Source organism: Triturus cristatus, chromosome 4_2 (genome assembly GCF_964204655.1).
Source record: "Triturus cristatus chromosome 4_2, aTriCri1.1, whole genome shotgun sequence".
Taxonomy (NCBI): Eukaryota; Metazoa; Chordata; class Amphibia; order Caudata; family Salamandridae; genus Triturus; species Triturus cristatus.
This window is the reverse complement of record NC_140586.1, coordinates 933,129,606-933,273,784: the sequence shown is the minus strand read 5'-3', so window position 1 is coordinate 933,273,784 and position 144,179 is coordinate 933,129,606. Positions and strand designations below refer to the sequence as shown.

The 144,179-nt window shown below is 47.7% G+C and overlaps 1 protein-coding gene across 1 annotated transcript; it reads left to right on the top strand.

Annotated features, from left to right (window-relative positions):
* The first annotated feature begins 35,540 nt into the window (after positions 1–35,540).
* LOC146838950 (zinc finger BED domain-containing protein 6-like) lies at positions 35,541–143,090 on the top strand. The gene is made up of 3 exons (XM_085603001.1): positions 35,541–35,670; positions 77,218–80,878; positions 139,084–143,090. The coding sequence occupies exon 2, from the start codon at positions 77,349–77,351 to the stop codon at positions 80,520–80,522; it is 3,174 nt and encodes a 1,057-aa protein (XP_085459127.1). The 5' UTR covers positions 35,541–35,670; positions 77,218–77,348; the 3' UTR covers positions 80,523–80,878; positions 139,084–143,090.
* The last annotated feature ends 1,089 nt before the right edge of the window (positions 143,091–144,179 follow it).

The window sequence follows — 144,179 nt, the reverse complement described above, 5'->3', positions numbered from 1 at the left end:
AAGGGAGGTCTCTGGAGCTTGTTCTGTACCTGTAGCTCAGAACAGGAGGCCCACCAACTGAACCTTGGAGTCCTCAGGTAGCCTAGGATAAAGGGAGTAGGTCCAGTCTTCCTTCACAGAGAACATGGCAGGCCTCAAGCAGCATCACAGTCCTCTAGAGGACCAGCCAAGCCTCAAGCAGCAGGGCAGTCTTCTGAATAAGAAGGCAGTCCTCATGCAGCAGAGCAATCCTATGGGGAACAAGGTACGCCTCAGACAGCTGGACAGTCATCCGAAAAACAAGGCAGGTCTCAAGCAGCAGGGCCGTCATCTGGGGAACAAGGCAAGCCTCAAGCAGCAGGTCAGTCCTCTGGGAAACAAGGCAACTGAATTGTTGGTTTGAGGATCCAATATTTATACCTAGTGTCAGCCTTTGAAGTGGGGGAAACTTCTGGGCTACCCCCACGTCTGATTCTGAAAAGTCCCTTCCTCTCCCTGCCCAGAATGATGTTAATTTGTACAGTGCATAGTTGCTTCTTCCGAAATGTCCCAGCGTTCAGATGCTGACTGACTGAGGATTGTCTGAAAACTGCCGGATAGATGCAAAAATTGACATTATTTAAAAAGCCAGGTTTTTAGTTGTCTTCTAAAGGCTGCTGAAGAGATTTGCTGGAGCTGTAATAGTATGTTATCTCAGATTTTTGAGGCATGAATTTTGAAAGACCCGGCGCCTTCTCTAACTTTATCGATCCTGGGCACCAGTACTAGCCGACCATGATCCTGCGAAGGGTGTAAGGCTTTATCAAACTTTGAAGAAGTTGTAGACCTGTTTTCAAAAGTGCCCTATGGATTTAGCACAAGACTTTAAAATGGGATCCATTTATCGAACGGCAGCCAGTGAAGTGCTCTTTGATCAGCCCTGAAAGATGCAAGTCTAGCAGCCGTGCTGCTCAATTTTGAATCCTCTGTAAACTAAGTAATCGTGTCTGGGAAAGGCCTAAGTAGAGAACATTACTGTAATCCAATTGAGCTATTAATAAAGCTTGAATTACAGATTTCTTAGCCAAAAGGGACAGAAAGTATAACACTTTCTTCAAGCATCTCAGCATCTCAAAGCAATTATCTGACAGAGAATTGACAATCATCTAAAGTGAGTTTTTGGTCTGGCCAGACTCCTAAATTTTTTACGTTAGGATTTGGGTCTGGAAATGGGCCCAAGCGCTCGGGCCACCAAGGCAGGGGCCAGATGTTGCCCAATAACAGGATCTCTGATTTCTCCGCCTTGAGCTTTAAACAGTCACTGTCCATCCGATGCGCCACCTCCATGACACAAAGACTCCGCTGAGGGGCCCATACAGTGGAGCCTTGTGAAAGAGTAATAATCAGCTACATATCAGTTGCATACGAAATTAGCGAAAATCTGAAAGCGTCTATAATATCCGCTAACGGCGGAATGTGACTATTAATAAGATTAGACTCAGGGATACGCTCTGAGAAACACCTTGCTGCAGAAGGACGGCATTGGAGCGGAGAGGCTTTAGCGTCACTTAAAAGGATCTATCTTGCATAAACGAAGCTAGCCATAAATACACCTCATTGCTGGTCCCACAATCAAAAAGTCTCATTAAAAGAATATTATGAGAGACCTTGTAAAAGGATGTGCTTAGGTAGAGCTAAGTAACAGCTGCTGACCCTCTCCTGATCTAAAATTGTATGCAAATTCACCTTAGCCAAGAAAAGGGTCGATTCTGTATTAATGAGAAGGACAGAGGTCCAACTGAGTCCAATGAGGGGGGTTATTTGTTTCTAAAAAATAGAGAGCTGTTTGTTTACATGTTTTTCCACAATCTTAGTAATGAATGGTACCAAGGAGACACTGCTGATAATTGTCTGACTTTACGGTGTCTAACATAGTTTTTTCAAAAGGTGAATCACCACGTGCATTACTAAGCCTGTGGCACATACCCGCTGGTGATAGATTCAATAACTCACACAGCACTGGATAGATGAATAGAGATCCATGCTCCAGAATATAAAGATCTAAAGGAGAACCTGACTTAACGATATTACAGAGAGTCAAAATCTCCTCCTGTTGAATGCAATCAAACTTTAATAAGCGAGGGGATTCCTGTGACGTTATCGACAAGGTCTCCAAAACTGGATAGGTTCTGGCCTCTACAGGGACCTTATTATATATCTTGTTACCTTTTGAAAAAAAGAAGGAGGCCACATTATTACATTGTTCAATTGACAGAGGAGCAGAAGGGGTTATTAATGATGAAGTTGTCAAAGATTTAACTATAGCAAAAATCTCTCTCGATGAGGTAGCAGCATTCTGAATTTTATCCACAAAATGTACTTTGTGGGTCTGCCTAATCAAGTTGTGGTAGAATGTAAGCGCTACCGTATATTCCAAGTTACATGCTGGCTCGTAGGATTTCGGCCATAATTGTTCTAAATGTTTGCATTTTTTCTTTATAGCTGCTTAGATATCATTAAACCAAGCGGCTGAAGGTTTCAATCAAGGGGAGGGCCCCAAACTTAAAGGAACTGTTTTCTCCAAAGCACCTGCGATCCACCTATCAACGTCCCCATTGGCCTCTGCCACACTGTTGGATAAACTGGGTTTAGTGGCATCCAGGAGTGGACAAAAGTGGTCAGGAGCAAATTTGTTACCACTGTCTAGTCCCTGTAGGTGGTAGAGCTGAATATTAGTCAGCCCCAACACATACCGCTACCATGGGTATGGAAAAGTGGTCTGACCAAATTGCTGAAATAGGGTCCCCAATTTCTAGATGGAGAAGTTTGGAGACCAGAGAAAATTGGGTCCAAAATGTGTGACCTGCAGTTTGTGTTGGATACACTACTCATGTAAGTTCAGTGCTTTAAATGGGCCGGTACTGTCCGGTACGGAGTACCGGTACTTTTTTATTTTGAGAGGGTGAGTACCGGCACTTCTCAAGACAGACTTAATAGTTTTAATTGGAGAGTACTGGTACTTCTCTGAAACAAGCAGGCACTCAGCTACAGAGTACCTGCACTTCTATTTTCCCCATTGCAAGCACTGTGTAAGTTGTATACTTTCCATTTCACTTATCAATGGGGATCATTACGATGGCAGGCGGATCGCCGCTGCCGGCCGGGCGGTGGCGATCCACCCGCGTCGGTGGCAATCCACCCGCCATCACAAGCCCATTTACCCACCGCCAAATTAGCATGGCGGTGGACACGGCGGCAGACGGAAAGTCCGTCCGCCGCTTTTCCGCCGGTCGGTTTGCCGTCTGGGCAGAAAAGGCACACAATATGGTGGCGGTGCCTTGCAGGCACCGCCATCCATATTATGATGTGTGTGTGGTGGGCATGCCTTTCCGCCATGGAAAGGCATGCGGAGATTGACTTTGGGGGCCCTTAGGGGGACCCGGGGGGTGGGGGGTGGGTGGCTGCACGAGGGGTACCTGTGGTACTCCATTCATTGTCATACACAAGGTGGCAGGCACCATGCGGTGCCTGTCACGTTGTACATTGCAATGCACGACATGCACCTTTGACATTGCGGTGGGTGCTGTTTACAGCACCGCCCGCTGCAATGTTAAAGGCAAGAATGTGCCCACCAGTGTGGCGGACGCATCCTAATTTGCCTGGTGGGACCGCCGCACCTCTGGTGGTCGGTTCCATTTTACGTTACGGTGGCGGGCAGACAGAGTCCGCCCGCCATCGTAATGGTGCCCAAAGTTCTGAGTGCAGAGCGGGTGATGTTGTTAAAATGTAAATTAAGATTTCCTAACACTGTAAAATTTTAATAGTATAACACACGTGGAGTTATGGGTTCTTCTAACACGCTATTGATATTTGAGGAAGTCAATGGATGGGGATATATCAGGACTCCCAAAAAATACAAATTCTTCACTAATTCAAGTGTGAAAGATACAGCTTCACAGCCTGTAACGTTAAATTCTAGAGTAGAATTTTTCACACCAGAGCAAGTCTGCCTCCCCTTTGATCTGTCCAGGTCCAGTCCTGCCTGACAATCACATAGCCCTGTACAACAGCTTGCACAGTATCAAGTGTATAGTTCTCCCTAAACCAGGTCTCTGTTAAAAATAGAATATCTGGCTTATAATTGAAAATGAAGTTAAATATATCTAGTTTATATTTAACTTGCTTCTTAATTCTTGATTCATAACTTACTGTCTTTGCACCTATTCACGGCTTGGATATATAGACAGACTTTACACAAGGTGTGGGTGGAACAGAGTGTCAAGTTAGCAATTCTGTTGCCAAGTAACTTCTTGGTTCTGGAGCCACAGAACCAGGGGTCCTGGCCCCTGGCACCATCCAGGCATGAATGGGAGCAGACAGGTTTGCCTTTGGTGTGCCTTTGAGACCAAACATGACATTTCTACCTGTTCCCAATCAACGATTAGCACTTATTAAGCATAAAAAGTTAGCACTTATTAAGAATAATCACTATTCTAAAGCCTACCTCTCCCATAGGATAACCCAATGTTATCCTACGGGAGAGGTAGGCCTTAGAGTCGTGCAAAAACAAATTTAGGAGTTTTTCACTACCAAGACGTGTAAAACTAAAAATCGCATGTCCTACTTTTAACATAAAAGGCAGCCTACTTTGAGGGCTGCTTAGGGCCTTACTTATGTGTAACTGATATGTATTTAAAAGGAAGGTTTAGGCCTGGCAAAAGGCTTATTTTGCCAGGTTGAATTGGAAGTTTAAAACGGTACTCAGGCTGCAATGACACGCCTGTGACATGTTTTAAAGTGATAGTTTAGTGTGTGGCACAAGAAGTGTTGCAGGCCCATTAGTAGCGTATAATTTACAGGCCCTAATTACATGGAGTACCACTTTACTAGGGACTTACCAATTTTATCATGTTTAAAGGAGAGCACAAGGACATAAGCACAGGTTAACATTGGTAAAGTGTGCAGAGTCTTAATGCCAACAAAAACAAAATTCTGAAAATAGGAGCAGTGAAGGCAAAAAGTTTGGGGGTGACCCTCCAGAGAGGGCCGGGTGCAGCACCCATGTTACTTATACTGTAGGCTCCAGCTAAGCTCAGCATGACCTAGAACCTTCTGTTTTCAGTTATTTTCAGTTCCTATTTACCCTATGCTACTTTCCTATAAGTCTTCCCTCACAACCTTCCAAATGGATCTGGGAACTCACTAGCTGGACTTCAGAACTCAGCAGTTTGATCTGGCAATGCACCTGTTAGACCTGTAGGCTCACCAGCCGGACTTCTCAACATACCCGCAAGACCACTGTTCTAAGCAAACATTCTCTGCTCCCATCAAGAAGACATCTGCTCCTACCAGCTAATGGCTTGCTCCCATCCCCATTCCCATGAACCACCTACCCTTTAACCAGAAAGATCTCCTCTCCTACCTCACAGACCTTTGCTGCCACTAGGCTGGACCACAGCTTCTTCCAAGCGCACCTGAGCATACATCAGCCCAAAGTCAGGAACCACTAGCCTAATTCCTGAAACCACCAGTTGAACTTCAGGACATTGAGCCAAATCAAGGGACCAGAACAACAAGGAACCAGAACACATGACCAAGCAGTCAAACCTTGCAACCCACCAATTGGATCTCACGACCAACCACTAAGACCATCTAACCCACCAGACAGACCTTGTGATCCACTAGTGTGACCTTGTGACCCACCAGCCAGACCTTGTGATCCTGCTGGCTGACACCAAGCTTTGCAACCCACCAGATGAAACACATGATCTTGAAACCCACTGGCCAGACCAAATGTTCACGCAACTGGATCTCACAAACCATTGCCTTGACCTTGTGTTGTGACCTGCCAGACACACCTTATAAACAAACAATCACCAAAATTATAAACCACAAAAACACACTTGCTCCGTTCACAAACAGTACATGCAAAAGAAGACTTGAACTACTTGCGATATGCCAGCAACCCACCAGCTAGGCCAGAGAAATGCATCAGCCAAACATCAACTCTCATAAGCATGACCTCAGGAGCTGCATATCAGGCCTCAGGACTCATCAGTCAGACATTCAAACCCACCAGTAAGATTTCAATACCAAGTCTTGCCTATGTGCACATGAACCATAATTCAGACCCCATTATTGAACCACAGAGCCCCGTGGCTGGACCTTAGCATAGACTAGAAGAAACTCAGCTGCAACCCATCAGACCCCAGGTATAGGAACTTGCTCCTTTTGGCATGGTTGCACCCCACTTTTTGTCTCACTTTGAATGCAACTTTCACTTAATGTGGCCTGGGTCCCTGCTAATTAGGTTCCCAGTGCGTGCGTTCTTTCCCAAAACTGTACCTTTGTTTCCACAATTGGAACACCTCTGGCCCACGTATAAGCCCTTTGTAAAAAGGTACCAGTGGTGCCAAGGGAATTGTGACCAGAGGGTCTCTAAGGGCCACAGCTTGTATTATGCCACCCTAAGAGACTCCTCACCAAACACAGGAATACTGCCAAAGCGGCCTGTGTGTTTTGGTGCAACTAAAAGTGAAGAGTCGACCTGGCACACATCCCTGTATGCCAGGCCTGCCAGCACTGCCAGAGGTATAAGTAAGTCACCTCTATAGCAGGCCTTACAGCTCTGAGGCAGGGTGCACTATACATCTGATGAAGGCATAACTGCATGAGTGGTTATGCCCCTAAAGCGTCTAAGTCAATCTTAGGCATTATAAGCGCATGGAGAAGCCATTCAGAGTATATGGGCTGGGAGCGTGTCAATATGAGTTCCACATTTCCATGATGGCTTCACCGAATCCCAAACATCTCAGATTAATGAGCCCACACTGATTTATTTAGAAATCTGTTTATTGAATTTTAAAGTTTGCAGCAAGAAGATTATACAATGCAGTGCAGAATGGCAAAGAGCATAATTACAGCTGATACACAGTAAGGATTCGGAGCATGCCACATATAAGCATAACACTTTACGCCAATTGAGGAGCAATCAGTATGGACTAAAGTTGTGACCCGTGAGTCTGTAATGACCACTACCATCACGCGTGTTGTTGCAGTCACTGTGTCAGTTGAGGGTAGCAAGTCACCGCCTTATGCACTATAGACGCGTGCTGCCCAGTGTAGCACCAGATCAATAATCAAACATCCTTGCGCACCCATACTGCAACTGGGGAACTGGCCTGCTTGCCACAGAACAACGAAAACAACATCTAACAGCAGCTCTCCTGTCTCAATTCTAGGCGTCCTTCTCCCTCAAACCCCCCCTCCCGTCGAGTCCCCCCCCCGGCTCCCACCCCAGGAACGTCATGTGTAGGAACATCCGGGCTGCGACGCGCAGGAATGCCAGAATCCAAGCAAATCAGCCCCAGCGCTGCGGCACCCCGTCAGATCGGATCACCTCCCCGCAGCTAACCCGGGTCCTGCAGCTCACCCTCGACCCCAGCCAGAGTCACTCCATCAGATTGTAGCAGGACCTGCAGCATCTCTCCCCATTGGGATGCGATCGGTGTCATCCGGAGACCCAGCGTCTCCTCTCTCCGAAGTGCCACCTCCTCCGCCTTGGCCCAGACTAGGAAAGAGCCGCGCCACGCCCGCACATGTGGCGCAGCGTCTGCTTTCCAGCGTTTAGTGATGAGTCGCTTTGCCACTATGATCCCCAGGTCTATAAAACGAGATGCTACCTTGACCGGGGGCGACCTATGAAAGAGGTGCAACAGGTAAGTAGGCCACTCAGGAGGGATCTCCCGTCCCGTACACCGACGGAGCATCCCGTGTATCGCCTGCCAGTATGTACTCAGTTCCGGGCAGCCCCACAGCATGTGAAGCAGATCAGCATCAGCTTCCGCACAACGGGGGCAGCTGGCATCCACACGGTGGAAATACCTATTAATGGCGGCAGGCGTTAGGTAGGCCCTATGCAAGACGAAGAACTGTATTTGAAGAAATCTCATATTTCGAGGTACCCTCCTCGGCCCCTGCAACACCCTGTCCCATTCTTTGTCTGTCATGGGGCGGGCGAGGTCTCCCTCCCATTTCTCGCGTAGTGCACCCAGACTCGGCACAGCATGCGCGCGCAGTGCCGCAGCAAACCACCTGATCAGGTGTCCCCCGCGGCCCAAGACATGGAGGTACTGCATCACCAAGTGTTGTTCCGGCTCCTCCCGTAGGTCTCCCCAGTGCCCCGTGAGCGTCTCTACCAGGGCCCGATGGCGGAGGAACTGGCCCTGTGCTTAATGAGCCCACACTGATACCAGTGTTGGATTCAATAATAAATGCACTCAGCGGACACCTCAGAGGTGCCCCTGAAAACCTAACCAACTGCTAGTGTGTAGCTGACTTGTCTGCACCAGCCTTCTACTTTCTGACATGTTTCTGACCCCTGAGGTGGTAGCCTTATACTCTTATGGGTCGGACATAAAGACTGCTCTAGGTGGAGGTGCTTCACACCAGCCCTCAAGCAGGAACAGCATTCAAGGGCGGTGAGCCTCAAAGCCGTCCTTTCCTTTATGCCAGTCAAGGCCTCTCCAGCTAGAGGAGATGCCCGCCCACCTGACCAAGCCTCACTTTGTCGGTGTTGGACCCGGCCTCGTAGAATGGCCCTCCGTGCCCCCGCACCACCGAAACCTGGTGCCTGCAGCCCAAGCACGCGGCCCAGCCGACCTTTCCCACCAGGACACCTGCACCAACCCCGGACATCCCCGTCCCTGGCCTCTCTCCTTTCGGCCACCCCGGGCCCGCGTGCCCACTCCCTGCAACAAGATGGCCGCCCGGCTCCAGCGCGACCCGGGCCTCGAGGCGCCACTCCGGCTGGAGGACATCACGCTTCCAGGGGATGAGAGAGGGAGGAGCAGTTTCTATCGCACCTCTGAACTCCCCTGGGACGATGGGTTTCGATCGGCCCTCCGGCCTCCCTGCGGGCTGGCTCCGTGCCTGCTGGGTGTCTGGGACTCCTCCCGACCCGGCCCTGAAAGGATCAAAAAGACAATAGCAGGAAACCCCGACAAGCGGCCCCCAGGTGACAAGACCCCTGCCTGCGCAGACTCCGGACATCAAAGCGGGGTCGACCTATAACAAGGGGTGCTCTGAGACTGTCCGGAGATTCGACGCTGGAACAACGAGAGCCTGCTGACGTGGTCGCGGCTCCTGGAACTTGAACCCACCTGAGCCCTGCTGAGTGACTCGCGGCTCCCTGAAGATCGTAAGACCTCCGAACTTGTACCTGAGCCCTGCTGAGTGACTCGCGGCTCCCTGAAGATCGTAAGACCTCCGAACTTGTACCTGAGCCCTGCTGAGTGACTCGCGGCTCCCTGAAGATCGTAAGACCTCCGAACTTGTACCTGAGCCCTGATGAGTGACTCGCGGCTCCCTGAAGATCGTAAGACCTCCGAACTTGTACCTGAGCCCTGCTGAGTGACTCGCGGCTCCTTGAAGATCGTAAAGACCTCCGAACCTGTACCTGCGCCCGCTGAGTGACTCGCGGCTCCCCCAGACTCTCACGGTCCCGCCGGACCCCGACTCCGACCACGTATCCCCCAGCTCGAGGATTGTGAGCTGTGCGCCGGATACGTCCCTGCTTGAACCGTTACCAGAGACAGTCCCGCTACCCCCTACCTTTCCGAGACTCTTGAGCCCATGCTCACCTTGTACATATTTGCAGTGATACCTATTTGATAAAGCTTGTTTCTGAGAATACCCAGTGTGGTCTCTCTGTGTCGTGTGGTGCCAGAAGTACGATCCTAGTTGCGAGATCCCTCCCCCCTGGGGAATCTCTCGCCAGTGCCCGGCTACAATACTACACGGGTGGGACTCAGGGAAGTCAGGACCCCTTTCCGGGCTCCTCTGAGGTCGCCGTCTAACAGTCGGCAAGGTCAGCATGAAAATTAATAAGCAGGAGAGGTGTGTCCCCTCTTAGCCAGGACCACCCCTAAGGTGTCCTGAGCTGAAGTGATCCCCTCCTTTGAAAATTCTCCATAATGGTTGTGAGGATTTTATGCAATACGATTAGTGGTATGTCCCCCTCCCAAGGGAGGGGACATATAGAGGGTGTAGTCACCGTAAAAGTAAGTAACCCATTGGCTACTACCTGCCAGTACCTGTAACACTCCTAAATCGAGTATTTAGGGGCACCCCTGAACCTTTATCCTCAGATTACTGGTGACCTAAAGAAGAAGAAGGACCGAAGAGCCATGCAGCAGTGAAGACTCCAGACCACAACAGACCTGACCCCAGCCCTACCGGCCTGTCTGCAGCCCTAGAAGAAACCTGCACCAACAAACGACTCGTCCTGCAGGCTCTGCGACCTCCACAACACTGGGAGGACTGCCTGCCTTCCCTAAAGACAAAGAACTCCAGAGGACAGCGGCCCTGTCCACAAAGAAACCAACAAGAACAGCTCCAGTGCCCTGCTGAACTGCACAGGCTGACATCTGGACCCACCTCTGCACCCAAGGCCTCTGGTCCGAGTGGAAGTGGCTCACCGGTCCCAAGAAGGTTTCCCCTGCAGTCCTGAGCTCGAGTCTACCCCAGAGTGACCTCTCCTGGACTCCACGATAAAGCCTGCAGCCTCAACACAAAGAAACCCCTAACCACGAACTCAAAGGACACTCCTGCACCCGCAGCCCCCAGGCCGTGGAGAGCCCGACCAACGTGCCAAGGTGTCCCTCAACATCCCAGCTTACCTCCAGAGCCACCAGTTCCATGTGTCCAGTCTCCTGGTCCAAACCTGCAGCCTTTGTTCTAAATCCTCAGTCTCCATTGATTTACATTGGGCGCAGAACACTGTGTTAGCACTCTGCGCCTGGCCGCCGCTGTGCCGATGAGGGTGGGTGTTTGGTGCTGTCTTGTGCCCCCCCCCCTCACCACCACCCCAGTGCTGGTCCTAACAAACTCCGATTTTACCAACCTGCAACAGGCACCGCTTTGCGTGCCACAGTATCCATTGACTAACATTGGGCCCCAGTGACCGAATATGACCTCTGCACCCGGCCGCCCCAGTGCCGCTAGTGGTGCAGTCTCTACATTTACCTGACCCTCTCCCAATGTTGGTCTTAAAACCCGAAAAGTGGATTTGTAAGTCGTGTACTTACCGGTGAAATTACAACATTGTTTTTCCTCCATAGGTAAACATTGAACTGTTTGAGAAATGTACTGTCCACTTTGTATACTTAAAAACTGTGATTTTACAACATGAATTTTACTGCAACAAAGTATCTTTGGTTCTAAGTAATAAACAGACAAAAAATAATATTTTTACAAACAATTGGTGTTGGTTTAGTCACTGAGTGTGTGTAATCATTTCTTGCCTGAGTGTGTACAACAAATGCTTAACACGGTCCTCTGATAAGCCTAACTGCTCACCCACACTAGCACAAAAGAGAGCATTAGTATTATCTACTTTAGTCTCTGTAAGGCCTCTGGGTAACCACTGGACTCTCTGCACATTGTACCTTACTTTGGTTTAGGGTATACAGAGCCAGCTTCCTACACCAGGTCTTACAAGCTGAACCTCTGGCCCACCAGCAGGACATTGGCTTTCAGAAACCAGACCTCTGCTTTCACCAGCTGGAACTCCATTACACCAGTCGAATGTCAGCTTTAACAGCTGGACTGCTGGCCCAGGAGTCATGCCTCAGGTCTCACCAGACCCCAGAATCCACTAGTCACAGCTCAGGACGCAACATCAAATCCACAAGTAAGGTCTTAATACATAACAAAAGACACACAATTGATGGACGGAATGCAGAACAAATTAAAACATTCTCCCCCAGTCAAGAGATCTGAGTTAAATCCATCATTCTTTTGCTCACCATGCCACCCCAGGTTAGACGTGGCCATATGCAAATCATTCTTGACCCTGTGCCTTATGGGAACAGACCAGCCTGAACTGCCAAGCCAGGTCCTCCCTGGACCGAAAAAAAGCATCCTAGGACCAGTTTCGGGGTTTCACCCCTCTTCAGCCAGGATAGCTTAAATCCAGTGGCACAGTGAGCCCGGGACCCACGTCTGGGCATACCCAGCGCACTTAGGGCGAGAAAGCAAAAGACACACAATTGATGGACGTAATGCAGAACAAATCAAAACATTCTTCCCCAGTCAAGAGATCTGGGTTAAATCTATCATTCTTTTGCTCACCATGCCACCCCAGTTTAGACCTGGCCATATGCAAATCAGTCTTGACCCTGTGCCGCATGGTAACAGTCCAGCCTGAACTGCCAAGCCAGGACCTGCCTGGATGGGAAACAAGCATCCTAGGACCGGTTTCAGGGTTTCACCCCTCTTCAGCCAGGATAGTTTGAATCCAGTGGCACAGGGAGCCCGGGACCCACGCCTGGGCATACCCGGCACACTTGAGCCGAGAAAGCAAAAGACACACAATTGATGGATGGAATGCAGAACAAATCAAAACATTCTCCCCCAGTCAAGAGATCTGGGTTAAATCCATCATTCTTTTGTTCACCATGCCACCCCAGACATGAGTCCCGTGCTCTCCATGCCACTGGAGTCAAGCTATCCTGGCTGATGAGGGCTTAAAGCCCGAAACCGGTCCTGGGATGCTTGTTTCCAGTCCAGGGCAGACCTGGCCTGGCAGTTCGGGCTGCACTGTTCCCATTGGGCGCAGGGTCAAGACTGATGTCCATATGGCTGGGTCCAAACTAGAATGGCATGGTGAGCAAAAAAATGATGGATTTAGGCCCAGATCTCTGTATTGTGGTGAATGCATGACATTGTTCTGCATTCTGTCCATCAATTGTTCTTTTTGCATTTCTCACCCCCAGTGGCTTGGGTATGCCCAGACGTGGTTCCCGTGCGCTTCATTCCACTGGAGTCAAGATATCCTGGCTGATGAGTGCTGAAAGCCCGATACCGGTCCTGGGATGCTTGTTTCCAGTCCAGGGAGGTCCTGGCCTGGCAGTTCGGGCTGGACTGTTCCCATTGGGTGCAGGGTCAAGGCTGATTTGCATATGGCTGGGTCCAAACTGAAATGGCATGGTGAGCAAAATAGCGTTGGATTTAGACCCAGATCTCTTTACTGGGGTGAATGTATGACATTGTTCTGCATTCTGTCCATCAATTGTTCTTTTTGCATATGTCACCCCGAGTGGGACGGGTATGCCCAGACGTGTGTCCCGTGCTCTCCATGCCACTGGAGTCAAGCTATCCTGGCCGATGAGGGCTGAAAGCCCGAAACTGGTCCTGGGATGCTTGTTTCCAGTCCAGGGAGGACCTGGCCTGGCAGTTCGGGCTGGACTGTTCCAATTGGGTGCAGGGTCAAGAATGATTTGCATATGGCTGGGTCCAAACTGGAATGGCATGGTGAGCAAAAAACAATGGATTTAGGCCCAGATCTCTGTACTGGGGTGAGTGTATGACATTGTACTGCATTCTGTCCATCAATTATTCTTTTTGCACTTAATACATAACTTCACGACTCATTTGATATAACTCCTAATCCTGCCACATTTCTTGATAAAAGTGTCAGAATATATCAGCCGTTCCCAAAATCATAATCAGGACACACCAACCAGAAATCAGGACCCACCAATGGGTCTCAGTAAGCATAAGTCAGACTTCAGTTTTCACTAGGTAGACTACAACACACACGAGCTGGACCCCAGATGCCACTAAAATTACTTCCGATGCCACCAGGTAGATGTCGGTGTAGGAGAGTAGGATCTACTTCACATGGGTAACCCCACTTTTTGCTGGTGTTTCACTGTTTTTTTTACCTTAGTCTGGCTGTGGCCCCGCTAATCAGGACCACAGCCTAGCTGCTTCCTCTCTAAAATCGTTTCCATGTACATTAGGTACATATCTAATTGGATTCTGGAGTGCCTTGTAAGCCCCTAGTATATGGTATACTATGTACCTAGGGCATAGGTACCTCAGAGGCCTACCAGGGGCTGAAGCATGTATTATGCCACCCCTGGGAAGCACTCTACTGCAGCCTGGGTAAGGGTGTGCTTGCACCCTTTACAGTGGTATAGGCTACCTATATCCACATATATATACAGACACATATAAACCTATAAGTCACTCCTATGGCAGGCCTTGAGAATCCTGAAGGCAGAGTGCTTGGTTTTGTGTGATAGGGTGCCCAAGCATGAGCTGAGCCCCTCTGCAGCTTTCGGAAATACTTCCTTATGGCTGTTCTGTGATACAGCCATACCATATACTCTTAAGTGCATTATAACCTTGTGGTAAATGCTAACTTTGTAATTGCTGCATCAAAACATGTTGTGTTTGGTGTCAAACGCTTTGGAATATTTCCCCCCCCCCCCGCCAGTTCTGGTGGCGGGGGTAGCATTCCACCCTTCTAGAGGGAGAGACATGTTCACACTGGTCAAACCCGGTAGGACTTTCCTGAGCCCTGGCATCACAAAATGGATGCCTCTGCCACAGACACGGGTCTGGCCTCCTGCTGCTGACCGAAACTCCGGCAGGGGAGGCCTGGACAATAGGTTTCCTGTCGTAGGGAGGTGTAACCACCTCCCCAGACAGGCAGATGTGTATTGGGGCTGGGCGGGAGCACTCTCTGGTGCTTTGAAGTCCTGCACTGGGGGCACGTTTGCTGTCCCTGTGCATAGTCCAGTTCAAACCGGTTGCAGGGGCTACCTGCCCCTGCTCTGGCGTGAAACTGGACAAAGGAAATGGGTGTAACCGCCCCTCTTTCCAAGCCCACCCATAGGTGGGGCCTTAGAGTTAGTCCATCCCCTAAACTTAGTATAAGTATAGGAATCCAGTCCCTAGGACTTTAGATTACCCTGGACGAAACTCTGCAACATACATCCTGGACCTTCGACGTTCTATCCTGACTAGAAGACTGAAGAAATCTCCCTTGGGGTCAAGGAGTGACTCCCCTGCTTGGCAGGCACCAAAGAAGCAACTGACCGGTCTGCATCGCTGAAGCTCCCGCTGGAGGCTGAAGTCTTTGCATCACCAGAGGTGGATTTCCAGACTTCCCCGAGGCTACCCTGAGTCCACAGCAAAGCTGAGGCCCGCGGCTATCGTGGGTGACGTGGAACCGTGACCCCTGGACACCGTGATCTTTTGCAGCAACAGCATCTTCCTGGGCTTCCTCGAAGTTGTGCTTTGGGCTCCAAGTAGCCCCAGCCTTGAGCACCTCCTGCACCGAAGATTGCTGGCCTCTACTCCACGAGTGACCCGTGGGCCAGTTTCAATGCGACCGCTCGAGGCTCCTTTGCGATCACTAGCTCGTCGGCTAGCAGGTCCCCACAAAGGCAACTTCTCTTCTGCTTGGGATTTCCTGGTTGCTCCAGACGTGCCCTGACTTACCCTCACTGGGTGAGTCCCTCAGACCTTGCTGGTCTGCCCTGCAGTCCTTTCTCTGAATTCCAGTGACTTGCCGTTGCCAAGGCTTGTTGGGTCCAATCTGGTCGCCGACACCGCAACACTCGACAGACTTCGTGGGACAGCTCGAATCTGGCTCATGGACTTCGTCGTCACCTCCTGGACCTCGTGGCTGAAGAGTCAAGACACCCATCAACTCACCTGAAGCACCCAACATCTGTGGGCATTAGTCCATCCTGCCCTCGGTCACTGGCTAGTGACCCAGACTCTGTCCCCTCTGCTTTCAGGTTCCTTCCGTCCTAGATCCAGGCTTGGATCTCTTCGGACACTTCTCCTCTCCACGGCATTCTAAGTGTCCCTAATCTTTAAATTTCCAACCGTGACATTGCCCATAGAAGATAACGGGAACCCGCGGTTGTGTTCACACACTGCATACAGTCCCCGTGGGTCCCCTGTGTCACTACCTTGGGTGGTTCCTTGGGGGCCCAGCAATTCTACAGGCTCTAGGCCTTGTGTCTAGTTCAGTCGTGGTTCTTATACCACTTTTATGGTATATGGTTTGGTACGCCCCTAGGGCCCAAACGTGTATTTGTGCTATTACTGATGCTTGCTCACTTGTAAATTAAGTACTTCGAACTCCAGTCTCATAAAGAGACTAGAGGGGTGTGTTTTAACCTAAATACATATATTTTAAATATATTCCTGGTGTGGTTGTCCTTTCATTTGATCATTCAAGAGATTATAGACTGGTAAAATGAGCTGCTTTACATTCTTTCAAGACTTAGCCTGAAGGCTGCTCTCCATAGCTACCACTAGGATAGCTTTCAATAAAGGTTGTCTTTAACCTATCACCATAAGGGGTTGTTTGGACTGATACAAGGTGCCCACTAGAACTAGTGGACAGCATATATTAGGCCACCTTCTCACATTGGTGTGCAGCGTTTGGGATTCCAGCTTGCTATTGTTTTACCAGATAATCTCAATTGAATTGATCAACTGAAAACCAGTAAAGGTACCTAAGGTACATATAATATCAAGTTTAGCTACAGTAAGTTCTACTGAACTTAGAGTTGTGTGTCAAGGGATAGCACACCCTTTCTACAACTCAAGAGAGTTTAGTGGGCCACACTAGTGTAGGTAGTGCAATACACCACACCACATTAGTAATGTCTAACCAGCCAGGAACCAGTGGGTCCCTACCAGGAACCAGTGAGCTCCTTCCCTATAAATATGAGGATCTCTCCTTTGCTCAGCTTAGGGCCTTATGTTCCATTAGGAAGCTGAAGACAGACAAAAGTCCATCCACCCAGCATCTCATAAAGATACTTAAGCTGGATGATATCACATGGCCTAGTGGGCCTGATGAGGTAGACAGTGTGGGTGGGACAGCAGGTGAGGGTGGGTCTAGGGGTAACAATTTCCCTGACCCTACCTCTAATACTGATCAGACTGGTGACAATGACCAGACTCTGGTGAACACAGATCTCCTGGATGAGGATGAGGAGGATGACAATAATGCTCCTTCCTTCATTCCTCCTGTTAGGCCTGACAACAGGGCTAGAATTGATAGATCTCAGTCAAGGGGATCTATCCAGTCTAACTCCTCTATAGGGACCTCTGTCTCTTCTCACGGAGGGAGGGAAACCTTCCAGGAGAGGAGAGAGAGACTGCTGAAGTATGAGTAAGACAAGTTCAACCTCAGAAAGCAGCAGATGGCCTTAGATAGGGAAGCCCTAGAGCTCTACAGAGCTAGTAAAAAGGAAGGACTAGTCCCTTGGTGGCAGCAATTTTCCTAGAGATAGGGAGAGGTCTTATGACCATAGAAAGATTGTCCCTCCCTACCAGAGTGGGGATGACATCCACAAATGGATAACTGCCTTGGAGAGGGCCTGTAAAGTACAGAAGGTCCATCAGGGTCAGTGGGCAGCAATCGTATGGCTCTCCTTTGCAGACAAAGGTAGAGATAAGCTCCTCAATGTAAGAGAAGAGGATGCTGATGATTACAAAGTCTTGGAAAGTGCACTAATAGATGGGTTTGGCCTAACCACTAAACAATACAGGTTAAAGTTCAGAGACACCCAAAATGCACAAAATCAAGACTGAGTTGACTTTGTTGACTGTGCTGCTAAGGCTCTGGAAGGTTGATTATTGGGCAGTAAAGTTTGTGACTTCAAAGGATTTTACAATCTGATAATGAGGGAGCAGATTCTTAATAACTGTCAAAATCAGCTGTTGAACCAGTACCTGGTAGACTCTGATCTGACCTCTCCCCAAGAACTGGGAAAGAAGGCAGACAAATGGGTCAGAACCAGAGTGAGGCAGAAGGTACAGAACCAAGGTGGTAAGCCAAAGAAGCAAGATTCCAAAAACTCTGACAAGAGTGGGGACAAGGGTAAAGACCAGAAGTCTTCTCAAGGGCCCCAACAATCTTCTTCAGGTGGGGATTCACAGGCTAACAAAGGGAAAGGCCAAAAGAAACCTTGGTGCAAAATCTGTAAGCAGAAGACTCACTGGACCAGTGACTGCACCAAGGCCAAAGAAAATACTCCAACCACCACCAATGCCCCTAAGGCACCTGCTTCACCTAGTGCAGTTACAATTGGTGGTGGGAATACACAGAATAAGGGTGTAGTAGGGTTGACCCTGGGTTCTGAGATGGACTCTGGCTTAGTCAGAGTACCAACTCAGGCTGTGCTTGTCAGTGATGGGGGCATGGATATGTCCCCCTTTGTGAGTCCCAGTAACTTGAGCAAATACAGACAGCAGGCTTTAATAAATGGAATAGAAGCTTGGGCATTCAGGGGCACAGGAGCAAGTGTCACAATGGTGACAAAAGATCTTGTGGATCCTGGGCAGATTATACTTGGTGAAATGTACCAAGTGACCAATGCTAGCAATGTCAGAACAGACCATTCTCTGGCAGTTGTTAACTTCTCCTGGGGAGGGGTAACTGGCCTTAAGAAGTTTGTGGTAAGTGCAGACCTACCAGTACAGTGCTTGCTTGGCAATGATCTTGAGACTTCAGCTTGGGCTGAAGTGGAGCTCAGGACACATACAGAAATGTTAGTGATTCCTGCACATGTCTTTGCTGTGACCAGGTCACAGGCAAAAATGTCTAAAACTGGACAGGCCCTGGATTCTGGAATAATGGACCAGGTGCCTCACAAGAGGAGGAGCAGTAGGGTTAAGGCAGAACCTTCCCACCTGACTCAGAATGCAGATCAGTCTCCTCAGGGAGATGATCTTGAGCCTGAAGAAGGAACTGTCCCAGAAGAGCTTGAACCTGACCAGGTTGAGTTCTTGGGGACAGGGGGCCCTTCCAGTTCTGATCTGAGCCAGAAGCAGAAAACATGCCCCTCTCTTGAACCCCTTAGACAGCAAGCTGCTGATGAGGCTGCTGAGAATCCTAGTGGCACCCATAAAGTTTATTGGGATGATGGACTCCTATACTCAGAGAGTAGAGACCCCAAGCCTGCTGCGTCCAGGAAGTTGGTTATACCTCTGAAGTTTAGGGGTTTCCTATTGACACTAGCCCATGATATTCCCCTAGCAGGACACCTGGGCCAGAACAAGACTTGGGACAGAATTGTTCCTCACTTTCACTGGCCCCACATGTCTGAAGACACAAAGGAGTTTTGTCGCTCCTGTGTAACCTGCCAAGCCAGTGGCAAAGCAGGTGGCACTACAAAGGTCCCCCTGACACCACTACCTGTGGTGGGGGTGCCCTTTGAAAGGGCAGTGATTGACATTGTTGGTCCCATGGATCCCCAAACAGCATCTGGGCACAGATTTGTGGTGGTGGATCATGCCACCAGGTACCCAGAGGCAATTCCCCTAAGGACCACTACAGCACCTGTAGAGAGCAAGAGCTCTCTTGAGTGTATTCTCAAGACTAGGCTTTCCTAAGGAGGTAGTATCTGACAGGGATGCAAACTTCATGTCTACTTACTTGACCGCTATGTGGAAGGAGTGTGGAGTGAACTACCCTATCACCCACAATGCAATGGTTTCGTTGAGAGATTCAACAAAACCTTAAAGGGCATGATCAGAGGACTCCCAGATAAGCTTAGGGGAAAATGGGACCTGCTCTTGCCCTGCCTTTTATTTGCATACAGGGAGGTTCCTCAAACGGGGGTTGGCTACAGCCCATTTGAACTTTTGTTTGGACACCCTGTCAGGGGTCCATTGTGTTTGGTGAAGGAAGGATGGGAGTTAACTCTCAAGCCCCCAAAGCAAGACATAGTGGACTATGTACTTGGTCTCCGCTCCAGGATGGCTGAGTACATGAAAAAGGCAAACAAAAACCTTGAGGATAGCCAGGAACTGCAAAAAGCCTGGCATGACCAAAAGGCTGCCCTGACTGTTTATCAGCCAGGACAGAAGGTGTGGGTGTTGGAGCCTGTGGCCCCAGCAGCCCTCCAGGACAAATGGAGTGACCCCCATACAATTGTTGAACAGAAAGGGGAGGTTACCTACTTGGTAGACCTTGGAACCCCTAGGAGTCCCCATAGGGTACTTCACTCCCTGACCTGCTTTCTCAGAACCCTGATGATGGGTCAGTTGATGGTGTAGCCTTGGCAGGCAGCCTTACTGCCCAGCAACAAACTGACTGCAGAAACCTTCTCAGCCAGTTTAGACATATGTTTTCTCTGACTCCTAGTCAGACCACCTGGGGCACTCATAAAGTGGACACTGGGGACAGTCTACCTGTGAAGAATAAGATCTACAGGCAACCTGACCATGTCAGGGACTGTATACGAACAGAAGTTCAAAGGATGTTGGATCTGGGTGTGATTGAACACTCAGTTAGCCCTTGTGCTAGCCCAGTAGTCCTGGTACCAAACCTCACACCAGTGGTGGGAAAAGAGAGATGAGGTTTTGTGTAGACTACGGGGGTCTCAATGCAGTCACTAGGACTGATGCCCATCCCATCCCCAGGGCAGATGAGCTAATAGATACTTTGGCCTCAGCCAAGTTTCTAAGCACATTTGACCTGACAGCTGGCTATTGGCCGATCAGAATAGCTGATGATGCAATGCCAAAGACAGCATTTTCTACCCCTAGTGGGCACTATCAATTTGTGGTAATGCCCTTTGGTTCGAAGAATGCACATGCCGCTTTCCAAAGGCTGGTGAATTAAGTCCTTACAGACCTGGAAGACTTTAGTGCAGCATATCTAGATGATATTGCTGTCTTTATCTCCACCTGGGAGGATCACCTGGTCCACCTGAGGAATGTTTTGGAGGCCCTGCAGAAAGCAGGCCTAACTGTCAAGGCTACTAAGTGCCAGATAGAGCAGAGTCCGATTGTGTACCTGGGCCACCTTGTAGGTGGAGGCCAGGTTCAACCATTGCAGAGCAAAATCCAGACCATAATGGACTGCGTTGCTCCAACTACGCAGTGTTAGTATTCCCCGTTAGCTAACACTGAGTCCTGAAGACGAGTTGCAACATTGAGACATGTTCCACTTCCTCATTCGTTCATGGGGGCAACTACTTTTGAGAGGATCCCTAGACAACCATGAAAGAAAGCACTTGGAGACGTTCCCTGACTTCCTTAAAATGACGTCGCACCCACAAATTAGTGCTTGGCTTACTGATCCGTCTTTCTGACCACGCCCCCTACTCTCAGCTCGTCACTGTGTGAATCCCTGAACTACAGAATTACTCCAGCCCAGTACAGCCCCGTTCTTGCTTCGCGTTGTTTTTTAACCTTCTTCCTGAGACTCAATCCCTTTCGAGTATTTGTCCCATCTGTTCCGCTAGAGTTTGGCTACGCTGCGATTGTTTACTGCTGCGGCTGCCGACATTTCTTTGCTACCCCCTGGGAGCGTTTGCTCCATTGCCTGCCGTTTCCCGACCGGAGCCGGCCAGTGTGGTGCACCCTGTTCGCAGGTGAGCGTTTGTTGCTGCTCCGCTCTCGTTTTTCCCCTTCGGAGCCGGTCAGCGCAACGCGTTGCCTGGAAGGTGGGGAAGCCTTAGCTGCTCCGCTCCCGTCCAGAAAGTTTAGTGCAGCGCAGGTGTTTGTGGTTGCTCCACTCTTCAAACATTAGAAAAGAGCCGGTCAACACGACACCACCATTATTTGTACGGACAATTCTTGGCTGCTCCGCTCTTTCTTGGCCATTTGTAGAGCCGGCCAGCAGGACTTGTCTTTATTTTTTCTAAGCGTGTGCATAAGGATCCAGCTTACCTCATTATAGAGCAGACCTAAAAGCCACGCTATTAAATAACCCTGAGGTCCTAAGGCCTTTCCTATTCCCCTCTAGAGTCCTTCGCCCTACCTCTGATCCAGGTGTGCATGCTGGTGAATGTGAAAGAACCCCTCTTTTCCTATATTTGGAGCATATCACATCAACTCCCCAATGCTGCCTGGTGAAACCTAAAGACTAAATTGGCGATCTAGACTACCTTCTGAGGAAACTTCTGGCCTTGTACATCGCTGGGACACGCCATCAGTAAGTGGACTATATGGGGAGAGTGGACATGTATTAATGTTTTATTTCTTGCCTGTTGACCATCTGAAATCTCACCTGTATTCCTTTTCAGTATTTCTACGATCAACTACCACCATTGCCTGCCACAAACCTTAGGGGAAGAGTGGTGGTCAGTCATGGGTTATTCCCCTCACTTTTAGCGAACAATATCTCAAGAGGAGGTTATTCTGTCTTTCTCTGAGAATTGTCTTCTGAAAGTCTGTGGGACTAGGTCTTCGCTCCTGTGGAAGTTCAGACTGGGTGTCCCTCGGGACGAGCCTGACAGAAAGCCAAGCCCACGAAATAGTTCCATCCGAGCGAAGATGAATCCAGAAGGGGCTGGGGCCCCTTTACATCCCTCTCTAGTCAATGCCTTGCAGAGCCCCCACAGAAAGTAGAGACCCTGGTGGATTTTCCAAAATTGGAAGAAATTATATACAGCCGGCTCATTTCTCTATCCCCTCCACAAGTGCTAGTTCCCCTACCAGAGGAGATGGTTCCGTCTCTCCGGTTCATCTGACTGTACATACACCTAATCCAGTACCCTTAGCTATGCCAGAGAGATTTAGCGGAGACAGCTCCAAATATAGCATTTTTATGAATCAGTGCCAACTACAGTTTCTTTGTAAAGCCTCAGCATTTCCTGATGATGCAGCTAAAGTAACCTTTGTCATATCCTATTTAGTGGGCAATGCAGCAGACTGGGCTGTTCCATTAGTAGAGAACAACAATCCCTTGTTGTATGATTATTCCTTATTTCAAGACAAGATGAAAAGTCTTTTTTCAAAACACACTTTTATGTAACTTAAGTACTTCGAACTCCAGTCTCATAAAGAGACTAGAGGGGTGTGTTTCATCTTAAATACATATATTTTAAATATATACCTGGTGTGGTTGTCCTTTCATTTGATCATTCAAGAGATTATAGACTGGTAAAACAAGCTGCTTTACATTCCTTCAAGACTTAGCCTGAAGGCTGCTCTCCATAGCTACCACTAGGATAGCTTTCAATAAAGGTTGTCTTTAACCTATCACCATAAGGGGTTGTTTGGACTGATACAAGGTGCCCACTAGAACTAGTGGACAGCATATATCAGGGCACCTTCTCACAGTCGGAACCTGCCAGCCGGACCTGGTGACGCATCAGACAGATACCAGAAGACCATAAGAAGAACTTCATAAGCATACCAGTCACACCTCAGCTGTAACCAAATGGACCTCCGGGTCCACCTGGTGGACATCTGTAATCATATGTTGGACATCAAAATCCATCATCCAGACACTGGGACACACTAGCGGGTCTTGAATGTACATGATTCAGACTTCAGCTCCATCGTCTAAACAACAGCAGCCACTAGCTGAGCCTCAACTCCTACTGAAAGGGCCTCATCTACCACCATACTAGTCTTTGAAACCACAAGTCGTGCCTCCACTCTTACTTGCCAGACCTCCGTTCACACCAGCCAGCTCTCGCATTTTACCTGAGAGACCTTACTACCCTCCACGTGGACCTCATCCTTCACCAACTAAACCTTGCAACCCACCCGTCTGACTTTAGCTCCTCACATGAGGTCTGCTATTACCAGACATCTCAAGACCCTTAGGTCAGCTCTCAGTAATGACCAGTCAGATCTAATGACTCACCAGCCAGATTTCTGGATTAACCAGTTGGACCTCTGTTCTTACTTGCTTGACCCCCCTCATACCCAACTGTCCTTACCTCTCATGCCAAACATCACCTAAAACCAGCCAAGTCTCCCCTCATATCAGAAGAACTTTTGCTCCCACAAGAATGTCTGCAGCTACCAACAAACCATTTTAAGGACACAGCAGCTAGGTCTCACTAACAATCATCCAAACTCTGCCACCTACCAGCCAGTCCTCATCTCCCATTGGAAGACCTTATCTTTCACCACAGCACACACCAATTTGACCTCAGGTTCCCTCAGAAGAACCTCAGCTGGCACCAAACAGATGTAAAGATCCATCAGCCCGACCTTGTGATTCACAAGACTAACGTGGATTCACCAGATAAATCTCAGGAATGACCAGTTAAACTTCAGGAACCACAAGTAAGACCTAAGGACCAGCCAGATCTCTGGATGCACCAGTTGTACCTCTGCTGCTACTAACTAAACTTTGTCACTAACCAACCACTCCTTGCCTTTCCTGCTAAACCACCCACAAGATGGACCTGCTTTCCAAGCAGAAGGTCCTCGGCTGTCACCAGACTGACTCCCAGACAATCAATCAATCAATCAATCAATCAGGGGGTTTATAAGCGCACTACTCACCCGTGAGGGTCTCAAGGTGTGGGGGGTCAGCAGCTCCATTTCAGTCGAAGAGCCAGGTCTTCAGAGCCTTCCTGAAGGTGTTCAGGGAGGGGGCACGTCTGATGTTGGTGGGGGGCTCGTTCAAGGTCTTAGCCGCTATGTAGGAGAAGGATCTTCCCCTTGCTCTGGCTCTGTGGATACGCGGAGTTTCGGCGAGGAGGAGGTTGGTGGAGCGGAGGTTTTGTTTGGGTACGTGGAGGGTGATACTGTCATTGAAGTATTGGGGTCCGGTGTTGTGTAGGCATTTGTAGGCGTAGGTGAGTATCTTGAAGGTGACTCTTTTCTCGACGGGGAGCAAGTGGTGCTTGCGAAAGTGTTGGCTGATGTGTTTGTGTCGAGGGACCCCGAGGACGAGTCTGGCGGCGGTGTTCTGTATTGCCTGGAGCTTGCGGAGTAGAGATTTGTTGATGCCGGCATAGAGGCCATTTCTGTAGGCCCGCCTGCTGGTAATGAGTGCGTGGGTGATGGCCTTCCTTGTCTTGGGGGGGGTCCATTTGAAGTTCTTACGGAGGATGCGGGGGTGCTGAAGCAGCTGGAGGTGATGGCGTTGGACCTGTCGATTCATGGAGAGGGAGGAGTTGAGTACGATGCCGCGTTTTTTGGCGTGGTCTGTGGGGGTTAGGCGCTGCTGAGGGCGGTGGGCCACCAGGTGTTGTTCCATGCCGATGGGGTGGTTTCGAGGACAAGGACTTCTGTCTTTTCCGAGTCAAGTTTCTGGCAGCTGTTGCTCATCCAGGCTGCGAAGTGCTGCATTCCTTCCTGGAAGTTGAGTCTGGTAGTGGTGGGGTCCTTGGTGAGAGAGAAGATGAGTTGGGTGTCGTCGGCGTAGGAGACTATGTTGAGGCCGTTCTGTCGGACAATGGCGGCGAGGGGAGCAATATAGATGTGAAAGAAGGTTGGGCTGAGTGATGATCTCTGTAGGACTCTGCAGTTGATTTCCGTGGGTTCGGAGAGGAAGGGTGGCAGTCTGATCCTTTGGCTCCTGCCGGTGAGGAAAGATCTGATCCAGTCAAGGGCGGTGTCTTGTATGCCAGCGTCATGTAGTTTGGACGCGAGTGTGCGGTGGGAGACAGTGTCGAAAGCTGCTGACGGGTCAAGTAGAATCAGGGCTGCGGTGTGGCCTTGGTCGAGGAGGGTGCGGATGTCGTCATTGGCTGCGAGTAGGGCGGTCTCAGTGCTGTGGTTGTTTCGGAATCCGGATTGAGAGGGGTCGAGGATGGCGCTGTCTTGAATAAACCTCATCAGTTCTGCCTTAACTGTCTTCTCTGCAACTTTTTCTGAAAAAGAGAGGAACAAGATGGGCCGGTAGTTCTTGAGGTCCATTAGGTCTGCTAAGGGCTTCTTCAGCAGGGGCCTTACTTCTGCGTGTTTCCAGTCATCGGGGAAGGACCCGGTCTCGAAGGTGGTGTTGATGGTGCGTTATAACACAGGTGTGATGGTGGTGGCGGCTCTGTGGTATGTGTGGCGTGGGCAGGGATCTGTGGGGGCTCCGGAGTGGATACCTTTCATGGTCACGGCAGTCTTCTCATTCGTGATCGGTGTCCAGGCGGAGATGGTGGTCTGGCTGGGGTTGCCACAGAGCGGATTAACTGCGGGGTCAGGTGTGTAGTCGTTGAAGTTGTCATAGAAGTTCTTTATCTTCAGGTGGAAGTAGGATCCGAGTTTTTCATAGAGGTCCTGGGAGGGGATGATGTCCGTGATTCAATGCGGGGATTGATGAATTCCTGGATGATGCTGAAGAATTCCTTGGAGTTGCTGGAGTTGGCGAGGATTCTGTTGTGGATGAAGGTCCCTTTGGTGGTTCTGATGTGTTGATGGTATTCCATCATAGCGTCCTTGTAGGTGGTGTAGCTTTCGGGTGTATTGCTGTTTCTCCAGTTCTTCTCCAGGTGACTGCAGGTGAGTCTGGTTTCTTGGAGATCGGTGGTGAACTAGGCGGCTTTCCTGGGGCATTGCTTGTCGGGGTTGCACAGCGGGGTGAGCTTGTTAGCGCAGTTGGCGATCCAAGTGCAGAGTTACGTGGCCGCGAGGTTGACGTTGGTTGCAGCGGAGGGGGTGTTGTCGTTGAGGGCGGACTTGAGTTGTTCCTCGGTGACTCTGCTCCAGTTCCTACGCAGGGGGCGGAGCAGGTTCGGGTGGCTTGGGTTTGTTGATGATGAAGTGTACGCAGACACACCAGCTGGACCTCACTGCCCTTCATCCATATGTTGCCATCCACCATTTAGACCTCTTCACCCACCATGGAGACCTCTTCTCCCACTAGCCTGGCCTTGCTTCCCACTACAGCATACAGTAACTTGAGCTCAACTCCTCATAGAAGGACCGCAGATGCCACCAGTCAGGTCACAAGATCCACCAGATAGTCATCTAAGAAGAGCCTCAGTTCCTAACACGTTTCACCTCCCACTAAACGTACCTCATGGCCTCACCACCAGCCATCCAGACCTCTCCTACCCCCTACCCAGACCTAACCTTACCAACCAGGCCTCGCCCTCCACCAAACCATACACTAACTTGAGTCAGCGCCCCCTAGAAGTGGTCATCAGATAGATGTCAAGACCTTTTTTCAACCAGAATTTCCTCAGGCCCTTACCAACTATCATTTAGATTATTGACCAGTTACAAGTCCTTGATAGCCACTCCCCTCCTCTTTCCTCTCCAAGTAAGTCTACTATCTTCACTATCCCGACCATCCCTTCTGTCAGAAGTAATCATCTGCCTTATTCTTCCCGGGCACCCTCTTACAGGTACAATATCCCTATCACCCCTCATAGCCCAATCGCACCTGTCACCAAAACAGTCTCGTCAGAGTTGCGCTGTCGGCTCCACAACTGCAGATCTGCAATTAAACACAAACTGGAAATCTCTGACACCATCGCCCTTCACAATCTCGACATGCTCTTCCTCATAGAGACCTGGTTCAATGACACCTCTCATTCCATGTTTGATCTTCTGCTACCCACCGACTACTCTATCCTTAGTAATGACAGAACAGACAAGGTTGGGGGAGGTGTTGCAATCATCTTTAGAAACTCCCTTCAACTGAAGGCTTTTCCTAACAGCTCCTTCTGTACATTTGAATGCCTATCTCTTGAGCTTCAAATCCAGCACTGCTCACCCCTCAGATGTCATGCCATTTACCACCCGCCTGGTGGCTGCTCTTCTTCTTTTTTGGAAGAACTCACCGACTTCATCAGCGACCAATACTCGCAAAGTGACAGACAGATTTTCCTGGGAGACTTCAATCTCCACTGGGGCTCGTTGGAGGATCCCTCTGCCAGTAGGCTTGCTACCTTTCTCTCAGCAAACAACCTTATCCAACAATGCACTGAAACAACACACTCAAAGGGCTCAATTATGGACCTTGTTATATCTAAAGCTGACATGCTTACTATTGCTATCCCTATTCATGTAGACTGGCCTGACCACTTCCTCATCCCCTTCTCTCTTCACCTATCACACTCTATAACTCTTGGCCAACCTAAAAGGACTACTACCTGGTTCCGTAACATAAAAACATTGACCTTGATTCTCTCTGTGAGTCTGCTATGTCATCACTTCCAAGGCTAGACCCAAACTTGGACGTCAATGATCTCATCTCCCAATGTCTCTCAGTCCTTGAAGTCGAAATCGATAATGTCGCTCCTCTTCAAAGCAAAGCACCTTGGTTCAACAAATCCCTCTATGAAGAAAGGAAGAACCTAAGAATCCTGGAGAAATAATAGAGACAAGCTCCATCTACCACTAATCTTGCTACGCTACGTTCAGCAAGATCCAAGTACCACAAACACATCTTCCTTGAAAAAGCTTCACACTTCAAAACCCTCCTGAACTCAGCCAAAAACAGACCCAAAAAACGTTTTGATCTCATCAAAAATCCTAACTACTCTCCCCCAACCCTCAAGCCGGAGGACTCTCCAAAGAAAGCAGCGGAATTCGCTGTTTCCTACAACGAAAAAGTGAAATCATTGGTGGGTCAGGTCATTCATCCTACCCCCCTAGAGGAGCGCAAATCGTTAGTCATTTGGCAGAACTTTGAGGACATCACTGAAGATGCCCTCCTCAAATGCATCCTCGAAACAAAGCCCTCCAACCATTCTCTTGACCCCATCCCTAGTGACATTGCCATTGACTTCTACACCCTTACTCTTTCTTATTGGACCGATCTGGTTAACCTCTCCCTCAATAAAGGCTCCCTTCCTATTACCTTTAAAACAGGACAGGTTACCCCTCTTCTTAAAAAACCCACCGCTGATGCGAACGAACTCAGTAACTTCCGTCCCATCACTAACCTCCCTTTTCTTGCAAAAATCACAGAAAGATGAGTAGCGAAACAACTTTCCCGTCATATTAAGGACGATCTTCTCGACAAATTTCAGTCTGGTTTCATTCAAATTTGCAGCACTGAAACAGCCCTGCTGCAAGTGATTGATGACACGCTGCGCATACTCGATTCAGGGGAGTCTTGACTTTTGATTCTTCTAGACCTTTCTGCAGCCTTTGACACTGTCAATCACAACACTCTCCTTAACACTCTTCAACAGAGAATGGGTTTGGAAGGCACGGTGCTTAAATGGTTTGCCTCTTTTCTCTCTGACAGATCCCAAATGATCAAAATAGCGAACAGTCTCTCATCTCCATTGGCAGTAGGTCAAGGCGTCCCTCAAGGCTCTATCTTTGCACCCACTTTGTTCAATCTCTATCTGGAAACATTGGGAAATCTCTTTAGTAAATCTGGGATCCTCCACCATCTCTATGCGGATGACACCCAAATCTACCTTAAGGTGTCCTCCACTCACGATATCTCGATCCTCAACTCTATTCTCCACTCTATCCAAAACTGGATGTTAACTCATCATCTCATTCTAGAACCCTCCAAAACCGAGTTCCTCCTCCTCTCTACCTCACTCTCTCCTCCTCCTGTTCATTTCATTTCATAAGTCTTTATTCGAACATAAAATAGGTTCATAAAAGCACAATTAAAAAGACAACCTGATTAAAGAAAACAGAGGTAGAAAAATCGACAGTGTAACATTGTTTAAAATAGTTAAAAGAGCATACTTTTCCTGACATTATTGGATTTAGGAAGAAAAGTAGCCGTATAAAAACACACATCTGGATGATACAAATTAAAAAGTAAACACATACAGTCACGTAATGATTTGACCCCAAATTTGACAAACAAGGGTTTTAAATATGCTATCCGATGATATTTATACAGCTGACAAAGCAGAAGAAAGTGCACAGTGCTTTGGGAGGTAGAGTTGTCACATGGACATGGACCAGCTGGGGGTAGGTTCAAAGACGGGAAGGCAACCAGGTTGTGGGCTACTCCCATTCTAAACCTGGTCAATACATACCGGTGTGCCTTCCAGGTAACTTGGGATAAATAAGGTTGATAACCCACAACTTCATTCATTTCATGGTAATAGGCATAAGATGAAAGCTTAAGGCTAATATGGTGTCGTTTGGTAGAAGCCTGGTGTAGAAAACACCACTTAAGATCAGATTTGGACAACATATCTGCCCCATGGTGATCCATAGTAATGTTAATGTTATAGATCTCCCGAAATTTATCGGTTACATACTTTAACCATGGGATTTTGGTGTAGTGGTCCAAAGTAAGACAATCAGAGATAATAGCTCTACACAGAGTGGTCTCTTCTTTGGTCCATATGGAGCGCCATAGGGTCAATGGTCTAAGTAAAATCAAAACGGAAAGGTAGTCAATGCCTAATTCATTATGCACTAAGGAGTTTGAGACAGAGGTTGGTAGGCACAAAAGTTTCTTCAAAAAATCATTTTCCTCTACCTGGAAAGATCCTGCCGGGGCATAGCCCCATATACCAGCTCCGTATAAGGCAATTGAAACACACCGTGATTGGAATATTTTCAGCATGTCATTTACCCGCCTATCTCCCAATTTGGTTGCCATGGTAAAGATTCCATACGCGCTCCTGGCCATTTTAGACCGTACATTCTTATGCTCATTTACCCAAGAATTTTTGTTTGAAAAAGTAACCCCCAAATACGAAAAGTTATCCACAGCCTGGACCTTTTGGCCCTCTATATAAAAGGAGGGCTGTTTCTTTCCTTGCCTGCGACCATATTCCATTACATAAGTTTTAGATTTGTTTAAAACTAACTTTCTGCTTTTGATAAATTGCATAAAACCATCCAGCAACTGTTGGAGACCGTATGGTGTACGTGAGATTAAAACCGCGTCATCCGCGTAAAGTAGCACAGGGACATATTCATTGTTAATTTTGGGAGCGTCCACTGACAAAGATTTCAGAAAGGAATCAATCTCATTAATAAAAAGCATAAAAAGCAGTGGGGCTAGCACACATCCCTGGCTTATTCCACGACCGATCTTAAACATGGGAGTGCATTCGCCTTGTGATCCATAACGGACACATGCTCTCAGTTTGGTATATAGGCGTGCTAAAAAGAAGACAATACCATCCGGGGCCCCCATTTTTAACAACTTTGCCCAAAGAATGCCGTGATCCACCAGATCAAAGGCACTACTTAGATCTGCAAAGCAGAGGTAAATCGTGCCAGTCTTGGCCAAAGTATATTTGCTAATGAGCAGCTCTAAATTTAAGCACTGCTCAATCGTGCCACGACCTTTCCTAAAACCAAACTGACTCTCAGCTAAAATACCGTTTTCCTCCACCCATTCCTCCAATCTCACTAAGAGCACTCGGCTCATGACTTTTACGGAGGAATCCAGCAGGGAAATTGGTCGGTAGTTCTTGGCTTCCCCACGATTACCTTTCTTAAAAATTGGAACTAAAATAGATTCTTCCCAAGTCGGGGGCATTTCATTACTAACAGTTGAATAAAAAATATTGGTAAGCAAAGGCCCCCATATTTCTGGGACCAACTTGTATACATCAATTGGTACCCCATCTGGGCCTTGAGCTTTTCCCCCTTTGCTGTCCCGTATGCTATCTAAAACTTCTGGTACCGTAAAATGTAATAAAAAATGCGGCCATCTATTCTCCAAAACATGAGAATCACCATCTGACTGAAAGATTTTAGAGAAATGCGAGACCCATTCTGCCTGCATAACGTTCGAGGTTAGTTCCGGAATTTTGTCATCTTTTAAGAATGGAGAATTGATAGTTTTCCAGAACAGGGAACAATTATTCAATTCAGCTGCCTTAGTCAGGTTGTCCCATGCCTCCTGCTGGAGTTCTAATTTCTTGCGTTTGAGGGTTTCTTTATATCTGGCTCTTAAGTCTACGACCAGACCCCTATCTCTAGGTTTGGTTGATAGGGCAGATTTCAATTCCCTCAGGGCCAGGGTACAAGTTGAGTTGAACCAACCCCACGGTCGATCCTCCTTGTGCTTACATGTACTTGTAAGTTTGGAGTTGATGGCCGCATTAATATTGATAAAATGCTCTATAGAGCCAAGGGAACCAGAGTTATCTTCTAGGATCGCGATAATATCTTCTAGGCAACTGTGGATGATAAAATCAGACATAATGTCGGCCTTGTCCCCCTTCCATCTAAGTCTTGTACCATTGGGGCGTTCGGCCTCAATACTAGTGATAGTACGGCCCAGAGTACTGGCATCATCCTTATCCCATAACATAACCTTTACTACCAGGCAGTTATGGTCACTAAGTTGGATGTCTATTACTTTAGGGGCCGTAATCCAAGCCTCAAAACCCGGGGAGATACAAATAAAATCTATTATTGAATTTGTTCCCCGACCTGTAAAGGTAGGACAAATCTCCCCCTTTGAATTTTTCTCCTTGGCCATAATACACATATTATATGTAGCAAGAAGGTTATTTAGGGCGTCTCCGTAATGATTATGTTGAAAATGAAGAATCCCATCCTCGTGGTCGTCCACCAACCCGCAGACATTAACCTCTGAGAAAGGACAGGTAGTAATATTAAAATCCCCGGCCAAAAACAAATCAAAGGCTTCATTAGATTCCTTAAAGAAGTCTACCAGTGCCCTTAAAAGATCCTTAACCGGCTGATCCCTAGAATCATTAAAAATATTATTGTAAAAATTAATTAAAAGAATGTTCCTACCTCGACTTATGTGCAGCCATAAAAGCTGGGAGTGAGCCCCAACCTGAACATATTTAATAACCGACAAAGGGGCTTTAACTGAAATCAAAACGAGTAGACCCCCTTTGGCTCTTCCAGATACTGAGGCGGTAGCGGGTAACTGATATGAATTAAAACCACAATAGCCTTTAAAGTCGGTGCACCAAGTTTCCTGTAGACAGATAACATCAAAAAGATCTAAGAATTCCGTCCACCCCAGACTATCTGATTTTGATCTAATTCCCGCGATATTCCAACTTACAATATAACATCCGGAGGAGCCGTGGATACCTGATCCCAAATTAATAAAATTACTGCCCTGTTGGGGAGCAACGATGGTAGGGGTCTCCTTGGATAACTCAGGGTGGCCTACTAGATCTCCTTCTTTACCCTTGGTCATACAAATTATACTTGACCCAGGAATTGCCTCTTCCCCCCCAGGCAAACATACAGTTGGGCCTATATCCAATAGGACTTGATTCCCCTGGGTTACCGGTGGTACCACACCCGCCTCTATTTCAAAATCCAAACAGACTTCAGTGACGTCCGTCTTATCCATTAATATGGGCTCTTCTATTAATCCTAAAACAACACTGTCCTCCTGTCAATCATTTTGGTCCAACCCACTCAAGCATTGAAAACGGTTAGCAGTATCTATCTGAAAACTGTTTACCAAGCTAGATACCCCTTTCCTCCTTATTTTCCCTCCCCCTCGGTGCGTTGAAAAGTGTTCTATATGCTGACTATAGAAAAAACCAAGGGGGCGGAGTGTAATCCCCTGGTCAATACTAGGGCGGGACGTAGCTCTAATCAAAGCTGTCATGGCAAGGTGGGGAGAACTAAAATTTATAATAACACAATCCCCGGGAATGTTTTTAGGGGACATTCCAATCCAGTTAGTTCTAGTAGTAGCCAAAATCTGATCCGCCATAGCCACCGGAAAACCACATTCGCGGTTAAGCCATGCCACAGTTTTGTTCTTAAGGGAATCATGTGATTCCACAGAGTGGTAGGGCCTGTCCTCTCTGATGGGTGGTACATTAGTCAGGACTGCCACATATGGTGCGCAATCAGGGGGCAGATTTGGTTGCGAAAGGCTTCGATTATTGAGAATCCCCCTTCCAGATGCCCTTGTTATACTTCCCAGGGCATGTGTATCTACGTTTGGGGTGATACCAATAGGACAAGCAGGTATAGCTGGGATAACACTAAGTTCACTCCCAGAAACAGATCGTGTTACATTACCAACACAACCTTGTCGTTCAGTAGCAGGAATAATCCTACTCTTTGACTGTGTGGGAGTATTAGTGCCCGCGCATAGCTGGCCACTGCTAGATTGCTTATTAGGGGGTTGCATGCTTTTACCGGTCAAGCCTACATTCCCGTTTGCCACAACGGGCAATTGAGGGCTATTGTTAGAGTTTAAACCGGATTACACCATTTCGCCTAATCTGCTCACTTCCCTAGATATAACCTCGAGTTTATCTAAAAGAGGTATGATAATATTATTTAACTTACTGTCAATCATACCAATTAGCAGCTCCAGCTGGTCAGGAGCTAATGTCAAATGGGTAGAATGAACCTCATTATTAGAACAGATATGCTCAGAGGGGCCTGTGTTAGAAACAGAAACAATGTTCTTTTTTCTTTTGCGATCCCCTTTTTTAGAAAAAATCGGTCTGTTAAGATGTGACCCTGATCTCAACACCCTATGTATATTAGGAACCACGGGGGTCACAACAACGATATCGTTGGAAGACCTAAGAGTATCAGATACCCCAGCGACATCAGCTTCTAGCGGGGAGACCTGAGTTGGCTCAATAACACATATACCCTCCCTCACTGGAGAGACTATAGGGGCCGAGACTTGGATATCATCAGAAGGGTGGATCTCAGCAGGAACGGATTGGCTCGTTATCTCCGGTCTGTCGTTACTAGCTAGACCCGGAGATAATCTGCGTTCCTTGTTGATCTTGTCTACAACTTTGACCAAGTAATTGTCAAGTGTAGATACGGTGGGGTGAGGGGTCCCAGTTGACTTGGACATGGTGCCTGAGAATACAATAGATAAAATATATGACAAACAAAAACAACCAATTGAAATTAAAATAGCACTTACTATGAAATGATTTCGATTATTTAAACATTACACATGACACATGCGCTAAAACCAAAAGTAGACCACAGCACAACCCTTATTTAAAACACAAATTAGTAAGGATTGTATATCAACACAAGTCTGTGATTCACCAATATTCCTGGGACGATAGGGTACGAAGTGCACAATGTTGTGCAACGAACTTAAATCCACAACTTGCAACCGCAACACTAATAGTCCCAACAAATGTAAATGTCACAGTACCTAGCGATAGTGGCCTTATCGAAAATATTAAGGGGGTGGCCCGGCCCGGCCTCCTCTGGCCCCTGACGGCCACAGACGGCCCGCCCTCTGCCCGGGCTCAGCCCGGCGCCGCCCGCGCACGTCCCGCGACGCGGGGGGAGCCGCTCGTTAAAGTAGCGCCTCCGGGCGTGCAGGTGACCGGAAATGAGGCGGAAGGCAGGAGCTAAGGATGATGGGAGCTGTAGTCTCCCCCAACGGCGGCCAACGGAGGTGAGTGGCGGCGGGGGAGACACACAGCGTGGGTGTCCCAGATCGATTCCGCAGAGTTTTATCAGGTAGGTCCGCTAGGTATGAGCCCTCAAGCAGAGAATGTTCCTCCTGTTCAATCTTGGATGGATCAGCTGTATCTTTTTAACGAATGAACAGGTAGTGTGCCTTCAAGGGATTTATTAAAGTACTCAGTTATGTTATTCGCAATCACAGTTGGAGGCAAGGTTTATTATATACTTGCCTATTAATTTCTTTTATCAACTTTTTCTCTAACAACACAATTCCTTTATATTTGGGAATGAATTCCCAAATATAAAGGAATTGTATCTGTTTGGCTTTGTAATATGTACTTTTGTAACACTCTTCTTAAGTAACCTAACTGGCCCTTTTGTAAAGCTCTCTGACGCCTTTGGGTAAAGTCTGCGCTATATAAAATTGCATAAATTAATTAATTAATTAATTCACCAGTCCACATCAACAGCCCCCAGGACGGTTATTATAGGAGATACTTGTAGCCAATCACAGGCTGGCTAAAGCTATTGTGGGAGGTAGTAGGGAATACTTGCAGCCTCTCATGACTGTCTCGTGCCATTATCGGGGAGGGAGAGTGTATTCGTGTGCGCGCGCTATTATGGGGGCATACTTGCAGCCAATCACACGCTGCCTCCAACTATATATTATGGTATACTTGCAGCCAATCACAAGCTATCTCGCAAGCTTGAGTCCTGTAGCAAAGAGGAGCGAACAAAATTCGGACCAATGAGCGGCCACGTGAGGCGCATTTGAATGCGAAAACGGAGAACTCCTGGACTTTTCCCACCACTGCACTGTCTGCAGTCCGAACCCGTCGGAGCTCTGGATCCCGGCAGAAAACACGGGGAGAGAAGACTGCTTCATCTTAGCTGATGGTGAGTGTCCGCTCCTTTAAGAACTATCGGGAGAGGGTGTGGCCAGAGCTGCCGACTTTGAAGTTTGGGAACGAAGTTCGCGTCCCGCCGCCGGTTTAACATTTCGTGAGTCTGGTCAAATCATCTAATGTCCCCGAAATAAAAACAAAACAACATACACGTGTGCTTCTGTAATGTAACCGGTGCTCGTGCAAATCGCTCCCATGCCTTGGGGTCGATTTCACGGTACTTACAAAAGTGTTTAGAAAAAAATCATGTATGGGGTGGCGAGATCCAATATGGCCGCTGCGGACTTCAGCAGAAGAGCGGGAGCGAGCTAAAATAACTAGAGCGCTAACCGAGCTCCAGGAGTGCGCCTCCTCTGGGCGCCATTATGTTGGGTAAAGCACTATTACTTGTGATATTTCATTTTTTTTTATTTACCAGACAGTTTTCTTAGGCACAAGCGTACTTTAGACTTGCATTTGTGAGCAATTCGCACTGCAGGGCTATGAATAGTGTTTTCAGTAGATAAGATGTTAAACTGGTTATCTGGCTGGTCCATTCCACTTTAAAATAGGTGCCTAAGTTGTCTTCGTGTTACTTATGATAAGGCTATGTTCATTGGGGAAAAGGGCTGTGGTTTTAAGAACATGTTAATTTTATTCATAAACATTTTGCTTTACTGAACACATTCGTGTTGCGTGATATACATACTGTGTAGGTGGAAGGTCTTTGAAGCTTCCCTTTTGAGCACTCCGCCCAGGATGTGCATGGTTTCTGGTCCCAGAGAGCCCAGGGGCCCAGAAACAAGTCTGTGTGGGGCAGGCTGCCTAATTCAAGTCCGTGGCCACACCAGAGTCGGTAGCGTTTTTAAGGAGCACCTTCGGAGGTGCCCCCTGGATACATGATTCAATAAATCCCACTCGATCATCATTGTGGGTTTATTAATAAGAACAGTTTGGTACTGAACACTGTGTTCAGTGAAGCCATCAAGGGTGCTGTGGAACTTGAGTTGTCGAATTTCCAGCCCATGTAGTTCTAATGGCTTTTCTGGCACTTACTATGTTAAGGAATGGGCCCTAATATTGTGGGGGCATATGGCCACGCCAGTGATATAGTGCACCCTGCCTTAGGGCTGGAAAGGCCTGCTTGAATGGTAACCTATCTATGTCCTTGGCCAGTACTCGCTGGCATGGCAAATAGGCAGTGTGCCATGTCGACTTTGTCATTTTGTCTACACCAGGCCATGGATGCTGCAGTGGCAGTCTGCAGGACCTAGGTGAGGGGTTCCTAGGGGACGCTTTTCAGTCCCAATGCCCTAGGTACCATTTACAAGAGACTTGAGGGCCATTAGTGGGTTTGGTTTTAGGGAAAAAGCACTGGCACAGGGGCCTTGGTCAGGGTTTGAAACATCCACTTGTGTTGTCGAGCAAGATTTGCACTTAGCTATGCGACTACTGGGCGTAGGACCTTTGGTGAAGCACCATTCGGAGGCTGCAAAACTGCCAGAGTTTGCCCTCCCACGTGAACGAGAAATTTCTGATGTGGGGGCCAGATGGGGATAGTGAGGTATGCATCTTTTAGGTCTAGGCAAGATAACCAGTCCCCTTTCCTCAATATGTTCCCTAGAAGGTGAATGCCCTACATTTTGAAGTGGTTGTAGACCACCCACTTGGTCTGTTGTTTTAAGTTTATAACAGGTCTCATCCCTTTGTCTTTCTTGTCTACTAGGAAAACATTGCTGGTGAAACCTGGCTCTTTTCCCTCTCGTATTGCCCCTTTGGTGTATAGGTCTTTTACCTCCTTTGCCACTAAGACTAAAATAAAGTTTTTGTATGGATGTTGCATGAAATCTACTCACAAAATTTCTCTGCAAAATGTCTGTAATAGACTCACATCGCCCTCAATAAAAATCATTTAAAGGAAACATGGTATTTAAAATCTGTTTAAGAATTAGTAACGGTCATCAGGGCAGACTCCCTGTAGAACCGAGCATAATAGTTTAACAAAACAAGGTCCAGCATACCTCCTTGTGAGTGTTTGGGCAGATCGTAAAAATTGAAAATTACGATGACCCTACAAGTACTGCTGCCATTCTTTAAAGGCTGCCTTTGTAGTGAATAATTCATGATCTGCTACAGGATAATTTCGTTCTGCTAGAAGCGGTTTGTGTGAATAATGGGCAATGGGATGCATCTGTCCAGTAGTTACATTGCGTTGAGCCAGGATACCACTCATGGCGCTTTGGGAGGTATCCACCTCACCCAGAAATGGGTGCTTTGTGTATGGGTGAGCTGGAAAAGGGGGCCTCAGTAAATTTTAGTTTTAACTTGTTTTGTAAGGCTTTGTTTGTAGAGGAATCCCAAACAAAAGGCACTCCTTTGCGTAGTAACCGTGTAATGGGAGTGACTGTTTCAGTAAGGCGGCCATAAGTTTGTAAAGCCTAGGAAGCTTTGGAGTTGTTTTACTGTTATAGGAGAGGGTAAGTTTACCACTGCTTCTACTTTCTTTGGGTCCATCTGAGCTCCCCTGGGATCAAGAACATACCCTAATTAAGTTCTCAGTCTTATGAAATTCATTTTTCTCCACTTTGGCATATAATCAGAATTTACACAGTTGTAGAATGGAGTTTTCCTGTTTCACATACTCTGTTAACCCCTTCCCTGCTCATGACGGAACCGTTCCGTCATGAGCCACGGTTGGCGTGTGCTCATGACGGAACGGTTCCGTCATGACACTCCCGTTGGCGGCCGCTCCGCCTGCGCTGCGCTGTTTCCCCGCCTGTGCGGGGGGACAACGCAAATGGGCGGAGTCATGACGGAACCGTTCCGTCATGAGCACAGCTCAACTGTGGCTCATGACGGAGCGGCTCCGTCATGAGCACAGGCCCACCGCGCTGCAGCGGAATGTCCGCAGCAGCGAAGGGGTTAAGGGCTTGGAGTAAATAAGTATGTCGGCAATGTAGACTACACAACTAGTGTCTGTGAATTCTCGTCTATAAAGAACTGGAAGGTGGCCGGGGCACTGCAAAGCCCAATATTCAAATAATCTGAACTTGGTCCAGAAGGCAGTCTTCCACTCGTCCCCTTTCCTGACTCCCATCCAGTGATACACTCCTCGTAGATCCAATTTATTATATCTTGGCGCATCCTTGACTTTGTCCAGCGTATCATGAATGAGAGGTAAGAGGTACCTGTTCTTAACAGTGATGTCGTTGAGGGTGCAATGTGCAGGTGTGTAATTCGCCCACTCGTTTTGGGACAAACAGCGGAGAGGAGACTGGTGGTTCCGAATGACGAATAAAGCCATTGGCTAAATACTTGTCCAAATATTGATGAAGGTGTTCTATTTCAGCCTCTCTGCGCGCATAAACGTGACTGCATGGAAGTTTAGCTCCTAGCACCAGATCAATCCTGCGATTAGGTGGTAATATGCTGGCCTATTTCTTATCAAAGACATCGGCCAGATCTGCATTTAAGTCGGGCAACCCATCCATCCCTGAAATACTTGGTGTGTTTCCAGATGTCTTTTGTTCTTAATTAGTTTTGGTGTGATTGTGGCGTAGCAATGCTGCTCACAAAAGCCTGACACCGAGGTTACCACCTCAGTGTGCCAGATAATGTGCAAATTATGCTTTATCAACTATGGCAGCCCTAAAATTATACTGTTCTTATATCAAAGGAAATGTGTTTGCTATGGTTATTGTTAGAGGCCATAAGCAGGGTTTCTGAGATGGGTCCGGGGATCAATCTTCTTTCATCAATGGCCCAAACTTGTTCAGGTTGGTTTTTGCAAGCACTTGTATGCCTAGGGTTGCTGTGAAGTGGGTGTCGCTGAAATTCTCTGTTGCCCGCAACCCACCAGGGTTCACCCTTCCTGGCGCTCCCAGAAGCATACTGCAAGCTAGTGGATATAGTGGTAGGCTGAACAGGGATGAGGCAGTGAGGTCTTACTTAGTACTGAACTCAATAAACTGACCTCGTCTCTTACCAAGTTGCTTAGTTTTCCTTTGATGCTTGAGAAACCGCTGCAGTAGAAATTCAAGCGGATACCATACTTTTCTGGGCACAGGGTTGGACATTCTTGAACAAAGTTTCTGTATTTTCCACAATAGACTGTTTCAGTTTCCTCTGTTTCTCTTTTTGCTCCTTAGAGAGGGGTCCTCTGACAGAACTGGTTTCCCTGATTCCAGAGAAACCGCTGCAGTAGAAATTCAAGCGGATACCATACTTTTCTGGGCACAGGGTTGGACATTCTTGAACAAAGTTTCTGTATTTTCCACAATAGACTGTTTCGGTTTCCTCTGTTTCTCTTTTTGCTCCTTAGAGAGGGGTCCTCTGACAGAACTGGTTTCCCTGATTCCATTGAGCTTTTATTGTAATAATCACTCTTGCTTCGATTCTCACCTTATGATCAGAATTTTCCCCCTTTCTTGGTACAAGGTGATTCATCTGGGCCACTAGGTCTATGAATTCCACTCAATTATCAAGTGGTTCTAAAATCTGAGACAGTAAATCCTTTAGCTTGTCTTGAAGCCCCTGATAAACAGTGTGATTCTTTTATCCTCTGGCCAATTCGCCTTGATCACCAGCCGGTTAAAAGATGTAATATAATGTAACAGATCTGGCAATCCTTGCTTCAGATTCAGCAGCTTGTTCGCTGCTTGCAATTTCTCGTGGTTTCCTTGAACCATCTAAAATGTATGTAAAATATGGCCATCGCTTTCAATGAACAGTATGGACCACAGGACGGCGTCTCCGCCTTAATAGGACAGATCAAAAGTCACCTTAGCAGAATTATCTGGAGAGTGCTGATCTAGTCATAAAACGCTAATGACATTGGTTCATGAAAATGCAGAATTTTGGTCTCTCTCCGTGAAACCTTTCCGTATGGGCAAACGATCAGGCACTGGCGTTACTTGAATTTGTGATGGTAATGCGGCTGTTCCAGGGGGCATGGATGTAGTATCCGGGCCAGTCAAACCGGAGGGCAATGCAAATGCCTTTGTCTCAGATAGTGCAGCCATTGTCCCTCTTGGCTAACTGAGTCGGAATAGAAGGCATTTCTTTTTTCAATGTGGTATTCTCCACTAAAATTGTTGCTAACATGTTCACAATATCCGGTAGTGTGACTTGCGGGTCCATATAATCTGGGCAATGTGATAGTGGTGAGCTTCACGTTCTGTGAATTAATGTGATGCAACCTTATCTGCAGGCCTGCACCACAACTTTGCAGAGACGATGGGGACCCACCTCCGCTCCTACCAGTTGTTTGGGAGATATGTTCTGTTCACTCCAGGAATTATAGGTAAAACCTAGGGGGGAGGATCTTCCAGGATGCCATCTTCCTGGCCGTGTTGCCCTGTTATTGACCGTCAAGAAACAAATGAGATTTACTAAGTGTTCTCTATGTAGTTTACCTAGCACCACCACCCACCTATACAGTGTACTGTGAAGTCCTAGAAAATAATACCTGCAAGCAACTTGAGAGTAGTTCTATGGATGAGTAGGGATGCTGATGTACTCGTTTTCTGTCATGTAGTAAACTTTGTCAGGACCGGAGAGGTGACATATAAGAACAAGCATTTTCAATGCAATAGGTCTCGCATTATTATAGCTTGCGCTGTTGGCATTGCTAATAATAATTAGGGCTCCCGGTTTTATGGTATTTATTTTTCAGCCATTTCCGTCTGTATTTATCCACATTTATTTTTGCCACAAGCAAAAGACGCTACAGCTAGTATTTTTCCGCATTTATTTAAATGAACAATGCACACATACGCTCGGTTGTTATTGGTCAACACAATACATTAATCTGAAAACTTTGCCATTGTAGTACACCATACCTTTCAAGCCCAACATCTTGCTCCAAATACCATCTCCTCCAGCCACTCTTCTAGTCTGCTATCCCATACTGAAAATACCTTGTATCTCATTTGACCTTTCTAGAACCTCACAGTAATCCACAATGCTCTATCACCAAAAGGACAGAGCCACAACCCATCATTTCTGCTCGATTTCTTTCAAAATTGCCACTAGCGCTGCTTTTAGTGCCTAAGGTCATCCACTAAATATATTGAAAACCTGTATATGCAACATACCATGGACACTACCACATGAAGCCAGAACCCCATGGGGTGGGGGAGGGCAGGAGCCCGAGGCTGCAGAGGGACAAAGAGGCATCATTTTCTGCATCTGCGGTTGAGCAGCCAATGAGGGTCATCGGACGCAGATGTGCTTGGGGCCAAGCTTCTATTTCCGACTTTGCTAAAGATTACAAATGTTCCACTTGAAACACCGAGTTGCTGCGCTCCTCGGAGCTTTGCTGTGTAGTGAGGCTTATGCAGGCAATAACAGAATGTTTTGAATGCATGCTGCAGTGCACACAATCAATTGTTTAATTCACGTTTAATTACTAGCGCGGGAGTGGGGGGGGTAGTTTGTCACAAGTCTGAGGGCTGGTGAGCAAATTGTGAATACATGAAGGACATTAGGAGCATTGTCATGAAAGGATTTATTAACACTCCGCTTTTTACTGGTACTCGGAGGCCGTCACAGAATAGATGGCGATCGCCTTTATCCCGGAGGGTGGGAGGCGCATAGTTTAGTTATAGAGAAACCTGGGGCTTGCAGCAAGTGTCACCTTTAGGAGAGCATGGTGCACAGTGACCAGCATGGCACAAAAATGTGCAACAAAATTTTGAATGCTGCCTATTAAAACAGCTATTCCCCCAAAAAATGAATAAAGGCATTAGAGGGCATTTCAGCCACTCTACAGTTAGGCACACCGATCACAATAAAACCAAAATGAAAACGAGACCACAAATTGGGTGGGGGAGCGAACACCTGGTGCTGCCGCTTCATACGTGGGGTGGGGTAGGGAGGGAGGGCAGGAGCCGAAGGCTCCAGAGGGACAGAGAAAGGTAGGATCGGCTTTCAAGGCATATTGATCGGAGGCCACATACATAAAATGCACGGACCTTGGAAGTTTCAAATGCCTGCGGGCTGGCGCAAAGCTAATCCGAGCGGTGGAGTCCTGGATCCCTGGAGATGCCGAACAGGAAAACGTCTTCAAACGTCACTGTTCCGTAGTGCAGGCAAAAGGAAAAACCGGCAGGTGAGCCCCCAAAATAAAGGGCAAAAGTTCCAAGGGCGGGCCTGGAGGTGTTAGCACGACCAGGATTGGCTCAGGGTCTCGGCCGTCACTAGAAGACCATGAGCCAATAGGTCCACACCACAGCACGTCACTGAAAGGAATTCCCAGTATCAGAACAACATTTACCCGTATTTTGCCGTTTCTAAATATAAATACAGACAAAGAAACTTGTTTCCCGTCTGTATTTATATGTAAAAATCCGTTTAAACGGAAAACCGGGAGCCCTAATAATAATGCAACACCAATAGCAGCTCAAAGATTCAGTAATGTGAGACCTATTGCATTGCAATTGTTTGTTGCTTTTATTTATATATATATATATATATATAGCACAAACTTGAGTGAAAGGTGTGTATTCACAACCAAGAGAGAAAAGAACATTTCACCAAAAAGGATTGGTGGGAAAGGGGTCTTAAATTTAAAGGACAGTGAGGCGATTCCAGACGGAGATCCTGCTGCACTTCGGGGAATTACCTTTCTGTAAATCACAAGAAGACCAGGCTGCTTTTGGCATTTGGGGAGCCAAAAACTAGTAGTCAGCCAGTGCAATTTTTTTAATTTTAGATTTTATATAGTGTCACTCTACCTGTGAAATGGGGTTAATGCACTTTGCAATGAACAAACAACAATTTTCTTTACATTTAATCTTAAGGGAATAAAATAAGGGAAGGTAGAATTAATTAAATGATCGTCAAGTACATTATTTGAGTGCAACATCTTCCAAAAAGGTAGGAATGGATAATGAGACGTGTGGTTGTGTGATTACACATCACATAATTACACTGTATTCAATACAACATAAATACACTCCACATACCACTCAGTACTATATAATTGCACGTCACATAATTGCTCTACTTAATGCAAGATAAATACACTCCACACAATACCACTCGGAGACGCATAATAAAACCACACATAATTACACTGTACTCAATGCAACATAAATGCACACCTTTCACTCAAGTTCGTGCCATGTAAAAAAACAAGCATTTACAATGCAATGGTCTCGGCAATATTATAGGTAGAGCTATTGGTATTGCTCATTATTTTTTTATCCCTAATATAATGGCATTGTCATTTCTATTGACATGAGCTTTTTTTTGCATATGTGATACCTATTGCATTAGCAAAGAGAGAGTGAGGTAGTCCATATCCTGCATTGTGGAGAAGTGAATTCTGAGAGTAACCAGCTTCTACTTCAGCAGAGAGGAGGTATGCAAGATTATTACACCTATATTTAAATCCATCGTGTTTTTCTTTAGCGCTTTTGGTGTGTGTGAATTCGGGAATGTATACGTTTTGGGGCAATTTGAATGTATCATAATAACCTGATAAAAAAAAAATAAGATTATTAGAAGACATAAGGATGTTCTGCTTGGTAAGACGTTGAGCTGCAGACAGACATAAAAGCCTGTTTTGCATGGTACGTCCAGGGGCAGATTCCTCAAGAATGTGTGCCTCCATGAAATGATGCAAGGTGCATCATTTCAACACTTTGTGGGCGCTGGAAGGTAACCCTTAAGTAGCACATTCAGTGGCTTTGTGCTACTTTCTGTCAGAGGTGTATTTCAAGGTGGGCACCCCTGGATTTTGACACAAAGCCAGCTCTAGCAAGATTGTTTGACATAACTTTGCATCGAAAATAAATAACCGCTCCTTGAGACAGGAGACATGTTTGTATTTCGGTTTCACTTATTGCATGTATGCGGCGCTCCCTTCCAACAAGTACGGTTTAAAGTTGGTCTAAGCACAGGATTGTGAATGCTGGAGTGGACCGCACACACCTTTGTGCTATGGGGTGAAGGGGTGTGTGGTCAGCGGAGCTGGTCGAACAGCGCCGGCAGGACAGCAGCCGCAGTCCTATGATTCAGCAGCTACCTTGAGACTGTCGACAAGAACCATTGAAAATAACCTCTGGATCGAAGTACACGCTACAGTTGCATGAAGAATATTTATAGTGACGTGCCAACAGCTATCCTCTCGAGGTGTCAAGGCGCTAAAGAACGAGCAAAGTCAGAGGAAAGAGTCGAACATATACTGAGAAGGAGGAAGTGGAGGTTTTTTTTCTGTTTTGCAGATTTATATAGCGCGAACTCGCCCCGAAGGTATTGGAGCGCTTTACATGAGCACCGGTTACGTTCCACATTCAGGCAGGGGGAGATGAAATGATTTGCCTAGAATCACAGGATGTGGACGCGACCCCGAGGCTCGAACCCTGGTTTCCAGCACCAAAGTCGGCAATGTAGCAGACGAAGTTACACACGAGATGGATATTTCCAGAGTACAGCCGCAGACTATCAAACTAATCCAAGTTGAAGAGAATTATCATTTTTTCCCTAAAAATAGAAATGGCCAAACGCAGCTCCAAGGGTTTAAGCCTCCAATGTTCGCCCGCAGCTTCTCACCCGATAGATCACTGTGTCCGAAGCTGTCAAGGTCCGTTTGGGGGTGCGGGGCACCTCGCTGAAGCTGGTAGGAGGGGAAAACTCTAGAGAACCCAGCAAACAAGGAGCAAGGAATGCAGGAAAACTCAGCGCTTCTGGCCACTATCTTTAGGCGGTGTTTGTGCAGCGCCTCATAGGGCTCCAAAGCGCTATAAGTTAAAGGGCTACACCGATCAGAGAGAGTACTGTGGAGACGGGCTCGACGAATAGGAGATGGAAAGAGTCGGCTCCAGACTGAGAGGAAAGAGTCTGGATAACATCCTCGGTCGTAAATGTACACAAACGCACACGCAGAAACAAGATGGCTAACCTTACTCGTGCACAACAGCAAGAAGATCCTCACGGCCAGACGATACCTAAAAAATGGCGGATGGAAGCTTCCAAACTTTTTCGGATTCGGGGGCGTGTTCCTGCTGTTCTAAAAGGGCGTGGCTAAAAAGTGGAAAGAACAGCAAGGAACACGCCCCCGAATCTGAAAAAGACGGAGCCTATTTGGAGGGACGGCTCTCTCCTCCAATGGCTGGCCTCCGTTTAGGAAGCCAGCCAATGGAGGAGAAGCAAAAAGAGAGGCGGGCTAAATAGCCACTCTAGGAAACATTAAATCTCCGACTTCCGGTTCTGTCCTCGACCTAACAATTGCAATGCAATAGGTCTCACATTACTGAATCTTTGAGCTGCTATTGGTGTTGCATTATTATTAGCAATGCCAACAGCTCAAACTCAATATAGTTTCAGCTATTGGCATTGTAAATTATAATGCCTTTTTATTTGTGTTTTATAAACCTGCAAGCGGCATTTACCCACCGCCTGCAGGTTTTCGAAACACATAAATAACAAGATTGGACCTTATAGAGGTGGGAACTTTATGGATTATATAAACCCACAAGTATCTGCCAAGCATAATTATTCCAATGTGTACATTTCCCAGCCATAACTTTCTATCCCTGGTCTAGCTAACGTTAACATTAACATGAATATTTTAGCCCTTCTTGGGAAGAAGGGGGAACAGGGAGATGAAGAGTATGGGGTTTGAAAAGATAGACAAAAGGAGAGCGGGAAATATAAACATAAAAAGAAGGAGCAGAGTGGGAGATAACAGAAGGAGGAGACAGGGCAAATAACATAAGTTAGAACAGGAGAACTAGAGAAGGAAAGATAGGTGGAAAAGGAAATAAAAAGAAGAGAAAAGAGAGGGAACGGAGAGGAGACCACACCGAAAAAATGAAATGAGGAGAAAGTGAAGAGGAGAGCAATGGTAAATGAATGCTTGAGTTGTTGGTGGAAGCTTTTTTCCTGTACAGAATGCATACTTTTATTAATGATATTTAATATTCATTTTCTATTAAACCTTTTATTCTAATATTTTATAAAATCTGAAAATATGTTGTTTTCTAAATAGGGTGGATTGGGACGAGACAGACCTTTTAACGGGGAAGATGTTAGTAACGAATTGCATGTTTCTTCGCCTGGGAGCAAAGTTCAGCTTGGGTCAAACATGTTTTAGTGCCTTTAATAAGGGCTTTCCTTTCCACCATGCACTAGAATGCCGTGTCAGATCTGTGCACTGGGGTCCCATCTGCTGCGATTTAATCAGTGAACAAAGGAACGAAGCTGTCAGTCTTACGCCATGTGCTTATAAACATGAATCTGGGTCACAGTGCTAATAAGTACTTAATAACAAGAAGATTGCTGTTTTTCTTGCGGCTGACAACACATTCGCCGTTTATTAGATTTCTACCACTTGTATGTGACTGCGACAGGCTTTTCAGCTGGCATGGAATGACAGCCATACTCTTGGCAAACGGACAACCATCAAAACTGGGCAGTACAAAAAAAGAAGAAAAAAAAACGGTATACCAGCCCCGGATTTTGTTCAAGAGTGGGTAACTAGGATTTATTAAGTCGTTTTTTATTGAATAATCTGTTGTGGTAGAAATCAAACGGATTCCAAAATATTGGTTACCAGGCGACTCCATGATAGCAAAGATGCTTTGAGGAATAAATGAGGAACAGGTGTGGTCCAGGGCTGAGTCTTAAGCCTTGGATTAAGGATTAGCTACAGTGGTATATTTGTAGTTTTGTGAGCGCCAATAAGAAGAATACCACTAATTGATTAGTTAGGATAGCAATATCTGGGTGACGGTGCTCGCAGGGTGGGGAGAACCACTAACCTCCTCGAAAATAAATCTTTGTGACCAGGGCCAACAAACACTTGAAACATTTTTTTACAGATCCCCAGCACTCGTCGAAATAATAACTTTTGCATCAGAAAGAGTACAAAAATAAGCACAGAGTATCTCGAACACAAGTGATGTTTCTTGTTCTTTATTTCCTGTGTGTCTCCAGGCTGAAAGATCTCTTAAGTCTTAAGCCTCGGAACCTGGCGGTCACTTCATCTCCATTGCCTCCGATTGTAAATATATGTGTAATGTAGACATGAAAAAAAGGACCTCGTTAACGCTAGAATTGTAAATTTGTGCCATATCAGTCCTTTATAATAAAAATCGAATATGTTCTGCTACTTCCAGTTTGGATGCTCGTTAATGGTACCAATTATTGTAAACCATCAGAGTGCAGTAACTGGTAATGTAAAGTTAGCGACTTGAAAATGTGCCCTTGGTGTCATGTGATGTGAGAGTCATTACGTAAACCAGCAGGCTCATTGTTTGTCAACCGTTATGTCCAGAGGACGCGCCAGCCTTCTCTGTGTTATCAGCCTTTGGAGTCTGTTAAAGTGTGTGTGTGCACCTAGAAGTGCTTGTGATGTATTCAACATTTTACGACGGTCGGTAGGACAGTTGCTGCATGCTTTCTGTACACAAGCAACGTTCATTCACGTCATTAATGTCATACATGCCAACCTTTCTAGAACAGGAAGGTGGAGGGTTTTCAAAATATAAATCGGGGGAATTAATGTTCCCCATTGACTGCCACTGAAGCAGAGGCAATTTCAGGCAGAAGACAGATAAAATAAAGCTACTTTGCCTTCTTAAAACGGGAGTTTCCAGCCGGAATCGGGTCTATTAGCATGTATGTTACTTCACACCATTTCCAATTTTTTTTATTTCTGTTTAAGGGATAAATGTTCTTTTCTACCCGAGGTTCTGGAAATAGATGGCATCGTTTGTGGCCGGAAAACTGGGAATTTTTTTACAAACCTGTGCAAAACCCTGAGAAATGGTTGGCAGATAATGGCACAATTGGTCCAAAACACAAGTGCCTTTGGGCACGATCACAGCTCCTCCCATGGCCAATTGGTGTCTATTACGCGCTTGGTGCACGTAATAGACACCAGTAGGCCATGAGAGGAGCTATGCGCGTGCCTCGGGCCAATTGCGTTCAGTCTTTTAGAAGAAGACTCGCGCAAAGGCCAATGGGGGAGCTGAAAAGGAATCTCACAAGCGTGTGCGATTTCTGGGTCGATTTCTGGACCCCGGACAACAGGACTCTCGCCTGCGTGAGCACTGCTGCGCAGTGCAATGCAGGTCGCGAGACCTAATAAATCAGGTATACAGTATGTTTTGGTAGAATTACACTTTATACACCGAAGAGTAGTGAGAAGTATATGGTAAGGGTATACCCTTGGCTTCCCTATCAGGAGACTGACTCTTACTGGGAGTTTGGGAGGAGGATAAGTCTTTACCCTTTCTTCTCCTTATCTTATGAGCCGGCTGGTCCATTTTTCATGATTCAGTGCCTAGTTGTTTGGCCTGATCACTGGTGACAGCAAATGCACTGGCAGGGATGCCTATCATCTCTGCATGTATCATGAACTCCACTTCAGAGCAGGCTGAAGTTTCCAAATCATTGCCCAAAAGACCATCTACAGGTAGGTCTGGAGAAAACACAACTCTTTTAGGGCCTGTTATCCCTCCACCCCCCCACCTCCACCCAAGTGAAAGTGCAGTCAGGCTCCCTGTATAATCCTTTCCCGATTATCTATATTAAAACTTGCATCTGAGCCAGTTTCACAAATACTGACCCATCATAAACACTATTTTTTCAGAAGGGTATTTTCCTAAAGACTGAAAAAGGGCATCCATTCTGCCCCTGCTCAAAAAACCAAACCTGGACTCTAGAGATCCCCAACAACTTTAGACCTATTTCCAGACTAGAACTCCCTGCGCAAATCGTAGAGGAAAACGTGAATGCGCAACTCAGGCGCTGAACCCGACTCAGTATGGTTTCAGCGGGGGCACAACACAGACTGCGCTCCTCAAGTCCACAGAAGAGATTAGGACTATACTTGACCAGGGAGGAAAAGCAGCATTGATTATGTTATATCTCTCAGCGGCCTTTGATATGGTCCATCAGGTTTTGTTGATGGACCAATTGCATGAGTTTGGAGTCCAGGGCACCGCCTGGAAACTACTACAATCTTTTCTATCGAACAGAACTCAAACTGTTTCCCTTGACAAATTCACGGCCGAACCATTCTCTCTGCCCTGTGGAGTCCCGCAGGGGACATCAATGAGTCTGACACTCTAACATTTGTGTCCTCGTTGGTGCCCCTAATTGAATCATTTTGCTTTAATCTGACATCCTACGCGGACAACACCCAAATTGTGGTGTCTATACGGCCAGAAGAATTGTTGGGAACTGCATCCCGGCTCAAAGACTGTATAAATGCCGTGGGGATCTGGATGGCTCAAAACTGCCATAAGCTAAACTCCGGTAAAACGGAGGTTGTGTTTTTTGGCAACGACCCCCAACTTCTGGACCCCTGACTGTTGGCCGGACGCATCGGGTCCTCTTCCCACTCTTAGCAGGAAGGTGAAGAACCTGGGAGTTTGGATTGACAATAAACTTAGCTTTAGGGATCAAGTGAATACAGTGGCTTCATCTACATCGTATATCCTTAGATCCTGTAAGAAAAGGATGCCAGTTCTGCCCAAAGACACTCAACAAACAGTTATCACAGCCTTAACAATGTCCAGGCTAGATTATTGTAATAGTCTATATCTTAATATCCAGTAAGAGCTCACAAACCCATTGCAACTCTTGAAGAATGCTGCTGCCAGACTACTTGCTGGTACACCAAAATACGCCTCAATCTCAGCTGACATCAAAAAACTTTATTGGCTGCCGGTTAAGAAGCGCACTCAGTTTAAAGCCTTCTGTTTGGTCTTTAAAGCCCTTCATGGAGCTGGGCCAGACTACCTAAAACATCGATTTCGCAAAAAGATCACTGCGTTCATCAGAAGCAAAACTGGTGTTGGTGCCCTTTGTGAAAAAAGCCAACGGGGGTGGCAGAAGCTTTGTAGCCAGCGCAGCCAAAGCATGGAATGGTCTCCCACTACACCAGAGCTTTCCAAACTGTGTCGTGACACAGTACTATTGCCTGCCGTGTGTGGGTGTGTCACGCGACGACTAAGTCTGCGGGCAGATTAGAATGCTCTTGGATGTTTGCATTTCGTGAATTCATATTATTAGCAGGAAGGTCTGCGCATGTCAGTGACGCAGTACGCGGAGGAAGGAGAGGCGTTAGGCAAGAGTGTGCGCACGTCCTCGTTCCCTTTGCTGCGCGCGTTGAATGTGCAGTCAGTCCACGGAGCCCTCTCTGCTCCCCATCCCAGGCGCTCTGTACCGCACACTTTTAATAGGAAAGGCAGCCTGGAGACGAGGAGTAACGGTGGGGAAGCACTGCCCGGAGGCTGCTGATGGGAGCCGGGCTATGCTGTCTGTTTGTGCGGGCGCTCCCATCACCATGAGATCCAGGCCTGCCTGACCGACCTGCTGTAGGTGGGCTATATAAGGTAAAGTCTGTTCAGAAGTGTTCAAATGACAATGCTTAACTACAGGATCACAATTGTGGTGTACCATGTCAGTAGCTGTGTCTTGGTTTGATGTGGTTGTGTTATTTTGATAGGGCAAAATGCAGATTTGTTGAGAATGGACTGACATCTTGTGATGTGTGGGGCAATGATCAGTATGCTTAAGTGTCAGATGCTTACTATAGTTTGTGGCGCCAGAAATGTACCTCTGTGTTCACATTGGGCTAGTAGAGCTGGGTTGACAACCAGTAGTAGTATGTCACGTTATCAACTTGAAAGTACAGTAATTATTCAGGGACAAAAAGATCTATAACGATATTTGAAGATACCTAAAAGTTCAGCATAACTGAAAAACCGGTGAGATAAGTACTTCAGTGTTCTAGAATTCTAAGTCCTAATAATTGGCGTGTGTAGGTGTCCTATTATGCATGGCTTTTCATTCTAGCTGGCTTCTGAAGGTCTTAACTTTGATTCCTGAATGCTAATCCCCCGAATTAGTATCAGAACTGAGTGGTAAAGATTTGCGTTCCAAAACACTTGCAGGGCTCTTGTTCTGAGATCCCATCTGTTAATAAAAGAAAGGGCGTCCTAGCCCCAGGGCTGATATTATGTTGCTTAATGTACTTCTACCTCCGTTATTACAATGCTTGTGTTCCGTGTTCTAAGCCTGTGACGACTCTGCATTATGTTCCTGCATTGTATTTATGTCGTTATCATTTGACAACGTGAGCTGTGATTGAGAGGTAGAGTTACAGACGCGTGAAAAGATAAGTAAAATATCCATAGAATATTATGTTTTTTGAAACAGAGAAGCAGATGCACAGTCATCGCTGGGATTAGTCCTCCTTATCTTCAACCCATTGAACAATTTAGAGATTTTATAGTGCTTCACAGAATCTCATCGCTAAATCTTGCACGTTTCTGCCTAACAGACCTGTTGCTGACCAGGCTACTCCAAATTTCATAAGATACTTTTCCATTAATATGGATCATGTAGTCACAGAAGCAAGCTGCCTCAGTTCGGCTTCTGTACTTCGTAAAATAATTATCCCTCCCCTAACCCTTATTCTGCGACAAGAAACATGGAGCTTGTATTGTAAGCACGAGGGCTGCTTGAAATAACCAGCGCAAAAGCTCTGAGAAGAGAGCAGCCAGGGAAGGGAATGGAACAGGAAGAACAAAAAAAAGCACAAAATAAATCTGGAGACAAAAGATACCAAAACAAGAGGCAAAAGAAAATAAGTGAAAAACTGATTAAATACAGAAACTGAATGAGATTGAAAGGGGGTAGAGCTAGAGGAGGGACTTTGCAGAAGAGGGTTAGAGAAGGAGAATTTGAAAAAAACAATGGAAGAGTCTAAGGGGCTGAGTGAAGCAAGGAGAGCAATAAGGTGGGAGCTAGGAAGAGAAGCAAAGAGGGGGGAAAAAAGGAATGGAGAACATTTCCGTTAGGGCAGAAGATAGTGATGGGGTTGAACAATTCGAGCTAGATGGAGAAGCACAAAGCATAAGAAAAGGAAACCTAAGAAAAAAGATGAAGAGAAAAGAAGAGCGTAAGGAAGAGAACAATCCAGGCAAGATAACAACAATAAAGGGAATGAAAGGCAGGGAAAGAGCAGGCAACCACATTTGAAAATTATGTGAGGTATTCACCGCTATTACGGTAGGAACAGTTGATGTCACCGAATGCCAGTCACTGTCTTTGTTAGAACAGATTCACTATTGCTTTATTAACCTTCCTACTTTCTCAAATTTGCTTGAAAATGGCCACTCCTTTCTTTCTTTCTTTCTTTCTTTCTTTTTTTTTTTTTTTTTCTTTCTCCCCGCCCTTATCCTGGGATTAAGAAGAATCTTGCATCTTCTGGTCCCCTCCACCATCATTTTTCTGCTTAACCCTGGTACGTGCCCATTTTGTCTGCGTTCTTTCCCAATTGTTGGGGAGAGGCCAGATCAGAGTCCACCGGTTACTGGTGCAGTTGTTGATTCTGACAATTTTTAAGGATGTGCTCCCTCTTCAACAAAGTATACAATCCCTCAGAGTCCTGTGCCTTGCTTCCATGAAGCCAGCCTTCCAGAGCCTTAACAGCATTGTCTATTAAGTCAACCCAGGCGTGTGCCTTCTGTGCGTCCCTGAACTTAACCCTGCACTGTTCAGTAGTTAAACAAAGCCCATCTATGAGGACACTCTTCAAGACTGAGTAATTATCAGCCTCCTTGTCTCTAACAGTGACAGTAGCAGCTTGTCTCTACCTTTCCTAACCAAGGAGAGCCACAAGATAGCTGTCCACTGCCCTTGAGGCACTTTCTGTAATTCACAGACCCTCTCTAAAGCAGTGATCCATTTATGGATATCATCCCACCTGCCATCAAGCCTGACACGGGTGAGCAATACATTCTTTACAGTAGTAATGCAGTTTGTAAACAGTTTGGATTGCAATAGTAAATGTACTTTGATTTCACTTACAGTATTGTTTCAGAGAAATGAAATGATTTGTAAATACAGTACATAGACTTGAATGGTATTTTCAGTAAAATACCAAGTAAGTTACTTTTCGGATTACTTTTCTTACACAGTGTAGTATACCTGGATACTTCACTGGGACATCTGCAAACAGGTAAATAAAATCGTTTTTGTTAATCTGTACAATATTAAAGAATTTCTTTAGGTTTTCCAACTCCACACTTAAAACTTTCCCCAGAAAAACAGTCAGTGTTATCCTATGGAGGAAAATATGGTTATCGGTTTTGAGGTAAGTATTTGGTAGTGGGAGTTGAGGTTCTGGGGGTAGGCTCAGGGGTCTACCAGGGTCAATGATGCACTCTCGTGACACCCTCAGCTTCATTAGGACGGCCAGGTGCAATGTGCAGTGTTGAGGCTTAATGTTATCCGATGGGGATAAGGGGCCTCCGTTTGGTGGCTGCTGACGAGCAGGCCACTTGGCTGTGGGACCAAAGCTCCTGAACTTTAGCTCAAGGCAAATGGGGAAACTAGTCAGCATCAAAGGTGCACCCTCCGCGGCACTAGGGCGACCAGGTGCAGCGTGCTGTTTTGGTGTCGGGTGCCCTGTTTTCAATTGGGATTTTCGGTTTTGGTTTTTAGCTGCAGGCTCGGTCCAGGAAGACTTCCGGGAGGAACCAACAGCTGGGCAGGTAAGTTGGAGGGCTCGGGATGTAGGTGCACCTCAGGTTCTTTACTCCAGGGTGCAGGGCGGTTGGATGCAGGGGTGTCTTTTGAGGTCTGATTTCACCTTACCGGGCGCCCTTCAGCCCCATGGTTTTCTGAGAGGTTGAGAAAGCTTAGACAGGTTTGCCGACAGCAGGAAAGAAAGTGGTGCTTGGACCCTACTATAGCTGAAAGGGATCTGCATAAACTTAGGTTAAGGGAATATAAGAAAGCCATTAATAAGCAAAAGGTCTCATACTATACTATAATGACGCAATCTTTTAGATCCCCCAGGGAACTTTTCACTATGATTAATTCTCGTTTAGCCCCCTCAACTACTGTTGAACCCGAGGTCTCCCAGGACCTTTGTGATAAAATGGCAGATTTTTTTTCCATGCTAAAATTAAGGACATTTACTCCTCTTTGGAGAAGTTAAACTCTGTGGGAGCTAAAACTAATCCCCTATCTGATTCTCTGGTAGTACGCCTGAAGGATTGCCGTTTGCACTCCTTTCCCCTTATTTCTCAAGAGGATACTGAGCTGTTAAGTGGTATTAGATCTTGTTCTCCCGTTGAACCCTGTCCTCTTAAGATTCTGAAATTAGGAAGCGAAGCCATTGCACCTCTTTTGACCACTATTCTTAATACCGTTATCTCTTCTGGCCAATTTCCCACTATATGGAAAACGGCGGTGGTAAACCTTTCAGCATCGACTTTTCCCCTAATAACTGTTTCTCAGGCATTTTGATACATCGACCTCCAGGCCCCCCTAAGCAGTTTCACAAGACCCTTCCCTCGACTTTGGCCGAATCTGTCACTATGCTCTCGAACTATACATTGTTAGGTGACCTCAATCTCCATTTTGATGCCGCCGGTGATCACATCGCCACTGAGTTGGCGAAAGTCTTAGCGGCTTTACAACTGGAGCAGCTGGTAGATTCTGCCACCCACACTAAGGGCCATCTATTGGACCCCGTGTTTAGTAATTGTCCTGAGCTTAGGGCTGGACGACCTATTGGTCTCCCGTGGACGGATCATTTTCTTGTCCCCCTCACATGGTCGATTCACAAACCACCCTGTTTAACCCCCAGCGCAAAAAATTTCAGAAACTGGGCTAAACTTTCTGTGGAATCCTGGTCTAACAACCTTGTCGGCTCCTGCCCTCTCCCGAACACAGATCCCGACATTGCTAATCAAGACTACAAAGAGTGGATCCTGCACTCTCTTGAGGCCACACTCCCCCTTCGTAAAATCACCACGAAGCGTCCTCAAAAACCGCCCCCCTGGTTCTCCGAGGAACTCGGGAAGAAAAAAAAACACTGCAGGAAATTAGAAAGACGGTGGCGCCTTGATTTTTTTCCTCAGAGGATAAGATTCTTTACAGAAACGCGATCAGAGCTTATAAAGATGAGATCAAACTTGCTCAAGCATCTTATTTTTCCTCTCAAATTCGACGGGCCAAATCAAAACCTAAAGAAATCTTCCAATTAATAAAAAGCCTCACAAAACCCACACTGCCCTCTACGTCACCCTGTAAATCGCTAGCCCACTGCAATGACCTGGCTGTCTTTTTCCACCAAAAAGTTCTTCAAATGTACTCCTCATTTTCAGACATTGATTCCCATCCCGCCCCCAGATATGGTCCTGTCAGGCGGAAGCCCTCCATCAGTCCATGGCCATCTTGGAACACTTCCCTCTTATAGAACATGACTCCCTGGAATCCCTAGAACGACAAGTGAAGTCAGGGTCACCCTGCGATCCAGCACCCCCAGAGGCTATGATCTCCGTCAGCCAGGTCGTTCTCCCCACAATCAAGAACCTCCTCAATGCCTCTATCACCTCCGGCAGGGTCCCACCTCCCTGGAAGCAGGCTATGGTCCGGGCTTTACTGAAAAAACCTAACCTGGATCCTGGCGATTTTAGCAACTATCTCCCCATTTCCCTGCTCCCCTGGGTGAGTAAGATTCTGGAGAAGCACATTCACATTCATATGACGGCTTTTCTGGAAACCAATCAGCTGCTGGATGTCACCCAAACTGGTTTCCGACCAAAACATGGGACGGAGACTGCCCTATTAGCGGTCACTGAGGAAACTAGAAGGATCTTGGATAAAGGCGGATCAGTGGCAGTGATCCTCCTTGATCTGAGCGCAGCTTTTGATACGGTTAGCCACGATGTGCTTCTCTGTCGCCTTTCTGAAGTGGGTATTTCAGCCAGGGCACTGTGCTGGCTTCAATCTTTTCTGAGTAATAGATCCTTTCAGATCTTTGAGGATGATACTGTTTCCTCTAGCAAACCCCTGAGCTGTGGAGTCCCGCAGGGCTCTTCGTTAAGCCCTGCACTTTTTAACATCTATATGAGACCACTGGCTGAGGTTGTTCGTCCGTTTGGAATTAAGATCATTTCCTATGCGGACGACACTCCGCTAGTGGTATCACTGGCACAGGAGAACAGCCGATCTGCGCAAATGGGACTAAGGCAATGCTTGGAGGACGTGAAAGGCTGGCTGACGAGATCCTCCCTCAAACTTAATGGGGATAAAACTGAGCTGATGCTCCTGGGCCCTATCACCCCACTGATCTTTGATCCCCTCTGGCCCCCTTGCCTAGGCACTCCGCCTGCACCTAAGGACAACATAAAAAGCCTGGGGGTATGGCTGGACAAAGCCTTAACCTTTGACACCCAGGTGACCAGGTTGTCTGCGACCTGTTTTGGACTCCTCAGGAAAGTGCTTCCAATTCTACCCATGGAGGCCAAGCAAGTTGCTGTTCAAGGCTTGATCCAGTCTCGACTGGATTTTAGTAACTCCCTGTACCTCGGTGCCCCCGACTACACACTTCGTAAGTTGCAGATCGTTCAAAACTGCGCTGCTCGCATTCTACTACAGCTGCCACGGAGACTATCAGCCAAACCTGGGCTGAGGAGCCTGCACTGGCTGCCGATCCAACAAAGAATCACCTTCAAGGCAATGTGTATTGCCCATCAAGCTTTTTGGGAGAAAGGATCTTACCACACAATACCACCCTAGGAAATAACTTCGCTCCGGTCAGGCCTTTCTAGCAACAGTCCCCAGAATCAGGAGAGCGAGAGCTGGCGGCAGGATGTTCTCGTACAACGCCGCCAAGCTGTGGAACCTCTTCCCCCTTCAGCTGAGATCCAATCCCAACTTGTCTCCCTTCCGAAAACAACTAAAGACTTTTCTTTTTACCTCCCTAAACTAATTGCCGGCTGATCGCCTCTGATGAACTTACCATTCTCTTCAGGTAGCGCTTGGACGCCTCAGGGCAGCAATTTGCGCTTTATAAATCCACGTTTCATTTCATTTCATTCATACGGACTCTCCGGAAGATCTTCAGTTTTCTGTCCCTGCCATCGCGCAAACAGGCAGTGGTGGCCCTTGTGGTGTCTAGGTTAGACTACTGCAGTGCCCTTTACCTAGGGATTAACAAGGGACTTCTTCATCGACTCCAATTGGTGCAGAACGCTGCCGCTGGGCTGGTGATGGGTCTCCCTAAATTCCACTCAGTTTCAGCTACCATCAGAAGCCTGCACTGGCTCCCGTTGGGGAGGAGAATTGTGTTTAAAGCCTTATGTCTGGGTAAGAAGGCCGTCCACAATAAGGGGTCAGAAGGCATCAATAAAATGTTTCAAAGATATCTTCCTGGCAAGGACTTGAGATCTGCAAGTAAGAACCAGGTTATAGTTCCCAGGGTTAGGAAAGCCAGGTTGGAGGGGGAGGGGGGCTTTCTCTTTGATAGGGGCTAATCTGTGGAATTCCCTTCCTTCCCCTATTTCCACTCTGAAAACCCTTTCAGTTTTTCGAAAGTCCTTGAAGACCTGACTTTTTACCTGTCCTAATTCTTTTCCCAACCTTAACCTTTAAGCTCTGAATCTGTCCGACATCTCCTACTATGATCCCGTTCCGCAGCGCCTTGACGCCCCTGGGCTAAGTTCGCGCTCTACAAAACTTATATTCATTCATTCATTATGTTGCTGAGACTTTCGATGTCTGTGGGACGTCAGGAGCAGCCTACCAGTCAGCTTGGTTGCAGTGCCTGCAGATACAGGGGAGTGAGTTCTTCACTTCAAGACAGATTCCTCCAGATGTCTTTGATGCCCACATGCATGGAGAAGAACCTGGATGAAGCACAGGCATAGACTACGTTGAAGACTGGCAGGACAACGAGACAGCAACAGGAGTCTTCCTTGGTGCAGTCTTAGTGCCCAGACAAAGTCCACAGTGCCCAGACGGTACACGTTGAAGTGGTTTCGGATCTAAATCTTGTTCCACGACGAATCTGAAGAGCCACCCACAGGTAAGCCCTTAAGTACCCTATGAAAAGAGTTGGGACGATTCAAGGTTCCCTCGTAGAGGAGGGGCTGGACAGAGGGAGGATAATCCCATGTCCTTTGTCCAGTTTCGCGCCAGAGCGGAAGCCCTTGGCTCCCTGAACTGGTTCCAACTGCAATGTACAAGGAGGGCACCAAATGCGCTCTGCAAAGAAGTCTTGTGGCGCTGTCAAGTGCCCCCAGCCCAATACACAAAGTCATGTCTGGAGAGGTGCCTAAACCTTCCTGCGACGGGAAACCTATTCTACCTTCCCCTGCTCGTTCTTGGCTCAGTAGCCGGAGGGCAGAATTGTGTCTGTGGTCAGTAGCAGCCCTAGCTTGAAAAAGCAGAGTAAACCCAAAAAGCTAAAGCCAAAATAATTTGGCTTTGCAGCCACCCACGTTGAATACACAGAGCCAATGCACACGTTCCCTGTAGGAACCTGGGGTCACCAGGCCCTAAGGGCGGTAACGTGGCGCGAGCCGGTCGGGCAACCAGAGGGCTATGTGTTAAGCAACCATACACCACACACTCCTCATGGACTAGGGACACACACAATAAGTGACGCCACACCGTTTAGATTATGCAAATACTTCAAGTTTATCCAAGTATAGCTGGTCAGTTGCAGTTCAGGAACTAACAAGGCGATACATGCATCATAATACCATCCATCAGTAGATTCAGCATCATAATACCATCCATCAGTAGATTCAGCAATCTTGGCGATACATATGCAGTGCCTAACCTTATTCATATACCCACGCCAGTTGGCTAAGTGCGGGTGATTATAGCGCTGTGCGCGCTAAGCGAGGTCTTTCCCTGAACAGGCCGTCTAACACAGCACGATACTCGTAACGGGTGACATTGGGTACATTAACATGGAGCCTGTAGAACTGTGCGCTCCTCGTAATCAATGGCCCCTAATCCTGTGAAGTAAAGCATGTAAAACAAAGCGCTACGCGCAACCATTTGCAGGTAATTACGTTTGAGCAGAGCATATACTACAACACGTTACTTGTGATCCCTGGTATGGAATTACCTTCGAGCAGAACATGTAACACAATGCGCTACTCGCATTCCTTGGCATGTAATTACTTTCGAGTAGAGCATATAACATAACACGTTACTCGTGATCCCTGGTATGGAATTACCTTCGAGCAGAACATATAACACAATGCGCTACTCGCATTCCTTGGCATGTAATTACTTTCGAGTAGAGCATATAACATAACGCGCTACTCGCATTCCTTGGCATGTAATTACTTTCGAGTAGAGCATATAACATAACACGCTACTCGTAGTCCCGGTCTCTCAGGACGTGGAAGCAGAGTCGGTGGCGTGAAGCGCCACACGAGGGTAATGTCAGTCCGTACTTGGGACGGCTTCCAGCGGGGAGGGTTACCGGACTTGAGGAGCGGGTCCTTATGCTCCGGTGCAGTTCACAGAGCACCGCGCTCAGTATCGTGGAAGGGGGGGCACGGACAGGATCCCTCGGCGGGGTCTCTCCGTCGCGCAGGCAGGGTAGGGGACTCCCACGGAGGGGACAACCCGGGCCGAGTGCGGTGTGGTTCCCAGACCAGCAGGGGGCGCACCAGGGGGGATCTCGGCCTCCGGGCTTACCTCCGTCTCGGCGTCAGCAGGCGTCCGTCCTCACGGCGATGGGGGAACTCGGCCCGACCTTGCGCACCTCCTCACACGGCTGCGACGGTGCCCCGGGCTTCTCCTGGGCCTCGCGACACAGCAGGGCACTTCTCCAGGGCCTCGCGACACAGCAGGGCACTTCTCCAGGCCGCGGCGGTGAGTGCGCTGGCTTCGTCGACGCCGGGGGGGGGCTCAAATTAAGGATGGGGGTAAAGTGCTCAGCGGAGCACGCTGCCGGGGGTCCCAGACCAGGGCAGGGAGCGCGGGGGTCACAGCGCTAGTACCTGGTCGATCCCCGGTGGCTTAGCAATCGGTTTAGTAATTAGTTCAATAGGTTAGCTTGGACACGCAGTCTCAGCTCTGGCATTCAAGGCTTACAACTCGCTCTTGTCATGCAGTCTCAGTTCTTGAAGTTAGGTTTCAGTTCTCAGTTGACAGATGAAGTCTTTTGGCGCAGATGTATCTGGCGCCCTTAAGGGGTTCTGTTACTGGGGGTAGGAATGGAGAGGGCGACTAGATCCTTCCTAGTCAGGCTGGCAGAGAGTCTCTGGGTCCTCCTACTACTGGGCAAGATCAGTGGGATTCACAGGGCACCTCACTCACTTAAGAGGCAGTACCTAAATCCTGTCACTCTCAGAGGCATAAGTCCCTGGCTAGGCCCTACCGCCTACACTCCTGGTGGATTCTTCCAGCTCTGCTTCACCCCAATGGCCAACTCACCACAAAAGCTTCCCTCCCACTCTTAAGTAGCCCTAGGTCAGGTGACCTCTAGCCAAGGCGGCAAAAGTAAAACCCCACCTCCCTTCTAGAAGGTTCCAGCATCTTCCAGGAGCTTCCCCACTCTACCTATGGGACAAAAAGGCGGGCTGGTGTCGCAACATTGTTGTGGGTCCCAGCCAGCTCCTGGCAGCTAGGGTGCTACTATGAAAAACGACCACCCTGCAGTAGCAGGGGTCTGTGGCAGCCATCTTGGGAGAAGGGAGCACCTGCACCTTAACACTGATTGGCAATGAAAAGGCGCCCGGAGACATAGTCCAACATAAAAATGAGGGTGGAAAAAAATGAGGCATGATACAAAAATAGAAGGGGAGACCACCCTAGGGCTGACAGGTCCAACATGCGTCCCCCCCAGCCGAAAGAGGGGAGAGCTACCCAACCTCTAGGGAGTTCTCTTCACTAAGGCGGAAAAACCTGGAGAGACCGTCAGCATTGGCGTGGTCAACTCCGGGCCGATGTTCCACCCGAAAGTCCATCCCCTGTAGGGAAATGGACCACCTCAACAACTTGGGGTTTTCGCCTCTCATCTGCATGAGCCAGCGGAGGGGGCGGTGGTCGGTCTGGATAAGGAAGTGTGCCAAAGAGGTATGGCCTCAACTTCTTCAGAGCCCATACCACCGCGAAGGCTTCTCTCTCAATGGTGCTCCATCGCCGTTCCCGAGGGAGGAGTCTTCGAGATATGAAGGCCACAGGTTGGTCTTGGCCCTCGGTGTTGAGTTGCGAGAGCACCGCACCTATGCCGTGCTCTGAGGCGTCGGTCTGTACAATAAATTCCTTGCTGAAATCGGGTGTTGCTAGTACTGGAGCTGTACACATCGCATTTTTCAGCGTGTCAAAGGCTTCTTGGCATGCAGCTGTCCATATGACCTTGCGAGGTTGTTTCTTTGAGGTCAACTCCGTCAAGGGGGTCACGATGGTACCATATCCCTTGACGAACCGGCGGTAATACCCAGTGAGGCCGAGGAAAGCTCGGACCTCTGTTTGGGTCTTGGGGGGGCTCCCAAGCCAAGATGGTTTCAATTTTGGCCTGGAGGGGTTGCACCTTACCTCCTCCCACCAGGTGTCCCAGGTACACGACAGATCCCTGTCCAATCTGGCACTTGCTGGCTTTAATGGTTAAGCCAGCACGTTGCAGCGCCTGCAATACCTCCTGGAGGTGTTGCAGATGGTCCTCCCAGCTGCTACTGAAGACAGCTATGTCATCCAAGTAGGCTGCTGAGAAGGACTCCAGGCCAGATAGTACCTGATTCACTAACCGCTGGAATGTGGCCGGAGCATTTTTGAGCCCAAAGGGCATCACTCGAAATTGGTAGTGGCCCTCTGGGGTGGAGAACGCTGTCTTCTCCCGTGCTCCGTCGGCCATGGCAATCTGCCAATATCCGGATGTCAGGTCAATGGTGCTGAGGTACCGGGCTGCTCCCAGCCGGTCCACCAGCTCGTCTGCACGTGGGATGGGGTGAGCATCTGTCTTCGTGACAGAGTTCAACCCCCGGTAGTCCACACAGAACCGAAGTTCTGGCGTCGTACCCGGTGGGGCCGCTTTCGGCACCAACACCACTGGACTAGCCCACGGGCTGCTGGAAGGTTCTATCACCCCCAGCTCCAGCATCTTTGCCACCTCACGCTGGATGCTATCCTTCACTCAGTCAGAAAGCCGGTAAGACTTGTTCTTCACCGGGGGGCTATCCCCTGTGTCCACATCATAGGTACACCAATGAGTGATTCCAGGCGTGAGGGAGAACAACGAGGCGAACTGTCCCAGGACATGGCGACAGTCCCTCTGTTGCTCTGGGGTCAAGGATGGGGAGAGGACTACACCTTCCACCGAACCATCCTTCTCTTGTACCGCAAGAAGGTCAGGAAGAGCTCCACTTTCTTCCTCTTCGCTCCCATCCGTCACCATAAGGAGAGCAAGCTCCGATCGCTCATGGTGCGGCTTCAGGCGGTTGACGTGGAGCACCCTGAGGGGCTGACGGGGGGGGGGGGGGGGGGTTTTACATCCACAACGTAACGTATGTGGTCGGGCCTCGCCGCTCCACAATGTCGAACGGGCCAGTCCACCGGTCCTGGAGGGCACAAAGCTCCCCAGGTTCCATAACCCACACCTTCTGTCCAACGTCCAACTCGACCGTCCGAGCGTTGCGGTCATACCACTCCTTCATCACGGTCTGGCTAGCCTCCAGGTTCTCTGTGGCTGCCTTCCACAGCTTGGCCATCTGGCTGCGGAACGCCAGCATGTAGCTGACCATGTCACGGGGAAGCTTCTGCGAAGCCTTCTCCCACCCCTCTTTTACTAAACTGAGGGGACCCCTAACGGGATGGCCATAGAGCAATTCAAACGGGCTGAACCCGACTCCCTTCTGCGGTACCTCCCGGTAGGAGAATAACAAGCAGGGGAGGAGGACGTCGTCCCACTTACGCCTCAAGCCTTCTGGAAGGCTTCGGATCATCCCCTTCAATGTCTTATTGAAGCGCTCTACAAGTCCGTTAGTCTGGGGGTGGTAAGGAGTGGAGAACCGGTAGGTCACTCCACACTCCTTCCACATGGCCTGCATGTAGGCCGACATGAAATTTGTGCCCCTGTCCGACACCACGACCTTCGGGAATCCCACTCTGGTAAAAATTCCCAACAGTGCCCGCGCCACCACCGGTGCAGTGATGGTCCTCAGAGGAATAGCCTCTGGGTACCTTGTGGCGTGGTCCACCAAAACCAAGATGAACCGGTGTCCCGCTGCGGTCGGAGGGTCCAATGGCCCAACAATATCGATACCGACCCTCTCAAAAGGGGTCCCGACCACGGGGAGCGGTTCCAACGGGACCTTCAACTTTGTCCCAGTCTTGCCACTGGCTTGACAAGATTTGCAGGTCTTGCAAAAGGTGTGTGAGGCAATCCTCATCCTGGGCCAATAAAAATGGGGGACTAACCGCGCAAAGGTTTTGTCCTGGCCCAGGTGTCCTGCTAAGGGTATCTCGTGCGCTAACTCCAGCAGGAAGGCCCGGTAACATTGGGGGACCACTATGGCCCTCGAAGATCCATGTACCGGCACCCTGGGCTCACTGTATAGGAGACCATCCTCCCAATACACATGATAACCTCCCAGTTCCTGACTGGCCACTTGAGCTTCGGCCTGCCGCCGCATACCCTCAAGAGTGGGGCACGTCCTTTGTGCTTGACAAAATTCCTCCCGGGTAGGCCCTCCTTCCACTTGCCAGTCAGCAAGGGTCGGCAAGTCCTCCACAGGAACGACATCTACCTCCGCGGACTCCGGGGGCACCTCTGCGGCCTCCCCATCCGACTCACGGGGCATGTCTTCCACCACCTTCTTCTTTCCACGTTTGGCTGTGGGTTGGGCCCTAATTCCAGGCTCCAACCCCGGGTGAGTTCCATGCCGGGCAGCCATTGACCGCGTGCTCACTCAAGTCCACCCTGGTAATCCCAGCATCTCAGTGTGAGCGTGAAACTCGACGTCCTTCCATTTGGTGTGCTCCAGGTCGTTCCCTAGCAAACACCCCACAGGCAAGGCAGGGCTCACAGCAACTCGCAGTAGGCCTTTGACTCCTCCCCACTCGAATGGAACACGAGCCACTGGATAGTGACTCAAACTGCCGTCAGCCAATACGGCCGGATGGAACTCCTCGGGGACTACTTGGTCTGGGGACACCAGCCGCCGCACGACAGTGGTCATGCTGGCCCCTGTGTCCCTCAGAGCTTCCACCTCCTCCCCATTAATTCTCACCTTCTGCTGATACTTAGCAGTGTTCGGGGGCAGGGACATTACGGGGACCACTTCTCTATCCCCGAGTGAAACCAGCGTCAGGCCTGTCCACTCCCCTTCCCTATCTAAGGGCAGCTCCACCCCAAGCGCTATACTACTCACCCCAGGACTTTTCCCGCCCAATGGGGCTGGTGGTCGCTTGCGACACTTGGGATCTCCTCTGTAGTGTCCAATCGCCCCACACTCGTAGCACCGCACAATCCTTGGCTGCTGACTCCTGTCAGGGTAAGTGGGTCTTGTGGAATTGGACGGGGGTGGGGTTCCTACTCCCTTCCCAAACTTATTTTGGGGACCTTTCGAGAACTCCACCTTTTTATCTCCCCCCCCCCCCTCTTTCTTCTGGGGGAAACCCTGTCCGCCTTTCGAGCCATCTCCCCCGGGGCCCTTGTGAGACACCTGAGTGCTCACCCAAATATCTGCCTCCTCCGCAAGCTCTCGAGGATCCTTCAGCTTGCGGTCCACCAGATGTTGGCGCAGCTCCGGAAAGCTCTTATCCAAGAGGTGCTCCCTTAAAAAAAGATCGTACAACCCTTGGTAGTCCTGCACCTCGCTGCCACGCACCCAACCATCTAGTGCCTTCCTCGCATAATCAAAAAAATCTACCCATGTCTGGGTGGACAGCTTATGGCTGCCACGAAACTTCTGCCTATACTTCTCGGGGTTCAGGCCAAACTTCTTTAACAAGGCCTCTTTCATGGGGGCGTACTTAACCTGATCCGCCTTGGCCAAATATAACAGGGTGTCCCTAACAGTGGGAGGTATATACCGGTAGAGACCACCTCCCCAGTTACTCTCGGGTACCCCATGGGCCGTTAAGGCTACCTCGTATGCCTCCAACCACTTCAGGATGTCATCCCCTAATGTATAATTGGCTATGTCTTCTTTGGGTAGGTAGAATTTTGGTTCTCGAGGTTCCCTGGGTATGCTGCCACCATTGTCTTTGTTAGACGCGTTCAATTGGAGGGCGCGTAGCTCCAGCTCCTTTAACTGAAGCTCGTGCGCCAGCTTCTTCTCCTCCATTGCCCATTTCTTATTCTCTCTTTCCCTTTCTCTTTCCTGCTCCAACTTGGCTAGTTCCCATCTTAATTGCCTCTCTTCCCTTCTGTCCTCATACTCCTTTGGAGACGCGCTCCTACTAGACCCTGTCCTACTACTGGCCCCAGAACGTCTCCCTGGGGGCACATTTTCAGACATATCCACGTTCAAGAGGTCAACCACCTCCTGGGCGCTCTCCTCTCGAGGTGCATCTGGCGCCTCCTGCCCCTCATCCCCTCTCCCTTCTGGGTGGGCTTCTACCCATGCCCTAATGGCGGTGCGGAGTTCCGGTCCTTTGGCCTTCCGCATCCCAGGCACCCCCATCCCCTGCCCGAACTCCCTTAGTTGCTTCACAGTGTACCCCTCGAGGTCAGCTAACCGGAATTCCATTCTAGCAGGTGGGGACCTAGACACTAAGGAGAAAAATTCCTAGGGTATAGGCAACAGTTAACGGCTCACCAGGCTTCTTGCACTCTCAACCTGGACAGTGGAACTAACAATGCAGCAATCAATGTTTTTAGAGCTTTGGAACACAATAGGCGTTTAATTGTGGCGCCCTTCGCCTCACGGAATGGTGCTGTATGGTCACAGGTCCCAAGGATCCCACCGCTGGCCAACAATGTAGGAACCTGGGGTCACCAGGCCCTAAGGGCGGTAACGTGGCGCGAGCCGGTCGGGCAACCAGAGGGCTATGTGTTAAGCAACCATACACCACACACTCCTCATGGACTAGGGACACACACAATAAGTGACGCCACACCGTTTAGATTATGCAAATACTTCAAGTTTATCCAAGTATAGCTGGTCAGTTGCAGTTCAGGAAGTAACAAGGCGATACATGCATCATAATACCATCCATCAGTAGATTCAGCAATCTTGGCGATACATATGCAGTGCCTAACCTTATTCATATACCCACGCCAGTTGGCCAAGTGCGGGTGATTATAGCGCTGTGCGCGCTAAGCGAGGTCTTTCCCTGAACAGGCCGTCTAACACAGCACGATACTCGTAACGGGTGACATTGGGTACATTAACATGGAGCCTGTCGAACTGAGCGCTCCTCGTAATCAATGGCCCCTAATCCTGTGAAGTAAAGCATGTAAAACAAAACGCTACGCGCAACCATTTGCAGGTAATTACGTTTGAGCAGAGCATATACTACAACACGTTACTCGTGATCACTGGTATGGAATTACCTTCAAGCAGAACATATAACACAATGCGCTACACGCATTCCTTGGCATGTAATTACTTTCGAGTAGAGCATATAACATAATGCGCTACTCGCAGTCGTTGGCATATAAATACTTTCGAGCAGAGCATATAACATAACACGCTACTCGTAGTCCCGGTCTCTCAGGACGTGGAAGCAGTCGGTGGCGTGAAGCGCCACACGAGGGTAATGTCAGTCCGTACTTGGGACGGCTTCCAGCGGGGAGGGTTACCGGACTTGAGGAGCGGGTCCTTATGCTCCGGTGCAGTTCACAGAGCACCGCGCTCAGTATCGTGGAAGGGGGGGCACGGACAGGATCCCTCGGCGGGGTCTCTCCGTCGCGCAGGCAGGGTAGGGACTCCCACGGAGGGGACAACCCGGGCCGAGTGCGGTGTGGTTCCCAGACCAGCAGGGGGCGCACCAGGGGGGATCTCGGCCTCCGGGCTTACCTCCGTCTCTGCGTCAGCAGGCGTCCGTCCTCACGACGATGGGGGAACTCGGCCCCGACCTTGCGCACCTCCTCACACGGCTGCGACGGCAGCGACAGGGCCCCGGGCTTCTCCTGGGCCTCACGACACAGCAGGGCACTTCTCCAGGGCCTCGCGACACAGCAGGGCACTTCTCCAGGCCACGGCGGTAAGTGCGCTGGCTTCGTCGACGCCGGGGGGGGGGGGCTCAAATTAAGGATGGGGGTAAAGTGCTCAGCGGAACACGCTGCCGGGGGTCCCAGACCAGGGCAGGGAGCGCGGGGTCACAGCGCTAGTACCTGGTCGATCCCCGGTGGCTTAGCAATCGGTTTAGTAATTAGTTCAATAGGTTAGCTTGGACACGCAGTCTCAGCTATGGCATTCAAGGCTTACAACTCGCTCTTGTCATGCAGTCTCAGTTCTGGAAGTTAGGTTTCAGTTCTCAGTTGACAGATGAAGTCTTTTGGCGCAGATGTATCTGGCGCCCTTAAGGGGTTCTGTTACTGGGGGTAGGAATGGAGAGGGCGACTAGATCCTTCCTAGTCAGGCTGGCAGAGAGTCTCTGGGTCCTCCTACTACTGGGCAAGATCAGTGGGATTCACAGGGCACCTCACTCAAGAGGCAGTACCTAAATCCTGTCACTCTCAGAGGCATAAGTCCCTGGCTAGGCCCTACCGCCTACACTCCTGGTGGATTCTTCCAGCTCTGCTTCACCCCAATGGCCAACTCACCACAAGTTTCCCTCCCACTCTTAAGTAGCCCTAGGTCAGGTGACCTCTAGCCAAGGCGGCAAAAGTAAAACCCCACCTCCCTTCTAGAAGGTTCCAGCATCTTGCAGGAGCTTCCCCACTCTACCTATGGGACTAAAAGGCGGGCTGGTGTCGCAACATTGTTGTGGGTCCCAGCCAGCTCCTGGCAGCTAGGGTGCTACTATGAAAAACGACCACCCTGCAGTAGCAGGGGTCTGTGGCAGCCATCTTGGGAGAAGGGAGCACCTGCACCTTAACACTGATTGGCAATGAAAAGGCGCCCGGAGACCTAGTCCAACATAAAAATGAGGGTGGAAAAAAATGAGGCACGATACAAAAATAGAAGGGGAGACCACCCTAGGGCTGACAGGTCCAACATTCCCTTATAGCCAATCTTCACCTCCAAAGTGGCCTCTAATATCCACTTACTACAGGGGGGCACTGCTCAGTGAACAAAGACACAACCGGAACATCAGGCCCTTGGCAATGTAAGTCCCAACCCGGGGCACATGATCGACCAAGCGCCAACAGAAGATGGGCGCTAGTACCCAGTTGTTCCCCAGCAAAGTCCCAGGCATCACATAATTCGATCGCCCTACAGGGTCCATTCCTCACCTCACCTAGTCGCTGGCCCAGCTCAACAGGCAGCCACTTCCTGTCCAAAAGATGGTCAATAGTCCTTACAGGATACTCTACTTTAGGATTACCAGGCTCTTGGACGCCTATTTTATAACCAGCAACTACATTGGACCTGACAATGCGCCCCTCTCAAACGAATCCCGCCGCAGGTATAAGACAGCACTAACTCCAAAGCATCACACCAAAGGACCTTTTTGAAATTTTGAACAAGAACAGTATCTTACGCCTATTCAAACATACCAGTTGGACGATCTAGAGTGGGAAACGTATCAGAACCTTTAAGGGGACACGCACGGAAAATCCACCTGTTGGGGTTCTGTCAACAGCATCCCAAATGAGCAGCCCTTAAGGAAGAACCAGTTAACAAAATGGGGAATAGACATCTAACCCCCTGCGCGAAGAAATACCCGCATGTTCTCTGTTCCCCACCACAGGGGAAGGATATCTTAGTTCTGCGTGGCATTAATAACAGTGGGAGAAGCCATCTAATTTCATTAAAGACCTCTAAGGACCTTCGAATAACTTGCAGTAATAACCTGTGGGCCGCATACATCGATCGTTGGGGGATAGAAGCCCCCTCACGCGTCATACCGAACAATTGCTTCAGTTAGGCCAAACCCAGTAGAAATAACAAGGCAGACCTATCCCATCATTTAACATTAATTTCATGGAAAGTAGCAGGGCTCAAGCAACTTTACAGAAAAAAGCTGCTTTGGACTACCTTTGTAATGGACATATTGTGCCTCCAGGAGTCATGGCCTACAGCTATGATGACGCTGACTGGTTAATACAAGTTCTATCACACCGACAACAAACATAATATTTTTGGTCGACCATCAGGTGGCCTACATCTTTATTAAACACGCTGAGAAAAAGTGGCCACTGCACTTCTCATCAAGTCAAACCCTTTACAAGTCCTGCTCATTGAAGGCATAAAGCTCTATTCAATTCTCAACTGTTTTCTCCACCCAGCACCACTCCAGAAGAAACCAGCCCAGGACCTTTTAGCAAGCACGGTTGACGAGCTGCTGAATAAGTCCCCGGCTATGATTACCTGTTGCAACTTTAACACCAGGGATCTGGGCAGAGCCACCAATCTTCTTGAGCCGTCTGGCGTGGCCACATCTTAACACGCTCTCCTTTTCAGCCATCACTTCTGCTTGTCCCAATCCATAAAAGAAGCCAGCTCTCCCTTGTGGTGCCCAAAACCCACCTATAGGAACATTTCAACAATGGACTACATCTTTGTCAGTGAAGGGCTGACTTCTTAACTTCAGGTCTTTGAAATTTACGACCGAGATGAAGTCAGCCACATACCCATTCGCACTATGTGGCAATTCGTCTCTGCAGACTCTGTTCTATGGTCCAAACCTCTTGCTTGGATAGAAGACAGCTATCAACGTAACCAGTCTTAAAATAACATCCGAGTACGGGGAGGACCTTGTGGCAGATCGTCAGCAGGCATTGGGCAACGGCCAGCTGAAATCTCAATCCCTCCATTCCAACACAGACCTCCCGCCATCTCAAGCAGGGGTTGGCGAATTCCTATATCCGCATGAGATATCTAGATTTCTTACAAGGGCAATAGGTTTCAATTTCTATTTTGTCCAAAGGACAAGTAGACCGTCTCACAATAATCCGATACACAGCTGTCCTGTTGCTCACAGCCAAATAGTAAGTAGCTCTGAGCAGTTTATTGGCAGTGAAAGGGTCAATACAAAAGCTGGGACCTACACTTTAATTTCCCCAAAGCAGAAGAACAACATGATGGAGCTGAGCTCAAAGTTGCAACTCAGTATAAAACAGCCACAGCACTGTCCGGTAAGAGTCTTTTTGCTTTCTCCCCGAGGCCATTGTGTGGCTTCTAGGCCCTCCCCTGGTCCTTTCATTTTCTTCGTGCACAAGATGAACATAGAGCTTCTGCAGCTCCAGACCAGTTGCGTCACTGAAATGTAAGAGGCTGCCTTATCGACCTCTTGACTCCTGCTCTGACTTAAACCTTGTGACCCCCCCCCGCCTGCCTGCCTTTTATTCTATGCTTCACCCTTGGGCCTAAATCGGCTCCGGGATCCCTCCTCACCCTTTAATCCGGGGGCCTACAGTTAAGCGCCATGGTTTCCCTTCTCGTGCAGCTCCTGCACATCCCTCCTTTGCACTTTGCCTGTCCTGTACACCTTATGTTTCACCCGGTGCTTGTACTTGCTAACCCCACCCCCTCTGACTGCCCTGACCCGCTCCCCTTGGCCTCTCATATCTTACATCATCCAGGGTTTCTATTAAAGCTCATTAGTTTCCCCATGTGGAATTCATGCCATCATCTGGCCCACCCTCTTTCTGTCCTTGCACTGGGCCTCTCGTCTCACTTTGTGCGTGCACCAGGGGCATCTGAACACGCTGTTGTAGCAGCTACAGTAGCTGTGGAGTTCTTGATGGGCCTCTTCTTTCTGCAGGTCAAGACAAAGGTTCATAATTGACATGAAAGGGTGGATGGATATATACATGGATAAATGGATGGATGAGTGAGTGGATGGATGAGTGCAAGGGTGGATGGATGGGGTGAATGTGGATGGTTGAATGAAAGGGTGGATTGATGGATGAGAGAGTGGATGGATAGTGGGGAGTGGATGGATGGATTGATAGGTGGATAGTTGAGTGAAACAGTGGCTGGAGGGATGAGGGAAAGGGTGGATGGATATGAGTGAAAAGGAGTATGGATGGGGTGAAAGATGGAAGAGAAAAGGATGTCTGGAGGGATGAGTAAAAGGGTGGATCGAGGGGGTGAAAGTGGATTGACAGATGGATAAGCGAAAGGATGTATGAGTGGAAGGAGGGATGGATGAGTTTGAATGATAGGTTTGGCCAGGGCCATCGTGAACCCCTCGCTTTAGCAGCTACAGCGGGGTTGGAGCTCTTGATGGGCCTCTTCTGTCTGCAGCTCGTCAGACAAAGGCCCGTTATTAACGTGTAAGAGTGAGTGAGGATGGATTGATGGATGTGTGGGTGAAATGGTGGATAGATGAAGTGTGGCTTGCTAGATGGACGAATGAGTGAAAGGATGGATGAGTGACGAAGATGGATGGACGATGGATGTGTTGATGAAGGAAAGGGTGAAAAGATAGATGGGTTGCAGGGTGGATGGATTAGTAAGTGAAAGGATGGATGGATGGATGGATGGATGGATGAGTGAGGGTAAATTGATGGATGAGCGGAAGGATGGACGAATGGTTGAGATGAATGGGTAGGTTTGGATATGGATGGATGGACAAACAAACCATGGTGAAAGGAGAATGAATGAATGAATGGATGGATGGATGCCAATGTAAAGATGAAATGCTAGATATCAGTGGGTGAATGAAGGGATGAATGGGTAGATCTGCAGAAAAGAGGCAAAAAAAGGAAATCCCTAGTATTCAAATCCTTCTATACTATGAGCCTGACATAACCAGAGAGGCTATTATCTGAGCTACTCTGTAAAGAGTGCTGCCATGATTTGAAGGTGCACTACATGGCACCAGAGGGACAAGTGCATATGAAGCTACCTGTCCCATGGACAAGTAGATATTTTATTAAATTCCACACCCCTGTCAAGGAGCGATTTGCCTGAAAACATACCCTTCGCAGGGCCTTGGCTGCCAGGAGAAGATGCAATAAACCAGGAAACCACCAAATTATACCCCTTCTTAGGGCAACCCATAAGCAGAAATAAAGGCAGCACGAAAAGCATAATGAAGCAGAGTGGCTCAAGAGTTTTGCGCTATTAAAGGATATAAAAGCCACTCCTGACAATGGAGGTACATAAATCATCGAGGCAATTCTGGGCTCCCCAAAGAGAATGGAGTGGCAGAAAAGGACAAACAGTCATGTGGAACAGCTATACACAACTGGCCAAGTGGAGGGAGCAGTCTCCCTAGCATCCCACGCATCCCCAGATTCTGTGGTGCAACAGGGCACGTCAATCACATAAGGCATAGTACTTGCCTCAATTAAGAAAATGACAGGCCACCAGGGCCGGATGGCATTCCTGCCTCTGTTTACAAAACAGCGCAAAAGTTCTAACGCCACTCTTTAACTATGCGTTCGCAACATCAATAATACCAGCGTCTTGGAGGGGATCAATTCTCTTCCCCATCCACAAAAAGGGGGACTGCTCTAACCCTGCAAATTATAGGCTCATCGCTCTCCTCTACCTTTAAGCAAAGGCCTATGCTCGCTTCCTTCTAAAAGAACTGGAAACATGGGCAGTGGAAAAAGGAATTCTCCTGCGTTATCAATCCGAATCTTGGCCAAACCGCTCTACAATGGACACCATTTTAGCACTGGCATACTTATCCACCATCCAGTTAGGAGGAAGCATCCCCTTTAGATTGCTGCTTCATAGACTAAAACGCTGCCTTCGATAAGGTGGACTGGGGCAGGCTTTGGGGAAGCTAGCTGCCTGGGGGATTCTGTCCCAGCTCCTGAGGGTGATTACATCATTACATCAGGGAGCATGGCTCTGAGTAAAAACGAGCCTCCACACACACTGCCAGAGTGCTCACCAACAATGGGCTCAAACGAGGACAACTGTATTGGCCCATCTCCTTTTCGATCTTTACACTGCAGATATGGCAGCAGCAGTGAAAGGAGCCAGTTTAGTTGCACCAAGGCCGGAAAGTTGCGTCTCCTTTCTTTTAGTACGTGGGAGACACTGCCATCATGGACCACACCAGTGTCAGTTTACAGAGCACTCTTAATGCTCTCCACTGCTACAGTCTAGTGAACAACTTGCCCGTGAATCGAAGTAAAACCAAAGTTATTATGTTTGGTAAATATCCACACAAAAAAACAATCTCAGTGGCAGCTGGGTGACCTACTTATCACAACAGCCCCAACCTATAACTATCTCAGAGTGTGGCTATCCGAAGGGGCCAAACCAGTGGTCCATCTAAGGAATCCTAAGAAAGGTCTCCATTATTATCCACTTGCTGACGCGCCTTAGCAACTGTTAACAGCTGGCCTATGCTGACAGTCTTGAGCGCAAAACTGACCCCAGCCCTCAATTATGGTCACCTGGCTTTTACCGGTGCCTTCGATAAGCTCCTAATGAACTCCCACATCAAGGACTACAAGAAAATTTGACATGCCCCTCAGCAGGCTAGAAGATCGCGTCTGAGGCTGAAACTGGGCATTGGGAGCTCTGATCTTGTGGGACTCTATAAAGTACTATCCCCGTGTCCTGCGGCCATAGTCCTCACACAAACATCATCTGAGACCAGTTTTAGACGGAGCAGGGTCCCCTATGGAAATTACAACTAGCAACTGCAATAAGCTCTCTGAAAATTACTAAAACCTGCACACACAAAATATTCAGCCTGGAAAAAAGTTATGACTAGGCAAGCAATATTCACCTCTTCTGAACAGGACATTGGGAGCCTCATGCCAAGCCCTCCGACAGAGGCTCTAGATGCTTCTTACATCCCAGGGAAGGCGCAGCCCTATTTTCAACATGTACTTTCAACCCTGGCCCACAGGAAAATTCTTTGTGAGGCTTATTTCTTTGCCATTCTCTGAATTTAATCCTGCCTGAGGCAAACAAGAGGAAGCAACATTGTGAAGGCATTGCAACTACCGTAAAGAATGCTGGATCCATTTACTGGGCTGCTGTCCCAAACTGGCCTAAGAACAACAACGCCTGCTTCCTTTGTTTTGGCTAAAAGGTGTCCACTGCTGCTGGGAGGCATCAGATCTGTGCTTCACAGAAGACACACCAAGGGCCCCAGCCAGACTGGGGAAATTTACAAGCCTGTTTTGCCTTTCACTATCTGAAGTGATGGCAACAACGACCGCCCACACACCATAGGTTTGGCACTCTGCATTTAGCGATTAGGAGCTCCCCGAACTATAATTGACAACCCTATGGGCATGTGCAGCGTATCACACGGTTCAGCCCGGGTCTCGGTATTTACTAACCTGGAACTAACATGTCTTTCAGGTGACCCTCAGCAGCTAACTTGGAACCACCTCGGAGACCAGCCATGTGCAGTTGTGTGCCCAAACAGCAAAAGGCCCTGTAAGCTTGCACTAGGCACATCGCACTTTATTCCCTCTCCCCCACAACCTCGGACATTGTTATTTTAAAGTCCTGTAGTTTTAAATCTGTTCACCCAGCCTCTTTGGCATGTTTTAAGCTCACACATCAGTGGAACAAATTAACTTGTACTCTTTTTTTTTTTTTTTTAACTTTATTTTTTTATCTTTTTAAAAGATTCTCCTGGTTGCAACATCAACTGTTAATTTTATGCACTGTTTTTGATGTAATGATTTTAATTTAATCGGACATGAATAAAAATTCACTTCACTTGTTTGCCGATGCCTCCTGTACGCCTTTCTGCCAATACCTCACTTGTCCAGAGTGCTCAAGAAGATCCGAAGTGACCAGGTCCAAGGCATTCTTGTGGCTCTGAACTGGGCATGGAAATTCTGGTATCCCGAGCTTCTCCCACTGATCATCGCTCCTCCAATCAAGCTGCCTCTTTGGGGGGGGTCTTCTGTCGCAGGGGAGGGTCCTCAATCCGAAGCTGTTAACTCTATGCCTTCTTGCGTGGAGATTGTGTGACAGCATTCGATCTTCCTCCCAAAGTCTGATTTTGGCAGTCAGGCGTCCCTCTTACTGGTGGCAGAAGTATGTAAAATATTGTATAGAAAGGTCTATTGATCTTTCTGATTCCCTCTCTAGTCATTCTCTTTATTTTGACCTTTGTCTGCAATGCTCTGCTCTGGGCATTCTTAAATGGTACCATTCAGCCGTGTCTCCCTTCTAGAGGCTGCCAGACCAATCCTCTTTATTTAAATCCCCTATTCAGTTCTGGCATAATGGTGCCAATGTTATAATAATGGTGATCCTTGACTATTTTGGGTATTCTTGATCTAGTTGGGGCATACTAGCCGCTATCCTCAGAAAAACAGCAACAGCGGACCTGCAGTGCCGCACCTTGTTCCAGTTCCTATATATGGACATGCTGTGCAACCAACCCCTACGCCAGCTGTTGAGTGGCATTACTGTGCTCCAGATCAAAAGACAATTGTAACAAGTGGGGGTGCGCAGCTTAAAGTCCAACAGGCCAAAGTAGATAGAAAAGTCACTTCTTTATTTGAAAATATTTCTTTTATAGCAAACATTCATATTAAATCATCCAGCCAACGTGTTTCATTCCCTTATAGGGAACTTCCTCAGGGCACGCACAGTATTGTACGGAAAAGTATATCCGCCAAGGTCGTAAAAACTTGTTGTCTCAAGGTAGTAGCCTATTATAAAGAAAGGAATATTCCCAACCAATCCTGTTTATGATGAAAAGGAATTCCAAATCCGACACTCGAAAAATCTAAAAGAATCCAACTATAATATGTTGAACCTGTCAGCCAAATTCAATGGTCTGGCGGTAGCTGTGATATTCACCCCAGCTTCTCCAAGGTTGGGTGATGCTTCTGGTCAATAAGGAGACGGGGAAACCCATTGCTGAATTAATGTTTTCTCCTAGTACTGTGCCTCCTTTGCCTGGCCAGTGTGAGTGTTTGCCATAGGGCACTAGTTGTCTTTGTTCCCCATGCCATTGGCCTTCATGCATTCTTTGTTTTTCATGCCCCCTCTTGTTTGACGATTTGGCTGGCAGCCATTTTGTGTAGCCAGCCAGTGTGCTTTTGCCATAGGCCTGCATGTGTTCTTTGATGTGGCCATGCCACCTTGCTTGTTTGACCATGTGCCCATTTTGTGCAACCGTCCCTTTTTTTCAGTTTCAAAAGCCATTTTGTATGTTTTTGTTTGTGCTCATTTCTTTTTTGCTTTTCCCTGATTTCAGTTTAATATGCTTGAGGCCTAGTAGCACAATGCTCATACTAAATATACTGTATGAAGTGTTTACATTATATACGTTCTTTTCCCAAATTTTCACCTGCACCACTCCTTGCCTCCCAAATCCCAATAGGTTTCTCATGGTAATCGCCTAGTACATCAGCAATTATATTTTAATGTTTGTTTATTTTATTTTTTATACTTTTTTTTCACATTTTTTACAATCCATTTTTTTTCTAATTTTTCTTTTTCACATTTTCCCAACATCCATCAACCCCCTGTCCACCATAGGCAGACAGTCGAACAATAGCCTTCATTTTCTAAGGATTATCCCATTGTCACATCCCAACGTGATGCACTGAAAGCAAGCCAATTCATCTGTATGTTGTTGCTCCTTTTTCTTATCGTTCCTGATTGTAAATGAGAATTTTTGGTGTGGTTTTGCTTTTGAATGGATACACTGTATTGTTGTTGTTAATTGTTTATAACTTAAGAAACCACACTAAATGATATTGTATTCAAAACTGCAATGCCCCAATTTACTGATGTTCTTCTTGCTTGTTTGCGTTTAGGGGCACAAGAGAAGAGACCTCTCCCACAGTACAGCCAGACAGCAGTCCTGTGCACTTGACGCATGACCACACAACACGGACATCTATTTAGCTTGTGAAGTTCTTTGCAACTGCCAACTGACAGCTTCAAGATGGCCCCAAAGAAAGGTGCTACCAAGAAAGTGGCCAGTGATAAGAAGGAGCTTACCACCACTGGTATGGTGCCACAGACCTTTTTAGGGCAACATCTTGTGCCTGCTGTACAAGCCTCCGGAGAGCAAACTGGGAGCAGCACTCCTACATCAACGGCCCCTTCCCAACCTAGGCCCAAGCCCATGTCTGTCACAGAGGCAGCCACTGTAATCACATCAACGCCGACGAGCAGTGCCATTGAATTGGAGTTATCTCTTTTGCAAAGTAGTACCCAATCCTTACCAGAAACTCAGTTAAGTGGACTACAACAGCCGCAGCCATCAATAGTAGTTTTCCCTGAAGTAGGAGCACTTCAGGATATTCAGCTTCATGCTAAGGAAGTAGAAGCCCCTCTTTCAGAAGATCCATTGTATTCCAGAACTCCAGCAAGAAAAAGGAAGGGTACTCCACCATCCTCTTCTCCAAGCCCCTCTTCTGATGATCAAGACTGCACTTGGATCCCGCCTCAGTTTGAGACACGCCAGGAGAGGCTAGAGAAAAGGAAGGTTCCTGCAAGCCTTGGAGTTAAGGATGAAGAGGATGATGATGACCCAGTCATCATGAATGTTATTCCAGCCCCAGAGGAGACAAACGTTACTTCATCTCAGCCTGCTCTGAGGTATGTGGCACAGATACCACGACCGCCAGCTTCCATATTTGTAAGGCCCCTGCGTCCTACAAGAACTTCAGTAGAAGTAATCTCTGCAGAGAGACAAACATTGAAACACCCACCTACTGCCACTTCTTTGGACGTTGGCAGTGGCACCAGTGTCAGAAAGTGGACCTCCCCAGTTTGGGACTTCTTTACAGTTAGCAAGAAGGAGCAGAACATTGCCATATGCTCCATTTGCAAAGCAAGTGTTAAGCGAGGTAAGCTTGGTACAAACTATGGTACCGGAGGCCAAACATCCCATTTGAGAATACACCACACAATCAGCTGGGAGGCGCACCTCCGCAAAAAAACTACAAGTGGTGGTGAAGGTGGTGAGAGCAGGGAATCTGCTTTGATCACGGTGGAAGGTGTAGAAGAGGGTGACCTTTTTGTTAATCAAATCAGCCCTGTTCAGAGCAGTGCAAAGGCATCACCAACATCGCATTGGCACAAGACTCCGAGTCAGGTCGAGACACCAAGGCAAGGGAATACTGTGACTGCTCCGCTGAGACACACATTGAGTCTACAGCCTTCTTCAGTCAAGAAGTCGCCTACGTCCGTGGCACCAGAAAAAGAAAAAATCCAGGCTACTATTCCTGGCCTAGTTAGGCAGGAGGAGCAGTATGAGCCCAACCACCCAACGGCACGTTTGTACAGCGGGAAGCTGGCTAAAATGTTAGCGCTGGATCTCCTCCCTTTTTCTTTCGTGGAAGGAGTGGGCTTTCTAGAATTTGTGGCGGCCATATGCCCAAAATGGAGGGTTCCCAACCGGACCTATTTTGCCAGAGTTGCTGTACCAGCACTACATCACGATGTGCTGAAATTGGTTGGACAGGCTTTGCAGCAGAGTGCTGGTCACACTGTCCACTTGACGGCAGACATGTGGACCAGTTGCCCAGCCACTGATTACATGTGCATCACTGCACACTGGATCTCTTTTGTGGAGGTTAAAGAAATGATATCTGCAGGTGTTGACACTGCTGAAATTTTTAAAGGCGTTCGGAAGCATGCAACAGTAGCCGTGTTCGCATTGGAAAAATCCCATACAGCTGCAAACATCTTGGATGATTTTAACCACAAGGTCTCTGAATGGCTGCGACCCAGAGGGCTTAAAATTGGATTTGTTGCCACCGCCAATGGCAGTAATCTAGTTCAGGCCATGTCAGATGGTGGCTATTTCAGAGTGCCATGTTTGGCTCACTGTATTAATATCATTGTACAGGACTTTCTCAAAAAAGAAGACCAAGTCAGCACTTTACTGTCCACCTGCAGAAGAATCTGCGCTCATTTCAGCCATTCTTTTAAAGCCCGGAAGCAGTTGAGGATCCTTCAGCGTGATAATAGAGTACCAGTCAAAGCACTAATACAGGCGGTACCAACACGTTGGAATTCGACTTCTTACATGCTGCAACGTCTGTATGAGCAGTACAGACTGATAAATGAATATGTCACACAAAGAGGGGATGCAACTTGTAAAGGCATGATGATTGAGATAAACAAATGGGGCCTAGTCAAATGCCTGACCGAGATGCTGGTTCCTTTTGAACTTTTCATACAGGAAGTTAGTAAGGAGGACAGTACCATGGGCCAAGCTATCCCGTTGTTGTATATGCTACAAGAACAGCTAAAGGAGGTGTCTGAAATGTACGCAGGTGTGGACGAAAAAAAAGATGCGCATGAGTTGGTGGAGAGCTTAATCCTTCGCTTGGCTGTTAATACAAAGCTGCAAAGAGACATTTTGTCATCCAAACATTTCATCTGTGCCACAATTCTTGATCCACGTTATAAACAAATACTGGCCACTTTCATTCCTTTTTCAGGTGGGGATGTTTCAGTCTACAAGACGTGGATTGCTGAGCAAGCCAGCGACCTAGAAGACGAACAGCTGGGAATGCCTGAGGGCAGTGCTGTTGGCTCACAGCAAACAAAACCAACAACAAGAATACTAGCAACAGGGACCGGAGCATCACCCGTAAAATCTGCATTGGATTGGTTTCTAAAGGCAGGGTTAAAGTCCAGTGCAGAGGTGGCAAAAGGGATCGAGCAAGTTGGAGCACCAATGACTATTGAGAGGATGGTCCAGGCCTATCTGGATGACCCAACAGAGGTCTATGTGGATCAAAACCCATTGGTTTATTGGTACGGGAAGAGGTGCCAATGGCCAGTGCTCAGCAAGCTGGCAATAAAGTATCTGGCTTGCCCGATAGCCAGTGTGTCTGCTGAGCGTGTGTTCAGTGCTGCTGGTGCAGTTGTCACAGTGAGAAGGACCAGTCTCTCGCCCCAAAACGTGGAGATATTAACAATGATCAAAATGAATGAGCACTTTATACCACTGAATTACACAATACCTGAAGTACGACAGGAGGAGGAGGAGGAGGATGAGGGTGATTGGTCAGACTCAGGCCATGGCAGTATGTTAGATGACCAACTTCTGGAGGAGCCACCTGAGTTAGAGGATGAACTCTATTTTCCTGACTACTGAGTAGGCCAACTGGGCCACTATAGAACTTTTATCGCCAAACTGCTTTGACCAACATTTAAAAAAAAAAATCTGGCCAGGGGAACGTTATATTATTTTGTGAGTCTGACAATGCGTTCCCACCATTGTATGGCTGGATTGGAGTTAGACCAGTGTGCAGTAAAGAAGCCCCCAACCCCACCCTCCTAATTCCCTTCAAGGACATTGGAGAGACAATGCCTGCCTCCATCTCGTGCCTAGCCTTTCTTTCTTCCCCTAGCAGGACTGCCCCCTGAATATTTGATTTGCAAGACTGTCCGATGTGTGTATCGTGAATCAAAGAGGATCAGCAATGTACCACCGTGCTTGAATTGGAACAGGTAAGAAATGCACCGATGAGTGATATGAGTCATTGTGAGTGTTGAGATCCATGTGCTGGCAGACAGTGAGGGTGGGTGTTCGACTATAATTTGTTAGCTTGATTGTGAGGGTTTACAATGTTAGTGGCCTAATTTTTCCTGAAGGAGATTTTTACCTTCCCCCTTTAACACTTACCGAGATTTGTTTGCGGGGTCCACCCTGCTTTGTTTTCTGGATCATTCCTCAAAGACTCAATCAGTCAGCTTAGCTAACAAACCACAAATCTAGTCTACGCAAAGAAAACCTCCATGTTTCTCTTGTTGCTCATCAACAGCATTGCACTACAGGTTGATCGCTCCCATTTGGGTCTGAATGGAATTAGAGATATTCGTTACTAGGTGTCAGGAGGATGATAAAAGGGTTCAGGGTGTGACTACCTCAACAACTGCCAGAAGAAGGAAGCTATCAGCGTAACAGAAACCAACATAGTGATGACTCTAAGAGGCCTACTCCACCCTGTGGACTGGTGAGAGATGTGTTGTTTACTTGATTTGGGAAATGCTGTGTGTGTGTGTTACCTATAACAATAAGCTACCCACCCAACCACATATCTTCAAATTTGAGACCGGCAACTGGAGAATGTCATGTGATTTCACATCATGCATGCCTAGGCTAAAAGTTTTTTTTATTTTTATTTTATAAACCACTTTATTTTTTTAAAAAACAAACTACTTTTATTGTATTTTTATAGTACCACTTGGGTGGATGCCCGACATAAACCATTTTGAGATAAGATAATGATAAAGTACCAAGCATGGATACATCATTGGGTAGAGTTTGCATATATAGAACCACAACGAAATCCAAATCTTTGCGCAGACTTTCCCACCCCACCCACATTGGCGGGCATATTTCGATATCAAGGTATATCCGAATAGAGAGAACAGTATGCAGTACATTGTGGCCCATAACATCGGATGAAAATTGCTTGTCAAGGGGTTTGCAAAGAAAGAGGGGGAAAGTCTATGCTCCGGTATTTAGCCCATCTACACCAGATTTTCCTGTGCTTCTGAGGGCAACCCCGTGCCTGGAAGACTGCTATCTCCGCACCCATGCATTTGTCCAATTCCTTTCGCCATTTCCCTATTGTTGGTGGGGAATTTCTCTTCCATAACTGAGCAATATCACACTTTGCGATTGTGAGAGCAAGGATGAGCAAGTGTTGATTGTATCGGTTTCCCCCCCTATGTCGTCAGTGCTATGAAGCAGGAATTGTCTAGGGTTGTGAGGAAGATGCCAAGATAGTACCTCTTTTAGACAAATCGAGACTTTGGGCCAGAAGGGCTGTATTGCGATGCAGCTCCATACTGTGTGGGAAAATGTCCCCTCCTCCCTTTCACATCGTCGACACTGAGAGGATGCAACAATACCCATCTTCCAAAGACGTGTGTAAACCGCGTTGGACATATTTAAATTGAATGAGACGGTATCTAGAAGACACTGCAGCACCCCGGGGGCTAGCCAGTGCCTCCGCCCAATCATCGTCAGTCAGATCTGAGATATAATCTGGCAGCGCCTTCCTGGTCTTAATGGAGAGTTGTTGTGTTGAAGTTTGAATCTGCCGAATTTTGTGGGTGCCCAAATTACGCATAAAGAGGCCACCCTCTAAGGAGTGGAACTCTGGGAGGCCGTCCAAAGCAATGGGGTGAGAGCATGATGTAGTTGGAGATACTTGTCGAACTGGGTTTTATGGAGATGGAACTCCTCCTGTAGCTGCTGGAAGGACTTTAGGGTAGTGCCCCGCATGACTCCCCAAGTACAGAGATGCCGATCTGGTCCCACTGACGAAACACCTTCAATGTTGCCACCTGGCGTAAGTATGTACCTTGCCACAGGGGTGTTGTCGGAGTCAAAGGCCCCTGCCACCCCATCCGCCAGACCGTATATCGCCACAGCTGAATTGTTGTTCTGCTGGCATGGGGTAGAGGGGTCAAGATTCTGCGCACCGTACAATAACTTGAGATGGGGGGAGGGGGGGGGTCCCTCTTCCATCGCTGTGTTCTAGAGCAAACACCAAATTTGTAGGAGTATTGCACCACCGTTCATTAATGACCAAAAGGTGAGAAGCCACATAATGAGTACACGTCTGCCGCGGCAATACCGCCGCAGTAGGTAGATTGCACACAGGTCTAGCACTGAGGCCGTAGGTTCCTTATATAGTAGGCGCACGTAACCCAAAAAGCGCGGACCAAAATTGATCGCTCCAAAAGCTGGAAGAGGTATTCCCAGCTCAGGGAGTCAAAAGCCTTGCCGAATGTTATGACCGGTGGCTCGGTGTGGCATAAAGCCGGATTGATCTAGAGTAATCAAATCTTGAATGCAGGTCCGCAGGCGATCGGCAAAGACTTTTCCCTGTAGTTTGCATTCAAAGTTAATAAGGGAAATAGGGTGGAATGAGGACTGGTCTTCCGGTGGTCGTCTGGCACTAGAAAGAGGACAATTTCTGCCTGTGGCCAGTCTCTGGGTAACCGTTTCTTTTCGAGGGCATAGTGTCCAACAGGTGGGGGCCGAGTGTGGAGATATGGGAGCGAAAGAACTCTATCCGAAACCCATTGAGGCAAGGAGCCCGCCCTGGTCGCATCACAGCCAATGCTGCCGTGAAGTCTTCCACTGTGATGGGGGTGTCTAGTTAGTCTCTAATCTGATCTGTTAATCTCTGGGTGGGGAGTATCCTGAAGGAACTCTGCTTAGAGGTCCTCTGAGCGCTCTTCCCTCAAAGTGTAGAGAAATAGTGCGCAAATTCTGTGACCACTTATATGGGAGATGTGCGCAAGACACCATCGCTACCCCTGGTGATTGGGACTGTGGCTGAGGTTCGCGCAGTTTGGCATATTCTGTGAAATGTTTTACTTGATTTATCCCCTCACTGGTATATTCTGTGTTGAGACGCTAACCAAATTTCTTTCGCCTCCTCCATAAGGTGTTGTTGTAACTGTTGCTGCGTGAGGGATGGATTTCGCTGAAGGGCTGAACTGGGATTATGTGTGTGTGGTGTCTCTAAGGTTGTGTACTGGGCCGCCAGCTCTTCCCGCTGGGAGGAGCGCTTATGTCTGTCGTTAGCTCGATAACTGTCTACCCCTCAGATCATGGGTTTCAAGGCTTCCCAAAGGTTGTTTTTAGATGAAGCCGAGTTGACATTAAGAGTTAAATACTCTTGAATTGCCATACTCGGACATTCTTGATAATTGGGATCTCGAAGATGCCATGGGGACATTCGCCACCTAAAGGGGGACTTTTGGAAGTGCAGGAGAAGTGTCACCGTGACTGGGGAATGATCAGACAAACCTCTGGGAAGATGGGAGCCCTGGGAGAACCTATGGATCTAATGCCACGGTGTAAACAAGTAATCCAGACAAGACATGGATCCATGGACTGTTGACAAGTATGTGTAGCCTATCTTGGCAGGGTGATATTCTCGCAATATGTCGACCATCCCAGCGTACAAGCAAATAGGAATAACTTGGAGGCTGTGGTGGAAGGGCCTACCCTGGATCCTCGCCTTCTATCAAGCGATGACCTAATATAATTCCAGTCTCCTCCCAGGAGAGAGAGTCCCTCTGGGAGTTCACTCCACAAACTAGTGATGCTATCTACAAAAGTGGTCCCAAGAGGCGGCAGTGCGTAAATGCTGCCTAAATTAATGGGTTCACCATAAAAGGAGCCCGACAGAAGAACAAATAGACACCCCCCCCCCCCCCCCCCCCTCTCCCAGGATCTACCCAGTGTCTAATATGAATTAAGGGGGACACAGCGGTGAATAAGGCTAGCCGTCCCGCGGTAACCCCTTGTGAAACCGGCATGATATACTAGCTGATACCCAAACCTGGCCAGGCAGGGCGCCTTGTTGCCCAGTAGATGGGTCTCCTGTAGGAGAAGAATGTCTGCTCCATATCGTTTAGCTTGTCAAAGGATTGCATCTCGTTTGACTTTAAGCAGCCCTCGGACATTCCACATTACCACTGTCAACTCACCCAAAAGGGAGGTAGCCGCCTGATTGGCCATAAGTCAGTCAGAGGACGAATAGTAAAAACAAGCCTAGTGAAAAATGGGATGTGTCTGGGCGTGTACAGGAACTTAAACATAACTCTAAAGCCAACCCCTCCTTCCCCCCCCCCCCCCCCCCCCCCGATACTGCCAAGAACTAGGAGCATCTGTCGCGATGAGGAGCACCCCAGGCCCCAACTTGAGAGCCCAGGGCCCCCTCCAATTAATCCCAACATTCCCATAGAACATTAACATTTGGGTACAAATGTCCAGGTCAGCCACAGTGCACAATGTCCACCTCTACATGGTGCAGGATGGCCGAAGCAATTACAAACTATGGACGTATAGTAATTGTTGGACCCGGCCTCGTAGCATGGCTCTACTTGTCCCCGCACCACCTAACCTGGTACCTGCAGCCACAAGCACACGGCCTAGCCGGTCTTTCCCACCAAAACACACGCACCCGACCCGGACATCCTCATCCATGGCTCTCTCCTTTCGGCCACCCCGGGCCCGCGTGCCCACTTCATGCACCAAGATGGCTGCCCGGCCCCAGCGCGACCCTGGCCTAGAGGCGCCACTCCGGCTGGAGGACACCACGCTTCCAGGGGATGAGAGAGGGAGGAGCAGATTCTGTCGCACCTCTGAACTCCCCTGGGTCGATGGGTCTCGATCTGCCCTCCGGCCTCCCTGAGGGCTGGCTCCACGCCTGCTGGGTGTCTGGGACTCCTCCCGACCCGGCCCTGAAAGGATCAAAAGACAATGGCAGGAAACCCCAACAAGCGACCCCCAGGTGACAAGACCCCTGCCTGCACAGACTCCGGACATCAAAGAGGAGTCGCCCTATAACAAGGGGTGCTCTGGGACTGTCCGGCAGATTCGCCTTGGAACACCTGAGCCCTGCTGAGTGACTCGCGGCTCCCTGAAGATCGTAAGACCTCCGAACTTGTGCCTGAGCCCTGCTGAGTGACTCGCGGCTCCCTGAAGATCGTAAGACCTCCGAACTTGTGCTTGAGCCCTGCTGAGTGACTCGCGGCTCCCTGAAGATCGTAAGACCTCCGAACTTGTGCTTGAGCCCTGCTGAGTGACTCGCGGCTCCCTGAAGATCGTAAGACCTCCGAACTTGTGCTTGAGCCCTGCTGAGTGACTCGCGGCTCCCTGAAGATCGTAAGACCTCCGAACTTGTGCTTGAGCCCCGCTGAGTGACTCGCGGCTCCCACAGACTCTCTTGGTCCCGCCGGACCCCACGACGACAAGCGTATCCCCCAGTTCGAGGATTGTGAGCTGTGCGCCGGGTACGCTCCTGCATTTGTTTCTTATCCACAAAGACTGTCCCGCTACCTCCTAACCCCCTCCAAGACTCATTGAGCCCACGCTCTCCTTGTACATCTTTGCAGTGCTAATCTGATTGATAAAGATTGATTCCTAAGAACGCACGGTGTGGTGTCTCTGTGTCGTGCGGTGCCAGGGGTACGATCCTAGATACGAGGTTCCTCCCCCTGAGGAGTCTCCCGCCAGTGCCCGGCTACGATACTTCGAGGGTGGGTCTCAGGGTAGTCAGGACCCCTTTCCGGGCTCCTCTGAGGTCGCCGTCTAACAGTAATAATCAAATTGGTTGGGGGGGGGGGGGGGGGCGCGGAGCCTGCTGCAGCGCAAGATGGCCGCATAGAGACAGAGCTCCGCGAGCCGTCTGCACCACGTATCAACTACCCTGGCAATCCCTAATCTGAGCTGCAAGATTTCACCCAACTCTGACGCCGCTGGAGGAGAGCTATCGATCGCTGCCCCTCCGGTGTGAACCAACACTACGGAATGACCGGAATCTGCTGCGGGCCCTGATCGGGTCTCTCCTTGCTGCGTCAGAGGCGGAGACGTGTTGCTGCTACACGCTCCTGCCGTCTGGAACTACCGGAGCCCCCTCGGCGCAGTCATCCTTCAGGAGTGCCCACCTCCGGCTGCCATCGCGAGTCCCCTGCTGCTGAGTTGGACCCTCGCTGCCTGGAGGCCTAGACGCGGTGCGCTGCGTCTCCGCGAGGCCTAGCGGGCCCCGTTTTGTGGCACTAGGTGAGGCTGTGTTGCTGAGTGAACCGCCTCGGGCGCCAAATTGACTGTCCCACCTGGGATTTGTGACGGGAGCGGGCACCTCCATTCAGGTGAAGACACCCTCACAAAACTGGGGATGGCGGGCAAGACCCCCGGAACTCTGATGCTGGGCCTTTGCACATCAACTTGGGCTCTCTGGCTGCTGGAGCACACCGGATGGTGCCCGACCTTGCTGCGGCCTGACACCGGAGCGAGTTTCCCATCTACTGAGGGGGGGGGGTACCCTACTGTTACCTGCGACGCTGTGGCAGAATCTAAACAGCCCACAGGACCGCAGGGAGGGATATTGCGACTGCACTCCCGCACCGGGCCTGACTGCTGACTCTCCTGGCCTCCCTACAATGCTCCAAAAAGGTGAGGATGCTCTGGATATACGCGCCGGCTACTGGTTTGGAGGCGGAGGGCGCTGCTACACCCCGGACTTCCTGTGCATTGGTACCTCCCTCTAACAACGGTGCCTTCCCCAGCTGGTATATAGACTCCTGCGTCTTGCCTTCTGACTGGGCGGCTTTAGGGGAGATCGCTGTGCTAGACGTCTCCCTGGTCTACCTCGAGAGCACACTGGCCACGCGCTCCCTACTGCTTCTTGCCACCCTGTGAACCACTACCACAATGCGCGGGTCCTGATCCTCCTTCACGGATTATAGGAGGCCCTTTACTTCATCCCTAGAAATAACTGACATCAACAGCGCTAAGTTGCCTCACCCACCAACTACGGACTGAGAGAACAATCTCATACCTCTCTGGTATAAGGACAGCATCATGGGCAGGGTGGACAAAACAGACCAAGCTCCCGTTTGACGCCAAGGGCACCAGAACTAAAGAAACGGAGAGAGCCCGCTCTGTAGACACCAGAGCGGATAACCCGTAGGAGGACCCGAGTGAGGTGAAACAAATGTTTGTAATGATACAGAAAAGCCGGTCGACGTTGGATGGTAAGATCGACTCCCTGGTATATAGCATGGACAGGATGTCAGAACGCTTTGATGAGCAAACCGAACAAATCGATATAGCCAAACGCAGGATTACAGAGGTTGAAGAGGCCCAGACTGAGATGGATTCGGCACAGAGACAAATGGTTAAATCCCTTACCGCACTGCAAGATAAAGCAGAAGACTTGGAGGCCCGCTCGTGCTGCAGCAATGTTCGCATAACGGGTCTTCCAGAGTCCACCCCCATGGGCAACATGGAACAATTCATAGAACAGATAATTATCACTGTATTGGGCTGTAAAACTTTCTCAGACATGTTTATGATTGAAAGAGCCCATCGCTCGTATGTCCCGCGGCTTCCCCCAGGTGCCCAACCATGCCCCGTAATAGCCAAGCTGCTTAACTATCGGGATCGAGACTCAACCCTACGACGCACCAGAGAACTGGAGGAGCTCCGATATGATGGCTGAGCAATCTCGCTTTACCCGGACTCTACGGCGAAGGTACAAGAGGCTAGACGCCAATTCAACCCCCCTCAAACAGCAACTCCGTGATCATAACATCTCCTGCGCTATGCTGTACCTGGCCAAATTGAGCGTGAGTCTGTACGGCTCCCTTGGCATCTTCAGACCCGAAAATGCTGCAAAAGGCACTGCAAGACTTGCTCAAGAAGTTGAAGCGTGAGGCAATACAGGAGAGCTTGGCTACAGCGACAGATGGATCACAAGGGAGCTTCCTTGAGAACAATTACTAGTATATCTGATCTGTGGAAGCCCCATTCTTTGGAAACGTGTTCCACAGTTCCCATTTAACAGTAAGGTTTGACCCAGTGGTCCCTGTGCCATTGGGAGTACTCTTCATTAGTACACTTTGAGGCCAGTGGAACGATTACTCGAGGAAGCAACCTCCTAACCTCTTCGCAAGTATCCGTGGTGTGTGTGTTTTTTGGGGGACAGTTATGCCTTAATACTCGCTTATTGTAGTCTTTGTTCTACATCAGTGTTAACTCCTGAGGGGTTGTATTCGGCTCTTTGAACGTAGATAATTGCACTGTGCCAGTCTGATGCGTGCTATTCCAGTTACATATCTATAGAATCTGATTGCATTACTACGTTTATTATAATGTGAATTTATGCTGATGGTTACTCGTAGTGCTTGATAACATCTGGCCCTGCGTGTTACTCACTACATGGCTAGTTGCCATATTTACCTAGGGGAAGGGGAGGGGGGGGGGCGAGATTAGACTGTGGTCAGTTTGGGAGAGTATGGCGTGGGAGGGGGATGGGGATTGTAGTACTTAAGTGTTTATTTAATTTGCTTCGGTTTTCTTGGATTATTTTGTCACAATGGTGTGGGACACGCACATTAGGGAACACAAGGCAACAATGCCATATCTCCGGCATGTCCTCCAGAGGGCGATGCGGAGGATCTAGCCGCATCACTCCCATTTTCACTACTATGGAACATGGAGAATGGGTTGAGGTCCCTTTCCTGGAATGTTAGAGGCTTTAACGTCCAGTGTAAAATTAGGAAAGGTGTGACAGTTACGCACCACATAATTACACTCTACTCAATGCAACACGAACACTCCACATACCACTCCGTACCACATAATTACACACCACATAATTACTCTACTCAATGTAACATAAATATACTCCACATATTACCACTTAGTACCTCATAATTACACACCACTTAATTACACAACTCAAAAATCATAATATACACTCCACATAATACCACTCAGTACCACATAATCACAATTACTGTATTCAATGCAACATAAATACACTCTACATATCACCACTCAGTGCCACATAATTACACACACCTAAGCATCACGTCAGTCTGCCCTTGGAATCTGTTGATTCTCCCCTAGTGACCGTCCTCTGCTCGTGTTCTAATTAAATTACTGTTTTCCAACCTCCACTCCCTTGTTATTTATGTCCCGCTCCCCCATAATAAAAAGAATAACAAACCAGCATGAGAACAGGCAGGAAGAAGTTGCCAGCAGTGCAACTACAAAAAAATAGAAGACATTTTTTATGTTAAAATCATTTTTTAATCCGGTTGTTCAGTTGTATATAATGTTGTCTTGGTTTGCATAAAAGTAACAAAAATGCTTAACACTTTATAACTTTTCAGCATGATGCACAGCAGCCACAATGCTCTACAACATAGCCAAAGGTTCTGGCTAAACACAATAGGTCCCAAAGGCGAGACCTATTGGCTATGCCAATGCTTGTTTTGTTTCTTAACATCCCAATGGTCTTACAGGCACTCTTCTTCAAACATCTTAGAACACTGCAAATTAAATTGGTCTGGGCCGACAAACAGCCGCAAACTAGTTGGTGGCTCCTTATTCAACCGTACTCCATGGTGGGGGGGGCGGGGGGGTTGGGAGCCCCAGACCTTGACCTTTACTACCGGGCTGCCCAAGCCTCACATGCATACTACTGGCTGCATCAACAGGCACCTCCCCCCTCATTTACACATCGAGCGTCTTACACAGGCTTCTGCTCACTTAGCGTCAGCATTGTTTCATGCGCGGCGCCAAATCACCGGGGCCCTTGATTCAATTAACCCACCACACACGCCTGGCATAAACTTCTTAACCGACAAGCACTCTCCATATTGTTTTCTCCCATTACCCCCATTGCTTGGTGCGAGTGGCTCCCGATTCTCACCACACCAGAAATGATAGGACAGCATGATAGGACCAGAAATCAGGACACCCCGCGCCGCACGGCCCTCTAGCTGTGTCTGTGCCCCCTCGCTGCTGCTCATTTTGCCGTTTTTGCCCTCCTGTGCCCTGACTGCTTGTCACTGTTGCCTCTGTTGTATTTAGTATTTGTATTTTGATTCTGTACCTCTGGTTTCCTGCTTCATTGCCTCCCCTGGTGTGACCCCCGCTCCCCGATTCCCGCTGCCGTGACATCGTGGCCCCGCCCCCTTTTCTTCTGTGTCCTCCCCGCTCCCGCCTGCTCCTCCCTCCCACTTCGCCTTAAATGGAGACCGCGCGGACGCGCAGCGGACACGCGCAACGGGCGCTCCGATTGTGCGCCAAAGGCAAGCCCGTCTACGCCCGTCCGCGCCTGGACCGCGCCCAGCGCCAGGACCCTTGGCCCCCGCCGACGACGGACCTACGACGCCGCCACCCTCAACGCACTCAACACCGTCCGGAACCCCGCCTGCTACCAAGCCACCCCGAAACGCACCCACGGACCCTTCGCCTGCCAAGCCTGCCGATTCACCTGCCTCCGGACCTGCACCGCACCCGCACCGCACCCGCCAAGCCAGGCACCAGCAACGAGCACCTCAAGTGCATCCTGCTCAACACTCGCTCCGTCCACAGACACGCCGTGGAACTCTGGAACCTGCTCGACACTACATCACCAGACGTCGCCATCCTCACGGAAACCTGGATGAACGCCTCCTCAGCGCCTGCCATCGCCATCCCGGACGGATACAAGATCACCCGGAAGGACCGCGTCAACCAGACTGGAGGAGGCATCGCTATCGTACACAAGAACACCATCCGCATCACGACCAACTCCGACGACACCCTCACCGACGACACCCTCACCGCCGCCGAACACCTCCACTTCCAGATACACACCGACCCCAAGACGACCCTCAGAGGCACCCTCATCTACAGACCCCCGGGACCACGCACACAATTCAGTGAAGACATCGCAGACTTCATCAGCCCGCCCTCCCCTCCGCTGACTACATCCTCCTTGGGGACCTCAACTTCCACCTGGAGAACAGCAACGACCGCAACACCGCTGCCCTACTGGACAACCTCGCCAACCTCGGACTCAAGCAACTGGTGAACACCCCCACCCACTACGCCGGCCACACGCTTGACCCAGTCTTCTCCTCCAGCAAATACATCTCCTTCAGCCACTCCAACGGACTTCATTGGACTGACCACAGCTGCGTCCACTTCAGCTTCAGAAGGACCACAGCCCACCACCACCCGCAGCAGGTTCCTCGCAGGATCTGGAACAAGATCACCGCCAACCAGCTCGCCACCTCTCTCAGCCAGAACCCTCCCGCCAGCACGACGGACCCCAACGAAGCAGCCAGCAACCTCACACAGTGGATCACCAACTGCGCAGACAACCTCGCACCACTGAAGACCCCTCCCAGCAGACCCGGCAGCAAGAAAGCCTCTTGGTTCACCGACGAACTTAAGAACTCCAAGAAGAACTGCCGCACCCTCGAGAAAGCCTGGTGCCACGACCAGACCACAGACAACATGACTGCCCTCAAGCACGCCACCCGCAAACACCACCAGCTGATCCGCACCACCAAGAAGACAGCATTCAAAGAACGACTGGACAACAACGCCCACAACAGCAAGGAACTCTTCAGCATCATCAAAGAGCTCTCCAACCCCAGCACCGGAAACAACGACATCACTCCCTCACAAGACCTCTGCGACTCACTCGCCTCGTTCTTCCACAGCAAGATTTGCCGACATACACAACAGCTTCGGCGCACAGACCACGCACCCAATCTCCGGACCAACGCCCCCCATCACCACCCTCTGCGCCTGGACCCCGGTCAACACCGAAGACACCACCCGCATGATGAACACCATCCACTCCGGATCACCAACCGACCCCTGCCCCCACCACGTCTTCAACAAAGCCGATTCCATCATCGCACCCCAACTCCGGGACATCATCAACACCTCCTTTAACACCGCCACCTTCCCGGAGAGCTGGAAGCACGCCGAGCTCAGCGCCCTCCTGAAGAAACCTACAGCGGACCCCACCGACCTCAAGAACTTCCGCCCCATCTCGCTCCTCCCTTTTTCCCGCCAAAGTCATCGAGAAGACCGTCAACAGACAGCTTGCCGCCTTCCTCGAGACGAACGGATCCCTCAAACTCGCAATCCGGTTTCCGAGCGAACCACAGCACCGAGACCGCCCTCATCGTAGCCACATCAGATCCATGCTCGACAACGGGGAAACAGTGGCCCTCATCCTCCTGGTCCTCTCCGCAGCGTTCGACACTGTCTTTCACCGCACCCTAGTGCAGCGCCTCAGCAACATTGGAATCCAAGACAGGGCACTGGAGTGGATCATCTCGTTCCTCACTGGAAGAACCCAGAGAGTCCGCCTCCCCCCATTCGTTTCCGAGGCCACCAAAGTCATCTGCGGCGTACCACAAGGATCTTCACTCAGCCCCACCCTCTTCAACGTCTACATGAGCCCCCTCGCAGCCATCGCACGCCAACACAACCCCAACATCATCTCCTACGCCGACGACACCCAGCTGATCCTCTCCCTCACCAACGACCCCGCCACCGCCAAAACCAGCCTACACGATGGGATGAAAGATGTCGCCGAGTGGATGAAAAACAGCTGCCTGAAACTGAACTCGGACAAAACGGAAGTCCTCATCCTGGGATCATCGCCCTCCGCCTGGGACGACTCCTGGTGGCCCCCTGCCCTGGGCACCACTCCCAAACCTACGGACCACGCACGCAACCTGGGCTTCATCCTGGACTCCTCTCTCTCTCGATGACCAGACAAGTCAACGCCGTCTCATCTTCGTGCTTCAACACCCTGCGCATGCTCCGAAAGATCTTCCGGTGGATCCCCACCGAAACCAGGAGGACGGTCACCCAGGCTCTCGTCACCAGCCGTCTGGACTACGGAAACACCCTCTACGCCGGAACCACAGCCAAACTTCAGAAAAGACTCCCAACGCATCCAGAACGCCTCCGCACGTCTCATCCTGGACATCCGCCGTCACAGCCACATCTCCGGCCGTCTGAGAGACCTGCACTGGCTCCCCGTCAGCAAGAGGATCACGTTCAGACTCCTCACCCACGCACACAAGGCCCTCCACGACCTGGGCCCAAGTACCTCAACAACCGCCTGAACTTCTACACTCCCACCCGCCAGCTACAATCAACCACCCTCGCCGACGTTCCACGCATCCGCAGAGCCACCACCGGAGGAAGATCCTTTTCCTTCCTGGCAGCCAAGACATGGAACTCCCTCCCCCTCCCCATCCACCTCCGGCTAACCCAGGACCATCTCTCCTTCAGGAAGCAACTCAAGACCTGGCTGTTCGAGCAGTAACGTTCCCCCTCTCCCCCAGCGCCTTGAGACCCCTCCGGGTGAGCAGCGCGCTATACAAATGTTATGATTGATTGATTGCGGATCTGCACTCCCTGGGAATGGACACAATAGCCGATTTCTTTATTGATGGGGCAGGTAAGGCCTGGGATGACCTGTTATTGGCTGACCCCACCCCCAACAACATTTCACTATTTTAGGGCTAGAAGCGCACTGCAGGACTTACTTGGGGACGAGTTACTGGGACCCCCAGAGGTCCTTTCCTTCTCCGCTTTGCTCCAGGCGGAATCCCCGAGGAGAATGGTCCCACACATATAGTCGAAGACGCAGGAGCTGAGCCGTAGCCACTATGTCAAAGCCAGGCTTGAGTGGTAGACCGACCTAGAGCTTGATATAGATGATGACATGTGGAAATACTGCTGTGAAGCCACCAATCGCATTTCACTTAACGGTTGACACCGCCTTATACAGTTCAAATTCCTTAACCAAATCTATCATACACCGGTGCGGTTGCACAAATTCGGGCTATGTGACAAGGCCAATTGTGAGAAGTGTGGGGAGGGTGAGTGGTTTTATTTTACTATTTTTTTTTTTTTATTTTTTTTTTATTTTTTTTGCTTTGCAGAACTAAGTGCTGTTACACAAGTAGAGCTCAGCCCTGACCCACTACTAGCCCTCCTCGGAAATTCCCAAAAATGCAGAAACCCATCGGACGTTTAGTAGATCTGGGCCACCTGTTCGCTAAACGCATCTTAGCAATCCACTGGTCTGAAAAGATCATTATAGGCCTAGAGTCAAAGACAAATTTATCCTTATGCGACCGAGCGAACTGTACCACCCCCATCTCTGTCTGCATAATTAAGTAGGTTGGCGATGACCAGCTGTGGATTTTCTCCCAGGGGTGTGGCTTTCTTGCCAGTGCCCGGTGGGCCCTTTCAACCACAAAGCACGTGGAGATCATATTGGGAGATAGTAAATCTTTGAGCCATGAGGTGAGGAAGCGATTCATGGAGTTAACCTCACAACCCAAAAGCTAACGAAACGGAGGTTGTTACGCCTATCGCGGCCCTCTGCATCTTCAACCCGGGATGCCAGCTCCTGCGATTCCACAGTTAATTTGTTGACGCGCTGCTGTAAGGTTGTCACATTATCCTCCACGGAGGACACCCGTGTCTCCGCTTCGGTAATACAGTCCACAGCCTTTCTCAGGTCTTGTCGCAGAAATGAGACTTCGTTACCTACTGCACCGTCAAGAGAGCTGCATCCCGCATCACCGTCCCTCTCACCTTAGGATCCGGACCTTGCCCCCACAAATGTCCCGGCTACGGCCCGTCGGGGTTTGGGCAGTAGGCCAGCAGCATCGGGCCCGGACTGCGTCACGTCCCAGTTGGCTCCAGCACTATTGTGCAGTTTGTCGCCGGCAATCGGTCCCCAGCACCGCACCAGGCGGCCAGAGCGGGTTAGCAGTCCTTCAATCATCGGATGGGCTGCACCAAGGTAGATTATAGCAGGAATTTAGAAAGGATTAATTAGTTGGACGCGCAGCGCTTATTCAAGCCGTGTCCGCCTTGTTGGCTGACCAAGCCACGCTCCCCACTTTGTTGTTTTAATTGCTGAAAAGCAAGCCACGTTAGTGACCTAGAATACGACATCAGCACATTGCTTATCGTTAGGATAAAAGCCAGTTCAAAAGACCACTCCGTTCAGTATGAGAAATCAAAGAGTCTACATTCCAGATGCACACCAACAGATCCGTGCATCCCCCCCATCCATTTGCCCAAAATGTTTGTATGCTTGATCGGACATCCACATGCATCACTAAACAACTGTTCGAGGCATATGAGCTGCAGATCGCACAATGTGCATAGATCGCCATCTGGTGTTGGGCCCGGATGTTTGCACTTGTTTTTGTTTTGGAAAAGTCTTTTGAAGTTACAAGATCGGTGACTCCTCCTCTGGATGATAGTGAGCATGGAATCGGCTCCATCAGATTTTTTCCGCCATCGGACTCGGATGTGTTTTTCCGCCATCGGACTCGGATGGGTTTATCACGCGCCAGTTACTAGTGACATTTATTTATTTATTTGTCCGTCCCCCCCCCCCCCCCTCTTCCTCTCTCTTCAAAGATGAAAATGACACAGATGCGGCTAAATCAATGGGAGCCTTGCCATCACAAGCTCCCAGATGTTCCTTTTGTCGCTCCTCTTACAAGGGCTCCTCCAGAGGCTACTCTGACAATCCCTCCACGTCCTATAAAACTCGCACCCAGACTACATTCACCAGAGGTTATCAAAGAGGAGGTTACAGAGGCAATAATAAAGGTAGAGACAAGACCAATAGCACCCGCTCTGCCTCCACCCCTAACCAATGACTTCCCTCCGCTCCCCCAGACCATTCCACTCCGGTCGGGGGAAGATTGCTACATTTCCTACCTGTCTGGAACCACATCACCACAGACAGGTGGGTGAGACAACATATTCAGAGAAGTGTGGCTCAATGGTTAGAGCGGCAGACCCTGATGCAGAGGTCTGGCCCGGACCAGGGTTCAATTCCTGCCTCGGCGGGTCTTGGGATCAATTTCCTCGGACCCGATAATTCTCGCCTCGTGCCTATTCTAGTCATTGGTCACACTCTGCAACTCTGGGCAATAGCTTGCTTAATCTCCACAATGGCCCCAACAGCGCTAGGATGCCTGGCTTCACCTTGGGGTGCCCAGGAGTGGGCACTTCACAGGGAAAGGCCTGGAAGGGGTCCACAGCGGTATGTGCACAGCGCCTGAGACCCTTTCGGGGGTGTGCGGAGCGCTATATAAATGCACTACATTTACATTCAATCGGGTCACTGTCTAGAACTCACCTCTAGACAGTGCCCAATGTCACCGGAACATTTATCGCTGCAAAAGCAGGAGGTAATCTCCCTCCTACACAAACATGCAATAGAACCAGTCCCCCTGCAACCGTAAAACACAGGAGTTTACTCCCTGTACTTCCTCATTCTGAAGAAGGATGGCTCTCCAAGACCAATCCTAGACCTCAGACCCTTAAACATGTACATACTCATACCATTTTCACATGGTCAAGCTTCAACAGGTCCTTCCTATTCTCTCCTAATGCGATTTTCCTTGCCACACTTGATCTCAAGGACGCCTACTTTCATATTCCCATTCACACCTCTCACAGGAAATATCTCAGGTTCCTAATCGACGGTCAGCACTACCAATTCAAGGTCCTCCCATTCGGAGTCACCACAGCACCCAGAGTATTCGCTAAGTGTGACGGTAGTTGCGGCTCACCTAAGAAGACAGCAAATCCACATCTTCCCATACTTAGACGATTGGCTCATAAAAACCAACCCATACCATCGGTGTACATCACTCACGCCACAATCCAACTACTCCATGACTTCGGGTTTACAGTAAACCACACAGACTCCCCTACAACCGTTCCACATACAACAGTACCTCGTTGCCACAATAAACACCTCCAAAAGCGCTTGTATATCCCAGCAAAACCAGGATGGCAAGCATACAAAGCCTCATATCAAAATTTCAGCTGCAACACTCTCTTCCAGCTCGAGTGTTCATGCAGTTGATAAGGATGATGGCCTCTTGCATATTCATAGTACATCACGCAAGACTCCAGATGCGCCCCCTGCAGGAATGTCTGGCACGTCAGTGGAACCAGGCTAAGGTCAGCTAACAGATCTGTTGTTGGACGGTCGCACGCATCGCTCTTTGCAGTGGTGGAACACCAAAAACCTTTACAAAGGGCAACCGTTCCTCGAGCTTGTTCCACAGATTGTGTTAACAGCGGACGCATCGCTCTCCGGCTAGGGAGCTCATCTGTTACATCACACCATGCAGAGCAGGTGGACGCCTCAACAAAAGTTACTCCACATCAATCACCTGGAGTTACTAGCCATCTTCCTAGCGCTCAAGGCATTCCAGAAACAAATATCAGGCAAGGCTGTCCTAATCCGCACCGACAACATGACAGCCATGTACTACATACAGAAACGTGGCGGGACATATAGCTCTCTCAAGTTGCGCAAAGCATATGGAGATGGGCTATTCCTCAGAACATTTTTCTCCTAGCCCAACATGTTGCGGGAGTCCAGAACAACATAGCCATTCTGTTAAGAAGTCAGACACAACAGATTCACGAGTGGGATCTTCATCTGCAAGTTCTTCAACCATTTGTCCACATATGGGGGCAACCAGAGAAAGATCTCTTCGCCACACACAAACGCCAAATGCCCAAGCTTCGCTGCCAGGTATCCACACCCATTGTCCAAAGGAAATGCAATATGGATGAATTGGTCAGGCTGATTTCCGTACGCCTTTCCGCCTCTCCCACTCATTCCACTGGTGGTGTGCAAACTACAGCAAACTCACTGACACTCATCCTAGTTGCTCCAAAAACTACACCTCTCCCCACACCTCTTAGCCCAGAGCCGTGGAGATATCCGGCACCCAGACCCAGCACACCTCAACCTAGCGATCTGGCTCCTGAGGTCTTAGTTTGGTTACCTTAACCTTCCCCCTGACTGTATGAACATTCTCAAAGAAGCTAGACATCCCACCACTAGAGCCTGCTATGCAGCCAAGTGGAAACGATTTGTGATATATTGTCACAATAACCCCATCAATCCTCTAGATGTGTCTATTCAACACATCATAGGTTACCTACTGCATCTCCAAAGGTGTAACTTAGCGTACACCTCTATTAGGTTACACCTCGATGCCATAGCAGCCTACTTACAAAATAGACAACACTTGTCGCTATTCAGGGTACCTGCCATCAAAGCATTTATGGAAGGCCTCAAAAGAATAATTCCTCCCATGGTACCACCCTCACCTGTGTGGAATTTAAACCTAGTTCTCACAAGACTAATGGACCCTCCTTTTGAACCTCTGCACAAATGCGAGCTACAATTTCTAACATGGAAAGTCGCTTTCCTGGTGGCCATTACTTGCCTTAAGAGTTGGTGAGCTACAGGCACTAACTATTCAAGAACCTTTTTTACAACTTCGTCATAGCAAAGTGGTCCAAAATTCCTCCCTACGGTTATTTCTCCCTTCCACCTCAACCAGTCTGTGGAGATGCCAGTATTCTTCTCGCAACCACAAACAGTCGCAGAAAGAGCTCTTCACACTAGATGTAAAAAGAGCACTGCTTTATTACATTGAAAGAACAAAACCTTTTCGCAAGACAAAACAATTTTTCGTTTCCTTCTCACCACCACATAAAGGCAACCCCATATCAAAATCTGGGATAGCAAGGTGGATTATCAAATGCATACAGATTTGCTATCACAAAGCAAAACGTACATTATCAGTTTCCCCCTTAAAGCACACTCGACCCGAAAGATAGAGGCTTCAATGACATTTTTAGGAAACATTCCTTTAGATGACATCTGCAAAGCAGCTTCATGGTCTACACCGCACACATTCACAAAACACTATGTAGAGGTGCAAACAAAACCGCAAGCTAGTGTTGGCCAGGCTGTACTCAAAACATTATTTCAAACTACTGCAACAGATACTGGTGGTCGCCGCTAGGAAGGGGTACTGCTATACAATCTATGCATAGTGTGTGATCTGCAGCTCATATGCCTCGAATGGAAAATGCTACTTACCAGTATGCATCTGTTCTTGGCATGTAGAGCTGCAGATCCACACACGCCCACCCACCTCCCCGGATACTTTTATCTGTTCCAGTACTATCTTATTTAGATACAGCATACATGGGCATCTTATCTGTTTCTCACAACTCCATTTCCCTGCTGGCGAAAAACAATCTGAAGATAGTGCGCATGGGCATCGGCTCTATCATCCAAAGGAGGAGTCACCTATTTCGTGACTTCCAAAGACATTTGCAAGACAAAAACAAGTGCAAACATCCGGGCCCAACACCAGATGGCAATATATGCATAGTATGTGGATCTGCAGCTCTACATGCCAAGAACAGATGCATACTGGTAAGTAGCATTTTCCTTCTTGTTGAGCGCACCCGTCCACTCCAGTTCTCCATTTCGACAGCTTCGGTACTAGGAGACTAGTAGGACAAGGGTACCGCATAACTAAATGTCTTACAAAATAAGCAGATTTTAAAAACCGGCAGCGTTCAAAGGCAGCAGTGCAAAGAAACGCTCCCAAAAAATGATTTGAGGCATAAATAAACTAAAATAATACTTAATTTAACAATATTATAAAACCCACAACTAGCTCACCCTCTCCCTAAACAAAACTCCCCATCCCCAAACAATGTCCAAACTGTCCTGGTACCAACTCCCATCATTCTCCCTCCCTCCCTTCCCCCCCCCCCCCCCCCCCCCCCGACCTACCCACCAAAATAAATGTTTAAAAAGGGGGTAAAGCGGGCACTAGACACAGGGGTCCAGGAGCTTTCTGATGAGCCCCTCCATATGTTCCTGCCTGGCTTCAATGCATGCCAGCCTCAGCAAGACGTGGCATTGGAAGGTGCTGTCAGAAACTGAGGGGTGCAGCAGTGATGGAACGATGGCGGGCGGCTTCCAGCGGACTGCCGCACCAGTGTTGTTGGTGAGAGGCTGGAGGTACTAGCCGCTGGCTGCGGCCCTGGGTGTAGGAGAGTAGAATAGGCTTCTTATGGTTACCCCCACTTTTTGCTGATGTATCACTGTTTTCGACTTAGACTGACTGGGATCCTGCTATCCATCACCCCAGTCTAGCAGCTTTCTCCTCTAAATTGATTGCATGTGTGAGAAAGTGGCTCTGTATATACTGTTCCTTAATAGGTACAGGGTGTACAGAGTCCACAGTCCCCAAGGGTTTGGCAGAGGCTAAAGTTAGATATAACCTTACTCTCTAAAGTGGTAGCTTGGTCGAGCAGTAAGGCAGTATCAGAGGACAGTGTAAAGCATTTGTTGTACACACTCAGTCAGCAAATGGTATCACATACTCAAGAACTGAACTCTAGGCCAATGATTTGTATATAAAAAATATATGGTTGTTTTATTTTAGAACCAACTATAGGCATTAAAATATACTTTCTCAGAATGAGATGCTTTGTATAAATACTTTTGCAATATGCAATTGACTTTTGTAAACAGTTACAAGTGGTTGCAATAGACAACACTATTTTAAACACAATATTGCATTGAGTTCAATGGAAGTTTCAAGTTATTCGCAACAGATTACTTTTAGGATTACTTTTGGAATTCCAGGCCTGGATCCTAGATTCAGTCCTGGGTCAGTACTTAGAATCAAGTGATGAAAGTCGACTTAATTACTGTGGTGATTTTTAAAAAATATTTAGCTATTTCAAAAGTTGACACTTAAAAAATATTTCAGAGAAAACAGTCAATGATTCCCTATGGAAGAAAATTCAAGTTATAGGTACAGTATGTTCTCGTTACTTTTGTAATCCAGTACTGGGTGCCTAGACTCAGTACTGGGACCTTTATCCAAAACAGGTAAGTAATTACGTTTGCAGATATTATACGATTTTTAAGGAATATTTAGAAATTGCAGAAATTGACACTTAGAAGAAATTTCACAGAAAAACAGTCAATGGTTTCCTATGGAAGAAAATTGGGTTACTGGTAAGTACAGTTGTAAGTATTTTTCAGAGTCAATGCTGGGCACCAAGATCCAGCACTGGGAGCTCACCTAAGAGCAGGTGAGTAATTTCGTTTTCGTTACTCGGCTGATTTTTGGTGAATATTTTAAGATTTGAAAAGTCCACACTTAGAAGAAATTTCAGGAAAAAGCCAGTCAATGTTACCCTATGAGGAAAATAGAGTTATCGGTTTCAGGGTAAGTACTCGACTGGCAAAGTTGAGGTTCTGGGCATAGACTCGGGGGTCCCCCAGGGTCAGGTAGGCACAGTTGGTTCACCCTCAGCGACTCTAGGGCGGCCGGGTGCAGAGAGAGTTAGGCCCAATGTTATCCTATGAGGGATAGGGGGGGCCTTGGTTGGTGACTGCTGACTGGCAAGCCACGCGGCTGTGGGAGCTGGGCTCCTGGTCACTTACTCAGGGCAAGTGGGGAAGTAGGTAGGTGTAGAGTTTTCACTGCCAGGGCCACTCGGGCGGCTGGGTGCAGAGTGCTTTTGAGCCTTCGGGCGCTCAATGGGAAATCTCCGGTTTAGAAAAAGACTGCAAGCTCGGGGACGAGGACTCTTCAGGTGCCACCACCACTTCGAGAGGTAAGTTGGGTAGTTGGAGGATAGGTAGGTACCCCGGGAGTGGGCACAGGGGGCCGCGGGGCGCCGCGTGCAAGGGTGCCTTTTGGTGTCGGGAAATCTTACCCTCTGTTGATCGCGGTAGGGGGGGCACCTTGTTCTGAGGCTGCAGGCTTCTTCAGGAGGGTCGAGGGAGGTCCTTGGGTGCCGGACTCGAGGTCACAGTCGCCGTGGGGTCGTCCTCATGGTCTTTGTTCACTCCGGCACTGGCCAGGCTTGGCTGGTGCAGAGTGTGCTGGGTTCGCGGTTCCGGGCTGCTGCCAGGGATTAGAAAGGTTTTGAGTAGAGCCTCTACTCATGGGAGTCCCAGGGGCTTAGAGCCAAGAGGTAGCCAGGTCCTCCGGGGTTTGTGAGGTTGCTGGCCACAAGAGATGCCGGGTTGGAGCAGGAGCAGGTTCGAGGGTCGACAGGCCGGTAGGGCTGGGGCCAAAGCAGTTGGTGTCTTCCTCTTTTTAGCAGCTGCAGGGCAGGTCTTTGTTCTTCTTGCTCTTCTTGTAGTTTCGAATCTGGAATCTAGGGAAGGAAGGTTCAGGGTGCCCCTAAATACTAGATTTAGCGGCGTTACAGGTAGGTGAAGGGCAGGGACCAATGGGTCCCTGTCCTGGGGTGGGTACACCCCCTATCCTGCCTCTCTCCTGTGGGAGGGGGGCAGTAGCCTAATCCTGATTGGGTAGGGCTTCCCATCTTCAAGATGGCGAGAGCCCGGGGATGTGCTTCACCTCGCCTCCCCCCCCCTGAGGGGTGGGGTTGGCAGGCTGGCACATTCCATGTCCTTATTTGGGGTTTCCGGCCAAGCTTCCCGCCAGAGTGGGGGGTTGCAGTGGCCTGGGGAAACTCCCAGAGGCGGCATGCCTTTGAAGCTTCCCCCTGTCCATCCTGGGGGAGGAGATTTAGCACCTCGCCCAGGATGTGCATTGTTGCATGCCCAGGACAGCAGGGGCTCTCCTACCCAGGGGCCCAGCAACATGTCTGGTGTGTGGCAGCCTAGGCAGCCTCAGCACAGACGTGGATTGTAGGTTAGGTTTTAGGGGGCATCTCTAAGATGCCCTCTGGGGTGCTTGGTACATTAAATCCCACACTGGCATCAGTGTGGGTTTAATGTGCTGAGAAGTTTGATACCAAACTTCTCAGTCTTCAGTGCTGCCTTTATGGTGCTGTGGAGTTCGTGTTTGACGAGCTCCCAGCACCATGTTCTCTTAAAGGGCAGCACTGCACTTACAGTGCCCAGGAATGGACCTGGGTACTGTAGGGGCATAGGGCTCCTGCTCCTGTGCCCACACCATTGGCATAGGGCACCCAGCTAGAGGGGTGGCTGATGTATCCCATGGCAGTGTAGGTGATGGGCATGGCACACAGGGATGTGTGCCATGTCGACTCTTTGTTTTGTCTTGCACCCAGACACTCAGCCTGCAAAGGCAGTGTGTGTGTGTAAGGGTACAGGGCCTCTAAGGGTGGCACAATGAGTGCTGCAGCCCTCAGAGGCCTTCCCTGGTCACAAGGCCCTGGGTACCATTTACCAGGGGCTGACATGTGGCCAGGGTTTGCCAATTTGGGTTTTGTCTGTTAGGCAGTTTTTAGGGAAGGAACACAGGCCCTGGGCACCTGGTTGGCAGGAACCTAGGGCACAACAAGGAAAAGTGCATCAGCTATTAGGCAAAAAAAAGGGGGGGTTACTGCAACACAAACCCACTTTCCTACAGCATGCACTTTAGGTACACTCCAGATTGGATACTAGGGTACCCTTGTCAGTACCTAGTATATGGTACACCGTGTACCTAGAGCATAGGTACCCCAGAGGCCTCCCAGGGGCTGCAGCACGTATTGTGCCACCCCTGAGAGGCCATTCAAAATGACAACCACAGCCTGTGTAAGGTGGTGCATGCACCCTTTACTTAGATATAGGTTACCTATATAGTTCTTATTTATTCCCTGTTGTCATTGTGATTGTGCCCATCTGTGTTTTGCTCGAATTCCACCACTGTTTTTAGGTCTCGCCTAGGCAGCGCGTATGCATTGCTCTAGGACAGAGCTTTCCAAACTTTTCATGTTGGTGACACACCTTTTCTCGACAATCTTCATCTTGCGACACGGTAACGCGAGCGCAGCGGGCAAACAAAGCACTTCCAAAGGGGGGTTCCGGTGGGGGGGAAGGGGGTTCTCACCCTGAGAACATTTTGAAATAATAGTGGGCAAATGGTGCATTTTCAAGCAAATTTGAGAAAGCAGGAAGGTTAATAACGCAATTGTGAATCTGTTCTAACAGACAGTGACTGGCAAAACTGGGTGTAAGGTTACGCCAACACCCCCTTCATACAGCCACACAAAGAACACCATGTGTCAACACAAAGAACGCTCATACTTCACACACCACCATACATCCACACATACCTCATCTCAACAAAACTCCTGTAAATTCCCTAACACTAAAGTTGAATGGGTTTTAAGGCTGACCAATATATTAACAGTGTCTTTGCCATAAAAATTAACAAGGTGTAACATTAATGAGAAAATGTGCTACCTTTACCTCATGGGCCCAACCCCACCATACTAATTGATCCTCAACTGTCATGCCTGGCACCCAGTCTTCTCACCATCAGAGTAATATAACATTTGACACAGTGTAAAACATTAACTACTTTATATGCCAACACCTCCAACATCTCTTAAATGTCCTCACAGTCAGCCATATATGTTGACAAGCCCACCATTAAAAGATAACACATTCCCCATAAAACGACCATCCACACATCATCATATAGGACTGCCCAACCACCATTACACATCGGCATAGTCACCGGTATATGCCTACACACTACTTATCGGACAAACACATGGCTAATTTCATATACCCACACCCACCAACATACATCCCTACCCCAGCATCAACTGCCCACACATGCACCATTATACACCAACACACTTGCCATCCTGCATCAGACACCTGAAATGGTACATGTTCATAACCACCATCTGACATCCACCATCATATCACAACACATTGGCCCTCATGCACTGACAAAGCATTTACTAGTATGCAGTGTCACTCCGAGAACTCAGTCACACCATCATTCAACCTTTTACAGTACACAATTATAAATATATGGACCAATTAAAAAAGAAAGTAGTAAATGAGCATCTGTAAAAGTAGGTTGGTGTATGGGTGCTGAGTTACATTACATCTCCTGTTGAGAAAGGCCTGTTGTGTACCCCAATCAAATTGGAAGATAGTTAATTTCCCTTCCCATCCTGGAAGGAGAGTTACCTCATTTCTTGGCTGACGTAAGTCTCTGATCATTTCCAGGTTGAGAGAGTTTTTGATTGGAGTTTGAGAATGCCCAAAAATGTACGAGCTTTGGGAGTTTAAAAGGCTAACCAAGGCTTGAGTTTTAGGCTGGAAATGCATGTTTATGGTACTTTTGTGATTTGAACCCCCTCCCCCCCCCTTCCCTCAAAATCAGTCAAACGCATCTTCTTTCAAGTTTTTCTAGTAGTAACTGGAAAGGAAGTTAAGGGTTGGCTTTGTACAGGCGGATTAGGACACAAGGACAAAGTGAAGGTAGGACTGTAACTCATTGCTCAACACTGCAGCCACATACTTGTATATTTCTACTGGCCCTAACCTTTGTACTTTTTTTAATTAACAATCTATTCATGAAAGTTTAAAACACAGCCTCAAAATTATTATCTGCACCTTGAAAACAGCATCATAAACAATAACTCTCATAACGCAAAGCTGCATTCTTTTTAAATTCAAATCTACACCTTTAACTTAAACTAAATCTTGTTCTCTTCTTTTTGGTGTAGGCAACCAAAGGGCATACATAGTGCAGTATTTCACGTACGATTTTCAGTAAACCTTTCCCTATTTAAAAAGCACATTTTCAAGCTAGCTATCTTTAAGAAACGTGATATATAAAATGTATAATAACGTGTTACATGGTTCAGTGTTGCCATCTGGTGTGTCACGGACTGAATAAAATACACAGCATTTTATCCTCTGTTCGTCTTCATATATATGCATATAAAATGAAAATGCTGAAGTGTGATGAATACCCACGTACGCTTAACTACGGGCATTTTTAAAGGATGCCAGTTGGCATTAGCTCGAAGTTCCACCAGAGTTGCTTCAAGCTTTTGGCACCACACACTCGGCAGTCTGAAGTTGGTGAAACTACCTTCCCACTGCTAGCATGTCATTTAAACACTTCTGAACAGACTTTACCTCCGGACAGTGCTCCTCGTCTCCGGGCTGCCTCACCTATTAAAAGTACCGAGCGCCTGGGATGCAGAGGCGGCTCCGTGGACTAACAGCGCATTCAATGTTCAACGCGTGCGGCAAAGGGAACGAGGCCGCGCGCACATGTTCCTCTCCTGCCTTCGCATAGTGCGTCACGGACATGCGCAGACCGTCCTGCTTATTAGCATAATAAAATGAATTCACAAGTGCTTTTATTGAATGCTATTGTCTGCGAGATGCAAATAAAACCACACCACGGAAAATAGTGTGTAATTGGGACACGTCACTAGAGCCATACTGTATTTTATGTAATTACACATTTAGGATTTGCGACGTACTTGCAGATTAGAATACAGGAACATTAATCTGCCCGCAGACTTAATCATCGCGCGCCACACCCACACATGGCAGGCGACACAGTACTGTGTCGCGACACATAGTTTGGAAAGCTCTGCTCTAGGAGATGACCTTTAGAAATTGGTCAGCTCCTTTTCAAGCACGCTCGTGCTTGTGGTGGCATCCACCTTGCAGGAGCGAGCAGCGGCGCGCCCACCATGACCATCTGTTTTCAATTAGCATGGCTGCGCGCGTTGCTCCTCGCTCCCGCAAGCACGAGTGCTTCAAAGCAGCTTACCCTACCTCACCTCCCCCTCTCTCTCCTCACCCACACGTCCCGGCCACTCACTCGCTCTGCCCTCTGTCTCCTTTTCGCTCGCGCACTCACAGGGCAGCAGCTTCGTTCTTTGGGTTGGTTGGCCCCACCCCCAAAGCGCCAGCCCTTACTCTATTTTGGCTCCCGCTGTAGTCAGTCTCTCTCTCTTTCTCTTTCTTGGGAGGCACGGACTGTGTTATTCTTCTGTACAGTGAACACACCCCTGGTTTACTTTTAGGCTGTGGCTGATGTCTCCGCCCAGGTTGGTGCCTTACCACGAGCATGTTTCTCACGAGAGCCTGACTCACTGTTCAGCTATGTGCAGCAGCTGTCGGTCAATTGCCTGACTCACCCATGGCACCCCCCACTGATTATCACAACTCACAGCGGCACGAGAAAGGGCACTCAAGGTGGAAATTTGTGCTTTGGTTTACAGGTCAAAATCTGAGAACTGCAGGCTGCTCAGGCACCCGGAACTGCAACTACGTTCTAATATTGGAAGTGCCATCAGTTTGTAATCTGGGCCATTGCAAACGCTTCATTGCCTTGCGTGGTCGTAGTTTTTATTTGTAAATGTGGATTTGCTGCAATAGCCACATAATCCACCATCTGCTACATACTTTGGAGATAGTTATCAAAAATATAGCTGCAACTGGAAATTTTTAACCTTGCTTCAATCTGATGCAGCCAAAGGCCATAAACTTTGTAAAACTGGGTATTTTACGTCTCGCTCCTTAAATCATGTTTTTAAAAACAAGCCTTGACAAAGGCAATCTGTCTTGTCTTTTGCACTTGGTAAAGCCTTTTGCTAATGCCTATAGAAAACTAGGAATACACTAACCTTTTCTACTGCTCTTCTTGTGTACCGTCTCCTTTCCTTCTGTTTCTTCCAACGACCATATGATTCTCCCCTCTCCTTTCTCTTCCTCTGGCATTCTGTTTTTCTTATAGCCTTCTCTCCCCCACATTTCTGTCTCCTCCATGCCCATCGTCATTTTCCTTGACAGTCTGTTTCTTCCCAACCTTTCTGTCTTTACCCGGCTCTTGTTTCTCCGCTACCCTTCTTTCTCTCCACTTGCCTTTCTGCTTTTCCCCTTGCTCTTCTGTTTCTCCCCCTGCCTTCCTGTCTTTCCGTGCTTCTGTCTCTACCTCACCCTTCTGTTTCTCCCCTTGCCCTTCTATTTCTCTCCCTGCCTTTGTCTTTACCCGTGCTTCAGTCGCTGCCCCTGCCCTTTTGCTTCTCTCATACTAGTCCGTCACTCCCCTTACCCTTCTGTTCCCCCCCCCCACCGTTGTTTCTCCCCCTGCACTTGTTTCTTTCACCTGTCCTTTTGTCTCCTCACACTTACCCTCCTTTCTCAATGTCATGTTCTTTAGGTCTCCTGTCCTTCTGCCTGTAACCCCTTACCTTCTGCCTCCATTCTATGCCCATCTCTCTTCTCGCTACACTTCCTGCTCCCTCCCTAGAGCTCTACATACTGTCTCGTCCAGCTCTCCTCACGTCTATATTTCTGCACTGCTCTTCGCATCTACCCTTTTAACTTTTTCATTCTTTTTCCTCACTTCCCTCTCTCTACCTCCTTCCTGCACTTTCTTATTCTCTTCACTAAGTCGCTCTTTGCCTTCTATATTTGGCTACATTGTCATCTTGTACCCATGCCTTTTTCCATGTAACAGCTCATTTTCTGCCCCATTTTAATGCGTTACTGTGTAGTTTAGGATGTTAGTTTAGTATCAAAATCTCAAGACAAGTTGTTGCTTTGGCCTGTCAGTCTCATCCAAAGTCCTCGATCATTCAGTCCAGGCAGCCTGCATGTGACGTCACCCCCTCCACTTATGTGTGTGGCAAGCCCAACTGCGAGCCTGGGCATGCCTGGTGCCATGATCATCACAGACCCCCTTGGGCCTGAACATACTCTCCAGGAAACCCATATCTCCGTGTTGAAAAAAAATGCAGTCCCTAATTTTTGGGGTCTTGCCTAGTTAGTGGATTGGCGTAATTTAAGCCCCATCTTCACGCGTCTCAACTATGCAATGTAGAATTGCTCTCAGCACCATATTTTTTTTGTGTTCTAATGTTAATGTGAAGTGGCGCACCTGAATGTAATACTGAAGTGCATACACTGTAGAAACTAGAGCTGCATAAACGTGTCCCTATTAATGTTTAGCTTAATGGTGAAGATATGTAGACTTTATGCTTTTACACGTTTCAAGCTATGTTACATGCAAATGAAAAGGTGCATCACGCGTAATGATGCTCTTAGTACACATCTAACAATTTTCACGTGCACCTATGTTCATGTAACTGAAGAGCCCGCTGAAGCTGGTTTAACTTGACTATAGTAAGCCTCCACTTCGAAATGTACTTTGCTGCTTGCATGGCATGCTCTCTCCTTTACCGGTGCAGTCCCAAGGCTTCATTAGTTGGAGAATGGAATATTCTGCATTCGCGATGGAGAGGCCTGTGTGCAGAAGCGAACGTAAATAAGCTGTTTGTTCATTGTATATCTGCAGCAATAGACCCGCTTGAGGGCGTCCCTCATGCCTCTCCCATAGTCTGCTCTTTCTGCGACTGTTGTGGCCCACCTTTCTGTTTGTTCATTGTATATCTGCAGCAATAGACCCGCTTGAGGGCGTGCCTCATGCCTCTCCCATAGTCTGCCCCTGCTCTTTCTGTGCCTGTTGTGGCCCACCTCTGTTTGTTCATTGTATATCTGCAGCAATAGACCCGCTTGAGGGCGTGCCTCATGCCTCTCCCATAGTCTGCCCCTGCTCTTTCTGCGACTGTTGTGGCCCACCTCTCTGTTTGTCCATTGTATATCTGCAGCAACAGACCCGCTTGAGGGCGTGCCTCATGCCTCTCCTATAGTCTGCTCTTTCTGCGACTGTTGTGGCCCACCTCTCTGTCTGACCTTCCCTCCCCTGCCTGCCAGGCTTTCTCTCACTCTAGCTATGCAGGACTCCCTCCCTGCCTTCCTATCTGCCTGTGCATCTTCCTTCATGTCACCCCTTTCTGTATATTAGTTCGCGCCTCACTCCCCGTGCACCTTCCACCTTTGTTGCCTGTTTTTCTTTCCTAAATAGCTTAATGTCATCTGTCTCTCTTCTTATTTACCTTGGTCTCGCGGGAAACTGCCAATCTCAGTCCCCACTATCTCTCCCTCGCTGTGCCTTTCTTCTATCTCTACCTTCCTACAACAAGCATTAGAACAGACAGGAAGAGGTTGCAGCATTTCAAGGTAAAAAATAATAGAAGACATGTTTTATGTTAATTGATTTTTTATTTTTTTTTTAGTTTATTTTTTTTAGTAGGGTTGTTTAGTGGTACATAATGTCTTGGTTATACATACATAAAGTAACAAAAATGCTAATTACACTTTTTTTATTATAGCTTTTCAACATACTGCACAATAGCCACAATTCTCTACAGCATAGCTTAAAAACATTGTCAAAGCCAATAGCTCTAGCTGAAAACTTATAAAATCCCAAAGGCGAGACCTATTGGCTATGCCAATGCTTGTTATTTTCTTGTGCCTGCCTGTTCCTTTCGCCCCTGCGGCCTTCCCCCTCCCCCCCCCCCCCCCCCCCCCCCCCCCCCCCTTTGAAATTCCCCCACTCCAGGCCTCTCCTCCCTCCCACCTCCCCTACTTAATGGCGGGCGCTGTGCGGTCGTGCACAGCCGGTGCGCCAAAGGCAAGCCCGTCCGCAACCAGCGCCAGGGACCCTGGACCTCCCACTACCCATCGCTACGACACCACCACCCTCCTCGCACTCAACCCTGGAAGACTTGGAGAATGCCAACGGGCCTCGCCGAACACGACCCATGGCCAGTTCTCCTGCCTCCACTGCTGCCAGACACTCCCCACCACCACCCCACCCTCCCAACACCGCTGATGCCAGCACTGGCGACACCCTAAAATGCATCCTCTTCAACGTACGCTCTGTACACAAACATGCCATGGAAATCTGAAACCTACTCGACTCTCTTGCCTGACCTCGCCTTCTTCAGAGACCTGGACCAACTCATTCTCCGCCCCCGACATCAGCACCGTCATTCCAGACTGATACAGGTTCCAGAAAAAAGACCACCCAACCACCCAGGAGGGGGCCTCGCCATCGCCCACGAGAGCACCCTCCGCTTCAACACCTCCAGCAAAACCTTCCCCTCCGCCGAACACCTGCACTTCCAGATTGAGACCACCTCCAAAGCCACACTCTGAGGAACCCTCGTCTACAGACCCCACCGGCCCAAACACCCTTCGCCACCACCATCACCGACTTCATCGCACCCCACGCCATCACCTCAACAAACTACATACTCATTGGAGACCTAAACTTCCACCTCAAACCCCAGCGACCCCCAACTCCACTATCCTTTGTGACAACCAATCCAGCATCGGACTTAAGAACTCGTCAACACACCGACCCACAGAGCAGGACACACCCTCAACCCCATCTTCGCAGCAGGAAACAGTGTCCAATTCTGCCACACAACGCAGACGCCATGGACCAACCACCACTGCGTACACTTTCCCATCAACAAACCCAAGGCACTCCAACCAGCCCGACGACCACCACAAAGGAACTGGAGCAAGGTTACAGACGAGCAACTTAACTCCACCCTCACCTGAGTCAACCACACCTGGGAAAACGGCACAGCCAGAGAACTCCACTCCTGGATCTCCAACTGCGCAGACGAGCTCGCCCCGCTACGCAATCCCGACAGATCACGCCCTAGAAAGCCACCTGGTTCACCACCGCTGTCCAAGAAGCCAGACGCTCCTGCAGACGCTTGGAGAAGAACTGGAGAAACACCAAGACAAGCGAAAACCTCACCACCTACAAGGATGCAATGATGGACTACCACAACCAGATCAGAGCCACCAAGAGGAACTTCATCCACAACACAATCCTAGCCAACTCCACCAACTCCAAGGAACTTTTCAGTGTCATTCAAGAATTCACCAACCCACCCAGCGATCATCACCCATCCCAAGACCTTTGCGACAAGCTTGCAACCTATTTCCACCTCAAGATTAAAAACCTCTACGACACCTTCGACCATCCGCCACAGTTGGCCCCCCGCCTCCCATAAACACCAGCCAGCTCACAGTCTCCAACTGAACACCGATCACGCTGAAGACACAGCCTCGACCATGTAAAACATCCACTCGGGGGGGGGGGGGGGCGGGGGGGGGCGGGGGGGGCAACGACCCCCTCACATCTACCACAGAGCCGCAGCCGCCATTGCACCCGAACTACAACGCACCATCAACATCACCTTCAAAACGAGCACCTTCCCAGATGACTGGAAGCGCACAGAAGTCAGACCCCTTCTCAAGAAGCCCACAGCTGACCCCACAGACCTCAAGAACTATCAGCCCATCTCGCTCCTCCCCTTTGCAGCCAAAGTTGCAGAGAAAACAGGAAACTGACACGATTCATTGAAGAGAACGCCGTCCTCGACCCGTCCCAATCCGGATTCCGAAGTAACCACAGCATAGAGACCCCCCCTTCTCGCTGCCACAGACGACATCCGCACCCTACTGGACCAAGGCCACTCTGCAGCCCTCATCCTACTCGACCTATCAGTGGCCTTCGACACAGTCTCCCACCGCACACTAGTCGCCAGACTACACGACGCAGGAATACAAGGAATGGCCCTAGACTGGATCCGATCATTCCTCACCAGAAGAAGCCAAAGGATCATACTCCCACCCTTCCTCTCTGACCCCTTGAAAATCACCTGCAGATTCCCACAGGGTTCATGCCTGAGCCCCACCCTCTTCAACATCTACATGGCCCCCCTCGCAGCCATCGTCCGACAACATGGCCTCAACATCGTATCCTACGCCGACGACACCCAGCTCATCTTCTCTCTCCCCAAAGGCACCACCACTGCCGAACTCAACTTCCAGAAAGGAATGCAAGACATCGCAGTGTGGATGACAGCTGCCTGAAGCTCAACGCTGAGAAGACAGAAGTCCTTGTTCTCGGTACCACGCCAAGAACCTCGGCATCGCACTAGACGCATCACTCACCATGAACCGACAGGTCAACGCCGTCCCCTCCAGCTGCTTCAATATCCTCCGCAAGACCTTCAAGTGGATCCCCCCCTGAGTCAATGAAGACAGTCACCCACACACATCACCAGCAGACTGGACTATGGAAACACACTCTACGCCGGCATCAACCAGTCCCTACTCCGCAAACTCCAGACCATACAGAACACCGCTGCCAGACTCGTCCCCTGCATCCCCCAACACGAACACATCAGCCAACACCTACGAAGTCTCCACTGTCTCCCCGTGGAGAAAAGAGTCACTTTCAAAATCGTCACTCATGCCTACACAACAACGGACCCAAATACCTTAACGACAGAATCAACTTCCACATACCCAAAAGAAACCTCCGCTATTCCAAACTCGCACTGGCCGAAACCCTGCGCATCCTCAGAGCCAGAGCATGCAGAAGATGCTTCTCACCTTGCAGCCAAGACTTGGAACGAGCTACCGGCAGACATCCGATGCGCCCCCTCCCTGAACCTTCAGGAAGACCCTCAAGACCTGGCTCTTCGGCTAAACAGATCTACGGACCGCCCCCCCCCCCCCTCGGTCCCTTGCAATTCCCTGATTGATTATATCTTTTCTAAATCACTACACGTATAAACCTATCAGTCACCCTTATGGCAGGCCTTATCAATCCTGAAGGCAGGGTGTTGGGTTTTATGTGAGAGGGTGTCCCTGCATGAGCAGAGCCCTTCTGCAGCCTTCGGAACCTATTTTCCGGGGTTGCATGTGATGCAGCCAACCATATATATTTAAGTGCATTATAACCTCGCGGTAAATGCTAACTTTTTTAAAACAGCTGCTTAGAAACATGTCGTGTTTGGTGTCAAACACCTTGGAATCATACCTCTCTGCCAGTAACTGGCGGGGAGGTATGATTCCACCCATCTAGAGGGACTTATGTGAAACACCAGTACACCCGGTACCAGCTTTCTTGACCTGGACATCACAAAATGGATGCTGCCAGCCGCAGACACGAGTGTGCCCTCCTGCTGCTGAGCCATGCTCGAGCAGGGGAAGGCTTGACAATAGGTTTCCTGTAGCAGGGAGGTGTGACCACCTCCCAGATAGGCTTTAGTGTATTGGGCTGGGTGGGTGCACTCCAAGAGTGCCAGAAAGTCTGCACTGCGGGAACATTTGGTGTCCCTGTGCATAGTCTAGCTCAAACAGGTTGGAGGAGCCATTTACTCCTGCTCTGGCGCGAAACTGGACAAAGTACATGGGTGTAGCCACTCCTCTGTCCTGACCCTCCTATAGGTGGGTCCCCAGAGTTTGTCCATCTCCCTACTTGGTTATAAAGTAGGAACCCTGACTACAGGACTTTAGATTTTATCTGAACTTAACTCTGCAAGCAGAAACTTTGACGGTCTACACTTTGCTGGATGACAGAAGTATCTCCCTTGGAGTAAAGGAGTTTCTCTCCTGCAGCAGCAGGCACCTTAACGCATCTGACCGGTTTGCAGCTCCTGAGGACTCCGAAGATTTCTGCTACAGAGAAGGTGGTTTCCCAAGCGTCTCTGAGGTCGATCTGCTCTCTCAGCAATCCTGAGACCAGTATCCCTCGTGGGGACAGTGCAACCCGAACCCCTGTGTACTTTTGCCGCAGCATATGCTTTTTGGCGATCCCTGAGACTGTGCTTTGGGCTACGTGTAGTCCTGACCCCGAGCAGTATTTCCACCGAAGGTTTCCGGCCTACATCCCACGAGTGTTCTGTGGGCTAGTATTTCGTGATTCAGCTCGAGGTCCCTTCGCCATCCCTGGTCCGTAGGCCTGTTGATCCCTGTGAAGGTAACTTTGATTTTCCTTGGGCTCCCCTGGTTGCTCCAGATGTGCCCTGACTCCCCATTGCTTGGAGAGTCCCCAGGACCTTGCTGATCCTCACTGTAACTTGTTTCCTCTGCCTGTGTGGGTTGCCGTTGCCAAGGCTTGTTGGTGTTCAATCCGGACACTGACCTCCCAGAACTCGACATCCTTTGTGGTACAGTTCACCTCCGGACTTTGGTCGACGTCTCCTGGTCCCCATGCCTGCAGAGTCCAGCATCCTATCTTCTCACCTGAAGCACCGGACATAGGTGGGAATTCGTCTTCCGAGTCCCTGTTCACCCTGAAGTGACCCAGACTCTGTCCCCTCTGCTTTCAGGTTCTTCTCACCTCAGATCCAGGCTTGGATTCCACCGGACACTTCATCTTCCCGGCAGCAGCACTTCTTCTCATCACGCCATTGAAAATGACAAAGGTTTCCAACACCACTTGACCCCTATGCATCCGGCTCCTCTAGGATAGGTAACACGGGTACCTCGGTACTCACAAGGGTACTGGCCTTAAAACCTTCTATGTTCCAAAGGGTTTGCTTGAAGTCCTTAAACTGTAATTTCCCAACCACGACTTTCCCATAGAGTTGTACAGAGCTCGCGTCTGTGTTCTCACACTGCATCTGTCCTCCGTGGGCTCGCTGTGTCACTCCTTTGGGTCGCTCTAGGCACTGTGTCTAGTGAAGTTGTTGTTATACCACTTTTTTAGTATATGGTTCCGTCTCCCCCTGGAGCTCGCTGTGTATTGTGCTGTTTACTGTCGTTCTATTGATTCAGTATTGTGTGCCTTGTGCTCTAATCTCATAAAGAGGTTAGTAGAGCGTGTTTAGTAATAAATACATATATTTTATATAACACTTGTGTGGCTCTCCTTTCATTTGGTCAATTCAGGAGGTTCTGATCTCGTAAAACAAGCTGCTTTACATTCCTTCGAGACTTAGCCTAAAGGCTGCTCTAATCCGCTACCACTAGGATAGCTTTCTATAAAGGTTGTCTTTAACCTAATCAACAATAAGGGTTGTTTAGACTGGTACAAGGTGCCCACTTTAATTAGTGGACAGCATATACCAGGCCAACTTCTCACACTGGGCAACTGGCTCCTCCTCCTGGGCCTCCAGCTGCTGGTACTCTGCCCATATGGCCTCCAGCTTCTGCTGCCGGGCTGCTACATCATACTGAGAGATCACCAGCAGGAGTAGCTAAATCGAGAAAGAAAAAAGACAAATTGTAAACAATGCTTAGTGCGAAACACTTTTTAAAAAGTATGTTGTGGCACAGTAGCAGTATATTGCTGGTCCCCTAGGCCCATTCAGTTTGATGTGATTAGAGTCACAGCCATTACCCACACATGCCTCACATAAAACTAAAGGCAAATGATCAATGCACTGTCTGAAAGGAATTATAACAGAATAAACAGCACCTCAGCTTGAAAAAAACGTTATTTAAACAACTTATAAAGCACACAAATACCCTTGGGTGTCTCGGCGCTATGTGCTGCAGAAGGTATGTCTTGGAATGGAAAAAACCTATTGCTTGAAAGGCCATTTTTTTAATCTGCGAGGGAAGAGTTCCACAGTTGCAACTACGATAATTCTGTCGCCCCAGGTGGTTCTCCCGGTTTTAGGGACGACAAGGAAGATTGGCACCTGCTGAGCGAAGGGATCTGATGGGAGTGTACACCTGAAATTACTTCAAAACTTCTGGCCCTGTCCTGTGAATAGCCTTATAAGCAATACAGACCGGTTTAAATTTTGTTCTACTTCTTATGGGCAGCCAGTAAAGCAGTCGCGCCACGTTAGAAATGGACTTGAATTTGGGAGTATCGGACAGTATCCTAGCAGCCGCATTCTTAACCAACTGCAGGTTACTAAGAACTATTTCCTGTGCATTAATTAGAAGGCAATTACAGTATTCTACTTTGGACATAACCAGAGCGGAGATTAGCTTTCTCCTGGCCGCAGCTGGGATAAACGGCAGCAATTTCTTTACTATTCTTAAGACCTGAAAGGATAGGGAGACCACTGCGTTAGCGTGATGTTTAAAGGACAATTTATCATCAAGAATGACACCCAAGTTCCTGGCTTTAGTGACCGGAATTGGGGAATCGCTTGTCTGACATACAGAAGAAGTGAACCGTTTCCCCAGCACATATCGCTGTATATAGCTGCTGTTCACATGGAATTATTATGATAATGGTCAACTTGTACAAACTGTGGAACCCTTGTATTTAATATTCACATTGTCACTTGGGTTTGGGTTCCCTTTGTCACCTGGGACACTATGCACAAATGTTTTGATGTATAATGTTTACTCCTAACTTTATTGTTTGAAAAATCCATAAAATATACTACATTGTAATCGGTGTGTTAGTGGTTCCTTCGCGCTCTGCCATTATCTAACCCTCTATATCGCGATTGTGCTTGTGTATCATAACCTCATGGTATATTATTCCACAGGAACCATTGTTTTTCCTATATAACTATTACCCTGTTCCTTAGTTAGTAGGGTTCCCCTGTTTTTTTCTTGAACTAAATTCCCTGAAGGCAGAGCTGTGTTGTCCCTCGCTATTTACGTCCAGCTTACTCCTGTCCTCAGCAGAGGCATTCAAGTTCAAATAGATGTGCCCCACCTTATCCTGGAAGCTGAGGGCCAGCTAGTCACAGAACGCTTGGGATGTTACCCGAGCAGAGCTGTCTGCTGGCGCTGCCAGTTTAGAAACTACCTGAGCAACTGTTTGGAGGAATCTTGTGCGGTTTCTATTTTCCAAGTATAGTAGTTACTTTTGTCTGTTAGTATAAGGCATTTATAATTCGCCAGTGCCAACTTGTACACAGATTTCTCCTAGCTGTCATATTCTAGGCGCCAGCACCTTTCTTGTTTCCTACACCGTTATTTCTCCCGCCTCAATGCCTCAGAGAGCAACTGGGCACAGGGAGTCCGCCTGTATTTGGAAACTGTTTTATACAGGACTAGTTTAGCAAATGCGCTTTGGAGCCAGTCTGTATAATTTGTAGTAGCCAGTTCTGGGTCTAGAACAGCTTCTGGCTGAGTATTAGATAGATGCTGTTTGAGAAGAGCCTTATCTATACCACTCCAAGCCTTAAACTGTTTAGGGTGGGATTGAACTGGTGTGTGAGGAAGTAGGGTGCAGAATACCAATATCTAATACTGCATGGTGATCGGACCACGACAGAGGTAGGATCTCATTTACCGAGATCTGCTCGTTATTCGTAAAAAGACTATCGAGCGTGTGGCCTGCGAATGGGTAGGGCCTCTGACTCTTGAAGGAGTCCTATCGCTCCTACCTCCGAGGTAAGCGATCTAGAATCCTGGTCTTCAGTGGCATCCAAATGAAATTTAGAATCCCCTAGAATGGTAAAACTAGATTCACCAGCGGCGGGTTCCAGTAGGTTTCCTACCAATTATAAAAAGTCTAGGTGGAGGTTGCAGCATTTTGTAGTAGACACTACGGTCAATGGGAAGGAAATAAAATGCCCCTGCACTATGGATTAAATTTTTTTCTCTCCCTTGTTTGGCTAAATTAATGGAGGCATGCCAGCTGGTGCCCTAGTTGTACTTTACTACTCTGCAGTCTGCAGCTGGGGCAGCTGTAATAGACAATTATCTTATTCCAATGACCCTGCTCTTCTCAAACGCCTTTCAGTTTTACCCTGACTACAAGGCAGATGAATAACAATGAAGTCACTCAAAAAATCATGCAGACATCCTGTCTGCTGTAAGTAGAAAGTGGGAAAAGCGATGCACTGCAGTACAGGGAAAGGATTAAGCGGTTGGATAGAGATTGTATTCGGCAGGTTTGTCACAGACTATCCCATCCGCAAAAGTCAAGGCATTTACTTAGTCCCACTTTACTCCCTGGGCACATCCTCCACCATACTTTATAATTATTTTTTACAACAAATACATTTGCTTGACAGTAAGGAAATTAAACTTAACTTACTCTACTGCAAGGTAAGTTTGAGGGATTAGGCAGGGTACGTAGATGTTTTACTGCAGATTAGTGGGGTGTCACTGATCATCATCATGTGCCTAAGCTTTCGCTAGTGAGCCACCGTGGTTGATGAATGTTGAAGGAGAAAAATTTGAGCGGGCATAAATCCGTTATAGAAGCCCTGATGAAATAAATTGCTTGGCCAGAAAAATGTGGCATATGCCAAAAATGGATTTTTCAAATTCGTGGGAAGGCCGGTACAGAACTTGGGAAAGAATAAAGAGAGTGAAAGGATAAAGGAGTGAAGTACTAGGCAGTGACTGAGTGGGTACTGGAAGGGAAACACTCCTTGTTTCCACATTGCCATGCATTGAAAACTTTGTAGATGCCACATTAACTGAAGCAGACACGCATTGCACAGCCAACACTGCAGTGCCGAATTGAACCATGTAGCAGTTGGTTCATAGTGGGTGGCACTGTTGAAATGTCATGGGTAGGGAGGTGCATGATGATTGATTCATAATATCTGCCTCTCTTAAATACTACGAGTCAATGGAGTAGAAATACATAAATAGAGAAGGGAGTATTTCTTTAACTCTTTGAATCAAAGCTTTGATAAAAGCAAGTAGGTTAGCATGCCCCTATCCAGAAGAGCTCCATTGTTTCTTCATTCAAGCAATTATCCGTTCATCATTTCATTGTGTATCAGCTGTTGGGTGTGCCGGACCCCAGAGCTGCGGCACACCCACTGGTGCACCCTCTCCCAGTGCTACTGATGCTCCCAGAGGCCATATAGGCCCTGCACCATGAACTGTAAAAAACAGCATGGTGCAGTTCATGCACGATTTCCAGTGGGAGAACACACTTTGCGTCTTGCAAGCGGGTGCTGTGAGTAGCTCTGCCTGCTCGTGGCACTCCGTGTAGTGCGATGGAGTTTTGGGGGGACTTTGCGGTTTCTGCATAGCACAACTCCACAAACTCCACCTAGACCTAGTTTCCACTTGCCCGCACGGTTTGGGAGGCAACGCTATGGCCTTCGATAAATGTTTTCAACATACGCTTTGATGCTCTGAGCAAACTGAAAGCCACGCTGTTTCAATGAGATGTGGCCTTAACATCCTCTAAAGAGACGTTTGATCTCCAGGTTATAAGGTCCTCTTTTGAGATACAGGCACTACTCCATACTAGCTTCCCACTGCATTTTGGTGAGCTGGTCCATTGTATCTTTAACATGTCTGATACGAAGGGAATAGCTCACTTTTTTTTTCTTCTATAGGCTGGTTAGTACCTTCCAGACAGTTTTCGGAGTAATTCAATCATTCATACACTTCGCCTCCGAAAGAGTTTTTTGAGTTTTTCTGCTTGTCCTGTCATTTTTCTGCTCCACAATGGATGTACCAGTTTGAAACAAGCCATACCGTTTGTGCTGCTGTGCCTTGAACACATGGTGCAAAGCTTCACTACACCTTAGCTTCAGAAGCATTCGTCCTGTCTGGCTTCACTGCATGCAACTGTATTCCGCGGTCTGCTGTGCACAAATGTGCCCTGGATTTATGCCTTTGATTGTAATTGGTTGAGCTGTCAAACATAGATATACTGGTGGACCCCTTGTATAGATTTCCCCAGCGTATTCAATTGCTGCTGAACACATTTTTCCAGCTCTCCTGGGATGCTTCAAATCCTAGTGAAATGCCTCTTGGTTCTGCAGACTGTTTAGAGGGTGTGAGCTCTCTCGCTCTCGCTCTCTCTCTCTTGAAATCTCTCTCTCATTAGTTTTAGGTGATTTTATATCTAGGACATTTTATGCCACTGTTTAGGTCTCGCTGAGCCCCAGCGCTTGCGCTGGCTCGAAGAGACATTTTGTATGTGGGCTCCAAAAAGTGCTACCAGGCCAGCCTAGAGGTACAGTGCATGTGCGCGGGCGCGCGCGCCGCGCTTACTTTCACTTTTGCGACCACACGGCCGCTTTGATCGCCATCTGCCATTGTTCTCTCTTTAAGCCTTACTCGGCTTGCACTACCCCTCATTCCCTCCTCCTTTCTCCCCCCCGCCCTTCTCGTCATACGCATGCACTCCCCCCCACTTGTTTATTTATTTTTTTCTTTAAGCCTTACTCGGCTTGCACTACCCCTCATTCCCTCCTCCTTTCTCCCCCCCGCCCTTCTCGTCATACGCATGCACTCCCCCCCACTTGTTTTTTTTTTTTTTTGCCGCGAGGCCATTTTTTTAGGAAACGCTTTTAGCAAGGACTGTGTGAAGTAAAGCGACACTCGGTCAAAATGATCAGTGAACCTTTACAGAGAACCTTTTCCCTTCATGACTCGCCACTATTGGCACATAACATGCTTTCGGAACAGATATTGCACTAAAATATTTAAGCTTTTCTACTTATTAACCTTTAAAGTGCATCGGTTCTGAGATGGGAGGACGCGAAAGACAAGCTCGCCCCGTAGCATGAATGACAGCTATTCTTCCATGCCATAGTGCAGTCGTCGAAAAGAAAAATACGCACTGATAATGCCATATGTCTTGCTTATAGCTGCAAGTGCTTCTTCAGTCATTGCTGACTCTAGGCACACAAAACGTCACCATAAATTTATTTGGACAGTGATCCATTAACTCTTCCATGCAGGGAGTCATTGTTGCATTTGCCGACTTACCTACACACAATCCACATACAAAACCACAACAAGCATATGTAACAAATTACATGAATACACGTTGAAAAATTAAAACATGCTGCTGCCTACATGGTATGCTTGTATAAAAAATACAACTAAAACTTGGGAGGGTACGGACGTGCAATGATACTGTATAAAGCGTACTATTGATTTCAAGTTCCAACATGGCCTCCAGGTTTGGAAGCAAAGACGTGGCCATCTTAGAATGATAAACAATGGTACATTATAGAGATGTTTATCTACAAAGATGGCTGACCAGATTCGAGTCAGCGACCATGTAGGATGCGGTGCAATGATGAAATTAGAAGCAAGCGAGGGTACATGAAAAACTGAAAGACTGTCCCACCAGCCATACATAGCACCTAAGTGCATTCATGTTCAGACAGAGGTGCACATGTGATAAGGCAAAATGCCATCATTTGTAGGGCAATACAGCAAAGGCTTAAGTGGCTGAGCATTGGTTCAATGCTGTCCCAGATGGAAGCAAAGTGAGGGTGACACTCGAACAGACCAGTGGCAGGAGAGGGCTGATCCAAAGCCCTTTTTGTATGTATTTATATGTATAGCTCTATTTGTATTTTTTATTATTAGAGCATGGCAGACAACTATACCTTTCAGGCGCTCACTTAGGGTGTAGCAAGAATTATCACAGTGCAAATCTTCTAAGGTTTTGTCAAAGGTGGTAATAAACATCATAACCCTTGCCTACTAAGGTAATTAATTAGATTTGATGTAACAAAATATCTGTTTACAGGATTTAACAGGGTGTAATAACAATACACTGTTAGGATATACTTGCTTCAACAAATGCTTTCATAATAAATAAGTCAGGCCTAAACCTTTGTCAAAAATTTTCATAAGAAACGAGACAGAGCTTTAGCACCCGAAATAACTTTATAAAAATGAAACAAGCCTTTAGCCTGTAAATTTGTCACAATAAGCTGCTCAGGCCTTTTGTACTGTGCAAAAGCTGGCAAACATCAGACACACAGCTTTACAATTATAAATATGTACATTATTAATGTTGGGTAAAGGCCAAACAAGGAGTATTGTTTTGCAAATCTGTACTGTTTTGCTAATCTTCAACCCCAAGGGCTTGTCATAGGAGGTAAGCAACAAGAGTGTAATCACAATCCATCTTTAAAATGTATTGATTTTACGTCTGCTTTCCACAATAAATAGACCAGGACTACTTCCTATATCAAAACTTTTCATGATAAACAGATCAGACCTATGGCATCTAACCTCTCTTTTCCAAGTAAACCAATGAGGCCCACAACATTGATCACTGGCTTGTAACCGTAAACAACTCTGGACCACTTTACTGAGCACAGCCCAACTTAAGAGAAACTCTCAGACATACACTTATAAAATTACAAATACAATTATGCCAGTGGGGGCTAACCAACGCCTAAACAATTGTATGCTCTTCTAATGTGTGAGATTACATATAAAACAACTCCTGTATACAGCCAATAAATAGTGATAATCATCCACCAATGAACACCTATCGACTAACAAATGCTTTTTACAATTAATAAACTAGGCCCACTGTTTTGTGTATTAACTTGTCACAATAAACAGATCAGACTTATGGCTAACCAACGCCTAAACAATTGTATGCTCTTCTAATGTGTGAGATTACATATAAAACAACTCCTGTATACAGCCAATAAATAGTGATAATCATCCACCAATGAACACCTATCGACTAACAAATGCTTTTTACAATTAATAAACTAGGCCCACTGTTTTGTGTATTAACTTGTCACAATAAACAGATCAGACTTATGGTATCGGACATCATTTTCCCAGTGAAATGATGAGGCCTATAACCTTTACCATTGGGTTGGCAACCTAATCAACTCTGGGCTACTCTATTGAGTATAAGCTTTCCTATAATGCAACTACCAGCCTTCGAGTCATAAAATTACAAATATAATACACAATTACAGTCAGTAAAACAAAATACATCCCAGCTAACAGGGCAGATGATTAGCAAAATGCAGATCTTCTATCCGGCAAAGGACACTTTCTTACCCACAATCCTTTTAACAAAACTTTGCGACATGGGCACATCCCTGAGACACTTTTTTTTCTTTTCTTTTTTTAACGCAGAGTTATGTCCTTTACGAACGGCTTCGTTTTTCCTACATTCGGTGGATGTTTTCTTTTCACCTTTTTTCCTTCGATTTAGGTGATTTCCACAGAGCATACTTTGATTACTGCAACGGTTCCGCTTGGAGCATTGATTATATGCACTTTGGTTATTTTTTAGGATAATTTCCCCTGATGAAGGGCTTTGTCCGAAATGCATTGGGATTTATTCAACCAAATGAAAAACAAATGTACATCTCTACGTGTGATTACTCAACACGATGAACATGATAAGAGAAAATGATCAAATAAAGAACTTTTTTTTGCAAAAACCAAGATGATATGAAAGAAAATAATTATTGGATATAAATTACTAAGGAGTGCTTAGTGGGGACGGTGTTTCTTGTCTCAGACAACGCAGACTATATTTATTTGGATTCACGCCTCGGATCAGAGGATGGTACCCACCGGCACCCTCCACCTGGGTTACCACAATTAAAGAAACACTATTTGCACACCAGAGAGTGCCACAATTCTCATATTCAATTCTTCTAGGAGAAGTGTCATGCTAAGTACACCTCCTGCCACAGATGCCAGCTGAGTGACTGTGGCAGATGGTCCTCTCCATATCACAATAAAACCCTTTTAAGCCAAAGCTTGTGCTTTCGTGCAATATGTGGATGGCAGAAGATCAAACAAAAAACAACCATTAAAGTCTGCTATTCAGTCATACCCCAGCAAAAATATCCCTACTGCTCTGCTTTTACAGGCAAGCTGGGATGGGTGGGGAGCAAAAAAAAGCAAGGGTTGGGGGAAGCAGCACAGAAGGAAGAGAGCTAGGAAACATATGCACTCTAATGGTGTGCTAAATGAAAAAGAAACAAGCATTGGCATAGCCAATAGGTTTCGCCTTTGGGATCTTATAAGTGTTTAGCCATGCAACAGTTAATGTTGTTGCACCAAGGATATTGTGCTGCATAACTAAATACTTATAAGGTCCCAAAAGCGAGACCTATTGGCTATGCCAATGCTTGTTTTATATAGCTTTTCTATTTTATTAAATAGCTTATTGGGCTTCCCTTTGTCTGAGGAGTGGGTGTCGTCTTAGTTAGGCCGATGTTCTAAGTAAAAGATACAGAATACGCTTTGCTTAACATTACCATGACTTTGAGCCCCATGCACAGGGCCTTTACACACATTCTGCAAATGTCTCTTATTTTTCATCCAGAGGGGCAACATGGCTATCTATAGACCATTACAATGCTGGCTTGCACAGGACTCGCAAGGATGCTTTTCGGTATAAATGAACAAGCCTTTTCCAGGTTTAGTTAGAGGACTGCTTTGCTGTCATTTACAAGGTCTCTAAACTCTGAAGCTTTTGCCCAGCAGATTGCTGATACCACAGCAAGGGTGTCCAGCTCGTGACCAAGGCTAGGACTTATTTTCTTTCCCTTCTGATAGGTGGGGATGGATCATCCAGTGCAGGGATTCTTGGCCGAAGACGCGCCCTAGACACTTAGGTTAGGGACTGCAGAGTAGATTTATTTGCCTGCATATATCCATTGTCTTATCACAATGTTGGAGTCTTTTTTTTTATTTTGTTCACTATCTTGGTACTTCCAATAACTTATCTGCTTCTTTCTAATGATCATTGCAGCACATATGTTATATACAAGAAAACCATTGGTTCAATACACTTTGAAAAAGTTCTTGTCATTGAACGTTCCTAATTTTTTCAACAAGTTTAGCACGCAAAGGGAGACTCGCAATAGGTCGTATATTTCTCGGAGGGTAAGAAACCACGAGTGACTGAGTAAAGGTGTTTTTAGATCTGTTACCATGATTCATTGGGGGTAGGGGGGGGCATCCCGAGTTGTCCTGTTCAGTGGTTGCCAGAGCCATTTACTACCCACCTAGGTTTAGGGGTACTTATGGTAGCACTATGAGCTAGCTGGCCTGTGGAACAACATATCTAGAGGTGGTGCATAGAATCAGTCTGGCACCATCCCAACGGCCATACTGTCTGTAGGAAAGTGATTTTCTATTGCAGCCCCCCCCCCCCCCCCCTTTTTTTTTTTTTTTTTTTTTTTTTTTTTTTTGTCTGGCATGTGATGCAACTTTGACTTTGAGTACTGGGTCCCTGCTAAGCAGGTTCCCAAAACCAGTGTTCTTTCTCAAAACTGTATCATTGTTTCCACAGTTGGCACACCTGGCTCTTTTAAGTCTCTTGTAAAAGGTACCAGTGGTACCAAAGGCCTTTTGGCTGCAGCATGTATTATGCCACCCTAGGAGACCCCTAACTAACCACATGCACACTGCAGCCTATGTGTTTTGGTGCAGATAAAAGTGAAGCATTGACCTGGCACACCTCCCTGTGTGCCAGGCCTACCAGCACTGCAAGAGGCTTAAGTCACCCCCTACAACAGGCCTTACAGCCCTAAGGCAGGTTGCACTATACCTCATATGAGGGCATAACTGCACCTGCAGATACCCCGTAGTGTCAAATTCCATTGTTAGGCAATGTAAGGGCACAGTGATGCCATTCTGAGTACATGGGCTGGGAACTTGTCATTACAAGTGACACAGCTCAATGATGGCTTCACTGAATTCCAAGAGGTTTGGTATCAAATATCTCAGCTTAATAATACCATACAGATGCCAGTGTTGGGTTTATTTAGAAATGCACCCAGAGGGCACCTCGGAGGTGCTGCCTGAAAACCTATCAACCCACTAGTGTTTGCCTGACTGGTCTGCCCCAGCCTGCCACCGCTGGACATGTTTCTGACCCCCTGGGATGGTAACGTTTTGCAGTTATGGGTCAGAAACAAAGCCTGCTCTGGGTGGAGGTGCTTTACACCTACCCCAAGCAGGAACCGCATTGAAAAGTGATGAACCTCAAAGGCTTCCCGTCCTTCGTTATGCTGACCAGGGACTCTCCAGCTAGTGGAGATACCCGCCCCACCGGCCAAGCCCCACTTTTGGCGGCAAGGTCTGTGGGATAACTAGTTAGCAGGAGAGGTGTGTCTCCTTTCAGCCAGGACCACCCCCAAGGTGTCCTGAGCTAAAATGACCTCCTTTGGGAATCATCCTTATTGTCTTGGAGGATCCTACCCAATAGGGTTAGGGGTATGCCCTCCGCCCCAAAGGAAGTGGACATACTAAGGGTGTAGTCACCTTAAAAGTAAATAGCCCATTGGCTACTAATTTCTAATACCTGTAACACCCCTAAAGTGAGTACGTAGGAGCACTCCTGAACCTTGTTCTTCAGTTCCTGACAATCTACGAAGGAAGAGGACAAAGAAGAGTCATGCTGCAGAGGTAGACTGAGAACACGCTCTGCCTTGGCCCCAGTCCTACCGGTCTGTCTGCAGCCCTCAATGTTCCTGTGAAAACCGACACCCTATCTCGAAGCCCAGAAGCCTTCAGAAGGACTGCTGCCTTAAATAAAGACCAAAACTCCAGAGAACAGCGGCCTGGTTAAACAGTAAACTCCCAAGCAAGGGCTCTGTGGCCTGTGGAACAGCGAAACCCCCGCTTCCGTATCCACCAGTGCACCCGATCCCTCTGGGCCACCAGTCCCAGCGATCCAGAGCCCGATTCCACTGCGGGCTGACCCCTCCTGGACTCCACAGCAATGCCTGCACCTCAACACGAAGGACCCCCTAACCGCGACCTGCTCTGGTAAGGCTTTTCTGACGTCCAAAGACACCCAGGCAGCACACAGGGCTTGGGGAGCCCAACATCCGAACTTACCTGCCCTGCAACCAGTTCCTTCCATCCAGTTTCCTAGTCTGAGCTTTCAGCCATTCTTCAAAACCGGGTCTCCCCCAACCCCCCCCCCCCCCCCTCCCCCCTGCTTTCCCCATTGATTTGTAATGGACACATGACACCTCTGTGCTGCCTGTTGCCCCCTACCTCCCAGTGCTTGTGTTAATCCCTGGAGGTTGACCTCCAACTCCTTTATTTACCTGTAGTTGGCACCGCTTTGAGTGCTGACCGCCCTCCCCTCTTCTGTCTCTATTGGTTACCATTGGGCACACAACTCCGAATTTGACTGTGCTGCCCCAGTACTACTGTGAACCTTGCCCTGTTTTGACCTCAAACCCCTAATACTGTTTGAGAGTAGAGTACTTACCAGTGAAATTGCATTCTTGTTTTCCTCCCTTTGGATAACATTGTTCATTTGAAATATTGCACTAAGCGTGTATTTTTCTTGATCTGCAAACTATTGCTATTTCTAAATACTGTATCTATCTTGCTTAACTGGAGTCCTGCGCTAAGTATTCATTTACTGCATTGAAAAGTATTGCCAGATTGATAATTACTTAACTGCAACAAAGCAGCTTCTTTAGTTCTAGTAATTAAAGTAACAAAGTAATATTTTTATAAACCATTGGCCTCAGATTTAGTCCTTGAGTGCGTGTAATCATTTTTTTACCTGTGCTTAACACACCCTCTGATAAGCCTAACTGGTCGCCCATACTACCACAAAAGAGAGCATTAGTGTTCTCTATTTTAGCCTCTGTAAAGCATCTGGGGATCCACTGGACTCTGGGAACACCATACTTTACTTTGGTATAGTATATACAGAGCCAGCTTCCTACACCGTCCACAAATGCACAGTTCTACCATGTGCAGATGGATTAAGCAGATCAATTTATTTGTTATCTTTTGAGTCCTAGGGAGGGAATTGATGTCCCAGGTGCAGGAGAAGTCAACAAGGTGTATGTCTGCTTCCTTGGCATTGTTTAAAGGGGGTGTCAGTGGAAGACCTCGCTAGTGCAGCCACTTGGGCAACACCTTGTACTTTTATAAATCATTATCTTCTCCAGTTAGGAGGATGATGTTCAGCAAATTGTGCGTCCTCAGTTCTGAATGCTGTTTTAGGTTTATAATTTGTGACGTAACATAAGAATTTAATCATCTTTATTAAACCATATGTGTTTTGGTAATTGATATTTGAAAAGACATGCTGTGGTGTATTACCACCATTAAGCTGATATCTGCTTGGTTGTAGCCTACTGCAGCGGGGGAACTTGGGTTGCCCCTGATAGGTGTGAGTGGGGAGATATGCAATGACCGGCCCTTGGAAATTTTGACCCAGTCCCATGCTAATAGCGTGGCTCTGGTGGCAGGAGAGATGTAAACTGTGTGAACAGTCTGGACCATTCCACCCTACAGTGTAATTGAGAAGCTAGGTAGTAGTGAGTGAAATGGGGGATTCTAATGCCATCCTGTGCTAGAGATAAGTAGGCTTTCCTTTGGTCCATACAAGTTTGTTTTTTTACCTCTTTATGCAGGTCTTTACCCTTCGGGTAAGTGCATTTTTTGTAATACGGCAAACTGTTGGTGTTTGCACCCCATGCAGCGTTTGAAAGGTGTACCATAATGCAAATGGGTTAGTGCGCCATATTCGTAATACAGCGCCTTGTGCTCTTCCAAGCTCCATAATTGTATGGGGCCACTGGGAGGAAAAAAGTCAGAAATAGTGGCGAGGCAAAGTACAAGTGCTGCCTTGCATTATTTTTTAGTAAAAAGAGGATGTAGAAAGTGTGTTGTGCCCTGTGAGGAAATAGTGCAAAGTAACACGGTGCACTATGGTTTCAGCTCGTCCCTGTTTGCTAGTACAAATTGTTGAACAATACAATACAGGAAGTGTGCCTAATTTAAATCTTATATAAAGCTATCTTTTCAATTTCTGAAATAACTGGTTCCATATGTCACTTATATAAACAATAGGGCTTGATATCATGAAATTGCAGCATGAATTTGCCACTCCACTGCACAGTGATTTAGGACCAGTATTTATATTTTATTAGTTGCACACTGGAGGACGACTGACTCAGAATGTGTCCAATAGGTAAATTATGGGACTTATTGGTTTTATATAATTCACATATAACTGAATAGTAATTTGCAAGCTGTGGCTTTCTCCAGATACGTAACTAATACAAAATTGGTTTAAGTGCAAGGTATGCTTCAATAGTTGCAACTCACAGGTCCATCCGAAGTGCAACCATTGTGGTGCCAGGGCTGAGACTTGATAAACGTCTTGGAAAATTATTTCCGCATTTCATCGGTCTAATGACCTTTCTATGGCCCCATAGCTCTGCCCCCTAGAACCTTGTGGCCACCGCCTTCATTGGGCATGCTTCCAGGGAGGGGGCAATTAATCAACGCCCACATTTACACCAGAATTTAAGGACAGCACATTGAATCAAGTAGCCTCACTTTTCACCAGCTGTTTAGACTAGGGCACTTTTTGATCAGATCTGACAGCCAAATAGTCTTAGTGGCTCACACTTTCGGGGGGGTGTACCAATATTATAAATATATTCTTTGAATTTTGTCTACAGTTTAAAACAATAATCTTAGTCTATTTAGTGTTGGGTGGCAATTCGCTTAACATTATATTTAAAAGCCTCTCAATTTGTGCACTGCGTTGTTCTCGAGGGAATGGTTATAATTGCTAACCCCTGACGAAGGGCTACCTTAGCCCGAAATGCATTGGGATGGGATAATATAAAGCAACACTTTCATTGTTGAGAAACATGATACAAGTGATTATAATTTCAAATCGAGTGGAATGATGAACATTAAATACTACCATTGAAAAATAAAAGTATTGCAACTGAAGTTTGATACATTTTTGATTTACATTAAAAAAGATCATCCCTAGGAGAGGGGGATATTGGCAGTGCTGAAGGGGACGAACCCCAAATGGGGAACGCTGCTCTTTAATTAAAACACTTGAGGCCTGATTCCATTCTTGCTAGGAATTCTCTCTGTACGAATCGGATCCGGAGGGCTTTCCTAGCAAGCCGTGCTGTGTGAGTCCGTCCGAGCGAGTACGATGCAACAGCATGGTTACGGACTTGATTTGGCCAAACTCCCATAGCACTCTGAGAGCTTGTGTGTGGACGCGTACACAGGCTCCCATAGCAAAAATGGGGTGGGTGCGGAAAAAAACGTACACACTGCGGCGGGCATCCCACTTTGCCCGCCACACTGCATGATTGGAATTGGGAGGGGGGGGCGATCAGCACACCCCGTGTCTGATCCAAAGCCCCCAGAATTCTGATTCCGACAGCTGATTCGTCTTGCTGAGACCTCATTGATGCCTCTGTGCAAATTGTGTATCGTACTCACTCGTTTGTAATCCGATTCCATAGCTCGGCACGATTCGACTCCGTACGAGTCGGACGGATAGCTTTGCGTTCCAAAATGAGTCTGTCGGCGCAGACGTGGTCTTCGTATCATACTTGCCCTTTTGTAACTGGGACGATTCGATCAGAAACATATGGCTCCAAATCGGACTCTCACGTTGCGGATCCCTTACGGAGCCCTTCCTTATGAGATCGGATTCGTGCCCTTAGTTTATCATAATGTACACTATAGCCCAATCAGCTGGACAGTTATTTCAGTTTGTTATAATGCTTCAGTTTTGAGGTGGCAGCACAAAGAAATGTTAAAAATACATACCTTTAATTCTAGTAAATATGAGATTGATGTATTGAGTCATTCCGTTTCATAGTGAATTTGTGGCCTTTTTAATCTTCTGGGATCAGATAGGTGCAGTTACTTAACAAGAACCTTCTCTTAGGCAGTGCAAGGTGACATTCAAGTTCAAACAAAAGCTATTACTTCGATTGAGTGTAAGCAGCAAAGTTTATATTTTTTAGGTAATGTATATTTTGTCTCCTTGTGATGGGCAATGTATTAGACATATGGGTGCATGAGAAGCTTGTTATTTCTTCCTTGACGGGTTTACGTTCTTTTCATATCTTTATATTAAATAGAGATCCACCATTAGTCTTCGAGCTGGTGCGCAGACTCTGCTCTTGGTTTTGCGAGAGGTACCTCAGAAGGGTTTAAACCTGTAGAGTGCAGCTTGTGCAGTATAACTCGACACCTAAAAGCAGTGAAAGAAGGTCTATTTTATGTTCAAACTCTGCACTAAAGCTACTAGAATAGATAACAACAGGGATGTCTTTCGCAATACAAAATATAAAGTGCACGTTTAGCCACAGTAACAAACCAGTTTTTAGTCCAGGAATACAAGTAAGCATCTTGTATATACATTAAAATTAGTACTCATGACAACTGGCTGCGGAAGGGGAATCGAAATAAATGTCCTGTTTAGGGCATGTGTAGCTTTACTGGTCAAAGGGCAGTAATGAGAACCATGGTCAATTAAGTCAAGAGAAATTGATTGAAGAGAGTTAGTTGAATCTTCAGACAGCGCTTTATTGTTTGAGAGTCAATTCAGGTTTATTAATAACTGTTGAAACTAAGACCTGCGTAAAGTTTTTCAAAATCTCCCCATTTGTATGGTGATATTGTTAAATCCAATTTATTTTACATTTATGGTGTGCCAACTGTGGCCTAGTGTTTAGGTTGGTAGTTATTAAACCAGAAACTTTATCAACACAAATGTGTTCAGAATTTAAATGATGTGATATGTATTATCTACTACAAGTTTTGCCTTCATAATGGGGTGTAAACAAATAGATTTAGGGCATGCAATCTTCATTTCTTCCCATAATTATCGGGTACGATAAAAATTGCAGCATGTGTAATGGTGATTCTTACCTAAGTTGGTATTCGGGCAGGTACCTCAAATCTGATAGTACAGCTGTGATGACGTCCTAGATAGAAACAAAAAAGCCTAAGAGGCACTGCTCTAATTCTCTTTCATAAAAAGGTAAACTATTGATGAATACAAAATTACACTAATTCCCACCAATTAGGATTCTAATGGTGGGTATCTCTGATTTTGAATTTTTTTTTTTAACTTTATGGGGATAAAAACATTGTGTTTTGTACATTTTGTGGAAGTTTTTAAGTGGTGAATCATAATACTGAATGTGAAATGTGACGGATGATGAGCACAAGTTTAATCATATTAAAGTCTCATAACAGGAGCAGTTTTAGCCTGTGGGGGTTTGGGCTATGATCAGTACGTGCACCATTTTAGAAGTTTGTGTTCTTGTTTTACCCATGCTATGGTGTTTATGTATTTAGAGGTTTTGTGTGATCTTTGTGTTCCTAGATTGCACATAGCTCCAATTCTTTCTTTGCTACAGGGTTTTGCTTATTATGTTGCAAATATTTAGGTTCGAGGCATGTGGGCTGCTGAATTCATATCTGTGCATAGATCGCCGCCTAGTGTTGGGTCCGGATGTTTGCACGTTGTTGTCCTGGAAGAGTCTTCGAAGTATCCTGGGATAGGTGACTCCTCCCCTGGACTACAGTGCGCATGGGCATCCTCTCCATCCTCAGATTGTTTTTTTCCGCCATTGGGTTCGGATGTGCTTATCTTGACTCAAGTTAGGAAAAACTTTCAAGGCCAAAAGGCCTTTAGTTCGCGTCGGTACTGTTCCCGATCGTTATCGATAGTATCTTTGTTAGTTTACTAACTTCCAGAACCAACCTTTTCGCACCTTACCCGACCATCGACCCGAACATCGACGATGGAATCGAGGACACCATTCAAGCGGTGTCCTGTATGCAATGCGAAATATCCCCACATCGACGTCCATCCGGTGTGCAACAAATGCCTTTCACCGGATCACGACGAATCTACATGCATGGCCTGTGCCCGATTTCGATCCAAGAAGACTCTCCAGAATCGACGAGCGGCGAGACTCGAGGCGCAGCAAGCGGCACCGGCCGACATCTTCAGCGCCGAGACCGAAGATGTCGAAGAAGTGGAGAACCTACCCTCCAGTCCCGCTTCCGAACATGACTCCGGATCGGAAGACGTCGACGAAACACTCTTTCGCAGAGATGAAGACGACACCGAGGTAGGAGACTACAATGAGGCCTTAGGGGCCGAAGAGAGTAGCTCCGATGACGAGCAAGGCCTACCCGTACAGACTGAGGAAATCCCAGTGCAACAGTCTATGGCTCCGGTCGAGGGACCGCCTTCCGGCCTTACCCAAGACCTATCCCGCAGTTCTTCGGCCCCGCCCTCGGGCCCGGCCACGGACATTCAGCGGCAGCCATTAATGCCCAAACCGCCCCTTCTTCAAAACCGAAACCAAAAGCTGTATTGGTTCAACTGAAACCGAAAGTAGCGCTGGTCGGCTCGAGGCCCACCACACCTTCGACGCCAGCAAAACCCGTCGGCACCGAGCGCACCAAACGAGACTTCGGTGCCGAGCTCGAGGCGGCCGATGTCGGAGTCGACATAAGGAAAAAGACCTTCGGTGCCACCAAACCTACTCGGCGATCGGCTCCGACCCCAAAGGTCAAGCTGCCTGCTGCGTCTCACACCGCGTCAACGGCACCACCAAAGCCACACTCATCGAAGACGTCGACGGCCATTACCGCCCCTCGACTCGATGTCTCACCGGCGCCGAAAGAATCGACGCCCACCTCTACTGAACCGGTCGGCGCGAAGGAATCGATGGCGCTCCAGGTGCGACCCGTTGCGACGCTACGTGCCAAAAACAAAACGGTCCTTCAAGACACGTCGGGCTCCGAGCCGATAAAAGCTCCAACAGCCTCTTCGGCACCAGCCAACATTACTTTTGGCCTGCCACCATCCACGGCTCAAACTATTCCAAATCAGGACACGGGTCACCCACACCACGATTACTCCTGCCGAACGCTCTCCTGCGGAGACGTCTCCATCACATCTCATCGACGCCGACACCGGCAGGATGATAATCCACAAACGGAGAATAACTTCGGAGCCAGCTTTGGACTCCTTCCGGATCCCGCTTAAAAGAAAGCTGCCAGTGGCCTCAGAACCAATTCTTTATGAACCTCTCCATTCCCCCTACAGGGATCCACAGTCATTCTCTCCCACACACTCCGACACGGAGGCTTTGGAGGACTACATGAGTGACCAAGTCCCCTACCCCGGAGACATGGACCTTGAAGGCCACCAGGACCCTGATCAAGCTTGGGATGACACTGTAGACTCAGGTGCACCTCTGGATGCACAGGACCCGCAACACTATGGAGCAAAAACATCTCCCACAGAGGACACTGCCGCGTTCAACGCTCTAATTGAACGTGCTGCAGCCAATCATGGGGTGCAACTTCACACTGACACCGTCGAGGACGACTTCCTTATGGATACTTTCGCATCCTCAGAACGACATGTAAAAACTCTGCCCATGTTGAAGGGTGTCCTCAAACCAGCAAAGGACATCTTCAAGGAACCCACTAGGGCAAGAGTGATAAACCCCAGGATCGACAAGAAGTACAGATCGGTGCCTGGGGACCCTACGTACATTAGAGGCCAGTTACCTCTGGACTCCATTGTAGTTGCGAATGCTCGCAAGAGGGCACACTCGCAAACAACAGGTGATGCTCCTTCCCCGGACAAAGAGTCCAAGGTGCTAGAGACCTCCGGCAAACGGGTTGCCGCCCAGGCAGCTAACATATGGCGCATTGCCAACACTCAGGCGCTCCTCGCTCGCTACGATCGAGCGCACTACGATACACTAGAACAACTACTCCAACATCTCCCTGACCAATACAAAGAAGTTGCAGAGATCCTCATCAGGGAGGGACAACTGCTCACAAATGCATCCATTAAGTGTGCACTGAATGCCGCAGATACAGCTGCCAGAGCCATAAACACTAGTGTCATGTTGCGACGACACGCCTGGTTGCGAATCTCCGGATTCAAACCGGAGGTACAAAACAACATCCTCAACCAACCTATCAACCCTGACTACTTATTCGGCCCGGAGGTTGACACCACCCTAAAGAAAATAAAAAAGGACACAGACACTGCAAAGTCCATGGGGGCCCTACAAACGCAGTCCTTTCGGAGCGTCTCCTTTCGTCGCCCCGGAAATAGAGGAGCAGGTAGAGGACAGGGGTCACAGCAAACATACAACAAGGGCAACACACAAAGCACCCACGATAAAAACACCCGGGGTGGTTATCGTGGCTCCAGCACAAAGGGCAGAGGACGCGGCTACGGCAACACCAGGTCCTCCCCCAAGAACAAGCAGTGACGCCCTCTCCCTTCCTCCCGACCACATAACACCTGTCGGGGGAAGGCTACAAAGGTTCCTGTCCACGTGGAACTCCATCACCACGGACAGGTGGGTCAAAGATATTGTCAAATACGGTTACTGTCTAGAATTAACCTCGACTCCACCCACAATACCTCCAAAAAAACGTCCTATGTCCTCAGAGCACTTAACGCTCTTACAGCAGGAGGTGCAAAGTATGTTACTAAAAGGCACAACAGCACCCAGGGTGTTCACAAAGTGCCTAGCTACTGTGGCGGCACATCTACGGAGGCAGCACATACACGTCTACCCTTACCTGGCGACTGGCTCGTTCAAGCGAAGTCAGCCCAGCAATGTGCCAGCCACATGTCTCGCACCATTCACCTTCTTCACAGTCTGGGTTTCTCACTAAATTACCCAAAATCCCATCTCCAGCTCGCACACGTACAACAGTACCTAGGTGCGACTATAGACACTCTGGCAGCCACAGCTCTGCCAAATTTAGTGAGAATCAACCGCGTGCAAATGCTGATTTCCAAGTTCAAACCACAACACTCCCTTCCCGCGCGAGTGTTCATGCAGTTGATAGGCATGATGGCCTCCTGCATTTTCATAGTCCCACACGCAAGATTACATATGCGCCCGTTTCAGGAGTGCTTAGCACGTCAGTGGAATCAGGCTCAAGGACAGTTGAAAGACCTAGTGTTGGTGAGCGGTCGGGCATTCAACTCTCTGCATTGGTGGAATCCACAAAACCTTTGCAAGGGCCGACCGTTCCAAGAGCCTGTTCCACAGATAATACTGACAGCGGACGCGTCTCTCCAGGGATGGGGAGCTCATGTACTCCAATACACAGTGCAGGGACTATGGACACAACAACAAAAGAAGATGCACATCAACCTTCTAGAGCTGATGGCAATCTTCCTGGCTATGAAAGCATTCAAAGTACACTTGTGCAACAAAGTTGTGTTGATCCGAACGGACAACATGACTGCCATGTACTACATACAGAAGCAGGGAGGAACACACTCTCCACAGTTGTCTCATCTGGCTCAGAGCATGTGGAAGTGGGCCATTCAGAGGAACATGTTCCTCATGGCAGAACACCTCCCCGGCAAGGACAACCAGATGGCGGATCTGCTCAGCAGACACAGCCACCAGATGCACGAGTGGGAGTTACACCCATCAGTACTCCAACCGTACTTCCAGCAGTGGGGTCATCCAGAGATAGACCTATTCGCCACAAGCGAAAACGCAAAATGCCAAAGCTTTGCCGCCAGGTTCCCACATCCGCAGTCGCAGGGCAATGCGATATGGATGAACTGGTCCGGCAGATTTGCGTACGCTTTTCCCCCAGCACCACTGATACCGCTGGTGGCACGCAAACTCAGACAACACTCACTGACACTCGTCCTGGTTGCTCCAACGTGGGCACGTCAGCCGTGGTACACCACCTTTCTCGAACTTTCCGTGGTGCCGCATCAAAGGCTGCGGATCAAACCCGCGCATTTGACGCAGAACCATGGAGAGATTCAGCACCCAGATCCGCAACAGCTGAACCTGGCAATCTGGCTCCTGAAGTCCTAGAGTTTGGCTACCTAAACCTGCCACCTGACTGTATGGATATCATTAAGGAGGCCAGGAGACCCACTACCAGAGCTTGCTATGAAGCCAAATGGAAAAGGTTCGTCATTTATTGCAATAATAATGACATTAACCCGCTAGACGCATCCATCCAAAACATCATTTGTTACCTCTTACACCTATACCGATGCAATCTGGCGTACACCTCTATACGTGTCCATTTGACCGCAATATCAGCCTATCTGCAGACCAGGCAGCACCTCTCTCTATTCAGAGTGCCTGCCATCAAAACATTCTTGGAAGGACTCAAACGAGTCATTCCACCTAGCCACCCACCAGCCCCAATGTGGAACCTCAACTTGGTCCTCACACGCCTGATGGGTCCACCCTTTGAACCTCTACACTCATGCGAGATTCAATTCCTTACCTGGAAAGTAGCTTTCCTAGTAGCGATAACTTCTTTACGAAGAGTTAGTGAACTCCAGGCACTAACCGTCCAAGAGCCATTTATACAGGTTCACGCCAACAGGGTCGTACTCCGTACCAACCCCAAATTCATGCCCAAGGTGGTATCGCAGTTCCACATGAATCAAACAATTGAACTGCCTGTTTTCTTTCAAAACCCACAGACTGTCGCAGAAAGGGCACTCCATACACTAGATGTAAAGAGGGCCCTCATGTATTATATCGACAGGACCAAACCCTTTAGGAAAACAAAACAGCTTTTCGTTGCCTTTGCCCCACACCACAAAGGTTGCCCCACACCACAAAGGTAACGCTATCTCCAAAGCAGGTATAGCCAGATGGATCGTTAAATGTATTCAAATTTGCTATCAAAAAGTTAAACGCACATTAACGATTCCACCACGAGCCCACTCAACACGTAAGTTAGGGGCCTCCATGGCTTTCCTAGGAAACATTCCTTTGCATGATATATGTAGAGCAGCCACCTGGTCCACTACACATACATTTACCAAACACTATTGTGTAGATGTGCAATCAAAACAGCAGGCAGCTGTAGGACAGGCTGTTCTCAAAACCCTTTTTCAGACCGCTGCAGCTGGCACTGGTAGCCGCCGCTAATAAGAGGGCACTGCTATATATTCTATGCACAGATATGAATTCAGCAGCCCACATGCCTCGAACTGAATATGCTACTTACCAGTATGCATCTGTTCTTGGCATATAGGGCTGCTGACATTCATATCGCCCTCCCTCCTCCCCGGCGCCTGTAGCAGCTGCAGCTCTCAGAATTACTGTAAAGCATGGTCATCACTTTCTGTATCTACTCCATCACTGCCACAATGGCGAAAAACAATCTGAGGATGGAGAGGATGCCCATGCGCACTGTAGTCCAGGGGAGGAGTCACCTATCCCAGGATACTTCGAAGACTCTTCCAGGACAACAACGTGCAAACATCCGGACCCAACACTAGGCGGCGATCTATGCACAGATATGAATGTCAGCAGTCCTACATGCCAAGAACAGATGCATACTGGTAAGTAGCATATTCAATTTCTTCTTTATGATGTGCTTGTTTTTAGTTTTACTTCCTTCATTGTTGTGGGTTGTGAATTTCACTCCATTTTCCGTTCCTATATTCGAAGCTTTCATTTGGAGATTTCATGAATAATTAGTTCAATATCTTTACTCTAATAACATCAAGTTTCATTAGGTGGATAGTTTCGCTTTTGTTAAAAGTTTAGACACTGTTACGTTTTCTCTTAAAGTATACATGTTCTATGATTTCAGATCTCTTTACTTCCAACCGCTTGAAGATTCGCGTACACCTGAAACTAAGACTCATCTGAAACGTTTTATAAGAGGAGCTAGAAGCAATATTGTTTTGCTCTTCACAAAGGGAGCAGTGTCACGAGATTCAATAACTCAAGCGTGAATAGAACCATCCTGTAAGAAACCTACTGGAGCAATCCCTTGGATGGATGAATTGGAGCACCCTCACACCCTCCGACTAAAACAGAAAAACCTGTAGGAAAGCAAAAGAGAAATATGCTTTATAAAGTTTCCAACACAGTCCTTGATCTTGAGGTAGTTACATCATTACTCTACTGCCTAGAAGGTGGAAAATCATGTTACGTTTGTGGTCAATGTAATAATCCTTTTTTTGTTTTCTTTACCACACGATTGAAAAACCAATAAAACATGCAAATAAGCAGAATGCATACATTGTATACCAGACAACTAAATGGTAAATGATGAAGCACTGTTTCATGCACTGCTGAGTAATGTGCTAGCATATACAAACTTATTTTCCTCTTGTGTAAAAAGATGCAACCCTCACCAAAGAAGCCAAGTATGACATGACTGTGGAATTAATTTAGGCATTATTAATCCTCTCTGTTGTAAAATTCTTATCTGCAATACCAAATACATGTGAGTGTGAAAATAAATTTAGAGTTTCATTGACCATGATAGGCCATGAGCATGCTAAGCTTGGGGAGTCACATGAAAATATAGCCACCAAGAGCCTGAATTGCCAAGGTAAAAACATTGCAGGGGCAGTCAATGTGTGAACAGCTTGAAAGTCACATCAACAAATCTAAAATGCAAACAGAAATAGGAAACAAAATATACATGTGCAGGGAGTGTGGGAAGCAGTCCTCAATCCTAAGGATCCATCAGAGCATACACACAGGGGAAAGATCCTGCACATGCAGTGAATGTGGTAAGTACCTTAGTCAGTCATCAACCTTAAGGCAGCATCAACGAGGTCACACAGGAGAAAAAGCTTGCACATGTAGTGAATGTGGGAAGAATTGTAGTCTGTCATCAATCCTTAGGGTCCATCAGAGAATACACACAGGAGAAAAAACATTCAAGTGTAGTGTATGTGGTGCAAGTGTCCATCAGTCAAATAGCCTAAAGCGTCATCAGCACATGCACACTTGTGAAAAACCACATAAATGTAAGAAATCTGGGAAATGCATTCATGGATCTTCAAGATTAGTGGTCCATCTGCGAACACACACACACATGAGAAAAACCATACATTTTTAGGGAATGCGGGGTAAGTTTCATTTCTCCATCAGCTCTAAAGGCCCACCTGCTAACAAACAGGAGAAAAAATACTCATTTGTAGTGAATTTGGGAAGAGCCTAAAAGCATCATCCATTAGGGGCCATCAGCTGTAACTCTTCAGTTAAGCCATACATGTGCAGTGAATATGGAAAGAGCTTTCTACTACGCGCTAATGACCCCAACTACTTTAAAAGAGTCAAATTTAAGACTGCAAGAGACTCAAAAAAAATCTGGGACAATATACTAATCTATTGCAAAACCAGTCTATTTCACTCAAAGTTACCTCTATGGGGTAACCCCGGGCTTCCAGCAATTTTCTACGAACAAATGGACAACGGCTGGGCAAGGTTGGGCATCAGAGTATTAGGGGACCTATACGGCACGCAAGGGTTTTTAGATTTTAATGACTTAAAACGGCTTTATGATCTCCCCGAAACTATGCGATATAAATATCGACAGATACATGACTATCTGATCAATAAAAAACATCTCGTGGAAAACTCTGATAGCGATATATGGAACCACTTATATTCCACAGAAACTAAATCCGTAATAAGCAACACCTACAGCTTTTTAGTTAGTTTTAAATCAAACGACTGCTCCAAACTAGCTGGCAAATGGAGCAGGCTATTAGGCTCTAATATTACACTAAAGGACATAGAACGATCTTTTTCAAATATTAATGAAAATGTACGATCCTCAAGTTTAAGGCTACAACAACTCAGAACGAGTTGCATGTTATATTACACTCCAAAACTTATCTCCAGGTGGCCCTCTAATAATTCTTTAAATGATCGTACAAAATGCCCTAAATGCTCCGCTCATGCAGTAGACTTGGATCATATGTTGTTTTCTTGCCCCACCCTGGTAGACTACTGGAGGGATATTAAGAAGGTTCTTGAAATTAAACATATTCAGCTGCCTCCATTTTCTGCTGCATCGGTCTTACTAGATATATATCCTATCTCTCTCCCACAGCCTGCTCTGACCTCCATTCTTATGTCCTGTGCTAAATTAACTCTGGCCAGAGCTTGGATTTGTCCTGACCCACCAACTGTGTGGGATTGGTGGGTGTTGGTAACCGAGATTCACTCGATGGAGTTAGGATTAGCTAATCTTAGGGGGACACGTTCTCTGATGAAATACAAAAAGAATTGGGGTACGTTTATGGAATAGTGTGATCTTTTCCCTCTGCTTTGGATTGTCTTTTATTCTCTCTCCTCCTTTTTTTCTTGGTTTTCTCTTTATTTCCCGCTCATTTATCAAAATAACTTACTGATTGATTGTTAAAATAAATACATGTATTAATGTATGCTATATCCTTCAGCCTGTACACAAATAAAAAATTTTTATAAAAAAAAAAGGAAAGAGCTTTAAAAGACCAGCAGCCCTATTGCAGCATAAGCGAGCACACAGGAGAAAAATAACATGTAAGGGCACCACATGTGGGAAGGGTTTAATTAATTGGTCAGATCTAAAGCCGAATGAGAAGACACACTCTGGAGAAAAAACACGCAAATGTGGGAAGAGTTGTTCTCAGTCGCCGCACCTAACACACCACATTCAGGTACACAAGAAAAACCTAGAGGTGCAATGAATATGGGATGATCTTTGATTAATTATCAGCCATAAGGTACAGTACACAAATGTAAACCGTGGCAAATACCCATACCTAGTGAATGTGGGCTTTTATGAGTCGTCCTGCCCAGTGAGCACTAGATGGAAAAACAAATCCATATAAGAGGAAAAAACCAAGCATAGGAATTATGGGATGAATATACCAGCTATCAGTGTTACAAAGATCAAGCATGATGCATTGATTGCGGGTTAAGCCTAAGTGTACATCAGTGAATACATATGGCAGGAATTCATAAAGGTGAATTCAACTATTAACTTTTTTACAAATGTAATGTTAGGAGCCCATCAGTGGACATGCATATAAGAAATTCCACAGAGGAGTGATTATAAACTCAGTTAGATCATCAAATGTAAGGGTCCTTTAACAAACCGAGAAGCAAATAATTTATGTTTGCTGAATATAGAATGAGTAGCAAACGTATTCAAGTTCGCTGAATATGGCATGAGTGTCACCCAGTATTGTATGTTAAGGCTAATTTCAAGAAACCCTCTTGGTTTAGCCTCTTGCACACCTGCACCATTCTTACTATATTGTGTAATGTTTTTAGGAAGTCACACTTGCATTCTTGTTTTTATATTGTATAAATTTTTTTTATTTTATTTAAATCTTAACTGTTGTTCCTGTATTGTGTAAACCTCTGGGTCCTGTGTCTCCGTGCAGTTACTTATTCACTGTTGTTATAGTGGAAGATTAAGGGTTGCAAACTATTAATAAATAAAGGGAAGAAGAGTAAATAGTAAAACTGATGTAATATATTTGACGATTGTCAGAGTTTGGTTGGTAAGACTGGAACGCTGTAAACTGTCAACCGCTAGTCCTATAAACAGAGGCTGTGGTGACTTTGGAGCTGCTACTTTCTGATGCCAAATATGCTTTTTATTTTTTGTTTCCTTGTCTCAACTTGGCCTCCCACAGCTCCAGTTTGTGTTAAGTGCAAATTAACCAATAAAACCATTTCTTTGTGTTGCAGGAGGTTTTCATGCTAGAAGTTTTGTTCTATTACTCTTTGGGTTCTGCAGAATCTTTTGTGTTTGACAGACTATTTTTCTAAATAAAACCATTAAAACAAGTACAACATTAAATAACCATGATGCTCTCATCTGTGCAACTACAAGATCTGATTGTGAGAATGTAATTGGTGCAGCTTTTGAACACATGACTGGCTTTAGCTTGTTATGGAACACCATTCTCGGCTAGTGGTTTTTGTGTTATAATAATTCTGAAGTCATATTTGTGCTCAGATACTGATGTAAATAGTCAGTGTTTATGAATTGACTCTTGATGGATATATTTCTTACGTTTGTAAGAGGATTCAAGAATACCTTACTGTCAGTTCACTTCTTCAGACCTTGCTCTCAAGTTTTGAATAGACAACATCCAATGCAGCTTTTCTTTGCAGCCATACTACAGAGGATAACATAAAAGGGAAATATTGTTATGATGCGAGAGATTCCACGCCAATCAGCTAATCCCCAAATTAAGGAATACCTGCTCTCATGTGAACCTTAAAACTATTGGGGTACACGGTATCAAAAGTTCTGTGGTTTCAGTAGACCATTAATGACCTCGGGGCAAACTAAAACGCGTATAATCAATAACCATACCTGTTAATCATCTCTGAACAAGCAATTTTGATACAGTGATTTCATTTGATTTAAACCAGTTGTTTAAATTAAACCTCACTGTTTGAGGTCACCCTTGGTGAAAATGACAGTGCTTCTACAGTTTGTCCCAATGATGTAAAATTGGAAAAAGTGGCAAGCTAGTTCCTTGTCAAATTATGAATGGGGGGAGAATTGTGGAACATTCTTAGCCTGGAAGCTTAAGACTGATTCCAACCGAAATAAGATAGCCGCTATCCATAAGGGAAATAGAACCCAGTTAACTGAGGATAAAGCAGGCATAGACGGAGCATTTGAGTTTTTTTCCCCAGACATTATATGAGGAGGACCTAGATCCCCTGCAAACAGTTGATGGCTATCTGAATAGGTCACAAACTCCAAAATTAGATAGCGTTTCCTGCAGTACCCTAAATGCTGAGATTACCCAGAAGGAGGTTCTAGATATAATAAATAATCTTAAAAAAAATAAAGCAGCAGGTCCGGACGCCCTACCAAATGAACTCTACATCGTCCTGAAAGATCTCCTAAGTCCTATATTGACAAATCTA

Bases quoted from the DNA above. Each gene is read 5' to 3' on its own strand.
- LOC146838950 (XM_085603001.1), top strand. From the start codon at position 77,349: ATGGCCCCAAAGAAAGGTGCTACCAAGAAAGTGGCCAGTGATAAGAAG.